Source organism: Anopheles stephensi, chromosome 3 (assembly GCF_013141755.1).
Source record: "Anopheles stephensi strain Indian chromosome 3, UCI_ANSTEP_V1.0, whole genome shotgun sequence".
Lineage (NCBI taxonomy): Eukaryota > Metazoa > Arthropoda > Insecta > Diptera > Culicidae > Anopheles > Anopheles stephensi.
In genome coordinates, this window is record NC_050203.1 from 55643082 (window position 1) to 55766644 (window position 123563).

The 123563-nt window shown below is 47.1% G+C and overlaps 14 protein-coding genes and 1 long non-coding RNA gene across 33 annotated transcripts; 7 read left to right on the top strand and 8 right to left on the bottom strand.

Moving 5' to 3' along the window:
- Positions 1–568: 568 nt before the first annotated feature.
- LOC118513439 (protein obstructor-E) lies at positions 569–17712 on the top strand. The gene is made up of 4 exons (XM_036059179.1): positions 569–681; positions 16392–16760; positions 16925–17318; positions 17394–17712. Exons 1-4 carry the CDS (start codon positions 594–596, stop codon positions 17545–17547), a joined length of 1005 nt encoding a protein of 334 aa, XP_035915072.1. The 5' UTR covers positions 569–593; the 3' UTR covers positions 17548–17712.
- Positions 3551–15711, bottom strand: LOC118513436 (neprilysin-1-like). 5 transcript variants are annotated; one of them, XM_036059173.1, is made up of 10 exons: positions 11167–11600; positions 6941–8331; positions 6236–6363; positions 5983–6100; positions 5697–5902; positions 5287–5577; positions 4710–5213; positions 4462–4624; positions 4069–4385; positions 3551–3983 (listed from the first exon to the last, which is right to left on the bottom strand). In XM_036059173.1, the coding sequence occupies exons 2-10, from the start codon at positions 7551–7553 to the stop codon at positions 3711–3713; spliced, it is 2613 nt and encodes an 870-aa protein (XP_035915066.1). In that variant the 5' UTR covers positions 7554–8331; positions 11167–11600; the 3' UTR covers positions 3551–3710. The 5 variants fall into 5 exon arrangements, with proteins under 5 accessions (XP_035915066.1, XP_035915068.1, XP_035915067.1 ...); XM_036059175.1 differs by lacking the exon at positions 11167–11600 and adding an exon at positions 15618–15711 and having other exon boundaries at positions 3556–3983; XM_036059174.1 differs by lacking the exon at positions 11167–11600 and adding an exon at positions 15522–15542 and having other exon boundaries at positions 3556–3983.
- Positions 17713–18453: 741 nt separating the features above from the next.
- Positions 18454–21504, top strand: LOC118513438. The gene is made up of 10 exons (XM_036059178.1): positions 18454–18661; positions 18726–18923; positions 18995–19109; positions 19676–19881; positions 19966–20098; positions 20165–20283; positions 20338–20492; positions 20566–20735; positions 20824–21082; positions 21184–21504. Exons 1-10 carry the CDS (start codon positions 18459–18461, stop codon positions 21294–21296), a joined length of 1671 nt encoding a protein of 556 aa, XP_035915071.1. The 5' UTR covers positions 18454–18458; the 3' UTR covers positions 21297–21504.
- A 1027-nt stretch (positions 21505–22531) lies between these two features.
- LOC118513442 (translocation protein SEC62) lies at positions 22532–27050 on the bottom strand. The gene is made up of 5 exons (XM_036059184.1): positions 26811–27050; positions 25858–25996; positions 24962–25647; positions 24590–24885; positions 22532–24073 (listed from the first exon to the last, which is right to left on the bottom strand). Exons 1-5 carry the CDS (start codon positions 26844–26846, stop codon positions 23974–23976), a joined length of 1257 nt encoding a protein of 418 aa, XP_035915077.1. The 5' UTR covers positions 26847–27050; the 3' UTR covers positions 22532–23973.
- Positions 26003–28932, top strand: LOC118513445 (dnaJ homolog subfamily C member 28). 6 transcript variants are annotated; one of them, XM_036059193.1, is made up of 3 exons: positions 26003–26667; positions 27687–27808; positions 27879–28929. In XM_036059193.1, exons 2-3 carry the CDS (start codon positions 27710–27712, stop codon positions 28881–28883), a joined length of 1104 nt encoding a protein of 367 aa, XP_035915086.1. In that variant the 5' UTR covers positions 26003–26667; positions 27687–27709; the 3' UTR covers positions 28884–28929. The 6 variants fall into 6 exon arrangements, with proteins under 6 accessions (XP_035915086.1, XP_035915083.1, XP_035915082.1 ...); XM_036059190.1 differs by lacking the exon at positions 26003–26667 and adding an exon at positions 27155–27611; XM_036059189.1 differs by lacking the exon at positions 26003–26667 and adding an exon at positions 27155–27551 and having other exon boundaries at positions 27691–27808.
- LOC118513440 (trifunctional purine biosynthetic protein adenosine-3) lies at positions 28837–35012 on the bottom strand. Its single transcript, XM_036059180.1, has 6 exons — positions 34512–35012; positions 33769–34411; positions 32429–32683; positions 32132–32357; positions 31769–31916; positions 28837–31700 (listed from the first exon to the last, which is right to left on the bottom strand). Exons 1-6 carry the CDS (start codon positions 34698–34700, stop codon positions 29013–29015), a joined length of 4149 nt encoding a protein of 1382 aa, XP_035915073.1. The 5' UTR covers positions 34701–35012; the 3' UTR covers positions 28837–29012.
- A 655-nt stretch (positions 35013–35667) lies between these two features.
- LOC118513444 (probable serine/threonine-protein kinase DDB_G0280133) lies at positions 35668–38033 on the bottom strand. Of its 2 annotated transcripts, XM_036059187.1 has the most exons (4): positions 37839–38033; positions 37608–37681; positions 37123–37445; positions 35668–37050 (listed from the first exon to the last, which is right to left on the bottom strand). In XM_036059187.1, the coding sequence occupies exons 2-4, from the start codon at positions 37662–37664 to the stop codon at positions 36249–36251; spliced, it is 1182 nt and encodes a 393-aa protein (XP_035915080.1). In that variant the 5' UTR covers positions 37665–37681; positions 37839–38033; the 3' UTR covers positions 35668–36248. The 2 variants fall into 2 exon arrangements, with proteins under 2 accessions (XP_035915080.1, XP_035915079.1); XM_036059186.1 differs by having other exon boundaries at positions 37608–38032.
- Positions 38034–39076: 1043 nt separating this feature from the next.
- Positions 39077–44824, top strand: LOC118513441 (ovarian-specific serine/threonine-protein kinase Lok). 2 transcript variants are annotated; one of them, XM_036059183.1, is made up of 5 exons: positions 39077–39706; positions 39898–40055; positions 40128–40496; positions 40576–40756; positions 43430–44824. In XM_036059183.1, exons 1-5 carry the CDS (start codon positions 39571–39573, stop codon positions 44032–44034), a joined length of 1449 nt encoding a protein of 482 aa, XP_035915076.1. In that variant the 5' UTR covers positions 39077–39570; the 3' UTR covers positions 44035–44824. The 2 variants fall into 2 exon arrangements, with proteins under 2 accessions (XP_035915076.1, XP_035915075.1); XM_036059182.1 differs by having other exon boundaries at positions 39079–39757.
- Positions 44825–47450: 2626 nt separating this feature from the next.
- Positions 47451–49815, top strand: LOC118513443 (short/branched chain specific acyl-CoA dehydrogenase, mitochondrial). Its single transcript, XM_036059185.1, has one exon. The coding sequence runs from the start codon at positions 47823–47825 to the stop codon at positions 49074–49076; it is 1254 nt and encodes a 417-aa protein (XP_035915078.1). The 5' UTR covers positions 47451–47822; the 3' UTR covers positions 49077–49815.
- Positions 49816–51455: 1640 nt separating this feature from the next.
- LOC118513447 (methylosome protein 50-like) lies at positions 51456–52948 on the bottom strand. The gene is made up of 3 exons (XM_036059197.1): positions 52470–52948; positions 51841–52379; positions 51456–51751 (listed from the first exon to the last, which is right to left on the bottom strand). Exons 1-3 carry the CDS (start codon positions 52836–52838, stop codon positions 51541–51543), a joined length of 1119 nt encoding a protein of 372 aa, XP_035915090.1. The 5' UTR covers positions 52839–52948; the 3' UTR covers positions 51456–51540.
- A 145-nt stretch (positions 52949–53093) lies between these two features.
- On the bottom strand, positions 53094–56429 carry LOC118513448 (interferon-inducible double-stranded RNA-dependent protein kinase activator A homolog B-like). The gene is made up of 7 exons (XM_036059198.1): positions 56226–56429; positions 55772–56120; positions 55577–55700; positions 55218–55509; positions 54925–55068; positions 54595–54846; positions 53094–54507 (listed from the first exon to the last, which is right to left on the bottom strand). Exons 2-7 carry the CDS (start codon positions 56100–56102, stop codon positions 54502–54504), a joined length of 1149 nt encoding a protein of 382 aa, XP_035915091.1. The 5' UTR covers positions 56103–56120; positions 56226–56429; the 3' UTR covers positions 53094–54501.
- Positions 56430–59055: 2626 nt separating this feature from the next.
- LOC118513449 (interferon-inducible double-stranded RNA-dependent protein kinase activator A homolog) lies at positions 59056–61556 on the bottom strand. Its single transcript, XM_036059199.1, has 7 exons — positions 61338–61556; positions 60901–61216; positions 60682–60808; positions 60324–60615; positions 59967–60218; positions 59312–59890; positions 59056–59244 (listed from the first exon to the last, which is right to left on the bottom strand). Exons 2-6 carry the CDS (start codon positions 61211–61213, stop codon positions 59885–59887), a joined length of 990 nt encoding a protein of 329 aa, XP_035915092.1. The 5' UTR covers positions 61214–61216; positions 61338–61556; the 3' UTR covers positions 59056–59244; positions 59312–59884.
- Positions 61557–61873: 317 nt separating this feature from the next.
- Positions 61874–81448, top strand: LOC118513446 (vacuolar protein sorting-associated protein 13D). Of its 3 annotated transcripts, none has more exons than XM_036059194.1 (11): positions 61874–62540; positions 63904–64640; positions 64735–67199; positions 67273–67415; positions 68126–68269; positions 68347–71495; positions 71583–72009; positions 73968–74869; positions 74943–75110; positions 75195–80828; positions 80917–81448. In XM_036059194.1, exons 1-11 carry the CDS (start codon positions 62444–62446, stop codon positions 80983–80985), a joined length of 13935 nt encoding a protein of 4644 aa, XP_035915087.1. In that variant the 5' UTR covers positions 61874–62443; the 3' UTR covers positions 80986–81448. The 3 variants fall into 3 exon arrangements, with proteins under 3 accessions (XP_035915087.1, XP_035915089.1, XP_035915088.1); XM_036059196.1 differs by having other exon boundaries at positions 68171–68269; XM_036059195.1 differs by having other exon boundaries at positions 61875–62540; positions 68129–68269.
- Positions 81449–82395: 947 nt separating this feature from the next.
- LOC118513450 (mothers against decapentaplegic homolog 3-like) lies at positions 82396–107239 on the top strand. Of its 6 annotated transcripts, none has more exons than XM_036059202.1 (9): positions 82396–82551; positions 83297–83769; positions 102915–103008; positions 103079–103392; positions 103481–103767; positions 104027–104204; positions 104383–104588; positions 104669–104813; positions 104911–105771. In XM_036059202.1, the coding sequence occupies exons 2-9, from the start codon at positions 83570–83572 to the stop codon at positions 105032–105034; spliced, it is 1548 nt and encodes a 515-aa protein (XP_035915095.1). In that variant the 5' UTR covers positions 82396–82551; positions 83297–83569; the 3' UTR covers positions 105035–105771. The 6 variants fall into 6 exon arrangements, with proteins under 6 accessions (XP_035915095.1, XP_035915098.1, XP_035915094.1 ...); XM_036059205.1 differs by having other exon boundaries at positions 82415–82504; XM_036059201.1 differs by having other exon boundaries at positions 82422–82642; positions 104911–107239.
- Positions 84625–87766, bottom strand: LOC118513451. Its single transcript, XR_004906472.1, has 3 exons — positions 86296–87766; positions 86121–86163; positions 84625–84638 (listed from the first exon to the last, which is right to left on the bottom strand). It is a non-coding gene; the product is annotated as an uncharacterized LOC118513451 (long non-coding RNA).
- Positions 107240–123563: the final 16324 nt, after the last annotated feature.

Genomic DNA, 123563 nt, shown 5'->3' on the forward strand with positions numbered 1-123563 from the left:
GGTGTTCGTTTCCGTAACCTTTTCCTTCGGTGTACAAAACAGTGTGCCTAAAGAAGAATCGCTAGCTTAAAGGTGAATCGGATTTGCTGTAGAAGCAAGACGCCTCCCTCACAACGACAAGCGGGAGCAAAAGCACGTTCCTAGATCAATATATTTGACTGTGCCCGTGCCCCAACACCAACACTGACGAAACCCGTAACCGTAGGTATACTTAAAAAAGTGAGTGACATTCACCCTACATCGCGATCCGTGCGCGACGGAGCGAACCGAGAAGAAGGAACGGCAAACGACAAAAACGACGAAAGACTTCAACGAAGACACACCAAGCGACGAACCACGACCCACTGCCGCAGCACACACCGTGGACGTTGTCGGCCCAACTTTCCGTACCGATTTGCCCGATCGGCTTCGGACCGGTCGGTGGTATAACCACTTCCTCCTGACCCCCACCGGGACCGGACCCAGACCTAGCCCGCACCCCCGCCCCTTTGTGGCATAGGTTGCCGTCCCCCTCCCCCCATCTCTGTACGGCACGACTCGCTTGGCCCGCCCGCTGTACTAGGGCTTGTTGATATTTCAAACAATATATTGTAATGATTATTAGTCGTGAGGCGACCGTCAAGATGAAAGCAGTGGCCAAGTTCAGTCTCAGTTTCCTAGTGCTCGTCAGTGTGATATTCGGTGAGTCGAGCTGTTTGCTACATTTCCAACAGAAAAATAAGCGCTTTTGTGCTGCGCGCTATAAGTAATTGCAAGTATGAACGAGTTTGGAGTAAAACTAGTGAAATCAGTTCAATTTTTATCTCAAAAAGTTATTAAACTGGTGGTGAAATCACATGAGCTCGTGAGATCTTTTGATTATAAAATGCTGCATTTTGTGAACAAGTTCTTCTAGGAGTGCCTTATGATCATTACCGTTTAAAAAATGTTTAAGTTAGTCGTGAAAAGTGCTATGATTTTCTATTTTACTCACTCGGCAAGATGAATGCTTGCAACATCAATTGGAATACTATTTTCGAGCAGAGTTTCATCTCTTCGAATTTGAGTTTCGTTTATATTTATCATTACAAAAAAGCTTCTACCAAAGGCAATAAACATTCATTGAAAGCAAGCAATCGTGCAAACCATTCCCCGGTTGCAGCTGTGTGTGCGATCGCTTTAGAAAGTGAACCTTTTTTGCTTCAGCCAGCGATCGTGGAGCGGTGTGGTGAAAAATAATACTTCACCACTACCACAACACTAGCAGTAAAGCCACCCACCCACTCACCCACCCACACGGAAACGGCACGCGAAAACTTGCTCGAACGGTATTGTCAGCAGCGGTCCCGTTGGTATGCTCAAGCCCAACCAATAAAGGCTCACTCTCACCTCACCACGCAAACCACTCGCAAGGAAGGGGATTGTTTGTGCGCTCTATTGCTTCCTATTGTATGCACCACACGACAGAGGGAACTGTGTGCGCTTCACCTTAGGTGCACCGCACACATTTTGCACCACTATTTGGGCCAGTTATTTGACTTTACGTCACATTGTGAGATGGTTCGTCAAATTGATCGTCTCACCCACCTCGACATTATTCCCCAGACGATCGTTTACCTCGTTCGGCGGGCCTATCTCCACACGCAAAACCGGTATCGTTGTTTTTTTTTACTGGTGACTGTGACATAAGCCACGGTCCCGAAAACACGTCTGATGCTGGGGAAGATTTCACATCGTAGGTCTCACCATCCACCGTCCTCGATTTGGATGGTATCGGCTTTCTGGCTCCACAAACTGAACCTTAAAACAAAACCACACACACACAGCGCAACACCGGGTGGGGAAACTGTGGTTAGCCGAAGGTCGTTCGCGCGCAATGGAGCAGGGAACCGTAAGAAACTGGGCGAATGGGAAGCATTGGCAAACGGTTGCGCGCGCGCAAGGACAACCGGGTACCGCAGATTTCCTGCCTGCGTAACCTTGAGCGCTTCACGCACACTCACCAGCGCGACTGCTTTCGCTTTATCATTCATTTGGTCCGAAGTGCTGGAAGCAACTGCGACGTTGGTTGTTACGATCGCGCAAAGGTTAATGTACTGCGCTTTCCGCGTGCAATTAGTCTGCCATTGACGGATGGTTGGTGGAGGGAGGAGGGGTAGGATTCTCTGCGTCAATCACTGCTCCACAAGATGACGTGGTAGCTTGATCGGTGGAGCTTGAACCTTACCTAGCTAAACACCGTAATGAACGCTTATAGACAATTGGAGTCAGTCAAATTTCAGTGCAAGTTGGCATGCTAATGCTGAAACTGCTGTGAACACTAATTGACGCTTGAGGAAAGGGCCTTGAGGAAGTTATTTTTAGCAATTGCTGTCGTTGGCTAGATGTGCCTAATTTTGTCTGTTAAATAACCCTGCTTAACAGAAATTGGTTTGCTGTTTGACGCTAGCTTTGTAAATAAATAAAATGTATCTGGTCGCCGATTCGATTGAAAAAATAGCGAATAAGTTTTGGTTCAGTGAATTATTGTGATTAATTGTCAAATCTCTGTTTAGGGCGATACATTTCACTTGCTACAGAACTCCTCTATGCCACTCGCCGTCTTTCACGGTTGTCTGACGATCCGATCAGCTAATTCAATTTGGGCCTATCATTCCCCCTCTATCCATCTGAACGGCTTTGACAAAGCTAAACAAGCTGGGTCGTCCGATGTCATTCTCATGACATGACAATCCATCAGGAGTTTGTCAATCCTAATGCACTGCATGATAATGAATTCAGGATATAGCTCATAAGTAAAAAAGAGAGAGAAAGCGAGAGGACTGATAGAGCTAATCATTGGAGCCGTACCATCATTGTCCTTTCACATATTCCGGACCAAAAATTCCTTCTGAGCACAATACTTTCCAAAGTAGCTAAGAGAGGGTTATCGTTTTTGGACGTCACGTCTCGAAGGCAATTGTACATTTTAAATATGATAATGTGCAATGACAAGAGATAATAATTAAAACCCCACTGTGTGCAATGAAAGTAAATAAAAGATTCGTCATGTTGTGCCCCCTGATGTAGGCAATGTCTTGCTCTTTCACGGTAAAGATATTAAATGGTAAAGTCTACAGAAGTTTTTTTCCTTTCGATCGCCTTTCAAAAGTATTACAAAGACATTACTTTCTCTGCTTCAAGTTGAAACACTTGACCCGTAAACGCTTAACTGCTCTGTAGATTCTGTTAATCTATTAATTAATGAACCATGTTCATCGTCTCTAGCACTTAAACGCCACAGTTGTGAAATACATTGTCATTTGCATGGCTTGGAACGTGTTAGTTGCAAGTTTGTCTACTATATATACATTTAATGGCATAAATTTCACTGAGCATACTTTTGAAACATAATTTGTGTTAATATTGAACGATCAATACCATCACTGAAACATCTGAAACGGAGAAAGACTAGATGCACGGCTGTCCTTGATTGGATATTGTCCTTTTCTACTACATCTACTACATTTACCATAATAAGACCTATACTTCCATTTCGGATGCCTTTAGCGGGAAAGGTAAACGCCACACACCCGATCGCTTAGAACAAACATAGCTCAACTATTCAACTGTTGATATGTGCCTTTGTACGAAATCATAGTAGTTACAGCAATCATAAGAATAGCAATAATAATTATCGTTAATGTTATTACAGTTAAAAAAACACTACACCTAAAGACCAGCTTGTTGCCTTACCACACGCTACACTTACTAACAGGATTCATCGGCGAACCGAGCGGACACCGGTACGCTTCGGCAAAGTCGCGCGAATTCGACAGCGGCCCAATCACGCGTATGATGCCGGGCGAGTGGACCGACGACCGGATCTTGGTCAGTGCGTCCTCGGGCCGCATCGAACCGCACCAGATCTGGGCGTAGTTGAGAAAGAACAGCTGATCGTGGGTCATGTTCAACCCCGGCAGATCCGGTTCCGACCCGTACTGGCTCACCCACTTGCGGTAGGCCTAAAATAAAAGTGGGATAGCAATTAATCGATCGCAGTTCCGCTGTGCATAGAGTTCGAGCGAACAGTCGGCCGCTCCTGCTCACCCGGTACGATTGCTTGAGACCTCCGTTGTCGGCAATGTTTTCGCCCTGCGTCATCCGCCCGTCCATGTACAGTCCTACCTCGTCGATTTTGTAGCGCGAATACTGATCGATGATGCATTGGGCCCGCTCGCGGAATGTCTTAATAGTGGCATTGTTCCACCATTGCATCATGTTACCGTCCTTGTCGAACTGACGGCCCTTGTCGTCGAAGCCGTGCGTAATTTCATGCCCGATCACCACCCCGATGCCACCGTAGTTGAGCGATTTCGGGAAGTTTTGACTGTAGAACAGTGGCTGCAGGATACCGGCAGGAAACACTGAAAAACGGAACACCCAAAACAACGCTCATTGACCACCAATTCGGCTTCTTGCGCTCGAGACGCGTCCACCTACCGATATCATTCTTGTTGGGGTTGTAGAACGCGTTGACTACGGCCGGTTCCGTAGCCCATTTGTTTTTGTCAACCGGTTTGCGCAGCAGCTGTAGATTCCGTTCGGCTTCCCATTTCAGAATGCTTAAGATGTTTTCCAAAAACAATCCACCGTGTATCGTGAGCTGTAATGCAGCGGAAGACAGTATGATTAATTTCACCGCCGTTAAGAAGCTTCGCTCGTTGGGACACCGTGTCCCCCGCCCTTACATTCACGTACTCCTTCTCCAACTCATCCGCGTTGGTCAGTATGTCCGGGTAGCCGATCCGTTCGTTCATCGCATCGGCCTTCTCCTTCGCGACGGCCCGCGTCTCATCGTCCATCCAGTCAATGTCGGCCAGCAGCTCATTAAATGCCTCCCGTATCGTGTGGATCATGGTGAGGGCCGTCTCCTTACTCTCCTGATTGAAGTTGTCCCGTATAAACAGTGCGCCCACCGCCATCCCAAGCTTCTTGTTCGTCCACTCGACACACTGGGACCAGCGGTTGCGCTCCGACTGGATGCCGAGCAGCTTCCGCCGAAACTCGACGCGCTCCTTCTGATAGTCGTCGATCATGTGCGTCATGATCGACATCACCAGCCGCCAGATGGCGTAGTTGTGCACGATTCGCCGATCGGTGTCGCGCAGTATCTTGCCCAGCTCCACCAGATAAGGCATCGCGTAACTCACGATCGATTCGTTCGGGTGTAGCTGCACCGTCCCCAGGGTGGTCTAGAACAAAAGCAAACAACAACACGCATTAGCACCGCCGTGCCGGTTTTTTGTGACGGCACAGTCTACACACCTGCAGGTACTCCTTCCAGTTGATCTGTGGCACCCGGCGCTGCAGCTCAGGCAGGGTAATCTTCGTGTAAATGGCACTGGTATCGTGGCGATCAGCCTCCGGTAGCGTCGCGTTCGCTAGCCTCACCTCAAACTCGACGATCCGCTGCAGCTCCTCGGCCGCCTTGTCCTTGTCCGCGCCCATCAGGATCGCGATCTGTGTCATGTACCGGTGGTACGCCTTCATGTCGCCCTCGCTGCTCTCCTTCAGATAGTAGTCGCGCGACGGCAGCGCCAACAGCAGCTGATCAACCTGTGCCCGTGTGCGGTGTGCAAAAGCGATTGAGCTGGGTTAAAAGGTTTTGCTCATAGACTGTGCATAAATTAATCGCCTCAAGTACGGCAGCGAAGGCGTTGACGGCCTCTGCCTACCTGTATGATGTTCATGGAGGAGTTCTTATCGTCCGCGCCGACGTACAGCTCCACCAGCCCCGGTTCGTCGTACTCGCCCGTCAGCTTGCCGAGCAGATGCTCGATGCTGCTGCTCGGTACGGTCCAGTTTTTCTCTATCACCGGCCAACCGCCCAGCTTCTTCAGCGACTTTCGCAGCGCCTGCACATCCAGTATGCGAATTTGCTCTGCGTTTGTGGAGAAGCGAGAAAAGGAAACCTTAGTGGGATGGATCGAAACACTTTAAGCACGCGTCGAATGCACTTACCAAGGTTCATGCAGCTCTTGTAGAAGGCTTTCGCTTTCTTGGTCGCCTTGTTGTCCTCCTTGTTGACCGGTTCCTCCAGCACGCCCTTCAGTATGGCCTGCTGCTGATCTGCAAGTACCTTTGGTCGTTGGCGGATCGCACCGGAACCCATTAGCGCGCGGAATATACATGTAACGAGAAGGTGAGTGAAAAATACTCCAAGTAATCCCTCCGGTATCATCAATCATCATCCTCCACTACACTGTATCCCCACCTCGAACGTACTGATAGAGCTGCGATCCTCCGGTATCACGTGCATCTTGTTCCACGTACCGCACGCGAACTGGAAAAAGTCCTTGCAAGGATCCGCCGTCCGGTCCATGGCGGCCAGCAACGATGAAGCTGCAACGGTGAAGACGAAATCAGGGAAAATGCATGAAAAATGATGTTTTAAGCTTAAGTCCGCTCTTCCAAGCGCTAGAGCGCTGGCACAAAGGAAGATTTGCCATCCAGTCCATCCAGTCCACTGAGAAACGATAAAATTATAATTTCTCATCTCGAAGGAACTCGAAAAAAGCTCGTCCCCCCCGTCGGTAAACTTTGAGCCGGGAGGTCACCTGGACGATGATGGACGAGCAGCAGGACCTGCTAATTCCATCAGCAAACGATTCAATTATGCAACTAATTTTCCACTCTACCGCTTGCTTATTGCAACAGCTTCCATCCTTACATCCGACGGAATGGACAGAATTCCCTCGGCGCGTCCCGTGCTCCGACGAGTGCACTCGTGATGGACGGGTACGCCTCGGGAAGTGCTGCACGAGGATGCCGGGATGTGATTAATGACTTTGTTTAACGGCACATCCGGGCATACTGAAAACCCTTCCGCCAGCCGGTGCATCGGCACTGCAGTCAATCTTCCGACGGTGACCTTAATTTATCTTCCCCCCCGTACCCGGAACGTACCCTTCAAACTCACCTGTCCTAACGCACTCGTCCGTCAGGCAAATGTTACTATCCAGCCGGGACTCGTCCGTTACGGAGCAGCCCGGTGCGAACGGATCCCCGCCACAGGCCTTCCCGTCCAGCTGTCGGTAGCGACCGATAAGATAGACCAGCAGGATGCCTATCAGGATGCCCACCACGAGCATCGTACCACCGAACACTGTTGGCCGTGCTAGGGTCGCCGAAAGCCGTGGCCCCAACAAACCCCGGCCGGGTGTTATGCTCCGCGGGTTCTTTCCACTACCACCACCACCTGCACCACCACCACCACTACCACTTCCACGACTTCCCTGCCGATCAACGGCAGTCAGCGTGCTCGTTTTGGTGGCCATGCCGGGACCTCCGAAGTTCACTACCACCGGAACCGGAACCGCACGGTCAGCGTTACCGGTTCGCAAAAGCAACGGTCCGGACGCTTCCACATCGCCCACACCGACGGCACCGTGTGCTGGGTCTGGGCCGGCCGTCCCCAGCACCGTGCCCTCCTCAACGTCTGTCCTTAGCAGATACCCGTTCACCGGATCCATCGGCACTGTCGTTTTATCACCATTTCGCGTCGGCAGATGAAGCTCCTTGAGGGCTTCCATCGCGTCCGCGTTCGTACGTACGCGGGCTTGCTCCGGCCGTTCGTTCACTTCCGGTTCTGGTCACTTGCGAAACGCTACTGACGGCAACGGACCAAACCGTTCTAGCTCACCTCACCACGCTCGCAACGCTCTTGCACAATCACTCTCCAGCGCTCACGCTCACGCTCATCACACTCGCGCACAAACAAAACGCCGCCCACAGTGCTGTGCGAAACATGTGCGAAACCTCGTCACTGGTCTGTTCACTACGATCACTTTCACACTCGCTCGTTAAGACGCTCCCGCCAGAACACTACACACACTATCTGCCCCGTTCGTTCCACAGTTCCGCGAATTCCCTTCTCGGTGGTATCGTGTCGTCGATAATGATTATGTTATGGCGCCGGCACCATCCTGACGCTATCAGCATCTTTACAGCTTCTTCGCCAGTGCAACCGTCGTTTCGACAACGAACGAAGCAGGCGTCGACGAGCAAACGCACCGTTCTCGCGCGTTCTCACGCACGCACGATGGATGTGTCGCAGAACACCGCATGCTCACGCTCCCCGACGCGCGTCGAGGTTCGCTCGCGTACTTAAGCTGCAGCTGGTTAAACTCGTACGCGTACAGCTAGTAGACGACCGCCAGCGTGTCTGCTACCGGTATCGCACGATTAGCAGCAGCTGCTGCTGCTGCCTCCAGACGTGATCGTGGAATATATTTCGTCGTGGTCGATCGGTGCCGTACTGGAGCAATGCTTGAAATCGGAAAAACTGACGCAACACTCAACAGGGACGATCTAAAGAAATACAAACAGTGATCGACTATATTAGAGAGAGAGAAAATACAGCTAACTGAGGATAATGTGTTAGAAAGCAAATACGGCGCAAGAATACTTCATTTTGGTGACCAATTCCGAATTCTTTGCACACGAAATCAATCTCATTTCCTTATCGCTTGAAACACGCTTGTAAACGGTATCGATAAAAATGGTCTACCACTGTGTGTACACATGTACCTGTCAATCTTCAACCTGTTGCCTACCGGGTCGTCCCAACCGATCGATTACAATGGTCGGCGATTGTTTCGTGAGCACCGTGAGCTGGGTCAAAACAAAACCCCAGTTTAAAACTAAAATTGGCACAACGTCAAAACGAGTTTTATCACCGGTTGGGAAAAATGGAGGAAAACAGGCTCAAAAAACCATTCAGCAGCCGTGACGTTTAAAGGAAGCCCGTATACCGCAGTCGGATCGATTTGTTTAATTTCCTGCAAATACAGCATTTTTTCTCTTCCATAATTTCCGTTCTCCTTGTCACAAATCAAACGAACGCTGTCGGAAACGGAAGACAGCGCTGTACAAACGGTCTAGAGTTTATCCACGGAATGGATATCAGCATTGGAAATTGTACCAGTAGGTCAGTGGGACATCACTGTACCGGAAGTTGAGCACAAAAAAAAGCCTTTCCCATACCGAACCTTCCAGGAAGGGGAGTTACGATGTCCCTAACTCCGCACCCTGTTCACGAACAAGTTACAGTACGTTTAATCGATTATCCTTACACTCACACGCACACACACATACACGGTTGTTCTTGGAAATGTCCGCCGCGATGTAAATGTTTAACGACCTATCTCAACAAACTAGCTTTCCGTCGGCGATAAGTGAAACAAATTTAAATTTAACTCCCGACTACGAAAACTAATATCATCATCGATCCAATCTTAACCTCGAAAAAGGACGTCACAGGATAATAACAAACCACCAGCAGACACTTCAGGACTCACACGCACACACAGGTATGCTCCACATCAGGAAGCACAACACCTGCCCAACACGTTTGGAGGCTCGCTTAATATGTTCAACCTGTTGAATTTTCATCGAACAGTAGGCGAGCCTTTCTTTCTTCGTCCTGTTGGATAGTAACCCCGTAGTGGTACTACATCCATCACTCACGCACACTGTTACTATCGCGAGAGGTGTGTTTGCTAGACCGTTACCACCAACACAACCAACCAATTGCCTTAACTCAGCTTTGACTGACAGTCGGTTCGATTGGTTTCGGTGTATGTATGTGTAATGGTAAGGAAGTTACTTTGTAAAGCCACCGTAGGACACACTCGCCATCGATGTGTGATGTCACGCACAACGTGGTACGACGACACGTCTTTTAATTAGGCTTTTCCGGAGGTGTGAGCGAAGTGAACGTTTGGCGGGCGTGTGCGAGTGTGTGTTAACGAATCACTGATCTTCTACACCGTTCGCTTCATTCTCGAATGGCTGTGTCTTATACGAAGCGACGGCCCGGTACAATGTCACTCACACGGGGTGGAAATTAGTTTTGGGAATAAACCACACGGAACTGCAACAACGGTTGACCGTCGACCGTCGGTCAAGGCAGATGACAAAGTGCCACTCTCGTTTTCATCCGAATGTGGTATACGATCATGCGCACTGGGTATCAGCGCTTCCTCATCATCATCATCATCATCATCTTCGCCAACATTACCACGACATCGTCGTCCTCTACCCTCCTTCTATCATCAGTAACACATCTGTAACACCATCGTATCATTAAAGGATAAAATAATCAACAAGAGTGTCTTCTGGACGAACGGCCCAGTAGTCGCTCCCAGGTCCAGGAGGATGCGTCCAACCATGCCTAACTGTACTGTCGGAAGTCAGTGCTCAAGTAGCGCTAGACCGCGTGTCTGCTGCCTAGCCCCACTCAGGTCGGCCAGAGGCATCAATCACCCAACAAGCGCGCGCTCATCATTAAACCATAAACGACATAACAATAACACGTCAAGCTGATCCCACTTATGCTTAATATGGGTGGCGGCAAAAATACACACCGCGACGTGCCGGTCACATTCCTTTCGGTGCTCCTTTTCTCACTCACACACACACACTCGCTCGGAATCTCTATCACACACTTCAGTGTTATTATCACAGCACATCACGCCGTAGCTACATTGACAAGCTGTTAATTCGCTTTTGACAGCGCTGCGCCCCTGATGCGAAGAATCGCCGAGCGCCGAGAGTTGATTTCCGCCGTGATTTCCTTTTGTTACGGCTCCATTGTCATCTTGTCACACCATCTTTTGCGCGTACTGGGGCGATATTACACCCGGTTAGAACACTGTGTACTTAGGCACGTCGGTCATGGTGGTCGGCGAATTTACGGGGGCTATTAGATCCGCCTGTCCGCCGTGTCCTAGGCGGATCCAGCCAGCAGCTACTGCTGGTGGGATATTAATTAGAAGTTTTATGACAAAAGTGACGTCCCGCGACGGTGAAGACGTCGTCGGCCTCGATTGTGCACTTGTGCACAGGAAGGCACATTAGGGAGGTACTTGCCGTGTCAACAAATCGCACTAATGAGCTGCTCCCGTCGGGCTCGTTTCCACTCGGAACTGCTTCCTTGCACCCCCTGAGCAGAGGATCTGCATCGTGAATCCTGTTTTCGCAATCCCAACCCAAGCACACTCACACACACACACACACACAGAAGGCACCCACGGGTCGGTGAAGGTGAACCACTCGTTTGATGTGGACGACATTAAACTCTCGCAAGGATAACAACAGCAGAACAGAAGGACGACCGTATCCTACTGCACACACTTTACTTACAGCCACGTTTCTTTGTTGCCGTGCCGTGATTTTTCGCCCTCCAGAGCTAGGCGTGCGCTTCACGTGTACTTCCTTGTTTAAACTTTCTTCCACTGGTTAAACCGGATTGTTAGACCGAACGGAACACAGCAAACATAACGCAACAACAAAAAACAACCCCCCAAAAGCCGCCCAACAAAAACTAAAACACTGCGACCGACCGTAGATGTTCTCGCCCCTCCGGATGAAAAAGCACACACGACCAGCACGGCGCAACGTTCGTATCTGACAGCGCGCGCGAAGCGAAGAAGACGACATCGCCAGAGATTACTCGCGCGGGCATCACAAGCGCGGGTCGTCTCGCGGCGTTACGCGAAGGAAAAACGAGTGGCCAACCCTCCCGTTTCTCACACGCAGCGGTATCGCACATGTTTTTGGGTACCGAACAGTTTCGGCGGCGATGGTGGTGTGCGTAAGCACACGCGTACCACACGCGGAAACTCTGTCGACTATTCGGCTGTGCGTCGACATCCTTGCCAGCGAACGCAGCACGCGGTCGACATAACGTATACTATCAAGGAGACGGTGAGATGAGGTGAGAAATAAGGAACACTCACTCGGAGATCTTGTCTCTCTCGCTAGGCAAGAGAGAGAGTGCGATACAGCCACTCGAATTCAATGCGTTTTGCATAGAAAAAAAAACGTGCATATTTTGTAACATCAACTGCCAACAGCACGTTTCAGCGTTATGCATAGTGTTTCGCAACATTTCACAAGGTTTGGATTAACCTTTTCCTACAATGAATTATTACTAAAACACGATACGAAATAGCGTGGCGATGCGTCATACGAATCCATCCTACCTGCGTTAGCCCCTTCGGCTCACATTACAATCCAGTTAACAATGGTTCTCATTCATTGTACCATTGCGTACATCCTTTTTCTCTGCTTCTGACTACCCTTTTTAATAGGGTCATTCCTAGGGTTTTCCTCCTATTTACCTTGGGCCAATATTTGCGTATCGGTTTTACAACTTCAGCGACATAACCGATCAAAGGGAACTGTGTTGTGCTCCGAAACAGGGAACAGACGTCCCATCGCGTCCGATTGTTGTGTAGAGCTACAAATCCGGAGGTACATACACGCACACTCACCCCGTATTACACCACTGAAAAGAAGGGGTAAACTTATATTTGTCATAACATTTTACTTCCTTGCTTTGGTTCGCACTACTTCAAACAGGGGCACAAAGAAAAACGAATCCTTCCTTTCAGGGTCATTACGGTGTCGGTCGCAATTTCCCAATCCGTTCAAGATACGCAACGTGCTCTTGAAATGTGGCCATTTGTTAATGTTCATGTGTGTTGTTTTTTAATGCTACTACAAAATGGAGATTTGTCTCCCTTTCCAACAAAGTTCAACATGGCAGCCAAATCGATGGTAAAAAAGAAGAATTCGAAACACCAACACGTGTCTACGCTATTTCATTCATATGTACTCTATTTTTATCTATTCTATTTTAAGCCAAGCAAACCGTGACCAAATCTGGCTTCTCGTCTATCTTCTTATCATAGACGGAAGAAGAAAAAGAAACCCGAAAAGGCTCTTCGATACGAGTTACGAACATGACTTTTTTTTTAATATCGACGCTCACCGTTCATAATCACAAGGTCACTGTCACCGATGCTAAACCATCATGTTGGTGATCCGCACTTCCACACCCTAATCCCCCCCCCCCCCCCCTTTCAACCCTTCTTGCGAACATAATTTTCTAAGCGTCCAACACGCTGCGCGTAGTTCGTTTGCTTCGCAACATTCTCATGCGTGAGGAGAAGATAACAGCCTCACTCATCTTCTCACACCGACTTCACCCACAACACGTCTCGTTCTCATCAGCCCTATGGCTCTCTCGTTCGCTCGCTCCCTCGCTTCACTACGGTTGCTTAGTAGTGTTGTACCCTTGACAGTCAAATCTATTTTGAGGTTGATCAACTGCAAATAATTGGCATCGGATCGCGATGCATCAGTCGCATCTTCTGATCGGGTTAGAGATCTTTAAGCGGGTGTTTATTTTTTTCTTTTGCGCCGAAAATTAACCAACATAAACCTGCCCCAAAAAAAAACGGTGATAGAGTGTTGCCATTTTCTTTAGTACTAAAACCATCGTTAAAACGTGGTATTTCTAATACGACGCTATATAGTATAGGTATCTGCGCTGTAGACATTAAAATAAATCAAATAATACCACCTTTACCAAACACAACTTGTACGCGGCCCGGATCCATTTCCCACTCGTGGGTTAGCTATTGACACAACTGTTTTAACCGACAGTACGTGGGGGGGTTCAGGTCCACCGTAAACTAAATATGCCTTATCATATCGATTGGTAGAGGTTCTCGTTCAATGGTTCGATTGAAAAAAAGCCTAACTTAAATACGCATCAAACCAAAACCCCTCCCAGAAAAACTGTAGCTAATAACCACGGTTTCACATTCCGAAACTCACACACCGGCGGCAACCTGTCGCATAAAACCGGTAGATTGATCAGTGTTCAAAAAAACCGGTCCCAAAAACACAACCGGTGTTGTCGCGTGTAACTAACCGGTGGCTATGCTAACCGATGCTGTTCCCTCGAAGAACGGCAGATGACAGATTTAATGCGTGCCACACACTTTCTGGAACGGGTGGCGATAGTTTTGGGAAGAGTTTTTCCTGTCCTGTCCTAGTTGTCGATCAATGTGTGGCTCGAGCAGTACTCGTACAGGTGCTCAGATGCAGGGTTAAAATTAGATCAGTTCGGTGGTGAGATGCACCGTGGATCACCTTCTAATTGGTAATGCACTCAAGGTGTGATACCCAGAGCGCATGTTGTTATGCACTATTAAATAAACGTCAGCAAGTAATGCTGCAGTTGTTTTTGTTTTCTCTCTCTCTCTCTCTCTCTCTCTCTCTCTCTCTCCCGAGAGACTCTTATCAAGTGAATGATAAATGAAATGTATGCGGATCACCCAAAAATCATCATCGAGCTTCCTCGGCGAACGTTTAACACTGTTTAATGGCGCTAATTGTCTGAGCACGTTTATTTACAACTTCCTGCCGAAGCGGGCTATAAACAAATCCCGTCACTGCAGAAGACGAGTTGTGTAAGTTGGTGCACATGGGATGTAAAGATCACGGTCACACACACACACACATTGTTATCGAATAGGGCAACAGGGCGGGAAAGAAATCAAACCAACCTCGCAGGCGGACACGTGACGCAAGGAGGATATTCTTATCAAGATAAAACAATCGTAAAAAAAAGCCTATCGATGTCTACGATCGTAGCTCAAGGAAGACGACTCTTTCGATAAGCAAAAAACAAAACAAACTCGAAATTAACTGGTTTTTTACACTTTTTGTTTCCGTCCTTCCTCTCTTTCTCTCTCTCGCTCTTTTGTGATGCATTTTGTTGTTCAATTTTAAAGACCAAATTGACTTATAAAACGAGACACGAACCGAACACAACTCACACACACACTAGGGGCAATTTTACGGTTGCAGTTGGTGCATAAAAAAGGGCACAGCAAAAGCCCCATCGTCAGGCTTCAAAAGGAAACATCAAAAGAACAGGTTGCACAACGACGAAAAGATCAGACAGTTGTTTCAATGATGATGAATTGGGTCGTTTCGGGTGGGGGGGGGGGTAATTTATAACACTTTTTCTTGCTGTTGTTCTTTTGGTAATTATTGACGAAGTGCATGCGGTGGATAATTAATTTGCGTTTTCGAAGAGGCACAAAATATGAAGCCTTTGTTGTACGAACGATCATTACTATGATCGCACTAGGCTCTCCTTGCACTTTGTGGCCGATCATCAACAGCAGAAGCGAGCTAAAATCATTCTTTTTGTCATACTTTTGCAACGTTTTCAATCATTTTATAGTACTTATTAATCACTTTGAAGAATATTTCAATCAGAGAGTGCAATATTGGCAAGCCCTTTTGTGGAAGTTTGCAATGCTTTTAATGCAGGTGATTACAGATTTCCCCTTACTGTATGGAAGAATCCATTATATGAATGCAAATTTTCACGACGAAAAACTAAATTTCTATTCATTCAATCTATTCGTTTGAAGTTGTTAATAACTATTCCCTTTGTTTGCTGTAACATGTTTCAGCTAAAAGATCGTCGGCTTGTACTGAAAATGTGTAAGAAGATTGAATTCGGGTTAGAAATATTATTTAGATTTTCTAGCCAAATAATTAATCTTTTTTCCTATCAGCTTACTACACGCAATTCAGCCGATTCAAGTTTTATATATTTAATAACGAGATCCGCAATAATCAATCAGCCAACAATCATTAAATGTCTAACACCTTTTTTCACTAATTACCACCACGGTAAAAAACCACTTTATGTTACCACAAATCACTAAATTCGTGCACCGATTGTAAACAACTGTGCCGTAAAACACTGAAACAAACTTCACCTCTTGCTCTAGAGACTTCGCCCAGTCAGTAGTAGCAGCACACAGTTGTCGAACCACTTCCGAGCACGATTGGCTCATAATTGCACGACCCGGGCACCGTTGCTCCCCTTTAGGACGATCGCTTCGAATCCTCCAAGACCTTGATATTTATTTTTGCGACGTCCAGACCGGCTTCGGGCCACCCCCCCCCGGTTCTGGGAGAGGCAACCCTACGCCCTTCGCACCGGTTCGCATCGCTAAGTTTAGCGAGCATGTGAAAATCGTTTAGCGGGCCCGTCCCGCAAGCGATATGGGCGCTACTAATTGAAAGTGAAATTTCGTAAGCCCACCTTTACCTCCGTAACCTACGGAAGAGCGTAAAAATCGCTTAATTATCTGCCGCCGCCCTGCAACTGCACCGCGCGTTCCTTTCGCCGCACGTGACGCTGTCGACAAGTGCAACGCCGCCAAAAAGGAGACCGCTGGAGTGCGGCCAACTCTGGAGCATGCATGCACCCGGCGTGATCATTGCATCGTCGTCTGCACGGGGTGATCATATTTTTAGCATCTTACCGCTCAAAAACCCAACGCACGCCGATCCGAACCGTGCATTGAGTGATGGTTTCATTTTGCATCCCGATGCCAGGCGCAGGGAAACGAGTTGTGTGAATTTATGGCCACCCAACATTGGCGGAGACACAGCGATGAATGGTTGTGATTGAAATAAATGAATGAGGAAAATTAATTTTCGTATTTGCTTGTTTGCTTTGCTCTCCCCCTGTCCCCTTCTTGCAGGACTATCCACTGCCCAGACGCAGCTCCGACGGCAGTATGAGCTAAACCGACGAACGACGGGCAGTGGTTCGGCTGTCCGCAACCGTGAACCCGCAGCAGCCGATCCGCCCGTCCGCAGCCCGGTGAGACAGCAGGGCCCGGTACAGGCGACCGCGTCCGACGAGATCGATCCGGAACTGTCGGAGAACTGTCCCGAACCGAACGGATACTTTGCGGATGCGGAGCAGTGCGATAAGTACTATCAGTGCCGCGATGGACAAATTACGGAGAAGCTCTGCCCGGACGGTATGGTGTTTAACGATTATGATTCCGACCAGGAGAAGTGCGATCTGCCGTTCAACATTGACTGCAGCAAGCGTCCGAAGCTGCGTAAGTAGTATTATCAAAAGAGAAATGATTCTGGTTATGGTTAGGTTCGAATATGGACAAAATGATTATTGTTTATTTGCCCCAATTGGTGCCATGAGCAGGAGAACACCTCATTGAACACTTAGAAAGACTTAAAAACCTTTCCTACACTCCTCCTCATTTAGAAACCCCGATACCTTCCCTGCACTGCCCACGCCAGAACGGTTACTTTGCAAGCGAAACGGGAGCGTGCGATAAGTTCTACTACTGTGTCGATGGAATGTTCAACATGATCACCTGCCCGGAAGGGTTGGTGTTCAATCCTCGCACCGGTATCTGTACCTGGCCGGACGAGGCACAGAAGAAGGGCTGCTCGTCGGAGGACGTGTTCAAGTTTACCTGCCCGAAGGTGAACGAAACGGAGGCCGCCACCCATCCACGGTACGCCGATCCGGACGACTGCCAGTTCTTCTACGTGTGCATCAACGGTGAGACGCCGCGCCGCAACGGCTGCAAGCTCGGACAGGCGTTCGACGACCTGGGCAAGCACTGCGAATGGGCCCGAAAGGTGCCGGATTGGTAAGTTGGTTAAGGGGTAGCTTACCTCACTTGGAGATAATTGTAAACCAAACCTGTCCCTTCTTTCCACCCCAGTGCCGATTGGTATAAGGATCGTCTTACCGATAAGCAGCTGGAAGAGCTGGAGAATCCGCCAACACCGAAACCGAAACCGGCCAACAACCCGTCGAAGGTTTCCCGCCGCCGTCCATCGAAACGACCGAAGCAACCGGTCGACGATTCGGAGTAGTATCGGCACTCGGCTTGGGAGCAAAAACGGGAAAGGGACCAGTTTCCTGGGGGGAAAATATTGTTAACTCCATGAAGCTGGAACATGGAGTGACGAGCGGCGCAACAATGCTCGTGTGTGAAGTGTTTCAGGTGGTATGTTGAATAAATGTATTTTAAACCTTAAGTTTCCCATCGGAAGGTATTTTGTGGCATGAGAAACATTGAACAATCGTGACTCACGTAAGGATCAATAATTACAGTTCCTGAAGCTACATTGGTTAACACTTTGCGCGTACGGGGCGAATAATCACGCACTACAGTACGTGACAATTTGTAGCACACTTGAGTAGAAATGTGAAAAATCCCCTTAAATTTATCGATTTAAATGGGTTATTTTTAAATATTATAAATTAAAATTATTTTGATTAAAAAAACATTAATAAGCTCAACCCACTAGAAAATACTAAGATCGAATGAAACGTTTACCAAAGACTGGGCGTCTCCATGCATTTTCGATAAACCAAAAGAGTGATTGGTTTTTTGCTTCAAGGTAACTAATCAGCTTTCCAGCAGTCTGCCAAACCACTCAGCATTGATTTATGTTTTAAACAGCAAGAATAATTACACACGTTTTAACGGCACGATAAAACGACAAACATCAATGAGCAACTCCAATAACCAACAGCCGTAAATCACGAGCATTTATCTGTTGCTTCTCCTTATTGTTGTGTAGTCGCGTCCGCTTCAAGTGTGAATAAATAAATAACTGCAGCACTTAGCAGCCGACATGTAGCATGGGCTCATTACCGGCAACTAAATTATAGCTCTTTTTATCGCTTCTATTCATGAGCCGAACCAGGTAGGAATTTTACGATAGAAATTCAAATCACCATCCGATTTTAGTACCGTTTCGGCGAGTGAACACGTGTGATGAGCTTGCAAGCGAAATCACCCCCACCGAGTGGCAGAAAGCGGGTGGAAAAACTCATCGGACAGCAGGACACCAAAGGCCCAATAGGATGGCTGCTGCGACTGCTCAAGTCCATCAGCACGTTCGTGCTCATCTTTCTCGAGCAAGGTGCCGTCCACGGGCTAGCACATTTGGGCAAACCCTTTCTACACATCCTGGAAAAGTAAGCTTCGAGTGCGATCTTCGCTTCGGACATGGTTTACTTACTAGAGTTCTGATTGTAACAGGCTCTTCTGGTTGGCACTGATCGTCGTATCCATTTATTTTTCGGTCGTGCTGAGCTTTGTGTCTGTGGAGCGCTACCAAAGCAAAAGTACGGTCGTTGCCATTGAAAAGGATCATTACTACTGGAACACCTCCATGCCGAGCCTCACAATCTGTCCGCTCAAACGTATCTATCGACCTTACCTACTCAACTACTGCAGGTGAACGGAGGCTCAATGTTGCTCACCCACAGTTGGATGTTTATATACTGTTCTTCTATAAACAATTGCAGTAAAAATGGCATTTCCAAGGAGGAAGATCAAGCCGAGTTGTACGACTTTTTGGAATCGCTTGCCAACTCATCGTACTTCAACTTTCAAAACATTAAGCACAGTGATAATGTGGATGTAAGTATAACTAACCCATACACATCCTGCGGTTGGTAATTGACGCCTGGAGGTATGCAATGTGTACAAGGTGTACTAACGGTGTGTCTAACAGAGGAGATTGATGATGTGAAACGAAACACTTGATAATGAAGATGAGGAAAATCCGGAAAACTTTCTGAGACATAGTTCTAAATAGCCTTTAAAACAAAATTTAAGAACCTTTCTTAATTAAAAAAATATATTTAATTTTTGTTAGTCAAATTGTTGCTAAAACATGGACACTTCTTCTGGACAGAACACCTTTGAAGTTTTTTTAAGTTGAACACTTGATGGTCGATACAGACAAAAATATACTATAACTTAACAGTTGTAGGAACAGTGCATTTTGCTCTTAGCTCCCATTCGTCATGTGTCTGGAGGTAATAGCGCCGAAAAGTACGCAATTAATTTCATTTCTCATGATCAACAACTCACTAGGATGCGGTGAATCAGTATTGCCTACCTTTAGGCGTTAAGACATTTTAAAGCTCGCAAAGAGATTTAAAACTCGCACCTAACCATTCGTTCTTGAAACAACCCGACAGAGCATGCTGGACATGTTACAGATAAAGCCGGAAAACTACATGATGGTGATATACAACCTTACCCGCGATCTAACCCGCCTGGACGATACGGAACTGCGTGTCCGCACGCAAAGTAACCTCGAGTACTTACGCACCTATCAAACACTCACCGAGTACGGTATCTGCTACACCACCAACAGTTTCATCTCGTCCAACTTAACGGCCAGGTAATGTGGTACGCCTCACACAGGCACCTAGTGCAACGCGGCAAGCCCGTACATTTATGTCCAATCCGATCCAATCGAAAACAGTTTGCTGCTGACCGGAAAGCAAACTCCGTTGGACGATTTTTATCTGTCCCGTGTCGTGCACAACGTTCGGTACGGGAACCTCTTCGATGGGGACATCACGTACAGCTTTATTGGCTTTGAGCCACCGATCACGGTACGGAGAGCCGCTTCACCACGCTTATGCCACTAATCACAGTCAGTTTTTTTTTCTACCACTTAGATCTTTTATCACAGTCCGTACGAGACGCTTAACATCGCCAAATATCAACCACTGACTAATGAAGCGCACGAGTACGAAACGTTCTCGATCGAAATCGTTACCACGAAAGATTTTAAAGAGTAAGTAAGAGTTTTCGATGGCACGCCAACGGTAACAGATTTTTTTTCTTCTAGGGACACAACTATCTCTCAGCGTGGCTGCCGGTTTCACTACGAGTCCAACCTGACGCACTACAAGATCTACACTAAAGGCATCTGTCTGCAGGAGTGTCGCATCCAGCTCGCCGACAAGCTGTGCGGTTGCATACCCCATTTCTATCCTAATCCCGGTAAGTGGTTTCGGTTGCGAAGTGCGATGCAATGATTCACTTCTCCACACACCATCACACGCATTCCATTCAGATGGACCGAGGGCGAAGAAAGTGTGCCACTACAAGCAGCTGATGAAGTGCTTTCCCCGCTACCAGAAGCTGTTCCTCGAGTTCAAGCAGGACAACAACGACAAGAAGGGTATTCCCTGCTACTGCGAGCAGAACTGCGTAGACTCGAAGGTCATCATCGAGCATCGGCAGGTACGGCAAACGCAGATGAACCTGCACCGGAACCTCTTCCGACCCGTTTCGCAAATCGATTTCCCAACAAAATCCCACCTAATCCCAGCTCCCGCTTATGTCCACACCGTACCTCACACTGACACCCTGGAGCACATTATTCTGCACCGAAAGCACGTTCCGCCGGGATTTACGAAACACAGTGCTGTGCACTGGAATAATAGCCACCGGTTCACCTTCTGTGCTGCTGCAGGTTCTGAAGCAAACGCAAAAGCTCATCGGTAGCATCGGCGGACTGATTGTCGTGAAGCGTTATCCACTGGTTCGATTCAGCCGGCAGCTTCTGTTTACTTTTACCGATCTGTTGGGTAAGTAACACGTGTCCACACACAGACACACTCAACATCCACAATAATTATGCTTTCTTCGTCTTGCAAATGCCTTCCGCAAATGCAACCATCACGGACAGTATCGATTGGAGGAACGGCCGGCTTTTTCCTAGGCTTCAGTGTGCTCGGTATGGTGGAAATACTGTACTTTTTCACTCTTCGCCTAGTGTGGTACATAGCAGGAAGACGATAAGTGCGTTGCGGGTGCTGGCTTAACAACTACAACACAACAAACTAATACTCAAAACACTTCTTTACAAACTTAAAAACAAAGTTATTAAAAGCTTAGATTTCTGCGTGCTACTAGCTTGAATGTGCTACTACATTTGAAGATTAGCTTAGTATAACGGATTTTACAACAGATGGCGCCACCATGTTCAACCGATCCTTCAATTTACCTAGTGGAAGTTAACTCGTCCACGGCTCTTTGTCCAAGGGGACTGGTCCAAGGGGCCTGGTCCAAGGGGCCTGGTCCAAGGGGCCTGGTCCAAAGGGGCCTGGAGCAAGGGGCCTGGACCAAGCGGCCTGGAGCAAGCGGCCTGGAGCAAGCGGCCTCGTCAAAGAGGTCTTATCCAACGGGTTTCATCATAGGAGCCTCATCCAAGAAGTCTCGTCAAAGTGACCTATTCAAAAGTGCCGCGTCAAAGGGGCCTCATCCAAAGGGTTCATAGAGACCTCGTCAAAAGAGGTCCAAGGGGATTGATCCAATAGGTCATCCAGAGGTTTCATCATAGAGACCTCGTCAAAATAGCTTCGTCAAAGGGGCCTCATTCAAAGGGTTTCATCATAGGGACCTCGTCAAAAAAGCCTCGTTAAAGGGGCCTCATCAAAGAGGTCTCATCCAAGGGGTTCCATCATAGGAGCCTCATCTAAGAAGTCTCGTCAAAGGGGCCTCGTCCTCGTCCTCCTCAAAAGTGCTTCGTCAAAGGGGCCTCGTCAAATGGGCCTCATCCAAAGGGAATCATCATAGGAGTCTCGTCGAAGGGGTCTCGTCAAAGGGGCTTACTTTAACAGGTCTTGTCGAAGGGGCTTTATCGAAGCAGCATTTTGGAAATATGCTCGGCATTTTGGAAGAGACCTCGTCAAAGGAGCGGCGCGAAAGGTGTCTCGCGGAAATAGCCTCATCAAAGGAACCTAGTGGAAATAGCTTCGTTCAACAGGAGTCGTCGAAGAGACTTCATCGAAGCGGTGTATCTAATGCAACGTGCCACGGAAAAAGTCATTAAAACGCTGGGATCTACTAGAAATTGTTTACTAAGAGCAGCTAATTCATGATTTATCGACCGGTTAAGGCGCAGTCGCTCCTTATATACCACCATCTCACTTCATAATCATCTCCAGCAGCTGCTCCTTCAAATGACCATCCAATCCTGTTGCACAGCCGACAACCAGACAACGAAATTAAAAGCCACATACAATCAAAGGTCCTAATATTTTTCATACCATAAAGTTTATTGAATAATATAACCTTACCTAACTTTTGCACACACTACAAAAACATGCTTATTTTGTGTTTCTTTTTTACTCCCTCGGCTCTCTATATCTCTCCACTACATTATACCGTCGTTCGTACACTTTTTAGCTTGTTTTGATTTATGTATGGATCCCCTTGCTCCTCCGGGCTACCAACGCTAAACATTTCACTTCACCATAAAATACCATTTCACGCACGCCCTGTCGGGGTCGGGGCGGTCGTCCTTAGAGCTGTGTTTAGAGCTGCTTCCAATGTAATAATGTATGCGGGGCGCTTGTTTTGTATTTAGCACGGTCGGTCCACGGTCTCACTGTTCGCGGCAAAGAACCGCCCTACGATCGGACACATAGATTGTACGGATGAGAGAGATGAGATAGGATGCAGGGAGCACGATCACAGGACAGGGAACCACTAATCCACCGCACCAGACGATACACTTCCGAAACATCCAGGACCCAAAACCCGGTTCGACTAACACACGCTACTATACCGGTGTAGCGACCGGCACAAAATGTCTGGTACCTCATCGATCGTTCTTTTGTGCAGTTTCTACCAGCGTCTACCGTTGGTTGTACTGCCCAAAACCACACTCACACCACGCTTCATTCTGATGCTAAAGCACGGAAGTGGACAGATAACGAACGCATGGCCCTAGCCGACTGATAACAGAGCAGAGCAAAACGTTCCGAATGTTTCGGCGGAATCGAATAATCCACCCGCCGAACGAGACACACAGTCCATTTCGATTACATTACATTATACGTACAAGCCTCGTGCCATTGTTGGCTTTATCAATGCAATTAACTCTTACATTTACACACCGGACAACGGTACGGCGTTCCATCGTGTGCTCTCGAAATTTTGAACCGTAATTATCTTCGATTTAACTCAAATCACTATGCGCCTATCGCTCGGATAAAACTAAACAAATCCAGCCTCTGTGCGGTTGGTTCAGCTTAACCGGCACCACCGAAACAACGATCAATCTGGCGGGTAAATATCAAAATTTCGAATAAAAAGCCGTCATGCAATAAAAACGCTTTTAAGCGCGCGTGCTTGTTACAATCTGCCGGACGGAATTCTAGTGGGCATCACAGCAAAACACACACACACACACACACAAAACGCCACCCGAGATCTGATCTGTGTGAGCGCGGTTGCGAAACGACTGGACACAGGGCGGCGGCGGATGAGATTCATCTGCTCTCTGCCATCACGCCTAGACGCGTACTATCAAACCTTGCATTCGGAAGCGAACGGGCGCGAGATTTGGTCCCCATGCTCTTGTGATCGCCCTTGAAAGTATTGAGAAAAAAAAACATGATGTCTGTGATGATGGTGATCAGGTTGTGGGTAGATTATGGGTGATGATATAAAAACGGTGCGTGTCTGCCTTTTACGAAGTGTCCACCTCGTCGGGTTCAACCATCTCAAAGTCCTTCCCCGTCGAGGAGCGCTGCGAGCCTTCCGAATCGCTTTCCGACGGTGTTCCGGAACTGCAATTAAACGATGGTGAGCACGTGTTGAGATATCGGTAATGGCATCTACTACAGCTACTATAGCGGGCATTTGTTAGAGGTAAAACAGCAATTCTAGGTGTAGTTTTACAAAATTTAAACTTTCAAAAAGCGTACAAACTTAATCTAAAAGCCACATATATACAAATGATATAAGTAAAACACGTCCGTAAAAGTTGTAACTTATATGTATCTACAGAAAGCGAATAGAATAGGGCACACATATATATACAAGTACAAAAGCACTACATAAAGGATGATATAAGGAAAAATACATCAAAAACACTTAATTAAGAAGGAAATTTATTGTACAAAAAGGACAAATAAAAATAGTAAAACAAAAACAAACCAGAGGGAAACATTTATTTGCAGGAAGCGAGTAAAACACCAATGCACCAAACTAAAAGCAGTTAGTAACTAATGGAAGAAAGGTGGCCAATTAACATTTTATACACCGGTACCACCCCCCACACACACACACAAACACACACTCACTTTTGCTCCTCGTCGATCGGCTCCGCGATCGTGGCCGGTGTCACCTGTTTCGATTCGCTCTGTGGCTGCTGCTGCTGCTGCTGCTTGCCACCGCGATGTCTTAATCCTTCGGCCGATGTTGGCTGCTTCACGCTTTCCACCTCCGTGTCCCGCTCCTTCACCTCGTCGATCGTCGGTGGGATATTACCGCCGGTGGTGCCTTCCTCCTCGCCGCCACTATCCTTGTCGCGTTTTCGTTTTTTTGTTTTCTTGCCCGCTTTGTCGGTGGCACCAGCTTGACCATCTTTGTATTCGTGCTGCACAAGAGAAAACAATCGTTCAGAGCGATTACGTCGACCGTCGACCGACCGGCCAGCTACCCCATTTACTTACATTATACAGCGGCCAGAAGGAGGCAAAGAATCCGACATCCTCGGTCAGATTCGGTAGCAACCAGAAGTGATGCTTGCCGCCCGTAACGACCCATACCAGACAGAAAATGATGCACCGCAGCACGACCAGCCCGAGAATGAACACCAGAAACCCGGCCGCCGCTATACTCAGATAGTAGACACCCTTCCGCAGCAGCGGTGGCCACAGCGGGAACAGACAGATCACGATCGCCCCAACCACGAGCAGCGCACCAAAGATCCAGTAGTGCATCGGTATCGGATCGTACAGCCAAACGTACGCCTCGTGCCCATCGATAAACACCTGCTCCGGATGCATCTCGAGGCGGATCTTGCGTTTGCGTTTCTCCGCCACCTCCACCGCCACCTTACTGCCACCCTCCGCGTGACTACTTTCGGCGTCAGTCGCCCGCGGGTCCTCTTTCGCTGCCTTCGCGCCATCCTTGGCCGGTGGGGCTGCCGCCTGTGTGACCGCTTCCGCTGCTGCCTTCTTGCTGCCACTCTTGCCACGGAGCTCCTGCTCGCTCACCGGCACCTTTCGGGCGCGGTGGAAAAACTTGTGGTACAGCATATCGGCCATAAAATCGATCGCGGCCTGCCGGTGCGGGAAGAGACAATTGTCACCTTGGGCAAACTTTGACGCAAGCAGCGCATCGATTGCTTTGATAGCTGGCCGTGTGCAATTAGTGGCAGCAACGCACACACAAAGGGAAAGGTTGTAGCGAATGGTGGGAGATAAAAGAAGAAAACAATTAGCAAACGGGACAAGGGTAACAAAGCAAACAGTGACTGCATCGTCCTGCCATCGTCACGCCAGGCTAGCCGGGGGGAATCACAGTGCACGATTGCATTGGAAGGTAATGGGCGATCACTACTTACAGGAAAAGTACTCCACGTTGTGGTTGAGAAATTTGGTCTTTTTCGTCGGTACGTTCGATTTGAGCCATTTTGCCACCTTGTACTCCTCCTTGGAAGCTTTCTCGATCTCCTGCTCTACGCCACCGGGGCCACTGTACTCCTGGTCGGGGTAGAAAGATTCTGAGTCACTCATTTTTGCCTTTCTCTGGCTACGACGTCATTAGCTGCTGCTAGCGAAAGAACAAGTCCCAGCTTCCCACTGGAGTGGAACACGTGGCGCCGCAGGGTGAGCGCAACCAACTACACCCGCGATACGGCACTTGAAATCGGTAGAAATGGCACTGGAACAAACTAGCGCGTCACCGTCACGACGTGGATTTGTGGCGTGTACAAAACAGCAAAAAAAACCAACGCACCATACCCATGATGTTTGTTCAGGTGATGTTCAAATTCTTGGCTCATTTTTCACGGCAAAACTCGTCGGATGACGGATTCTCGCATTACCACTCAAGCGTATCCGAGCCAGTGACCTCTTTTCCCTCGTCTAGTGCACACCGTGATTCTCCCATCCCGCTAATAATAATGATCCGTCGACGGGACGATCGTTCGAGAACCAGTTGACCAGCGGAGTTCACGCAGTAGGCCAAATCAATTACGTCCACAGACCGACGGACGTCGCCTACTTTGCAGCTGCATAAAAATGGGTTAAGACGGTAGCAAACAAGGAGAACAAAACTTTCTCCACCCTACGCTACTCCCGGGAACATGCCACGGAGGCACCCTCGGTACCCCGTTCATACCACCGCTGCGAACCGTTCCACTCGGTTTCGGGTTAGTGTTGTTACAAGTGGTCGTAGTTTTCGGGGCCTTATCTTGTTTAACAACACACTGCCGCGAGCAAGCCCGCGAAGCCTTGACCTTTCCACAGCCGCTGGGTTGCCCACGGTGTTAGGCGGATGTCTGTAGCAACTTACATCCTTCCGCTTTTTTGCACGACGTTTCTCCGCCATCCCCGCTTCACCGACTCCGTACTATGGTCACACACGGTCCGAACACGATTCTTCGCGTGAACTCACACGCGGATGAGCCGATTTTCTGCCAATTCCGATTTAACAATACGCAAACACGCACCACGGGGCAGCTGTTTTCCACGTCTCCACTTCGGTGTTCTTCCTTTTGACACCCGTGCACAGCGTACGCGCGTGTGTGTGCGTTTTTCTTTTGTTGTTTAAATTGGAATCTGTCATTTGCTCGCTCGCTCGCTCGCTCTCTCTCGCTCGCTTTTGGAGTTGTACGAGCGAGCGTTTATAGCTGTAGGTTGATTACCTTCACTGCCGCATCGGTGTTTCTCCTTAATTGAGCTTCATTTTATTCGATTTATTCCTCAATTAATCATGCACATTTATTGTGTCTCTGTTGCTCATTCCGCTTTTTGTACTTTTCATTGAGCTTCCGTTTTCTTTTTAGCGACACTTTCTCCACTACTTTCTCCACGTTTCTCCTTCATCCTCTTCTCGCTACGGCAGACTCTATCCGGTCAGCTGTTTTTTGTTGTGTGCCAAAAGCTCACATCTATTTTTGTTTGGTTTGCAGCAACATCAGCAATAAGTTCCAAGCGGAACTACGCTCAGAATGGTCTAACATTGTGCAATATTAGTGATAAGTTCATCAGGTGCGCTTGCTGTTACTATCAGCACAAAACAATTTTGTTCGCGGTAAGCTTAATTCATCCCCAATTACCCCCGTGTTGCTGTGCTTTGTTTGCATTGGTCAAGGTCATGGTGCCGGTTGCTTTGTTTGTTTGCACTTTCAGAATAAAAAAGAGAACTTTTAATTGTACCTTTTTTCAGCAAGTTTGCAGAAACGCATACACATGCTCACGCCGAAACCCAGCGTTGTCCCGTTGCTACAACTGTACGGGAAATCTTTGCAGTTCCGGATGTTTCACACACGACGGGGAGAATTATATAATGTAGGTAAATTAAGCATCCCCCCCTTGTTTTCATACCATCTCACGCTACCAGTTATCTCGCGTCTTCCAGAAATGTTACCGTCTGCTTGGCGTGAGCGAACAGTCCGACCAGAACACCGTACGGCAGGCTTATTTAAAGCTGGTGAAGAAACTCCACCCGGACAGCGGCCACCCGGAGGCGAGCGCTGAACGTTTCCAGGAGGTCGACTCAGCTTTCCGCATACTGCAGGAAAAGTTTGCCAAAGCGCGGCGCGGCATCGTGGAAGATCTGCAGCAGGAGGTGAAGGTGTACGACATCAAGCACACTGCGCCGCAGCACCGCCAGTACCTCAGCTTCGATGGTGTCGGTTACGGTACGCCGGCCCAGCGCCAAAAGCAGTACCAAACGGTGCGGGCAGCCAAAGCGCAGGAACGCGTCCTCGAACATCGGCTCTCGAAAGCGCAAGCCTCCGAAACGGCACTCATGAAGAAGGGTGACTATTTTAAGAAGCATGAAATCAAAACGAAATACGGCTACGATCGGGTCGTGGAGGATCTCATCCAGGAAGCGATATCGCGGGGCGACTTTAGCAACCTTTCCGGCTTCGGCAAACCGCTGCCCGATCATCAGTCACAAAATCCGTACGTTGATTTTACCACGCACAAGATGAACAAAATAATGCTCGACAACGGGTTTACGCCGGAGTGGATAACGCTGCACAAAGACATTCGGCAGGCGGTGGAAGCGCTCAAGGAAGATCTGCGACGGGTGAGAGCAAAGCTTGGCCCCGTGCCGCTGAGCGGGCGCGAAGAGCAACAGTGGGAAAAATGGATCGAACAGCAGCAGGAGGAAGTGACCAAGATTAACAAAATGATCGATAAATTTAATCTGATTGTGCCGATGATGAATAAGCAAATGGTTCGGTTGAATCTCGAGCGAATAGGGCACGATGTGCTTGAACAAGGGAAACACCGTGTAGGGGAAAGTGAGCTGGAAGGCAGAAGGACCAAAGCTTCGGATGCAGCTCAAAACGATCCCACCGGCAGTAGTAGCAGGTCAAGTATATTAGGATTTATTGGTTCATTGTTTAGTTGAACGTTCTTAAAGTAGGAAAGATAAAAACGAAACCAGCGTAACAAAATTAGCAACAAACGGTGTCACTTTGTCTTTTTTTTCCCGACACGCGAAATTCCATTCCACATGCTAGTGTGGCCCCATTCAGAGCTAGCTCATCCACTGCAGTGTGCCGTCCTGTCCCAGGGTTGCAACTTCGTTCGCCACCAACCGTAGCGCTTTCGGGTACGCAATATGTTCCGCCTGGTGAATCCGTTCGGTCAGCGCTTCCTCCGTATCACCTCTCAAGATGGGTACGCGTTCCTGCAGGATAATAGCGCCCGTATCGACGCCTTCGTCCACAAAGTGAACCGTACAGCCCGACTCAACATCTCCCGCATCGAGTGCCTGCCGCTGGGCATGGATGCCCTTATGGCGCGGCAGCAGTGCCGGGTGAATGTTAATCAATGCACCCTTCCAACGCTTCACGAATCCTTCCGATAGGATGCGCATAAAGCCCGCCAAGCACACCAGCTCGATACGCTCCTTTTCGAGCAGCTTCGACACGGCCGCATCAAACAGCTCCCGTGTGCTGTAGTCTTTGTGCAGGATTACCTTCGACGGTATGCCCGCCTGGGCTGCCCGTTCGAGTCCGAACACACCCGCCTTGTTCGACACCACCAGCACAACCTCACCCCGAATGCCAAAGATCGAGCTGCGCGTCGCATCAATCAGTGCCTGCAGATTGCTGCCCGAGCCGGAAATCAGTACCGCGATCCGTTTTTTCGGCAGCGAGCAGGTCAGCTGCGACATCCGCAACGTATCCTCGAAACCCTGCACAATCACGCGCTGCCCGAGGGGGTCCGATTTTTTCACCACCGTCCCCAGTGCCGATCCGCCAGCACTGCGAAGACGCTCCAGCACGGTGTGTTTGTGTTCCGTGGCCACCACCAGCACCATACCGATGCCGCAGTTGAAGGTACGCAGCATTTCATCCGCCGTTACATTGCCGGCCCGGGCCAGCCAGCCGAAAATCGGTGGAATGTGCATCTCGGTAAGATCGAGGAATGCGGCCACACCGGCCGGCAGCACGCGCGGAATGTTTTCCGTAAATCCTCCTCCGGTGATGTGTGCGAGCGCTTTCACCAGCCCTTCCGCCAGCAGGGCCTGCAGTTCGCGGACGTAGATGCGCGTGGGCACTAGCAGTTCCTCCGCAAACGTTTTGCCCGTGGCGCTGAACGGTGCAACGTCACCGTACGAATGGCCAGCAAACTCCAGTATTTTGTGCACCAAACTGAACCCATTGCTGTGCACACCGCTGGACGGCAGGCCAATGATAACGTCCCCCGGGCAGATACAATCCATCCGCGGCAACATGCGGCTGCGCTCCGCAATGCCAAGCGAAAAGCCGGCCAAATCGTACACACCCTTCGCGTACATTCCCGGCATTTCGGCCGTTTCGCCACCGAGCAGTGCACTGTTGCCCTGCCTGCATCCTTCGGCAATGCCCTCGATCACCTTCGCCGCTACCGGCACATCCAGCTGCCCGCACGCGTAATAATCGAGAAAAGCGAGCGGTTCCGCACCGTTGCAGATGATGTCGTTCACGCACATCGCCACCAGATCGACGCCCACCGTACCGTGCAGATTGCAGTCCTGCGCGATCTTCAGCTTCGTTCCGACACCATCCGTACCGAGCACGAGGATGGGATCCGCGAGGCTCATTCCCGTGTCGCGCAGTCGAAACAGTCCGCCGAAACCGCCGAGCCCACCCATCACACCGGGCCGATTCGTCGACTTTGCGAACGGTTTGATCCGTTGCACCAACTCATCGCCGGCTCCGATATCAACGCCACTGTCCTTGTACGATATGGCGGTTACGGACCGCTTGTCCGGCTTGTAGCCTGCTGCCACCTTAGTGATCGCTTGCGTAAAGTTCTTCACCACCACCTGGTCGGTGCCACGGGCCCTCCGTTGCACTCGCCCAAGCAGTACCGCACCGTGCGCGGACAGCTTCTCCTTCCAGGTACGATCCGACTCCGACACGATCACCACCATTCCGATGCCACAGTTGAACGTACGAAGCATTTCCCGCTCGCTTACATTTCCGGCCGCCGCTAGCCATCCGAAGATGGGAGGGATTTGCACATCGCTAAAGTCCACCTCGACCGCCAATCCGTCCGGCAGCACCCGCGGCACGTTCTCCACCAATCCACCGCCGGTGATGTGTGCCAACGCTTTCACCGCATCGCTCTGGCGCAGTAACGGCAGCAGCGGAGCCACATAAAGGGCCGTCGGGGTAAGCAGCTCCTCGCCGAACGTGCTACATCCATCCTCACCGAACGGGGCACGATCGGTCAGCTTCGTGCCGGTGCGCTCGAGGATGCGGTTTACCAGGCTAAATCCGTTGCTGTGTACACCGCTCGATGGCAGACCGATCACGAGATCGCCCTCCTTAATGCGATCGACGCGCGGAAGGATTTGATCGTGCTCCACCACACCGACACAGTATCCGGCCAGATCGTACTTGCCCTTCTCGTACATCGACGGCATTTCGGCCGTTTCTCCGCCGAGCAGCGCACAGTTCGTTTCGCGACACCCTTCCGCAATACCCTTCACGATCATTGCGGCCGTCGGCACTTCCAACCGTCCGCAGGCAATATAGTCCAGGAATGCGAGTGGTTCCGCACCGGCGCACAGCACATCGTTCGCACACATTGCCACCAGATCGATGCCGATCGTGTCCCAGCAGTTGAGTGCTTCGGCAAGCTTCAGCTTGGTGCCAACACCGTCCGTACCTTGCACCAGCACCGGATCACTGTACCGGACCGATTTACCTTCACGATTCGTATACGTTACCTGAAATTGAGTTTTAAGCGTTACTAAGCTTCAGCGGCAATGTCCCGAACTCATCCCACGAAACTTACATCGTTCAATCGAAACAGTCCACCAAATCCTCCCAATCCACCAACCACACCGGGCCGGTTGGTACCGCGCGCCAACGGTTTAATGCGCTGCACCAGCGCATCTCCTGCATCGATATCGACTCCGCTCGCTTTGTACGACAAACTTTGGCTAGAAATGGAAAGGAAAAATAGGGTGGTCAACAGTGGGGTAGGATTGGGGCTTTACATGAGACGGTGGACAATACACAGATAATGGACGGTAAGGCGATTTCGTTTTCGAGTTTTGTGAGTTTTTCTGTATGGCATGAACACACACACACACACAGATGGGACACATTTATTTCCAATTCACACAAAGCTAAAGGGTGGCCAACAATAATTTACTGTTTGAATGCTTTCTGTGCGATGTCCAGCCGGTGCTGCGAACCGTCAAAGCTGATTGCCGTCGTGCAGGCGGATGTGGCTAGTGCGGCTGCCTGTTTCAGATCGCTGTGAAGCACGACACCGATCAGCACCCGGCCACCGTTCGTGACGAACTCGCCCCGTTCGTTGCGTGCCACACCGGAGTGAAACACAAGGTGTTCCGGGCGGGCAGCTACAGCGTCAAGCCCTGGGAATCGAAACAACAAACATCATCACTGACCTCCTTCTTCGAAAAGGGAAACAAAACTTTGAACGGACCTTTGATAACGCATCCTTTGGTGGACGTTTCCGGGTAGCCCCTGCTGGCCATCACCACACCGACCGCACTGAGTCCGACCCGGAACTTGAGATTGATCTCGTGCAGTCGATCGTCGCACGTTGCTTCCATCACTTCGTACAGGTCGCTCTCGAGCAGGGGCAGAATGACCTGCGTCTCAGGGTCACCGAAGCGACAGTTGAACTCGAGCGTTTTCGGCCCGTTAGGGGTAAGCATCATGCCGGCGTACAGCACACCTAGAGTGGTTTAAAAAATAAGTGTTGTCTAATCAATATCTGCACAGTTAAATGCCTTACAGAAGAAAGCGATGGAGAGTACCGAACGCGTCTCTGCCTTCGACCAAACGGTCGATCCAAATCGAAACAGGCTAGGGGTCCATCGAAACAATATTCTGTTTCTATTCTAAACAATATTCTGTATATATCTATCGCAAAATCGCATAGCACGGCCTTATATCGCTCAATATAGACCAAACGTAATAGCAAAGACGCCATTATCGTCTCTACTGAGTACTTCTACCTCTTGATAGAATTTTCAGAACTTAGACAATGATATGTCTGAAGCACAAGAAAGGTCTAGAACAACCATGAATGAACAGCACGTATTTGTATCGAAAGAGATTGAATGAACTTGGACCTAGCTTCAACAAATTCCACCAACAGATCGCTGAAGATCTCTCAGCAGAGCAGAGCATTTTTGGTATCTTTTCACCCCCTAAAGACATATCATAACGGTCATAATTTAAAACGGCCGCGCTGTAACATCTCCAGGCCGAGCAGAAAGCTAGCTTTGCAAACGTTACTGCAATACCCGTCACGCTGAATTATTGAATTAAGTGTGTGTTTCGCAGTCGCGATCGATTCCACTTCACAGCAGCAAAGGCAGAGACGTATTAACGCAACAACAACAGAAAAAAAACACATGCGCTCGTACGACCGGGAACCCAACGGACACAAACATAAACAACAAATAGCAAAACATACTGCGTCCAAAACTGGATCGATTCCCGCGGCCTGTTACCACGAAGAATCCGATTCCGTTGGCAGGAGCAACATCACATAGTAGCGCGTCCACGCTCCGTTATCACCGACCGGGAGGGATCGATCGCGTGCGTCGTTCTACGGACCACGCGGCTACGTCATCTACCGCCGCCATTCTGCCATAACGCGGGGTTGTTTTCACTTTTTCCCATTTTTCTCGATCGATCCTGACCTCCCGAGAAGTAACCGTAGCCCTCGAGTGTGCTTTCTTATCGCAATGGGGTTGGTTTTTTTGAGCAGCAACAACCAAACAGTATCGTCCAGTAAAGAAAAACACATACCGTTGTACTTGATGCCTTCCGCTCGCAATCCATCGACGGCCCGTTGTAACACCTCCCGCACGACCAGCTCCATCTGGGCGGGTTTAATGATCGGACACGGACAGTATGCACCCATGCCGCCTGTATTAGGGCCCCGATCGTTATCCAGCAGCCGCTTGTGATCCTGGGCCGGCAGCATCACGCGCACGGTGCGCGCGTCCACGAACGCCAGCACCGAAACTTCCTCGCCGGACAGTTTCTCCTCCACGACGACCACCTCGCCGGCCGCACCGAACCGTTTCTCGCCGAGGATGTCGTCGACGGCGGCACACGCTTCGTCGATCGTTTCGGCCACGATCACACCCTTACCGGCGGCCAGCCCACTCGCCTTCACGACCAGTGCCGCGTACGGTGCGCTGCGGATGAAAGCCTTCGCCTCGGACGCATCGGTAAAGCTGGCATAGCGGGCCGTCGGAATGCCGTGACGGTGCATAAAGTCTTTCGACCAGTTTTTGTCTGCCTCGATCTGTGCACCGCGTCGTCCCGGGCCGAAGCACTTTATGCCGGCTGCCTGCAGCACGTCCGCCAGTCCATCGGCCAGCGGATCTTCCGGGCCCACCGCAACCAGATCGATCTGGTGCTGTTTGCACCACGCTACGATGGCCTGCAAGAAAAGACACACGCACACGCACGCACACGGAAAAAAAACCATTATTTTTAACCGTTAAACACCGTTTTTAAAGGATCAAATGATCCTCACTTACACTATGGTTCTTCACACCGACATCCGCCACTAGCTGAACCTTCGGGACGGCCGCAATGCCAGGACTGCCTGGAAGTGCGTAAACCGTTTCCACCCGTTCACTGCGTGCCATCTTCCAGCAGATGGCATGCTCGCGACCGCCGCCACCGATCACCAACACCTTCTTCAGGGTACCGCTGTCCTGCACCATGATTGAACCCTTTTGTGTCGCAACGGGGACTGACCGGAGAGTAGCGCAACTAATTGAGTTTGATTAGGAGGGCCGAACGAATGCGAGCGATCACAAACACCTCTGCCGTTGTGGTAACGTTCCTTTAGCGTCGCGATCGTACGTTGTTCACTGGTCGACGGATTAAGACGCTTTGCAAACCGTTCCTTAGCCGCGCGGTGACTTTTGTATTTGTTAGCAGAAGCGAACCTCGCGGTCCATGAGCACGACCGACTGACTGTGGCTGTGTTAGCGCCTTCAAGCGTTTGATGCAGGCTTCTCTCTGTCCCTTTCTGCCCTATAGACCCGGCACAGCAGATCTGATTTCCTCTCACGATCTCTATTCCCCAAACGCGGTATGATGCTCGTAGCGCGAAAGAGAGAAGACCCCAACCCCGCCGCTTTCTTGCCCCCTCCACTGCTCCACCGTAGTGCGTGCAGCATCCATTCGAGCGCTCTCCGAATTCCTACGCCACATGGCAATCGCGACTAAAGCCGCGTGTGAAGCCTCACGAAGATGACGATCGTTTTTTTGTTGTTTATGAAAAGTACTGGGTCTTGCGAAACTACAGCGAACCTGCGATAGTTGAAGGGCGCGATTTTGCGCGACAATCGGAGCATCATTTCCATGGCAACAGGTGCCTGCAGTAGGTGCACAGTGCTTCACTAGCGAAATGGGACACGATGGAGCTGTATTGCGGAATGCTCACACAACCGACTGACTGAGCGAAATCTAATCCCGATAAGTAATCCAGGTCACAAAATCAGTGTCCATTAGGCAATTCAGTCAATACAGGTGTCGCAAATTAGATGCAAGCCACTGTCTCCGGTTACTGTCGCCATCCAATCAAAAAATCTTTATCTGACTAATCTCCCTACGCACGTTCGGATATTACTTTTCACCGCGCTGTTTCGCCAAAAAAAAAACCCCCCGGGAGAAACGGCCACGCATTTTTCAGTTGCACCTTTTATCAAATATTTATAACGCATTTTATACATAACTCATACTACATATTTTTAAAAAAGCACTAAAAGAAGGTAAATGATTGTTGTTGTTTTTTTTTATAGCGGCAATGTGTACAAATTAACCAACATTGTACACATCAACGAGTCCTTACACTAGAACGAATTGAAGCTCTCGTGAATGGGATGTCCCTCGGGTGTACATACATACATCGTGTCACGCGCCTCTATTAAGGACTGTCAATTTCTTCCACTGCTTCTTTAGGCGAAAGCATCTTTAGATGAGGCAAACAGAAAAAAAAATGAGTAGGAAACGTTAAAAAATGAGTAAGGTCATTTTTCGGTGCACCGTGACAACGGGTGCAAAGGGAAAAGGGGGGAAAACATTGGGTTGCTTTGTTTTTCTTAAGCGAACGGCAGAGGCCACCTGTAGATGCAACAGGGTAGCGTCTAGTGCTTTCGTCCGGAAAGATGATCAGAATATCACCGTCTACCTTTAGCACCAATTCGTCCATCACCTCGACCACCACCACCACTACCTGCTATATTACGATCAACATCAGCTAGCTACCGTCGCATGCTGAAGCCTTGCGACCCGTCCGGACCGGCAGGCAAACGTAGCACGTGTTGATTAGTGGTAGTGATATTCGATCCGCCCGAACTGCCGTGAGAGTTCGGCTGTCCGAATGTTGTTCCAGCTCCACCGCCATTGTACGAAATCGCATGGTTCGGGATGGCACCGGGCGGTGCATGCCCGAGCAGTGGTGATGATAGCGGTCCGCTTCCTTCGCCGTATCCCTTACCGCCTCCGTAGTACCCGAGCGTTACGTTGCCACCATTGCGCCCGCCAACGAACCATGCACCGTCGCGGCCTCCCGGCTGCTGATGGTTAAGATGCTGGGCAAAGTGCTGCTGATGTTGATAAGGGTGACTACCGTGTGGTTGTTGCTGCTGCTGCTGCTGCTGCGGATGCAAGTGATGGTGGTGTGGCATCGGTGGAAACGTATGGTGCGGGTGCAACTGATGCGCACTGTGCATGGGATGATGCGGATGGTGGTGATGGTTGGGTGTGGTCGGATAGTACACCACCGGTGCCCCTTGCCCCCGTCCCTGTGGTCCGCTCTGCATCGCTGGAGGAAACGTTCCGATGGGGGCCTGTTGCCGGTACGGTGGGTGGTAGCGGTACATGTTATTCGAATTATTGTTTGCACCATTCCCGGACATGCCATCTCCACCCACGACTCCACCACCACCACCACTACCTCCACTTGTACTACTCGCATTTGAACTACCATTTCCGCTGGAACCGACATTGTTATTAGCATTGTTTATTCGATATCCATTGGTGGTAGGTGTCGTTTTCTTCGTCCTGTGAAAGCCCAAAACATAAAAACAAAATTAATGGAATTCCTCCACAACGCTCTCATGTGGCTCCACTTACTCGGCTTCCTCGTCGTCATGAGCCGAACCAAGGATGCGCAACCGAGCCTCGGCATATTCCTGCCTTCGTTGGTCGAGTGACTTGATCTGTGTCTTGGGTTTACTGTCCGCCGCACTCTTCCCCTCCGATCCACCGCTGGTCTGTGGACGTTTCAATATCTGCATTGGCCGGGCCACTATCTTCGGGCGCAGTTCCTCCTCCAGCATCTGCGGTAGGGTATTCTGCCGGGCCGTGTTTCCAGACGCAGCGGAAGGCTTGGTACTGTCCGCATTGGCCGCATCAATGCTGGTTGAGTTTTTCAGTATCGTTATCGCGTTGGCCAACTGATGCGATCACAGCACGGGTTCACGTTCACGGCACACCACCAAAAAAAAAAAACGTACAGCGTCAATTAGTCAACAAGGTCACCATGGTGATGGATGGGAGGCGAAATCTCCATCCAGCTTCCATCCGTACGTCGTAGAACAACGAGCCTTCCTACCTACCTGCTCTTCGTCAATATCTTCCCAGCTGTCGGCGATCTCCGGCTTCTTGCTGGACATGGTGCTGGAGTGTTGTGCTGAGGATTGAGGATCGTGGGCAGCTTAACAACAGGGACACGATGAAGAACTATGATGCAGCAGCGGGTGAAGCAGCACACTTTCTCTTTGCCTCCTTTCCTCCAGCAGCAATGTACTCCCGCCAGCGGACCAAAACACGGCGCAGAACTTCCCTACCTTTTGTACACCGACACCATCACCCGCAGCAGCCAGACCCCGCCTACGTGCGTGTTATCCGCAAACACAATCCGCTGGTGGTAGGTATCGCGCTCGAAAGGAAAAATGGGAAATCTTCTTCTCGAAGGAAGCAGCGAAAACTTCAGCTGAACAATTTTTCCTTGCTTATGAAAACCCGTACGACATCTGTCACTGTGGCATGACAGCGAGGTCGACTGCGGGCCAAGGTTGGTAGAGCACATGAGCACACGAAAATGCGCGATTCCGAACCATTTGTTGGGTGCTGGTACGAACAAATTTTCAGCACCAACAATATTGCCACTGAAAGGGCCTTTAAATTAGTAAATTTACTTCAAATCGTTTTGAAGCTAACACGTAACCCACATTGGTTTGAATTTATGAACGGTTATGGGGTTATTAGACGAGGAATTTTTCATCGGTGATTTTCTGTCAAAACACGTTTGACAGATAAATGCCGGTCTGAAAAAATGAATTCGACATGCTCAATTCAGATTTCGATCGCGCTGGTTTTTTTCTGTCAAAGTGTGGATTGTTTACATTTTGGAAGCGTTGTTTTGCCTCGCAATTTTTATTGAATATTATTGTCCAGTTTATTTCGTGTGATTTAAGATGAATATTGAAGACGATGTTTTGTTAATGCAAAGAGAGCGATTTGGGACCAGTTTGAACCGAAAAATCTCTAACCGAACGTTCGTCTGACCGAAGTGCTGTCGGTCACGAAAAAGTATCCCTATCATAATGGCATCGTCAGTCGGTGCCCGGCATGGTACGATACGTGTTAATGATAAATATTTCATTCCATTTTAGAATAACGGACAATTCAAATGTAAAATAATTCGGATGATGGCAATAAAAATCTGTGCAGCATATTGTGTTATTACACGGACAGCTGGTTTTTTTCTGTCAAACGCCCTATTTGACAGAAAATCACCAACCAAAAAATTCCTCGTGTAATAACCCCATTATCAACAGTTTGACAAAACGAAAGCGTCTATGACTGTAGGTCGAATTCTCTTGCCTTATGAATAAATCGGTCCCCCAGGACAAAAGCCTCGATAAACAAAGCTGCAGATGAGCAGCAAATGGCCAATTTGTCAGCACGGTCTCTTAACACGGGTTAGTGGACCGTTATTGGGGTGGGTTGCCTGTTAAGACAGCATTTGGTTGGTGGGCCACGGAACGAAACTGTATCTGTCAAAATTTGGCGCACACACACACACCAATAGTATTGCACGCGCTACATGTGTAAATACACGTTGAGCTAGTCAATCGCTTCAAAAGTGTGGGCCAACGAGGGTCAGAAGTGGGTGCGACGCAGAGAAGTTTCGTTAAGTTCACGGGGACGATAAAAAGCAAAGAAAACAATCACTACACTCCTGTACACACATACACAAAGGGCGCATTCGGATTAAACAGCGCCATCCTCCATTGCGATCGTGTGTTCCTGGGAGCGCTTGAAGGAAAAAAACAGATTACCTTTACTATGCCGTAGCAATTCGTGACCTTTCTGAGGCAAATTTCCGTGAAAAACCATTAGCCGGCGTAGTGCAGTGCGTGTTCGTGCGTTGCTCTTGTTAGGATAACATTTTAAACTGGTGTTGTTTACTGGCCGGCGCACCAGGATTAAACGGTGCACGCGCAGGGAGGACAGTGAGTAGGAGGCAGGGTGCAACCGGGAATACAACAACAGCATCGAAGGACGAAAAACGAAATGGCAAACAGCGAAGCAATGCCGGATACACAAACGGCCACCCAAATGACGCAGGATACCGCACTGGAAAGTCAACCGTTCGAGCATCCCAGCTACGGCCAGTTGCTGGGAAAGCATGTGAAGACGAAAAGCCTCGGTACTAAATATCCTATGTTCTACGTATCTCGTGCTCCGTCTACCATTTACGGTACCCCATAGTTATAGCTACTCAATGTGTTTTTCTTTTTTGCAATCCAAACGTTGCTTCTTCCCTCTTTTTCTATTAATTCCTATCAGTGTTCAGTTGAGTCCGTTTTTAATTTTGTATCGTTTTATTCCCGTTTGCAGAGCTACGCCGCAGCGAGTTTAAAGTTGGTCGTGAGGAATCGTGCGATCTTATGCTAAGCGAGATCAACCTTCCGGCTTCAAAGTTGTGCCGCGTCTCGAAGGTACACTTCACAATCAAAAAGGATCTGACCGACATGACCAGCCCAACGTACATACACGTAAGTGACTAATCAAGATTAACCGAACTAGCTGATGTACAAAACTGTCCCCCTATTATACCTTTTCGCCAGGATCATTCACGCAACGGAACGTACGTAAATGGGCGACTGATAGGCCCCAACAAGTGTATGATTCTGAAGCACGAGGATATCATCTCGATTGCCGGTGTAAATATCCGTGCGTTTGTGTACTACGACCTGCGGCACAACGTTGCAGTGGAGATTAAAGCGAAGGAGCTGCTCGAACGGTATCACATCGGCCGGAAGCTTGGTTCGGGTGCGTGTGGAACGGTTTACCTGCTGCACGATACCGTTTCCTGCCAACCGTACGCCATGAAACACGTCGCGAAGGATCCGCTAAACGAGCGCAGCCGGCCAAAGTTTTTGAACGATCCACTGCGGGTGATGAACGAGGTACACATCATGAAAAACCTAGATCATGTAAGTACGGCTAATAGCAACGAATGATCTTGTAATGGGTAATGATGTATGTATGTGACTCCGTTTTCAAACCAAACAGCCGTGTGTAATAAAAATGCACGACATCGTAGACAAACCGGACTCGGTGTACATGGTGCTGGAGTATATGAAGGGTGGCGATCTGTTGTCGCGCATCATCAACAACAAGTATCTGCCGGAAAAGACGGCAAAGCTGTTCTTCCTCCAGATGTGCCATGCCGTAAAGTACCTGCACGAGCAAGGTAAGTGTGGAACGGGTGGGACAGGGGGTCTCGATGCATGAATTCAAAACAAAGCGATCGAATGGCCGAATTTCGCAGCAGGATTTCGAGCCACGGTTCGATCGGTATACAGCTGGGATTAGGGATGTGTGTTTTTTTGTTTCATTTCCCTTTGACTGGACCTTCGCATACTGTCGGTTGTCAAATCTTTGAGATTTAAGGCGCTGGAGGTGGTTTACAGCGATCTTGTTTTGGAGACCCAGGTAGAGGATTCGTTAATGCTCGATCGTCGATCGGTTGTGTTATTGACCTTCGCATTACCATTTCGTTTTAGTTCACATATGTAGAAGGAGGAATCAGGAAAGGAACAACCTGAAGGCTCCTCATTCAGCTGATTATGTGGCGGATATTATTCTATTCCCCAACCAGCATCGAGTCTCGCTCGGTGTGAAGAAGCTATAAATGTAAAAGTTTTTGAATACTGTACAAGGGTGCTTTATGGTTGGCATTGTTAGTTTTCTCCAGGATTTATGCCTCGTGTGACAAAAGCTTTGTTCGGGAATTGGTAGAATTTTTCTAATTTCCAATTCTTAATAATGCTTCACTATTTTGCTTGACAGTTGAAAGTGCTGCTCACTGGGTCAAGTGTTGTAAATTGGCACCGGCATTTGCTGGATAGACATTTTCAACGATCAGCTTAGACAGAGCGGAACCGAATGCTTGTTGTTTTTATTGGTGAACCTGAGCTTTTCAGCTTCCATGGTCAAAAAAAAATCAATCAGCTGGGATCGATAAACCGTATTCTAGTAGAAAGCTGTGTAAAGTCGAGTATTTTGTTAAACAATCTAGGCGAAGATGTACTCTAAACCAACTTAAATAAAGCATGGACCTTTTAGCTTAGCCTCGAACGAAGATCTTCACACCGCACCAAAAAAGATCCTTAATGGATTTTTTATCTGATAGAATAATTAATCTTAACGGACCAAACTTGAAACAGAAATTACCATAAATATTAATCATTCAGTACAATGTCACTGTACAAGCTCTTACTCGGAAAATCTCGTCTCTTCTTCGTACATACCTTTTACTGATGCAGTGGTCTCCAAACGACGAACTGTGTGCCGAAACCTGTCCGCCCAGTTTTCGTCGTTGAAAAAATAGTCCACTAATAATGTGCAACTGAAACAGACTAAAGATCGACTAAAATTGTAAAAAAAAATCCAACCAGAATCTGAACAGTTTTCAGTATGTTTAACTGTTGTTGACGGATTCATGTTGAAATTACTTAACAGACTAGTTATTCGGTAAAACGCCCTGGCCGTATTACTTGTATAGTTTTTATTAGAACATTTCAGTTTGTTTTCCATTTTAAATCAAACGTCAAATGTCTACAGGAGCCAAATCTACAAACTAATTCATAAAATTGAGACAATGTTCGAAGATAGACTACAGACTGCAGGCTATTGGTTAATTGAGGAAATTGAAAATGTTTGAAGTTTGTTTTTAACCTTTCAAAAGAGAGTTCCACTGAATTATTATTATTATTATTTATTTGCTAAATAATTTTTTTTATTTATTTCAATTATTTATTATAAAATAAATTTTCAATTATTATTTTAAAATGCTGCGTAATCTCGTTCGACCAGCTCGGTGGCTCACCACTCCCACGAGCCACTCTGGTAAAGAACCTTGGTGTGTGGCTCAATGACAAACTGTCTTTTGAGCCACATATCAACTCAGCCGTCGAGCGAGCCAACAAATTATTGGGCCTCATGGCGGCTGAGGTCCATGATCCATTGTGCTTGAGGGCGTTGTGTTGCTGCTGGGTCTGTCCTATCTTGGACTACGGCAGCGTCGTTTGGTCCCCAGCAGGTGTCACCTATATGGATAGGTTGGAGAGGGTACGTCGGAGGTTTTCTAGAATCGCCGTAAGGCGCTTCCTAAACGACCCCAGTGCTGCTTCTCCTCCATACTCGGTACGGTGTCAGTTGCTGGGATTGGTTGGCTTAAAAGACCGTCATTGTCAGGCGCGCAGGCTATTTATTGCCAACATTGACTCCCCTACCCTCCTGGCAGCCATTCCCATCTATGTCCCATCCTACCGCTTGCGCGTTCGCCCTCCACTCCTCCCATCCCATTGCGACGCTCGCGGTTTGCTCAAAATGACCCTTGGATGCGCGCATTATCTGACTTCAATGCAGTAGGTGATTTGTTTGACCATAGCATGTCCTTTGCTTTATTCCGTTCCCTTGTAGTGTCTCCCTTGTCCTAATGTGTATCGTCATTATGAAATGTTATGTCATTTAATGCATTTTATATATTTATTCGTATAAATTGTATTGAGAAGATCATTCCGCTAAGCATCTCCAAGTATTTCGGAGGAATAAATTCCTTTTGTGAGAGGGTTAGCAGCTTGAGCAAATGAGCTGTTCAAGCGTAGCGTATAGTGTAGGATGACTTTCACTACGACAATAATCCAGCCTAAAATATTTAAATGGTTTACATAGTATTGCATTAGTAGATATTACTGTGGCCCTTGCATGGTTTGGAAAGCCCTGCACTAGTGTACTGTTAAAAGCAGCTCGTAAGCAGCTCCAATAGTGATGCAATTGTTAGTTGATACGATTGATAAGCCAAAATGTTACTAACTTTGAACCAAACGCAACGCCTGTTGCTTCTTCCGTAACACGCCAGGAATAACTCACCGTGACCTGAAACCCGACAACATCCTGCTCGAGGACGACAACGAGTACACGCTGCTGAAGGTGTCCGACTTTGGGCTGAGCAAGTTCGTTCGCAAAAACTCGGTCATGCGCACGATCTGCGGCACACCGCTGTACGTGGCGCCGGAAGTGCTGCAAACCGGTGGCCGCGGTTCGTACACGCGCAAGGTCGACATCTGGAGCCTGGGCGTCGTGCTCTTCACGATGCTCAGCGGCACGCTACCGTTCTCGGACGATTACGGTTCCCCTGCCGTGGAGCAGATCAAGCGGGCCAACTTTAAGATGCGCCACACGGTGTGGAAGAAAGTGTCGCCGCTGGCGAAGAAGTTGATCTACGAAATTCTAAGCGTCAATCCCAACTCACGCCCCTCGATCGATGCGCTGCTCCGGAGCAGCTGGCTGCGCGATCCGGACGTCATCCGCAAGGCGGAGCGGTTGATGAAGATACCGTTGGTGGTGGATGAAGCACCGCCACGGCCGGCCGGCCGAAACACTGCCTCGGACGTGGAGAACAACAATGCCGGCTCGTCGCCGGTCAGTAGCTTCGCACCACCGAGCAAGCGGAAGCGGCTATAAGTACGGTAAGGTAAGATTCCGTTTCCTTTTGGGGGGGGTTTCTTTTTTAAGAAAGGAAAACGGAGCTCGTTTTTTATTCGTTAAGGCGCATTCGTTACGATCACATACAGGGGAGGCCCCCGCCGGCTTTTCCGATGGGAAAGCTGCCTGTGGTGCCACTCTTATGGGACATTTCATTATTAGTTGCGCGCTCACGGTTCACGTGCCAATCCTCTCTGTCGAAGTATTAAGCAACACAGGAGCATTATTAATTCGGGCAGGGCTCTCGGACAAATGCGTGCACTTTTTTCCCCTGCGACAAAGGAAAGAGAACAAGGTTGTAGTTACATTTACGCAGACTAATCGGTTAAAGATCCGTGTCATTAGCATAGCACACACCCGTCCATCATATGCTGTTTACACGCATACGGGTTTACGCATTTAAATGCAGAAGGGAAGAAGCCAGAAAGGAGGAACTGTAGAGTAAAAAAAGACGTCCCCTGTTCACCCGAAATACTTACGCTAGCAATAAGGAAAAGCATGTAACGGTAAGGGAGGGAACAGCCTGTCGTTGTTTAGATGTGAGTTTAAGCTTTTTTTTTAATGTTTCGATTCTTTTTTGTTTATACAACTTTAACATGCGACAACAGATCTGTTGCGTACAGCGCATCATTTAATTGTGAACCGTATTCGTCCGTTAACGGTTCTCATTCCATGACTACCGGTGCATGTGCCACAAATCTGTCCGCTAAGAATGACCTCACAATAAAACCAAAACATATTAGTTGTTAACAACGTTCCTACAGTAAAACGGTTCATCAAACTGCTTCCTTACTAATAACGCTGAGAAACGAAAAGCAGGGAGAAAACCGGTTCCGTGACGTCCTTTTAACCGCCGCCGCCAAGCCTCCAAATCGGCACCGGCCGATGTGTGTAGTGGTGTGATAGTTGATAGGCGACGTTTTGCTACATCGGACTGTGTAATTGGTAACAACAGAACCGTCGGCTGGTAGAAGGCTTCCGGAACGGTTCGCCTATCAAGGTTAAGCAAACACGATCACCATCATGCTCTGGCGCGGGCCTGGTGCGACTGGTAACAGCGCGCAACGCTGATCGCCGGTATGCGTACGCTGTCTTTCCATCTCGGACGCGCGCGCGTGTGTATGCGTGTCCTCGCGATCCAACTACAACGGGGCCGAAGGGCGCCGTACTGTTGCGCTATTTGAAAGCGAAATGAAATGTTATTTAATTCAATCAACCGTATACAACAACCGGGCTGAGAGATTCGACTCGGATTGCATTGGCGGGGTTTTCGTTGCCGCGGGATCAAATCACTCATATCGGTTCCTCCCGGAGGAGGAGGAGGAGAAGGTACGGTTGTTGTGAAATTCGCTTTCTACACTGTAGATAGTGGGGTTTGCAAATATGTTTGACCAAGTGGCGGTGCTGGTGCTGCTAGAATTATGCACCATCATCTGATTTAGCCTGTCGTTGTCGGTGTGTTGTGCATCTTTTTAGATGGTCATTTACGTTTACGTGGCAAAATGAGGCAAGTTTGTAGTACTTTGAGCTTATATTTATATGTTGTATTTGCAGCAGGTTTTCCTTTATAGCCCAGTAGCTCATTACCCGGTTCGATAAGACACTTGGATCTTATGGAACAGGCCTCTCGGTTAATGGGTTTCGCTGACCTTAGGCTACTTGTAAAGGCTGCACAGTAGTCTGTTCGGATGAGAGATGATCTCGGGGTTTTTTCATGTGACGGAATTGCATCGCTACAACCAAATCTTTGCTCCACGTTAGTGATCCTCTTTGGGGGGATTCACATGTACCGATTAGACATTGTGAGCAGCCAGAAATTGAGGTGGGGAGTGACGGCGTTTACACGACCTTCAGGAATGCCTGACTGTTCGATAGGCAGGCGGCAGGGCTCGTTCGATCGGCATTCTAAGCGATTCGGTTGTAACCCATGATAAGAAAATCTGTTAGAACAAGAAGACTTTATTGCATTGGCGGATCAAGCCCCTTGGAGAGGTTCCAAGCAGGGGAAAAAATGGATGCCCCTAGGACACATAACGTCAGCTGACTGGTTGGAGACATTATATGAGGTCCCTTAAGGAGTTACGGACGCTGCTCTAGATGAATGATGAACGATTCCTGGACCGCACAGTTTGTTTCTTCTTCTTCTTCCTTGGCACTACATCCTTGAAAGGGCTCGGCTACTGGACCGCACAGTCTGTTTTCGGGGAGATATACTTCTGTCCAACACATCTGGTTGATCGTGCTTTTCAATTGCTCAAGATCGCAATAACAAATCCAATACATCTTGGGTAGATTTATCATGCCATTAGGTTGATCCCGGACTGTGCTCGTTAAATCCTTCGAGCACGTTGACAACAAACATAGTCAGAGTTGCTAATTGTATGACGTATGATCGACTTACGTTTTAAATAGCTTGTATCCAGTTCTCATAGATTAGATACTGCTATTTTCACAACCACACGAGGAAACAAAAACCCTCATAGAAACATGATCTCTACGCATCTCTCCGTGGACGGAATTAGGAAATAGGCCCTCCTCCTCCTCCTCCTCCTCCTTATCCATATGTCCGATAACACCCGAAAAGAAGGGACGATTTGTGCGCATTTGCTCCCTGGAAGAGTCCAGACAGTGTCAATCGCTCAAGGTTGGGTTTGGGTTGATGGAGCCCGCTGACTGCACGCGGCCAATATTAAACACGCATACAATAAAATTTGAGGGGGAAAGAAAAATACAAGACGTGTTTACGGTGCCAACCAACCTGCGCCACCCCGCGATCTTATCTTATCGTCGCCGGCCAAGATTCGTTCTTTGTACCGCAAAATTTGTGAACCATTTGCGTCTTTACGGCCCACCCTCGGGCACGTCCCAAGGGTAGCACGATTAGACAGGGGGTAGTTGTGTGTTATTTTTTTTCACTTTTGGAGGGAACAACCAACACACACACACACACACAGGCTGGTAGAGGCGGAGTTCACTTCCATTCCGCTGCGTATGGCGTTGTGTGCGACCTGGGGCTCGTCTCACCCGCTGTGGCGTAGGGCTCGTTCGTGGTCGTTAATTAAGATGGAAAGTTGTTTGTGTGTTGTTTGTCCAAACGATCGCGCAGCAACTATGGAACCGTGTGGAGCCGATGGATGGTCATTAGAGATTTATTTTGTACAAAAAAAAAGATTTATCAATCATTCATCTTTAGATGAATTTTCTTTCTTTTCCTAATTATTATGGAAATAATTTTCAAAAATCACAATTAATACAACTAACCGGCTCATTGTGGCCACACCATCCGTGACCCCGTTCGACGCACGTTCTAATGTTCTAATGGCAACCACCACCACCGATCGGTACATGATCGCGCGCGGCATTAGATCGATCGATCGTTGCTGCGTCTATATGTATGCTGTACACTCACACTCACTGTCCCTGTCTGTCACTCCAGGGCCTCCTCCACGCAAACGCAAATTAGGGGGCTTTATTGCCGCCACCACCACAACGAAACCGCAGCGGACACACCACTATCACCGACGTGACGCGTAATCATATCGTGGGTTGGTAACCCGTTTTATGTTTTGTCCGTATCTCGCGACTTAAGTTTTTCGCGAACGACCGCTCTCGGTAGACCTTGCGCGGTGGATCGAGCGACCGGGGCGCGTCAGTTGATTCGTGCGCTCGTACGTGGCCGGTTGGTTGGTTGGCTTCTGGTTCCGTGCTACCTAGTGTGTGTGTGTGTGTGCCTCTACTCCTCCGTTAAGGAAGAACACTCCGTCAAGATGCTGCAAAGCGTACTCCGCCAGGTGGTTCGGTCGGTCGGCTCGATCGGTGCGCCGCGCACGTTCGCCAGCTCGTCGTTCGGTACGGCGACCGGGGCCACTTCGCCCCTCACCTACCTGAGCGAGGACGAGCTGGTGATGAAGGAAACGGTGGCCAAGCTGGCCCAGGAACAGATCGCCCCGCTGGTGAAGAAGATGGACGAGGAGCACCAGTTCGATCCGTCCGTCGTGCGCGCCCTGTTCGACAACGGGCTGATGGGGATTGAGGTGAGCGACGAGTATGGGGGCAGCGCGTGCAACTTCATGACCACCATGCTGGTGGTGGAGGAGCTGTCCAAGGTGTGCCCGGCGACGGCCGCGTTCGTCGACATCCACAACACGCTGGTCAACTCGCTGATGATCAAGCTCGGCACGGCGGAACAGAAGAGCAAGTATCTGCCGAAGCTGAGCCAGGAGTACAGTGGCAGCTTCGCGCTGTCCGAACCGTCGGCTGGGTCGGACGCGTTCTCGCTGAAAACCACCGCCAAGAAGGATGGCAACCATTACGTGCTGAACGGTACCAAGATGTGGATCTCCAACTCCGACCTGTCGGGGGTGTTTCTGATCATGGCGAATGCGAACCCCTCCGCCGGGTACCGTGGCATCACGACCTTCATCGTCGAGCGCGAGTACGAAGGTTTCACCGTGGGCAAGCGGGAAAGCAAGCTGGGCATCTGCGCCTCCGGTACCTGCACGCTGCACCTGGACAATGTGCGCGTGCCGGAGGAGAACATCCTCGGGGAGTTCGGTAAGGGCTACCAGTATGCGGCCGGCTTCCTGAACGAGGGACGCATCGGCATCGGGGCGCAGATGATTGGGCTGGCCCAGGGCTGCCTGGACGCGACCATCCCGTACCTGCTCGAGCGCAAACAGTTCGGGTCCGATCTGTACTCGTTCCAGAGCATGCAGCACCAGATCGCAACGATCGCGACGGAAATTGAAGCCGCCCGGCTGCTGACGTACAATGCGGCCCGGCTGCAGGAGGCTGGCGCACCGTTCCTGAAGCAGGCGGCGATGGCCAAATTCTACGCGTCGGAAGTGGCCCAACGCACCACGGTCAAGTGTATCGATTGGATGGGTGGCGTCGGCTTTACCAAGGACTTCCCGCAGGAGAAGTATTACCGCGACTGTAAGATCGGTGCCATCTACGAGGGTACGACCAACATGCAGCTCAGCACGATCGCCAAGGTCATGAAGAAGGAGTACCAATCGTAAAAAAAAGCCTTCTTCTCGTTACGCAACGGGCCCTGGAGGTGTGACGCGATGATGGTGTGGTGGCAGTCTCGCGAGACGAGAACATTCCGGTTCCAGGCAGAAGGCAAAGCAGCACACGCACACGCACACGCAGATACGAGCGAGAGGGAGATATCAAATTTTGTCTTCCGCATACGATAGTCCCACACAAGCACACAACCATTTCGGGGCATGCTGGTAGTGTATGCGTTCTGATAATGCGCATAGCGCGTGTGTAGCTAGCATAAGTAGAAACATCAGAGCAACATAGGGGGTCTTCTGATCGATGATGATCGAGTCAGGAGAGCGCGATTAGTGAAACACGCCCAGCAACAATAGCGTGAATTTGTGAAAAAACGGATGCATTTATTATGGTTAAAAATTACTATTACACTGATATATATACGTACACGTGGCGCGCGAGACACAGCGGACAGACACAGCGGACTTGTACGGACCCCAAGACGAAACGTGACTGCAGACGGGACCGAGGACAACCTTTTAGGCTAGGCATGTGCACGAACGAAGCAATTATTATTACGCTAAAGAGAAACAAACATTCCAAGAGTGTTTCGATTCCGCTGGAACTCTAAATACAGCATTAAACAAAAAAAAAACGGAAGGAGCGCATTGGGTAGGTAGGTACCGCGATTTAGTGGTAGGCTGTTAATATGGAATGGGCCTTTACTTTCGGTACGAAAATAAAGCTGTCGAAAACTGATGAATGTGTGTGTGTGGATGGTTTGTTAGCTGAATGGTGTGAATTTGCTGGCTCAATGGGTGTGAACACAATAGGCGGGTGGCCGCGTTTGCGAATTGCGAATACTACAATGGGGATAATACGGGCTCATGAAGATGGCAAACACAAATGGAGTGCGAAGCGAAAGAATCGAGTAAACCAGGCAGATATAGCTGACTGTCGTGGGTCAACATTTGCGATCAAATAAAGCTCAATCAATATCACAAAGGCTGCTCACAGATGAGATTTGAACCCTGGTCCTGTCGTGTGAAGAGCGGTGCCGTTGTTGCATCTACCACCGTGTAGCCACTAAGTGGGCTGGTTATGTTTTGCGAATGACACCGGACGATCAAACTCATGTAGTCTTTTTAGCCAGTTAGTCCACTGAGTTGGGCCAGAAAAGGCTTTACGTCCCAGAGGTTCTCATTCACGTGTGGTTCAACTATTGCGTGTCTGGCTTAACTGTTGCGTGTATGGTTCGTGTACTGGTAAAATGACAAATATTGCGCTATCAATTAAAACCTCTCGGTACAGGTTGCTGATGCGTAGAAATCGGATGAGGCGGTTCTGCTGTGGTTTGTCGGGTCGGATAGTATGATTGCTCCGGCGGTATCAAGTTGGCCGGTGACTCGGTGTGTAGTGTATCCATGGTAATGGTAGACTGGATCTGTCGAGAAGGTAGGAGTGTGTCAGGCGGTTGTGATCGATGCGAAGAAGGGAAAGGTCTCGTCGAATGTCGCTGGAACCGGAAACGTCCCAGGATGGGGTGTTGTGCTTGATAGAGCGGAGTTTCGTGGAGAGGTATGCGTTGTGCCAGGTGGTTTTCCAGTGTTGAGCGACTATTTCGTTAGTGAAGCGGATGTCATCTTGGCGTGAAAGAGTGCTGTGTAGTTCGGCTGGACGGAGCCGATCTTTGTTAGCCACTCGTTCATTGAAATGGCAGATGATGAGGGGGGATTTGTGGTTAGGAAGTTTGATGGCACAGTTGGCATGGTTGGAATGGATCGCTCAGCTGGCTGACGCTCCCGATTAACGGAGCGGTCTGTGAAGATATTATGATGGTGCTGCTATTCATCCAGGTGATGAGGTGAGTGAAGGTACTTTTGGGGATGAGGCTGCTTTTAGCCGGTTCCCCGGAGAGTGTGTTTTAGTTCCCAGTCTATGGCAGGAGTGCGGTGATAGCAGGGATGTATTCCCCGGTGGGTGGATTGGACGATCGAAAAGCGCTGGTGGTTGGTAAGCAACAGGTAAATAACGAAACCATAGAAGAAAAGAAACTTTGACGGTTTGATGGTCGGTCCACCGCCGGACCGCCAATCATCCGAGAGTTACTGCTATTTACAAACTCCTTCGCTGTTAGCCCTTTGTGTGTGACTATTCTACTACTTGCCAGTGCCATTAGTATAACAATGTCCATCTTATGTCCATGATCTTTTCACTGACCACTTCAACCACTGGGGAGTTCGAAGAGCCAAGACATCAGATGGAGCCAGACCTATTCACAAAGGTGGACACTTCTGGACGGTTTTTACAGTACAGTACAGAAGAAGTCTCGGTATGGATCACACATGGGTCATCATATACTTTTGTGGCAACTCAATTTTAAGCTTCCAGCAAGAGGCTTTTAGAGAATATTTTTTTGTCTGCTTATTAACGATCTTTGCTCTTTTTTTTAAATCATTTTTAGCAATCTCACATACCGTTCACTCACTCGGCTGCTCGGTCCTCCAGCGTTAACCGCTTAACATAGCTATCCCATCCGATCAGTGTGCAGGAAATGGGCCTGTCGTTATCGTTTGTTGCATCCCAAACAATATCACGCACATAGTTTGAGGCGCTGTTCTCTACCAGAATTTCCTTCGATTTGTCGTCGAAGAATTTAACCTCGGGCGTGTTCCCCAGCACCGCGAAATGTTTGCTATAGATGTATAAAAAAGAAAAGGGAAGAATTAAAAAAAACCTCATGAGCTTGAATGTACTGTGCATATTTGCACCAGCATCACCTACCCGTGGAATGATATTTGGTGAACCTTCCGGTCGAAGCACGGTATCGTCTCGAGAAACACGTTCGGTTGCCGTGTATCGATAAAGTGCACACGTCCCATCTCATCGCCGATGGCTACCAGTCGATTCCAGGCGCCTTCATCGCACCACCGGACGGTGGCAAACGGGACATCATGCTTATCGTACAGCGCCACAGCCGGTTTCGGTTCCCGGAAGTCCCACAAGAGTGCCGATTGATCTTTCGAGCAGCTTACGGCCAACGCGTCCTGCTTGCAGTCAGTGGCAACAGACGTAATTGCACCAAGATGTGCGTGTGCGAACGTGCTGGTTGACTGCAAATCGCCCTGGCTGTAATCCCACAGCTTGATGCAACCGTCCACCGAGCCGGAAATTACGGTCCGCTCGGTGTGGTTGAATATGTCCAGTGCCGTGATGGATCCGATATGTTCGTTCCGCTTGTCTATCATGTAGAGGCCGGGTCCACGAACGGCATTCCCCGTGGACCACAGCTCAATCGATCCTCTATCATTGCCCAAAAGAAACTGCAAAAGAAAAGTGGGAAAGCACATCGTTACCAGTACTGTAGGGAGGCAGTATGAAAGCGAGCCGACTAGCTGCGGACAAATCGTTACCAAAGCATCGTCCAGCGTGTAGCACAGTGCCGTTATGATCGCATCGCACCGGTGGCTGAAGCTTATCTTCTCCTCCTGGAAAAGATCCGCCGTCGCGTCCCAACCACAGACGCCACCTTCCCAGAGCCGGCCAGTGTAGTTATTGCCCGCCACAATTACATTACCACCCTCCCGGCTAACAGTGGCCAGATCCAGGAAGGGGGGCAATTTCTTTTCCGGCAAAGGAACCGCTTTCGTGAGACGGTAGTGCAGCGAGTTCGTGTTCGGGTAGTCGGTACTTTTGGCCAGCTCGGGTAATGTTTCCGGTGGCTGGTAGGTGTCCGGTACCGCATAGGTCGATACCAGATCGACACGCCTCGTGTAATCCATGCTGCCCGAAACCGTTTTGCTTTGTTTAGCGGCCCTTTTTCGCTTCGGTGTAACTGTTGTTGGGGGAGATAAGAACGTGCGTGTTTTTGCCGGCAAATGTTTTGACAGTTATCCAGCAACACGTCAGAAATGACAGCTGTTTGAATTGGAACATGACAGCTTGGATCTAGTTTGTTTTAAATGGGCCGTTAGATGTAGACGATTCATTTCAATTAAATATTTGTCATTTCTTTAGCTTTTCTGCAGCATGTAATATTATCTTTCATTTCATTTCATTGTATTTATTTTATCCACTCAAGAATCCAATCTCTTTGCCTTGCATCAAATAAACGTCCAATTTCCTTTAAGAACACACGCGGGTCACTGGTCACCTGAGTTGGTGAGAGAGTTACAAATGCTAATGCTAACACACGCTCTCTATTGTTTTATCGTTTTTGCCGACTGCAATAATTCAATGACCCTCTTTTACAGTTTATATCGTAGTGCTAGAGACAATAGCTGATACGTGATATAGCATTATACGCACGATGATGATGCATTTCACTATCAGATTTAAGTTGGTGATGTAGAAAGGAAATAGCCGGGTTGTTGGATTATGATGCGCAAAAAGATATGATTAAGTATTGAAGCTGTTCTCTTTGCACAATATGCTGAACCATTCTCGTTAACGTACTTTACGTTGGTAACACTTGTGAGTAAGCTATTTTCTTGCAACAAAAGGCTATCCTGTCCTACAGTTTTCAACGATTCAAGTAAGAAAAAAATGAAGTTAAAAACTAAGCGCATAACACATCTTATCTGGCAGTTTACAAACTAAACGCGACAGAAATCCATTCTACCTACTGTGGCAGCAAGGGGCAAATAAAGCATAAATTAAAGTATTAATAATTTCCTGACTTAATTAAATACACACGTACGCACACACACTCTCTGTGTTTTGTGCGAATGCCTCAGGGTTGGCACAGTTAAACAAAACGCTTTAATACATTATATACAAAAAAACGGTACGCTTGTCGGGTACAACCAATCGATAGTTTTTTTTTGTTTTGATGAATATAAATATTAGGAACGGCTAAAACTGTACTAAGCTGCCACTTTTGTTGTGGCTTCTTTAACAAAGATTAAAGTTGTTGTTGGGATGAGAAAACAAAATCCACTAATTTCGTGTAACGTATAGCTTGTTTCTTTTATATCATAACACATTATGTCGATGAATTCATCCGGCGTAGTATCGGTAGCCGGTAGCCATTAAAATTATTTTACACAAAGAAATGTGAGCAAGATAAAGGTCTGGTTGGAGCATGTAAAAAGTTTTCAATTCAAAAAGGCTTGCGCCATGATGATGTCAAACGGTATTCAAAGTGATAATAATCATTTGTATGGAATAGAAAAAAATATATAAGAGAATATAGAAATATAGATCAAATAGAAAACAAAAATACCGTCAGGCAGCATTGGCGAAGCGATGAATAATAAAGTAGTAAAACAAATCCACAAATTGATGAAAAAATTATCGCAAAACAATAAAAAAGCAAAGTTGTGTGTTACCCCAACTGAAACGAACTCCCAGCTCTGTTGTCGATGGTTATTTTACACTGCAGCCGACCTGCCTGCCAGGGCAAGGACTAAATTTCCTCCTTCTATCGATGTCCACGAATCATATTTATTCCTAAAACGAAAGAAAAAAAAAAGGAACCAAAAACGCATCGGTTTAAGCTGTTTCTAGTGGCAAGTATTTATCCTTCATCCCACTTACCGTATAAGATTTTGACATTATCTTGAGATACTCGAGCGAGTTGCGTGCCGCATGTGCGTGGGCCTCAGGAATCGTAAGCCCACTGCCATGGCACACGGCAACCGGCATCGTGGACAGCTGCACCAAGCACTGGAACTTGTTGTTGGCTGACTTCTCGTCGATATCCACGTACGTCACGAGGAACCGTTGCTCTTTGGCTATTTCGTCCAGCAGCTCGGTGCAGTTCACATTCCTATCGCTCAGACTTAGACCCTTAGAGGGGGAAAGAATTGAATCGTTAGAATTAAGGCGCAAATCTCGCTGGAAGGCGTTTAACGGGCATCTTCACACCTGCAGCTGCTGCAACAATTTGCCCGCGCGCGACTTTAGCGCCTTATGAAACTGGGACACCTTCACGCTTTGGCTCTTTGAGAGTGTCGGTATGGAAACATCCTTTAGGCATGCGTACCGGTCACCGTGGTCAGTCTGGCGTAGCTAGAATACAGAACAAAATTGTTTTCGGTGTTAATATCGTAACCTACACACACTTGTAGAATTCCAACTCCAGGCTACATAAATCCAGTTCACTTAATCCTTTCTGTTCCCTCCTCTTCCGGGTTTTTTGCCCATCCACCAGCGCTTACCTCTTCGTTACCGTCCTCATCCAACAGCGCCATCATCTGGTTCGATTCCAACGGTTGATCCTGCAACCGTTGCCACATCTTTTGTGCCGCCTGCCGCTTCGCGATCTTCTTACTCTTGCCTTCGCCCACCTCACGGTGCTTCAAGACCACGCACGCTATCGTAAACTGCCGTTCGTGCGGAAGACCCTTTTCCGTTTCCGTCTCGTACGTTGGCGGTGGCCAGCGGCGTGCCATGCACATCTCCTGCAGCCAGCCGATAGGATTGCCCGTCGGTTCCTCCTCGTTGTTAGCGCTGGGGGGAGAAAGGGTTGAACTAAATTAAGCTTGTGCAAAAACGGCGTATCATATTTGGTTCTTACTCTTGGACCTCCTCGTGCGCATATGCACCGGGAAAATCGTGAAAAGAAGATCCGGTCAGCTTGTCTATGAGCGCCTTGGCTGCCGCTTGCTTCGCTTCCTTCTTGGACTTTCCCGTACCGAGGGCTGTAATGGAATTGATGTCAGACTCAAAATTAGCTATCAATAGACAAGGTCAAGAAGGACCGTCTCCGTACCGTCCTTATTCTGGTACGACACGCGGTACCGGAAGGCTGGTTCGTGCACCGTTCCCTCCACCTGTATCAGATCGTACTGCGGCGTAATGCCACGGCGGCTGAGCAGCTCCTGCAGCAGAGATATGGGTGTTTTCATGTTGTTCGTGGTAAGTTCTGTCTTGAGCGCTTCCTCGATCGGTAGAAACCGTTCCGTATTCTTCGTGGTTTTCTTATTACGGGCAGCCTTTTTTGGGAATCCTTGATTCGTGCTGGGCATGCTGACCGGTGGATCGGGCAGCATGCCAATCATGTTTGGAGGCATTCCCTGCAAATAGCTCCCCTCTTGCTCCATTTTCCGTTTGCTTGGTGTCTGTGAAGAATTTGTGAGTGTTATTATATGCCATCCGCCATAGTAATAAAAGCAAGCAAACGCTTTGGGCTGGTGCAAGCGCATCTTTCCAAACTGCGGACTTACCTACTGTCGGGCGTCAAATGTGCGAAGGGCCAATTGTTTCACTACACCAAACCGTGCCAATGGGTTCCCTGTAACCAATGGCAGCCACTTTCGAGATATTTTTGATTAAAGAAATTAACTTTTTCTTGTACGCCGTATGGTGAAAAAATCGAAGCCGAATATTTTCCGGGGAACCAGCGTTTGACAGCCAGGTTTTGTTATGGTGCTGTCAAATTAATTTAAATCAGGGAGTATTCTACTACTGTAGGTCGTACCGTTTCGAACCTAGCAACGTAGTTCCACTCCGGTAAAAGACTCGAGAAGGCCCCCCTAGAATCTTTTGTGCAAAGCAGTGTGGCTTGTAATTTTTATTGCACAAAGGGATTTGGTAAAAGACTCGAGAAGGCCCCCCCCTGACAAAATTTGTTAGGCGCTGTAGGATTTACGCCTAAAGGTATGCAATCCGCAGTACACGTTGCGAGAGCTTCACAGTGAGCTTTCAGTGTGCTTTCAGTGTGGTCAAAATTGGTTGAAGAAAGTCGAATAAAATATTGTTATTATTTGATTAAAATCCCCTCTCCGCTAACCCTACCATTCATTTTGGGTTACAGGGGCTTCGTACTAGTTTTCAGTCGCACTAGGGGTGAACAATCGGGCCTAAAACATCCACGGCGTTCTCGGACGGTAACGGAACAGTAATTCGATGAATACTTGTTACCTTGCATTGATATTCAGCAAAGGATGAAACATAAGAATAACATAATTTCAAACCACTTGTTAAAATGTATTGTATCAAGTTCTACTCGCTGTCTATTAAAAGTATTAAGGAACAATGCACAATGTTTACATCAAATGGGTTTTGACCATACAGAAATCCCACTGTACAACAAAAATGACAGGCCACAGTGCTGTACACAAAAGATTCTAGGGGGGGCCTTCTCGAGTCTTTTACCAGGGATTTTTGTATGGTCATAACTCGTTTGATATAAACATTGTGCTTTGCTCCCTAATACTGTGACTGGACAGCGAGTAGAGCTGGATAATGTAAATTGGGTAAAAGACTCGAGAATGCCCCCCCTAGAATCTTTTGTGTGCAGCACTGTGGCCTGTCATTTTTGTTGTACAGTGGGATTTCTGTATGGTCAAAACCCATTTGATGTAAACATTGTGCATTGTTCCTTAATACTTTTAATAGACAGCGAGTAGAACTTGATACAATACATTTTAACAAGTGGTTTGAAATTATGTTATTCTTATGTTTCATCCTTTGCTGAATATCAATGCAAGGTAACAAGTATTCATCGAATTACTGTTCCGTTACCGTCCGAGAACGCCGTGGATGTTTTAGGCCCGATTGTTCACCCCTAGTGCGACTGAAAACTAGTACGAAGCCCCTGTAACCCAAAATGAATGGTAGGGTTAGCGGAGAGGGGATTTTAATCAAATAATAACAATATTTTATTCGACTTTCTTCAACCAATTTTGACCACACTGAAAGCACACTGAAAGCTCACTGTGAAGCTCTCGCAACGTGTACTGCGGATTGCATACCTTTAGGCGTAAATCCTACAGCGCCTAACAAATTTTGTCAGGGGGGGGCCTTCTCGAGTCTTTTACCGGATTTACTATTTTGAATTTTGGGTAAAAAACTCGAGAAGGCCCCTCCTGGAATCTTTTGTGTAAAGCAGTGTGGCTTGTCATTTGTATTGCACAGTGGGATTTTTGTATGGTCATAACTCGTTTCATATAAACATTGTGCTTTGCTCCCTAATACTGTTACTGGCGAGTAGAGCTTGATAATGTACATTGTCAGAAGTGATTTGAAATGTTATTGTTCTTATTTTTCCTCCTTTTCTGAATATATGTGCCCGTTAACAAGTATCCATCGAACCAATGTTCCGTTACAGTCCGGAAACACCGTGTGTGTTGTAAGCCTGATTGGTCACTCCTAGCGTGACCAAAAATTATTACGTAGCTCATGTAAGCCAATATAAATGGTCAGGATAGAGGGAGGGGGATTTAATCGAATAATAAGCAATATTTCAATCGACTTTATCCAACCATTTTTGACCACACTGAAAGCACACTGTGAAGCTTTTGCAATGTGTACTGCGGATTGCATACATTCAGGCGTAAATCCTACAGTGCCTAACAAGTTTTATCAGGGGGGGAGGGGGGGGGGGGCATTCTCGAGCCTTTTACCAAATTTTGTTTTGCTAATTGATCTTTCAATTTTGTAATCTTAACCACATTCTTCTTCTTCTTCTTCTTTCTTCGCCGAACGACCTCATTAGGTCATGCCCGCCATTTCTGGTTCACTAGACTTATTTATACCGCATAGTCGGATAGTCAGTCCTCACTATGGGGAAAAGGCCCATATGGGATTCAAGCCCTGCCGTGTGAAGACCGGCGCCACTGTCGCATCTACCACCGGGCCGCCCTAATGAATTCTTAATCCGAATATCCGCTCGATTAATGGCCATCACTCGAGCTCTGGTAGATCTGTTTACTGTCTCTTCGAAGTAGACCTTTGCCTATGAGGCGTAGAAATTCTTTACAGTGTGGTCGTATAGAGTAGAAGCAAAGTGTAGAGGGTTTATACTGTTGTTCGGATTCATTACCATACCAGTACGGTATCATTACAACACCTTAAGACATCGGTCGTGAACAATTACCCAACCTTGGAGTTGGGAGCCATGGAGAGCAAGCAAGTTGAATAGGAGAACCTATACAACATCCAATACGACTTACGATTATACCCCATTTGCATTGGCTCTCATTCTCGCTATTTGCCCATGTCTCTTTTTTCGGATCCAGTCAGGGTGCAGTTATAATGATGTTCTCAAAAACATAGATAAATAAATAAATTAATTATTTACCATTAGACGTAGGACATTTTCACGTAATCTCCGGTTCTGTTTCGCTCTGATTTTAGACACGAATTGCATTCCTTTGTGGTTTATCCCCCATAGTAATGGCAGTAGTAGCAATGTTAGGGCCGACAAGACAAGCATTTTTCACACTTCAATGAGATGCAAAACTGGAAAATCAAAAGGCAATTTTAGCAAAGTGACCAAAACAGGGGTTTTTCGCCCTATTCAGCTTACCTTTAGGTAAAGTTTGAAACTTCACTTTCGTTTCTCGTCGGAAGATAACACAAACTATACACAATTTTTAGCAACATGCAACCTTTCGGGAGATGTTGTATGACTTTGCTAGAGTTAATCATATACTTCAACCAGTCGCATTCAAACCTTGAGCCAATCTTTTCATATAGCTTCGAGCAAATCGTTATCATTTCACTATCATTTTACCATTATTTGAGAATTACATTCAATATTTTAATTGTGTTCAGGAACATCTTCAAAGTACGTTATTCTTTTTCAATATGAAAGAGACAAATAAAATTAAGGAATTCAAATTATAAACAAAAACAACGATTATAATAAGCATGAGCATCAAAATTAAATTGCAAAAACTACAAGCAAATTGTGTGTTCGTGTGTGTCAACGGAAGTAGCTAAATCTCCAGTTTCCGAACGTTCTCTTGTGAACATAATGTTCTAGCGACGGTGTATCCGGTGGGTTTGTTGCGCCCACCGCACATCGCATTGTGGCCGCGACTGGCCGGCCAGAGCAAGGACTAAATTTCCTGCCGCTTTCGATGTCAACCAATCATTTTCATTTCTAAAAAGATAAAGGGAACGCATTTGTTAAGCTGTCCTTAGTAGAAATAAAATACTAAATTTACCTGCTCACTTACCTTATGATACTTTGACATTATCTTGAGATACTCGAGCGAATTGCGAGCCGCATGTGTGTGGGCCTCTTGAATCGTAAGCCCACTGCCATGGCACACGGCAACCGGCATCGTGGACAGCTGCACCAAACACTGGAACTCGTTATTGGCTGTCTTCTCGTCGATATCGACGTACGTCACGTCGAACCCTTGCTCTCTAGCTATATCGTCCAGAAGCTCGGCGTAGTTGATGCCTCTGTCGTACAAGCTTACGCGCTATTTGGACATTAGGAAAGGGGCAGAAAATGGGCGGAAAGGCAGAGAATAATAGGAAACGACTTAGACCCTGCCAGGCTGGCCTGCCTGTCTTGTGACGTTTACCTCTTCATCGTCGTCCTCGTCGTATGGCGCCATCGTCTGGTTCGATTCCAACGGTTGATCCTGCAGCCGTTGCCACATCTTTTGTGCCGCCTGCCGTTTCGCGATCTTTTTGCTCTTGCCTTCGGCCACTACGCGTTGCTTCAGTACCAGGCACGCCATCGTAAACTCGCGCTCATGGGGAAGACCTTTTTCCGTTACCGTCTCGTACGCTGGCGGTGGCCAGCGTCGTGCCATGCACATCTCCTGCAGCCAACCGATAGGATTGCCTATCGCTTCTTTCTCGTTGTTTACGCTGTAAAGTGTTGTGAAGTAAGGTAACGTATATTTTAAAGCTTATTCGATCATGTTTTTCCCTTACTCGCAAATTTCCTGCTTCACATGTTCTCTGGGGTGAACAACGGTCAAGCAAGATCCGGTCAGCTTTTCTATCAATGCTTTGGCTGCCGCATGTTTCGCTTCCTTTTTGGACTTTCCCGTGCCCATTGCTGCGGCATAAAAGGATTAAAATTAAGATAAGAGAAAATATATCCACTGATAACGAACACACACACACACACATCATACTACTACTCAGTACCATCTTTATCCATGAACGAAACACGATACCGGAAGCTGGGTTCGTGCACCGCACCCTCCACCTGTACCAGATCGTACTGCGGCGTAATGCCCCGACGGCTGAGCAGCTCCTGCAGCAAGGATATCGGCGTTTTCATGTTGTCCGTAGCAAGTTCCGTCCTGAGCGCTTCCTCGATCGGTACGGAACACTCCATCTCTTTCAACATTTTCTTACTCCGTGCGGCCTTTTTTGGGAGGGTATTCGATGGGCCGATTGGTGGGTCAGTCGGATTGACTAGCAGTGTTTTAGCCATGCTTAGGCTGAGCTGTTCCATTTCCTATGTGTGTGTGGAAAGAATTAGTAAGTAAACCTAAACCCTTTTCCATCCGGCCATAACGATAAAAAGATTTTTAGCATAAACGGGGCAATAGTATCCTTGTCCGATTTGTCGACCTTACCAACGAGCAGGCGTCGAATTTGTAGGGCCGCCTTTTTCACTAAACTAAACCACAATAATGTTCTCGCTGTAATACTAAACAACTTTCGAGCTAGGTTTCACTTTTGTTTTCCCTTTCGATTGTATTAAAAAGAAAACCTTTTGCTGCAGCGTATGGCGAAAATTCGAAGCCGACTATTTTCCGGGCACCAGCGTTTGACAGCCAGGTGTTGTTGTGGTGGAGATGGCCGAGTCAAATCGATACAAAATAAAAACAAAATCAGGCGGCACTCTACCGGTTTGTATTTAAAATTGATTGTGTTCCATTAATTTCATTCAATGGGCTATTGTAATGCATGCAATAATTTTCTTGCATAATATTCAATAGTTGCAGAACGCATTTCAATACCAAAGGCGATGTCTAAAAAGTAAATTATTTACTTTTGTCGGAAACACGGTGCGCTGAAGAAGTTGTAGCAACCTTGGGCTTCCCATCTTGCTGTGCGAAGCTCGGGTGCAACAGATGGCACGCACACTAGCACAAACAGCTGGCAGCTGTCAGTGTCAATGCGTCGCAGCGATCATTGTTGGTATTCGCTTCATTCCGCGTAGGAGGAAAGAATAAAACGGTGTTTGCACTTTTCAAGCTAGGGTCCCGTGCGTCGGACGGATAGTGTTTTTTTCTGTTGTTGCTTTGGGCCACCTGCGCTTCCGTGTACCACGAGTTTCAACATGTTACTGGTGCAAATGATCCGCTGATCGTGGTGATGAAATATTGGTGCTTCAATGCAATGCATTCGAACGAGCGAAGAAATGCAGGTTATATAAGCTACGACGTTGTGAGCAAATTTCGCAAACGAAATCCTATAACTACTAAACAAAAACGACCGAGTGCTAGTGAAAAATAAAGTGGTGAAAAGCAAGTAACGAGACTACTACGACGTGGTGGTGCAAACGCAAAGTGTAAAGGTGTGCCTGAATTGTGTGTTTGGCCAGCCGGAGCGTTTGGTCCACAGCGGACCCAGGAGTGAAGTGTGATTTGGCGCGCCCCAGTGCGTAGTAAAGTTTGTTGTGTGTTTTGGGGGGTAACTGCGGTGCAGCACCAATGCCCGCACGGAACGCCCGACCATGCTGCGGGAACTAATTGCCTGGGTGTTGAACAACTACCTCGGGAAATATGTGGAAAATCTCAACACGGCCCAGCTGACAATTGCGCTGCTATCGGGTAAGTCGAATCATGGTGCTGCCTATCGCTGCTGGCCTGCGATGGCCCGAAGCAAACGAACACAGGCAAATCGCTGGTAGGTGATGGTGGTGATGATGATGCCATCGTTTCGTGATTTCTACGACGCGTCTACTACGACGTCTCTAGCGCAAGATCTCATAAGTGTGTGGTGCAAAGGTTACTACGGGCTGTCCGTTGCTACGCTTCAAAACACTCACACGCGGGTGGACATCTGTGTCCGTTCAACCACACACGATCAATGGATATTAATTCGCATGGTTTACGCACCGATTTCCTTTTACTTCGTGTGTGAGTGTAGGTGTGTTGTAATGTTCCGGCATTGTTTTCAAGAAGCGAAACAGGTAGGAGGACGCAATTTACAGCAGCGCAAGCAAGAGCGAACGATAAACGCAACAGTGTGTAGCTTGCACCAACGGACGAGGGAAAATGAAAACGGCAACCGAAATGGAAACTCACCATACCGGTAGATGGCCCACCGCCGCCACACACTGATGGGTTTTTGTTGATGGTCAGGGTTATGTAACAACCTTCCACAAAAGTAGCGAGCCCGCCGCATTGTGCTTCGTAATTGCTGCTGACCATAGTCCACAGTCAATGAAGAAACCCCTTCAGCATGAACCTGGCTCGGTGTGCGATCGTGTCCAAGCTGGCCGCTGTAATTGAGGCAGCTCAAGCAGCGACACTACCTGTTGCATTTCGGTATAGGGATGAGGGGTTAACTTACATTTTGTCAAACCAGAGCGTCATTCCATGTTTGGTTTCTTCAGTGTTCAGTGCCAATCTTTACGATAAAATATCAATTTATGGAGAAAAACTAACTCACTCGCTCTCAGGCCTCGGGACGATGTGATCCCTTGCGGATGATAAGATACGATGCAATGAATGAGAATGCCATATGTCATGACATGTGGTTTGCTAATCATATTCATTTTAGCTTCAGCTTATCATCCTTCTTATCACCCTTTTTTGTTATTTGGACGCTCCGTTATTCCGATATGTTTCACTAGAACCAACTAATTTGGGTGTGTTCGTACAACGGTTACACGCCACACACCCTCGAAGCTCAATGGTGGTATGCTGGTGGGTACCATTAGTCATCTAACTTGAGCGACAATGAGTCAGTTGCACCTGTCTTGGGTGTGTCCTGAATAGAGAAAAATAAGAAAGTTTCAGTAGGGAGAAAGTCATTTCATTCAACTAAAAATAATTAGAAGAGATAGTAAAGTAGCAGCTACAACCTCTTCTCCTCTCTGTCCTACTCTGCGTACCTTAACATAGTCTCCTATTGGCATAAATATCCAATAGTTGCGTTAATTGAATAATCATTTTAATTTCTTAACAGGTCAGGTAGAGCTAGAAAATCTCCCACTGCGCAAAGATGCCCTGCGACACTTTGGCCTACCGCTGCAGATCGTCAGCGGATCGATCGGCAAGGTGAAGCTAACCGTACCGGTACGAGCGTTCCGTACCGCTTCCTGGTGCCTGTACATCGACGATGTGCAAGTTACCTGCGGCCCGATCGATCTCGAACAGGACTGGAACGCTGAAGTGGAGCAGCAGACCGAACTCGACCTGAAGGTAGCTGCACTCGATCGGCTCGAGGCGAAATGGCGCGCCCAACGCGAAACACCCGTCACCGAGGGCAGCTACTATGCGTCGTCTTACACCGGATGGCTCAACTATGGCACATCGCTCGTGACAAACATTATCGAAAATCTGCAGCTCACGGTGAACGGGATCCATGTGCGGTACGAGGATGGGCTTACTATTCCGAACCAACGCTTTGCTTGCGGTGTCAGGATTGATTCACTGTCGGCACAGAGCTGTGACGCAAGCTGGACACCGGGCAAGACGGCGAACTGGGGCACGCAGCACGTCACCTTCAAGCTGGTCGAGCTGACCAACTTTGCCGTGTACTGGGACCCGCGGGCCCAGCACGAACCGGTACACATGATCAGTCCGATCAGTGTGCGGGCCCAGCTAAGGCGAGATCGTAGTGAAACGCCGCTCAGAACGCGCAGCCGCCCGCGGTTAGTTTGTGATCTTATTTGGGAAGAAATTAAGATAGCGCTTAGTGATGTAAGTAGACCCGATATCCGATCGATAGTCGGTAAACACTACTCACTTACAACAGTGCTCATGAGCTTGCTCTTTTCCATTTCCCATTTTCCAGATACAATACAATCAAATGATGCAGTGTGTCCGTGGGCTGGATGATATTGCACGCTACCGTAGGTTTAAGCTGCAGCGACCGACATCGCCAGTGGGTGAGAGTGCACGCGACTGGTGGCGTTACGCCGTCAGGTGTCACGGGCTCTGCCGCCATCTGGGTGTGGATCCGTACGTGATAGCAAGCGAAAATTTGCAGTATATTCGAATTTATATGCGCCTCGTGGCCAACCCGAACGTGGTACTGTCCAGTGCGAGCAAACAGTTTAAGGATCGGATCGAGCGTGATCGTACGTTCGATGAGTTGCGATTGCTGCGAGACGTCTGCATGATGCAAATGCCAAAGCTGGAGAAAAGCAGCACCAGTTCTCCACCATCGACAGCACCGACGGGCAAATCGATGCTGGTACACTACTTCCCTCAGTGGTGGTACAGCAAGAACAACAACAACAACAATAACAACACCACTGAAGTATCGGACCAACAAGGGACACCTCCCGGGACGGGTGAGGATGACGGCATTCCAGGCACGACGGAAGAAGCCGGCGGTCAACAGCTAGCGCTGATGGGCAGCGGTGCGGATGGAAGCGGCTACTGGGACAACGACGGTGAGCTAAGCCCGGTCAGTAGCTTCGAGGACGAAATTCTAGACGCGCTGGCCGGTTCGGTGGAGTCAAACTCATTGCTCAAACGGGACGCCGTGTTTGGGAAGTTCAACTTCATTCTGAAGCGCGGTACGCTCGACTTTTGCAGCTCGCTCGAGATGGCTCCAAAGCTACAGTTTCTATTTCAGGATCTAAAGATGGACGTGGAGTCTAGGCCACGCAGTGGTTCGCATTACGTCGGGCTGTCGCTCGGCTCGATACTGATCAAGGATCGGCTCACACCGAACACGCAATTTCCGGACCTGGTAAAACCGCAGCAGAAGGATGAGCTAAACTTGAAAGGCCCCACGCCAACCGGTACCACGCCGCTTGGTGGGAGATCGTTGTCCGGTCGGCTCAGTGCGTCATCCCTTCCGCCGGCCGATATGGGTACGAGCGAGCCCATCTTTCAGCTGCAGTACGAGCGGAAACCACTGTCGTACGATACCGACTACCGGCTGATGGTGAAATCGGAATCGCTGGACATCGTGTACAACGTGGATGCCGTACGATGGTTGGTAGATTTTCTGGCCAAACCCCACCAACAGTACGATGCCCGGCGCAGGCTGGAGGATATGAAGAACAAAACCAAGCAGGAGCTAATGAAAAACTGGAACTACATCATCGAGGGTCATTTGAGTGAGCGTAAAACCTGGACGCTGGATTTTGACATATCGGCACCGCAAATTATTTTTGTAGAGAATTTTAGCGATCGTATCAACAGCACCATAGTGGTGGTGGATTTTGGACGGCTGCAACTGACGAATGGCGAGAATGGGTTTAGCTCAGGCATTGTGAATCATCTGGACGTAGCAGCAGCAGCAGCAGCAGGCGCAACGTCGGCTGCTAGAGCATCGGTAGCATCGAAGGCAAGTGTCGGTGGCTTTTTTGTCGGCCAGCGCGATATATCCCCCGAGATGCAGACGGAAAACGACGAGGACGACGCATTTATGACACCGTGCTCCACACCACCCGGTTCGGAAGCGAGCACTACGAATTCACCCACGCTGGTGAGCGCGTTTTCTGAGGCACCGGAACAGGGCGCAAGTGATCGGGGGACAGCTGCCGGGGGGCTGGTTACGGCAGCGGCGATCGGTGACGCGTTGGACGAGTATCAACTGTACCAGCGTCTGTACGATCGCTATCACCTGCAGCTGACCGATTTGCAGGTGCTGGTGTGCCACGCCAAAGAGCGGTGGACGGCGGCGAGCCTTAAAACCACCTCGAACTTGCACGTTCTCGATCGGTTTAGCATCGTGCTGCAGGTGGAACGACGCGTCGTGTACACGAGCGACCCGCAGTATCCCAGCCTAACGCTTTCCGGCACACTTCCGAAGCTGAACGCACACATCAACGAGTACAAAGTGTCCTCCATACTGACGCTGGTGAACAAGCTAAGCAAAGCCGGTCAATTTAATCAGGGTAGCTGGAATCAACCGCCACCAGCACCATCAGCAGCACCACCGCCATCTGATGAGGTGGATCGAAACCTGGGGACGGCGACAAACACGAAACAAACCGGCACCGGGCCGCCCGGTGGTGCAAACGACGACGAGGAAGAAGCGAGTCGTGCGAGTTCGTTGGACAAGGAATCGGCCACCAACATAGTCGTGTTTCAGTTTACCATCGACCAGATGTCGCTTGAAGTGCAGTCGCGCGGTCGTAGTGTGGCGGAGCTGCAAGTTTCGGGCGTAAAGGCCGGCTACAACCAACGGCCGGAAGACATCAGCCTAATGCTATCCGTGCACGGGCTGCTACTGGTCGATGCGATGCAGTCGTTTGGGCAGGATTTCGAGCTACTGATTGCCAGCCATCGACACGTAGGGTAAGTGTGCTTCTATCCTTCTGGGTGAAATCGTTCTCAATTGAGCGCCTTTCTGTTTGTTTTTTTGTTCCAGCATGGACAGTTTATCGGGAAGCTTACGGCAAAGTGAACCATGCTCGCCCTGTTCACCGGCATCCCCGCCCGATCCACACATGGAGTACCGTCGACCAACAAGCCCGCTCACGATATCGAAAGCGCTAAGCAACTTGCAGCGAGGTAAAGCAGAGCGTATTTTTTTCTTCTCCCATTTCGATCGTATTCTAGTAGAGAAATTGTAACAGAAGAATAGTTGATTATCGTTGTAAATAGCATCATTTTAACCATCATCACCTATTACACCGTGCGGTCACTGACATCCGTGCACGGTTTTTAAAGGAAGTAATGTTAGGTGGTGTTAGGCTTTTTTTTAATTTGATGCTCCAGAAAGCAGCTTTTAAAAATGGGAGTAGTATGCTCTAATGGGTTTTGAAACGAAAAAGCAGACACGGCAAAGCATTTTTTAGGCGATTTTACTACTCCCCTATGTTAAACACCTTTTCGCGTTAGAACTCATTGTGAAGCTTTTTTTTTTCTCTCTCGTGTGTCCATTACTGCATGCACGCATAATTTACATTACTTTCTTTTCTTCTTCATTTTTTCTCTTCTTTTCTTCTCATGTGTTTCATTATTGGACCAACCCGGACAAAAAAAAAAAAACGCTCCATTTTCGTGTGTGTGTGTTGCTGGTGATCACTGGCCGGTTATTTTGGTTTGTTGGGTGCGGTTTTCGTTACATGCTGCTGTTACGTTTGTTTTCTATTACAATTTGGTTTGGCGCGCGCTGAAAAATACAATCCTTTCAAAATACGCACCTTAAAAAAAACCCTCCCTTGAATGATGTGTGTGTGCGTGTGTGCGTGTATGTATGCGAACATTGTAAAACAAAGCAGCCACTTCTCCCACATGGAATGCGGCCACATTGGGCGATCTAGATGCGCTGATCACGGTGGAGATTGTGTTCGTGACGGCGGACAGGCCGGAAGACAAGCTGCAGGTGGCCAACATTCAGTTCAACAATCTGGACATTATTGGTAAGCGGATCGTATGCTGGCACTTGAATGTAGTGTGATTTAATGTTTTTTTTTGTATTTCTATTGCTTTATTTTAGCAAATCAAGAAACAATTGTAGAGCTGCTGGGCTTTGTCAAACGTGTCATTCCGGTACCTGTGCCAGCGCCACCGGATCAAAGCGGCAGCATGTGGAATGGTGATGATGATGATGATGATGATGATGATGCAGGAAAAATGCTTCCGAATCAGGCATCAACGCATCCGTCACAAGCGTCCGCTTCCGACACAACCCGTCGACCGTCGTCGGTATCTTCATCAAGCGACACGGCTCCTCCCGCCCCACCGGTGCGTCTCGAAATCACGTTCGATTTTCATCGGCTGAACGTGCTGGTGTTGCGAGCGCTGGTACGCGACAACTACCTAGTCGGCCGAAAGGTTGGCACCTTTACAATGTCCGAGGCAAAGATTCATGCCACACTGGGAAGTGACATTACCGTGGAGGGATCGCTTGGCGGTTTGCAAGTGCTAGATCTAACGCCGGAAGGTGTCAACCATCAGCGCATACTTTCCGTCGGCAAAGACCCACTGACGGAAGCGGCCAGCACAATGGTGCCGCCCTCGGCTCGCTTCGATACCGCCGATCCGGCCGGTCCGGATTTGATGGCGTCGCTCGCGCAGGAGGTGTACGGCACCGGAATGGGACCGAAGCGTAGCGAGCAGCACACCGCAACCACCGGCGGCGATGACGGTGGCATGCACGAGGAGCGGCAGGCACTGTCGTTCTGCGTTTCGAAAGATCTACACGCATGCATCGATATACGCGTCAAGATGGCGTCGGTGTGGTTCATACACTGTGCCCGCTTCATGCAGGAGCTTAGCTGGTGCGCTACCGAGTTTAAACATTACCTTAAGAATTTGGCCCGCTCCATCCGCGAGAAAGCGACCGACATGGCGCTTGGGTTGGTGCAGTCGCGATCCGACCTATCGGGCAGCCGGCCCGAGAGCATTTACGCTTCGCCCAGGCGCGTGCGTCGACAGCGAACCGTGTCGCTATCGCGCACGCAGGACGTGTTGCTCAACTCGGACTATACGCTTAAGCTGGACATTACGCTCGACACGCCGGTGCTGATTCTTCCGCGAAGCAGCAGCAGCCCGCAGGTACTCGTAGCGCACCTGGGACGGATTACTATCAGCAACACGGATCCGGCGTCCGGTGAGGATGGCGGATCGCCTTCCTCCTCCTCCCGGGACCGTATCGTGGTGAATCTCTCGGCGAGTCCTCCGCCCAGCGCAGCCGGGCCCGAAGAGCTGGGCGGAGGATTACTGTTCAGCGGTGCCGACCGTACCTCGGTCGACTGTAATCTAAGCGATCTGGATGGCATTTACGAGCCCGCGATGGATGGGGAAACCGAGGGATATCACAACAATACCGCTAGCAGCAGAATACGCTTTGCGAAGGAAGATTCAACGGAGTTCATCGATAGCATAGCGGGTGATGCCGGCGGCGGTAGTGGTGGTGGTGGTGGTTTCGGCAGGACATCGAATCTCGATCGGTACAAGATAGACTTTCGAAACATTAATCTTTACTCGCTCGATACGACCAATCGGAAAGGGTTCCGGTTTGCCGGACTGCCTCGAGCGGAAGAGTTTTACTCGTGCAAGGACAATGCTATCCCGATCATACACGACACAATCTTTAGTTTGGAGATTTGTCGTGAACACGGCACTGGTGAGCAGCAGCAGCAGCTAGGAACCGATGACGACGGTGACGCCTTTCGGATAGTTGGTTGCGTGGTAAAGCCCCTTCGGCTGTCGCTCAAACGCCAGCAGTACGAACAATTGCTAGAGACAATCGACAATCTGTTCAAAATACCGAAAGATCTCGTACGTCCACCGAGCGAGGTACCGACCACGCTGGAAAAGGTCACCGAAATAGCGGAGGAATCACTGTCGTTCCACACTTTCCCAATGCCGTCGAAAGCCCGCCAAGGTTTGTTCTATCAGTCCAGCCTGGACGTCGAGCAGCGTGCATCGGCGGCCGGTGGAACGTCCGCTGCCATCGGCGTGCGGGTACACTTCGAGCTGCCGGCATTCATCATCCAGCTGAATGGCAACCGCAGCGAAGCGTTGGTGCAGATCTCGTTCCGCGATTTCTGTGTCGATTTCGACAAGCGCAACCAGTACGAAACGCACGTGAAAGTTTCGCTCCGTTCCCTGCTGATGGAAGATTTGCTACAGTCCGATACGGCGAAAACCCGATACATGGTAGTAACGTCGGCCGAACGGGACTCGCACACGGAACGCCACAACGCTTCCTCGTTCGCTTCCCACTCCTGCCCGAACCCGGTCGGATTGCTGTTCGGTACGGGGGACGGCATGCCCAGCTCGTTGCCAACCAACCTGGAAGATAGGATGGGATTCTCATTTCTGGCCACCAACAAATCGCTTTGTCCCGATACTCCACCGCCATCGCCGTCGGTACATCCCAGGCCACCGGGGGGTGGAGGATCATCACGCTTACAGCCGGAGGAGAATCTAGTCATCTACAGCTCCGTGCTGGTGGATCCGGCCTGTCCAACGTTTGCCACGCAGTTCGGTTCACTGCAGCAGTCCAGTCTGATCGACTTTAACAGCCTCGATCTGATCGTATCGGTTGAAAGTTGGTTCGTGCTGTTGGATTTTTTCGGACTACTATCGGATGACGTTGACGCAACATCCGGGTCGGAAAAGGCCCCGCAACCGCAGCCCTCTTCCCAGCACACCGAATCGCGAGGTGACGGTGGTAGGCGGCGCAAAGACGGAGCAGAAGGTGCAGCTGAAACCGTTCGCCCCGAACCGGTTGGAGATGTGCAAACGATCGCCGGTCAGTCGAAGCTAGAGATAACGGTACGCTCTTTAAGCTTGGTGCTAGCGAAACCGACCAATGAAATTGCCAAAGCGAACGTGTCCAATGCACAGCTAACGATTTCGAAACGTGGCCAGTCGAAGCAGGTCGAGGGCAGCCTTGGCTCGATCACGCTGAGCGATCTGACGCCGTACGGGACGTTGTACAGGGAAAAGTTTATGACGACCGGTACCGAGGCACTCAGCTTTATGTACGTGCGTGATGCAGCGAAGGGCACGGTCCGAGGCCTGCAGAAGGATGCACAGCTTACGATCACGATGGCGTCGGTGCGGTACATTCACACCAAGCGATTTATCGCGGAGATACAGCTATTCTTCAAGGAATTTTCCCATCTGCAAACGGTGAGGCGCCGACGATCACCGCAGTCGTCGTATTGTGCTGCCTAAGCTACCTAATCGTTCTAATCCTTTACCTTGATCTCGTTGCAGCCTATGATGCGAAAGATTAAACCATCGGACGTTCGGGCTTACCACAATCAGCGTCCGACACAGCTCGGTCTTGCCATCAATGCAGGAGCCCCGATCATTCTGCTACCGATGAGCTACAACAGTGAGCAAGTAATTGTGGCCGATTTGGGTGAATTTACGCTCACGAACGAGTTCCGCCTCAGTGCGGGAGAGCGCGAAGTGCTGGATGTGATGCACGTCAATCTGTTCCACACGGACATTTTTGCCGCACGCATGGAACCACAATCGGAGGAACGTTTCGTGACGGTTCCCTCGGCTGCATCGACCGTCGGTGGGATCGATATGAAGGGGTACCGGTTGGTGAAGAAGGGTCCCAGCTTACTAAAGGAAAAGTGTCACCTTAAGCTGGAGGTGGAAAGGAATCTCGATTCGCTCAATAGCCATTTCGGTAAGTACGTCATTTCTACATTAATGGGGGTTTTAGAGAGTGGAGCATCTCTTTCGGATTCCTTTAGTAGATGAGATGGCCATAGACTTTATCCCATAGAGAGGCCATAGAGAGTTTATCCGTTATAGATTCGGTGAACTGAATCATGAAGTAATGTTTTTGTTTCAATATCACTAAATATACTTCCAATCAAACTGTGTTAAAGTAGAGGCTGACACCAGACGGAGTGGCACCTCCGTAGGGAGTAGTGATGGGCAAAATGATGGTATGGTCGGAATCGATTCGGGGGCGCTTCGATTTTTTCGGAATCGATTCCGAAGAGTAGGTCCGGAACATATTTCGGATCCGATTCCGGATCCGATTTCGAAGAGAAGGTCCAGAACATATTTCGGAACCGATTCCGGATCCGATTTCGAAGAGAAGGTCCAGAACATATTTCGGAACCGATTCCGGATCCGGTTCCAAATCCGATTCCGAAGAGTAGTTCCGTAACATATTTCGGAACCGATTCCGGCTCCGATTTCGGATTTAATTTAATCATGACGGCTTGAAGCCGTATTGTCTGAATTATTTTTTTGTGCAGCACTGTGGCCTGTCATTTTTATTAGACAGTGGGATTTTTGGATGGTCATAACTCGTTTCATATAAACATTGTGCATTGCTCGTTAATACTGTTACTGGACATCGAGTAGAGCATGATAATATACATTGTCAGAAGTGATTTGAAATGTTAATATTCTTATTTTTCCTCCTTTTCTGAAGATCTATGCCCGTTAACAAGTGTCCATCGAACCAATCTTTCGTTACAGTCCGGGAACACCGTGTATGTTGTAGGCCTGATTGGTCACTCCCAGCGTGACCAAAAATTATTACGAAGCTTTTGTAATCCAAGTCAGGAAAGAGGGAGGGGGATTTAATCGAATAATAAGCAATATTTCATTCGCCTTTATTAAACCATTTTTAACCACACTGAAAGCACACTGTGAAGCTTTCGCAACGTGTACTGCGGATTGCATACTTCTTCTTCTTCCTTGGCGCTACAACCTCGAGAGGTCTCGGCCTGCCATTTCTGGCTTTCTGTGACTTTATTTTACCCGTAGCAAAGTAGTCAGCCCTGCGTACGGGGAGGTGGTCTGGATGGGATTTGAACCCCGGTCTTGCCGTGTGAAGACCGGCGCCTTTATCGCCTCGGCCACCGGACCACCCATTCAGGCGATGCGGATTGCATACATTCAGGCGTAAATCCTACAGTGGCTAACAAATTTTGTCAGGGGGGGGGGGGGGGCTTCTCGAGTCTTTTACCTAAATAAGAATAATTACATTTCAAATCACTTCTTACAATGTATATAATAATGCTCTACACGCTGTCCAGTAACAGTATTAAGGAACAATGCACAATGTTTATATCAAACGAGTTATGACCATACAAAAATCCCACTGTGCAATAAAAAATGACAGACCACAGTGCTGCACACAAAAGATTCGAGGGGCGGCCTTCTCGAGTCTTTTACCATCGAATGTATGGTGGGCTTCTGCTAATCCATATCCTGAATCAGACCCGGAACGGACAACAGAATCGGAACCGGAATCCAGATCCGATTCCGACAACGATTCCGATTCCGAGCGCCCATCACTAGTAGGGAACGATGCAGATTTGCAATCTCTTCATAGATAATCTAGCCACTTACCATATCTGAAGACAGTTTCGTTTACCTTCAATCTTCTCTTCCTTCTTGTCCTAACGACCTCTCTTAAGCCATGCCTCCCATTTCTGGCTTACTAGACTTTTTGTGATACCGCATAGTTGGATGCTCAGTCCTCACTATAGGGGAACGGCATTTCAATCTCGGACCTGTTGTGTGAAGACAGATGAAGCTGTCTCTTCTACTTCCGGGTCGCTCCTTCAATCTATTTTGTCCAATAACATTTCTCTCTATCTCTATTTTCCCTAACTTCAGTTCCGGATATAAGCGTCCATGGAAAGCTGACCAAGCTGGATGCACTGCTCGATCTGCAACAGTATCGTTTGATACGGGGCTTCCTTTCGCACAATCTTGGTGAAGCGATCGATGAGCTGTACCTTCGCGCCTTTTCCATTCCCAACAGCACGCTCAGCCTGAACGCGGTGGATGCGCCGGATGTGCAGGAAGAGGTGTGGAAAAATCTTTCCATCCATCTCGAGCTGCTCGATGTATCCGTGCGGTTGGTGCAAACGATCGCTGACGATGATGCGGATGATGATGATGTTTGGTGCTACGGTACCAAACCGTTGGCCTGTGTAAATTTCATCAAATCGAAGCTGCTGGTCGATTGTTTTAGCGATGGTGCCCAAGACATCGATCTAGTGTCGCAGGAAATCCAACTGATTGATACGAGATTTCTGCCGGAAGAGTGCGAATGTCCGGTAAAGGCAAGTGCCGGCCTACCACGCCAGCCTGCTGGCAGCAGCGAAGTGTTGAACGTGTTCCCGAACATTTTACAACCGATACGGGGTGAACCGGGCACGGAGCTGGTGCAGGCAGAAATACATAGTCGCCGGCGTAAGGATCTGACCAAATTTACCATACTGCTGAATAATATGCGTCTGATGGCGATTTTGGACTGGTTGGAGAATGCACGCGATTTCATACTGCAGCAGGAAGATCCGCCGCCCCCGATACCACTGCTAGTGGATGGAAGCGACAGTGCTGGCGGGATGATGCAGTGGGGATCGTACGATGCAGGACTGCGAAATGCCATCCAAAGGGTGCCAACGCCCGTCGAAGATAGTCGAATGGAGCTGAAGCTTAACATCACCGACTCGGAGTTGGTGTTTGTGGAGAAAACGGATCAGTACGATACGAATGCGGTCATCTTGAAGGTATGAACGAATATATTAAATATCGGGGGCAATGGTTTGCATTGAAAGTGAATGTTTCTATTTCCAACTCCAGAGCACAACCGTTGTTTCTTACCGTCCGTTTGAGCTCAACAAAACGCTCTCGATCAATCTGAACAATTTGGAGGTGTTTTCCTGCATATTGGGCGCCGAGGACCGCACGGCACTGTCCATCATCGACCCGGTTACGATCAATATGGATGTGAAGAAGAGTGTGCTGGAGGTATGTGTCCATGCGTCCAGTGTGTGTGCTATGCTGTAACGCCGTACAATTGTATTACCATTTCCCGTTTCTTCCCGCTTGTAGATTCAAATGCAGAAACAGCTGTGCATTCGGCTGTCCTATCACGATGTGCGCATGTTCCGGCAAATGTTGGAATCGTTGCCAAAGCAAACGAAAAACGCTCGCGATCACAAGCAGCAGCAGGATCAGCAGCTGCAAGACCGACGAACAAGCGACGAAAGCGGTTGGAGAGGCGCTGGCAGAGGGGATTCCGCTGCCAGCGCTACCGGCACAAGGCCCGTCAATTCGAAGGCGGTGGAAAAGTTGGTCCATTTGGGATTCCGACGAGACGATTGTTTGGTTGCGTTGGAACGTTGCAGCCATCAGCTTGACGAAGCAGCCCTATGGCTGACGCAGAACAAGGAGCCGCGCCGACACGACGAACGTGGCCTAATGCACAGCAGCAGCGTTGGTGGAAGCGCGGGTAGTGCGGGTGCAGGAAAGCAATCGGGACAGTCCGGTGCACTCAACATCAGTGCCATCGAGTTAAAGTCACCCTGCATCTCAATCTGCGTTATTGACGATTGCCGCGATGCGGATGTGCCGTTGGTAGAGCTATCGCTGAGTAAGCTGGACCTGCGACAAGAACTTGGACAGCTGCACGGTTCGCAGGTAGCAGCGGCGACCAACGTAGTACCGGACGACCCACGTACTACCGATCCGAATGTGGCGGTCGGAGTGGACGTGCTTGCGGCTACATTTTCGGGCTACAATGCAGGCCGCATGGCCGGTGTGTTTGCGGTGGATTATTACAATCGTGTGCTGAGCGGCTGGGAACCGATGATTGAGTCGTGGAAGCTCGAAGCGAAATGGGGCTACAGTCTGGCGATCGATACGGAAGCCGGCAACCGGTTGAATATGCGCGTGGAGAGTAATGACACGCTGCGGTTGAACATCACGAGCACCCTGATCGAACTGTTCGCCCTGGTGAAGGATAACTGGATGCAGGACTATTACGTAGAATCGGACGGAACGAGTGGGAAACCGAATGGCGGATCGCCACTCACCACGGCAACGATTGCCAACTATCGGCAGCGAGCCCCGTTCATCCCGTTCGCAATCAAGAACGACACGGGTGTGCGGTTGTGGTACACGACGCTCATCTCGTCCGAGCTTACCTCGTCAACGCGCGGCCGGGGTGGTATCGTCGGTTCGTTGCCGAACGTACCAGCGGAAGCCAGCTGGACACTAGTGGAACCGGGCGGTGTGGCAACATTTTCGTACGGCACGCGCAACAAAGCGCGCCATCGGGACAGCCACAAGATGAATCTGCATCAGATAGCGGTCCGGGTGGACGGTTGGCAGGAGGTAGGTTCGGTGTCGGTGGATCGGGTCGGTACCTACTTCCGGCATGCACGGCCCGATCTGTGCAGTGCCACCAGCGCGGTACCGGCGGACTATTCACAAACGCCACGCGCCCGCATCGTGTTCGGCGTGACGATGGAAGGATCGGCCCAGAAGCTGATCACCGTACGATCGGCACTCAAGCTGATCAACAAGCTGGATCTGCCGGTGCTGGTGAAAATGGAACATCTGTTCGGGCATCTGAACATACGCAACTGGCCCGAAACGAAGACGGCAATATTGCATTCGAACGAGCTGCTGCACGTACCGCTGACCCATGTGCACGCCGTCCTTTACTTCCGACCGCTGCTTGGGGCGGCCCTGGAGGATGCGATGAATTCGTTAACACCGTCGGCACCATCGCCTGTACCGGGATCGCAGGCGAGCAGCTCCAGCGACGGTTGGACGCTGTTGCAACGGTTTGACATTCCGAAATCGGTCGCACATGGTGGCTACCAGTTCACGGACCGTGGCATCCAGTGGGCGGACGCGATTGAACCGGGCGAGATTTATCAGGAGCTGCGCAGCTGCCGTGGACCGCGGGATAAAACGTGCAAGATGTTGCTGGCCATACGCAAGGAGCCGTACCCGAGCAAGGACGTCATCCATCTGCCCGGGCACGTGATTACAATCTTCCCGCCGATGCGCATCCACAATCTGTTGCCGTGCGATCTGCTGTACCGATTGCCGTCCGGCAGCCAGGGACGCATTTCATCCTCCGAAACGGCACGCATCACCGAGGTAGACATTGAGCAGCAGATCGCACTTTCGCTAACGCTGGACAGTTACCCAAACGCGGGCCACATTACCATTCCGGCCGGTACGTACGGTTCGACGACACTCGACGTGCGGCTGTTCGATATGGGTGGCCGCATGCTGAAGCTTTCCGCGACGATTGTGGTGGTACGGGGGCGGGGAGTGCAGATATCGATCGGTGCACCGTACTGGTTGGTGAACCGCACCGGGCTGCCGCTGGTGTTCCGTCAGGACGATCTGGACACGGAGTGTTCGGGACAGTTCGGTGAGAATGAGGAGGCGCGCATGATCACGCCGTTTATGTTTGCGTTCAGCGATCCGGGCTGTTCGGGCAGTGTGACGATGCGGCTGGGGCGCCGTTTCGGCACCAGCCCAGCCTGGTGCCAACCGTTCAAGCTTGAGCAGGGCACACAGCACCGCCAGCTGCGCGGTCCGTCGGAAACGTTCATCATTGGCATCGAGGTGCGGCGCGCGAGAGGCAAGTACGGGCAAACATCGATCGTGACGTTTTCACCGCGCTATCAGCTGTACAACCGAAGCAGCTACACGCTGCAGGTGCTGCAGAAGTGTCTGGTGGACAGTACGACCGTGTATGATCCTGCGGCAAGGTCGACAGCTGCGAGCTCGTCGTCATCGTCCGCATACATTGAAGCTGTACCGGGCTGCCACATTCCGTTCCATTGGCCGCGGTTGGAGCGCGAGCACGAACTGTGCGTTCGGCTGCCCGAGGTGGCGGAGTGTCTTTGGTCGGGTGGCATACCGATCACCAGCACCGGGCTCAGCCTGTACATCAACATTCGCAACATGAACGGTGCGATGCACTTCCTGCGCCTCGAAACGATCCTGCACGGTGCGACGTACTTTATGATCTTTAGCGATGCGCAGGCCCTGCCGCCTCCGATCCGGTTGGACAACTATTCGCACGTACCGATCACCTTCTCGCAGGCGGACATGAAAGCTACGTTCAAGACGATCGTGCGACCGCAGTGTTCGATCGCGTACGTGCTGGACGAACCGACCGGTGCGCCCTACCTGCAGCTGGAAGCTCCCGGTGGCGATTACTCTAACTGCCGGCTGGACGGGTTCGAACCGTTCCGGCTGATGTACGAGAACTTCATCTACATCGCGTTCAGCCAGACGTTTGAGACGACCGGTGGGATCGACGACGCTGGGGATGGCCGGTTTGAGGTGCGCTCGCAGCAGCTGGTACTCGGGGTGATGGATGGTCGGGTGCTGCTCGTACGCAAGCAGGCTGGCGATCGGTCCCAGCTTTGGCGCATGAACAACGACAAACAGCTCGAGCACGAAGGGACGTCACCGCCGAGCGAACCGGGCCGTAAGCAGGCGCGCTACGTGCTGGATTTGGAAAAGCCCCCCCAACCGATGCAGTACATTGGGCTGGTAGTGCGGCCAGCTAACCGGCAGCGGCGATCCACCCAAACCTGGCACTTCACCGAGGATGGCCGGTTGATGTGCGAACATTCGAACATGTGTGTGCAGGCCCGGGGCGGCTTCTTTGGGCTGCGGGCCGGCTCGGAAGCGGTGCTCGGGATGTGCGTGTCGGACACGAAGGTGCTTACGCAGTGCGGCGTACCGTACGAGCAGGCGATCGAGCGGCAAAAGCTGCGGCCCGGTTCTGGCTGTCTGTCCGTGTCGTACCGCATGGACGGGCCGATCAAATCCATCCAGATAAGGGACGTAAAGGCGGGCGGCCGGGGTGAGCTGATGCTGGATTCCAGCTGGAAGCACGTGTCGCACATCTTCAACGGTGGACGCAGTGTATCGTCCGACGCAGGCACCCAACCCGGGAAGGACATCCAGGAGTACCACGTGCAGCTAAAGCTGCGCAAAGGCATCGGACTGTCGCTGATATCGAACCAGCCGTGCGAGGAGCTGGCGTACGTCACGCTGGAAAACATTCACATGGAGTGCATCCGTACACCGGCCGTCAACTCGCTGGACTTTTCCGTGGGCGATATGCAGATCGACAATCAGCTGTTCGAAACGTCCTGCCCGATCATGCTGTACACGATCGGTGGCAGTGCGCAGGATCAGCACCAACAGCCCGGTTCTTCCGCCGGAAGTTCGTCGTTGCAGCTGAACGTGAAGCAGCTGCCGTCGCCCAACACGAACGCGGTCATTTTCGAACACTTTATCGTGAGCATCCGGCCGGTGGTGGTTTATCTCGAGGAGCGGCTCTTCCTGCGCCTGGTAAAGTTTTTCGGGTTCGCCAAGACGACCGTCGACCCGACGACACTGCCGGACGAAACGGATTACGAGGCACAGAAGATAGTGTACAAAGTGCTGGACAGTAACGTGAAGCGCTACTACTTTGGCGATCTGCGCATCATTCCCGCCCAGATCCGGCTAAGCTTTGTGACCGCGAGCAAGCTGACGGCCGAGTTTGCCGAGATCAAGCGCAACCTGGGCTTCACGTTCATCAAGTTCGAGGATGCGGTCATCAACTTTGAACAGTTTGCCCACAAGTACCATTTCGAAACGATGGACGCGTACCTGAGCGCTATTCGGGCGCATTACAAGCAGGAGCTCAAGTGGCAGGCGGCCTCGATACTGGGCAGCGTGGACTTTCTCGGCAATCCGCTCGGCTTTGCCAACGATCTGTCGGAGGGCTTCAGCGGTTTGCTGCTGGAAGGTTCGATCTCGTCGCTGGTGAAGAACGTCACGCACGGCATCTCCAACTCGACCGCCAAACTGACCGAAACGATCTCGGACGGGCTCGGCAAGGTGGTGTTTGACGACGAGCATGTGGAAACGCGCCAGCGCATACTGGACGTTTCGGGTGGCAGTGGCAGTGGCACGACCGGCGATCATCTGGTGGCCGGCTTTCGCGGTTTCACCTTCGGGCTGCTGGGCGGCGTTACGAGCATCGTGAAGCACACGTACCAGGGCACGGCGGCCGATGGACTGTCCGGGTTTATCACCGGGCTCGGGAAGGGTTTGGTCGGCACGGTAACCAAGCCCGTGATCGGTGTGCTGGACCTTGCGTCCGAAACGGCCAATGCGGTGCGCGAACAAAGCAAGGGTTCGAACCGGATCCTGCCGGAGCGGAAGCGACCACCGCGCACGGTAACCGGTGCACCGGGCGGATTGCTACCACCGTACTCGTACCTGCAAAGCACCGGCCAACAGTACCTGTTCCTGATCAACAAGCGCAACTTTGCCGAACAGTTCATGGCGTACGAACCGTGCCTGCTCGATACGAAGGACTCGAAGATGCGGCTCCTAGTGTCGGCGGAGAATGTGTGGGGCTTCTCGAAGAACGACGAAACCACCATGATCGTGTTTAACTATCCGATGAGCGAGATCATCTCCTGCCAACCGGTGACCGTACAGCCGCAGGACCAGCAACAGCTCGCCTCACAGGGTTCGGGTCGTTCCAGTGGTGGTGGTGGTGGCAGCAGGAAACCGGTGACGTACATCGAGTTCTGCCTATCGCTGCCATCCAAATCGTCGCTCACGCCCAGCGCACCGGAAATGGTGAAAAGGCCGCGCGTTCGCTGCCAGAATGAGGAGATTGCGAAAAAGATTTGCTACCATGTAAGTACAACCCCCGGGGTTTAGGATTCATAATCAGAGTTGTGGATGAGTAATGTGTGTTTTTTTGTTTGTTTTGTTTCCGTTTAAGGTAAATTTTGCAAAGTGTATCTACGACGAACGAGAACAAACGCTGAACATCAATACTGTGATCGAATAGTGGCGCTGTCTCGCCGCGCCACTGTTTTCATCTGAGATCCGCCAAAGCAATCCATAATCAAAAAAAATCACATTTACTCTTTACCTTTACTATCGCACCCTTCGTCCCTTTTCTATTACCAACAGCATCTTGTGTGTTATCAACACACACACACTCAAGAGCAGTGTTTAAGTTCCCCTTCTTGTTTTGTTGATTATGCCGTTAGCGAACAAGTGAAATTTCCCACCACACACTAAAAAGGAGGGGTTCGGCTTTTTTGTTGTCTTATACCATTGAACTGTTTGTAATTAATTCCGTAAACTAGAATAGGTTCGTTTATGTGATTTCTTTTAAAAATCATGATTCAACATAACTTTACCCCGACGTCGCATTTTCGATTTCATTTTTGTTTTTTTACATCGAAATCGAACGTATGCGCTAAAAGCTGGAAGAAAATAAATTATTTTCGTTACATATATGAAAAGCGAGCAGTGTTGTTTTCCCGCACACTTAAACATTGGAACCGTATCCGAAAATTGTGCGGCCAATTTCAGTCGTTCAGTTTGGGCAAATTACGCAAAAGTTCGCAAGCAATCTAGCTGTGCGTTGACTCGCTGTGTAGTCTCCTGCAGATGGTAAAGGTGATCAGGCGAGCGATGGAGGGTGGCCTTTGAAGGGATAACTGTCATGATGGGCAAAACTCCCGTTCAAGACGACGGCTTCACGCACCGTGTCCCTTGCCAAACGTTTGAGGCTGAACAGTGATAGTTGTGGCTTGCCGAAGTACTTGATCACTTGCCACGAACCAAACATATGTATAAACATACGATACAATGGTGTAATCGTAGGCGACGCTGAGTTTTAGTTGTAGTCTACGGATTCCGGACACACAACCAGCCAGGAACAGTGCTTCAGCAAAGACTTGCTGTCCCTTGCTGTCAAGGACGATACCATATTCCAAACCACAAAGTCGATATATTGTGACTGGAATATGATGCTTCGTCGAGTGGTGCGTGACCTTCAACTACACTGCAGATACAGTGACAAACAACTTCGGCAGCAGCAAAAGAACCTGCCGGGAGATCTGGCCAGATACGTTCCATCGTTACGAACTCCCGTTGTTTATGTTTTTAGTTTGTACGCATTCCACCAATTCGTTTGTTGACATCGGTTTGACAGTTCTTCAGTTTGACATTTGGCGCTTGACGTGCAAATTACGCTCGGCTTTGGAACGAGATCTCGCGAAACAATTTACAAAATGATCAAGAATTACGTCAGATGCCCAAGCAGTTGTTAAGTAAAAGTAATAACAAAAAAAAATCATTTAAATTTTTTAATCACTCCCATCATTGCGAGTGTGTACGAGTGTGTGTGGGGTTTTCTTTTGTTTCCATCCATAACCACCCCAAAAAGAACACTTGTTCCGCTCCGAAATCGCGGAACGGACCGAAACGTTCCGTGCCCACCGCTAGCACCATTTTACCCATATTTTCGCAATTGTGGTTTTCAGCGTACGAAAAGAAAATACCAGGGAGCTAGAGTAATAATTTGTGCACCGATCAAAAATAATCATAACCCATACCCATGGTAAGGTGGTACGCATACGTGCATCGGCCTAAATCGCTCGGGGGAATGTTTTTGGTAAAGTGAGATAAAAGTGCATCCGTGTCTCCCTGGGGTAATATTCGTGCGTGTGTTGAAGAAGTGCGCACCGTTCAGGTGATGATGTCGTAGTGGTGGTGTTGGTGGTACTAGCACTGTTTCCTCGTCTGACGTCGTACGTTTTTTTCCCTTGGCCCCTACGCAGGCTGATCTTTGCAAAGGCAAAGCCAAGAAGTGATATAGAGAAAGATACTTCCCTTGTGTACAGTGAGTGCGCGCTCGGCCCTGGGGTCAGTGCGGGCTATGATCGCAGTAGTCTGGGCGGACGGGCAGATCAGAAGCAGGGCAACGTATGCTTTTCACACCTTGAGCCCCGTAAACCGTGCCGCGTGAAGGTGTGTGATCAGGCGGGCGACAGTTGTTCCGAATCCGGCATTCGGCGAGATTCGGTGAGCCCGGTGAGGTTGCCTCAGTCCAGCAAGCGGGTGCGTAGGACCATCACGGCGGAGAAGCCAACACCGAGACTGTGGAAGGACCAGTTTTCTTCGCTGGTCCAAAACGTTGGCTGTCAAATTCTAACTCTTAATCCAACCAGACAACACGCACACGCACGCGAGGATAGGGCGACCCCTGCGGATGGGTTTTTGGTTGCCTCATAATATTGCACATCGTTAGCGTTTTTTTGTTTGTTTGGTCTTCTCTTCCTCTGTTTTTTTTTTTGCTAACCCAGCAAAGGATCAGTTTAAACCGTGAACCCAAACAGTGAAGCCAACAAGTAATGTGCAGCGGAAGGTTATAGCGTTATAGAAAACGGCGACAAAAATCGATCGAGTGTAAACCGTGCCGCCCGGTACGGGTGCGAGTCTCCCCAGTGTGTGCCTGTGCGCCAATTTGTTCGTGAATTTGGTTTCTCGCTGTGTTTGCTCCGATTTCCGGCAAAAGGTAGTGTGTGTTGCTACGTTTCGATTCCGCGTACCGCACGGTCGGCCAATCGGTGAAAACGATGTTGCCCTTCACGCCACCGATCGTGAAGCGGTTGCTCGGCTGGCGGAAGGTTCCGTCGGACGATTCGGCCGAAGGGAAATGGGGCGAAAAGGCGGTCAAAAGTTTGGCCAAGAAGATGAAGAAAACGAGCGCCCTGGAGGAGCTGGAACGGGCCCTGACCGTGCAGAGCTGCCACACGAAATGTGTACCGATACCAAGGTAAGCGCTACGCCACATCCGGACCGCCTTATATAATGGGTTGGGTTTGTTGTGATGCTGGGCAGTATAAAAAGGAAAAAGTCATCAATTCATATACCCGGTTTAGGGGGCAATTTGTGTGGTCCGTCTGTCCTGCGACTGCTATCGTAAAATGTTGATTAGAAATGCGTGTATGTGTGTGTGTGTGTGCGCACGCCCGTGAGAACGGAACGTCAAATACTGCACACTCGAAAAAAGCATGCGTTCGTATCGTAAAGATCAAGGACAAAGGTAGCGGACCACTCGCGGACACGGGCCAAAATCAGTGTTTTGGAAGTGAATATCATGGCGCGTACAAACACATACACACATGCAGGGCAGATACTTCATACTATGGCCGGGGTTGAGGTGGTTACTCAGCGAAACAACGATTTTGTTTTTGTTTCCGTGTTCCACGCATCGCACACGAACGTTTTGACGACGTTGTGTGCGCGACGTAAAGAGTTTGGGCGACGTTGACGTTGATCACATGATTAGACACGCATACAAGCAAATAGGCGATGCACCCGAAATTCATGTTGGGTTTATGTTTTAGAGGCACTAGCAGAGACAAAGAATGCAATCGTAAAGTCACGAGTTGCGGACTCGAGGCGGAGTGCCCAAGGTAACGAATGTGTGTTACTTGGATTGGATGTGTTAGCAAATGACGTCATTGAATCATATTCCCCTAACGGGCGGGTAGATTAGAATAGGGCAAATATTTAATCGTACCGATAGTGAGCTGAGTGTGCCCATGTTCGCGTGGACCACAGCGACCAGGACGCTCTGATAAGGGTATCGGGAGATTTTTTTTTAACTTCTATCTTTTTACAACATTCGACAGTTGGCACCTGAAGAATATACACGTGTGATTAAAAAAACCGTTAGATAAATCAACCCAGGAAGAGTAAATTTTGAGAAAAGTGAAGTGGAAAAAAAAAATCTAAGTGGACAGTGTGAGAAAAAATAATACCTACGGAGGATAGGTGGAAGTGGGAGGTATGGGGGTCCAGGACCCAGGGGGGGGGATTCCCCTCGGAAACTACTACAATGGATTAGAAGAGTACACGGAGCCAAAAAGGAAAGTTGGAAAGAAGACGAAAGCACTGCTAGTAGGAAATGAATCTTGTGATGAAGAAGTCTTCCTCATCATGGAGGCAGTAACTCCAAATAGGGACCTAAGTAATGTGAACCCATTCCTCATGGCGAAAGTAATTGACGATGCGATAGGGGAAAAAGCACGTCAGGTAAACAGATTAAAGGACGGGAAGCTACTAATAAAGGTAGCAAATCCAAGACAGGCTAATAAGATACAGGGCATCAAAAAAATATCAGATTGCAGAGGTGACATTATGTTAAAAACAACAGAGCACCCGACCCTCAATACCTGTAAAGGTATGATAAGGTGCCCTGATATCGAATTCTTAACGGAAGCCGAAATTCTAGATGGATTGAAACACCAAAAAGCGTTGGAAGTCACGATCCTAAAAAGAAAGATAGACAACCAACTAAAAAACACCCGTACAGCCATCATTACATTTAAATCAGGCAAGGTACCCCGGATGGTGGATTTTGGCCTTTACCCACTTAAAGTGGAACTATACATCCCCCGTCCCATGCGTTGCAACAATTGCATGAAACTGGGGCACACAAAGAAATGGTGTCGCGGGGAAAGAACGTGCGCCAACTGCAGCAAACCGGAGCATGAAACCCCGTGCAGTGAAGTAAAATGTGTATCTTGTGGAGACGCTCATAACACGCTAGACAAAAATTGCCCCGTCTTTATGGACGAAATGATAATTAGCAAAATTAAAACAGAAGGAAAAATGACGTACGGTGAAGCAAGAAGAATTAGGAGAAAACAATGCCCTACTATCCCTAGGGTCTACACGACAGAAGTGTCCTATGCACAGAAAATGAGAAATACTACCACGACAAATAGTCTCAATAATGTCGACACACACCACACTACAGAAAAAATTCACTCACAAAACAGCTCCAAAATCAACACAGAAATACTAATACCACATTCAGAAAACCACACCACACCACAGAATACAAATACCACTGCCTATGCATCATTCCCACCAAACAACCATAAAAATAAAAAAATCTACTATGACATAGATAACATATCGAGCGCATCCTTCGAATCGCAGGACTCGATATACATCGAAGAAGTGACCGAGACTACGCCAGCCATACACACAAACACTGTACACAAAATTGATCCAAAAATACTAGAAAAAAAACTATCGCCAGAAACAGAAAAAGACAACAACACTCCATAAAAAAATATATATATATAGAATTATATACATAAATCTACTTACCTATACTGCTCCTCTTCAAGATATTACAAGCTAATATTCAAAGCTTTAAAAATAACAAAGAGGAAATCCGTGAAATACTGATTAAAGAAAATGTAGATGTAGCTTGTTTACAAGAAACGTGGCTAAATCCAGACTCCATAACGAGTGCAAGGTTACCTAATTACTACATACTCACACAGAATAGAGAAGATGGCTACGGAGGGTGCATGATAATTGCCCGCAATACACTTACCATCGAACGGTTAGATATCGTTACCCCCAATCCGCTCATCCAGGCTATAGCGATAAGAATAAAACAGTCCGGACTAGTTATAGCATCAGTGTATGTGAAACCGACTACACAAATAGCACGTTTCAGGACACTAATCGGACAAATTATGAACAATCTTCAAAGATATAACAAAGTTATAATCGTTGGCGATTTTAACGCACACCACACAGATTGGGGAAACGATTATTGCGATGGAAAAGGCAAAGCTATTGTTGAAGAGATAAATGAAGCCAACATGATGCTAGTACACAACAAAGAACAAACGTTCATAAACCCTGACCCAGCAAAAAAGAACTCAGCCATAGACTTAACTATAGCTACGATGTCGGTTGCGCCAAGCATACAGAGACTGGTAACGGATCTACATATTGGCAATAGTGGACACAGGGTTATAATAACATCGTATAATGGCATTCAATCCCTAAACAACCAAAGAATCGTCTATCAAAAAAAGAAAATAGACGAGCAGATAGCAAACCTTCCATTCAAGAGAGGAAACAACATTAATAGCTTAACCAAAGATATACAAAGAATATTTATTAGAAATAGCATTAAGACAAAATACATACCAAAGACGTGGTGGACGGAAGAGGTGCAAAAAGCGTGGAAAAAGAAAAATGAATCGCGCACATTATACAATCAAAACAGAACACTGGACAATGCAATAAGCTACAAACGAGACTTGGCCAAGTTTAGATTCACTAAAAAGCAAGCAAAAGTAGATTCCCAAACCACTGCCACAAAGCTATGGAAAATAGTTGGGTCCATGAAGGGAAGTTCAAAAAACTACAACATCATCACCAAAGACAAAACCAAAGCATCTGAATTTCTAAACATCAATTTCGGCCCGACAAAGAGTACAAGCCGAATAGAAGTACATCATTTCTATAGTGACAAAAATATCATAGACCTTGAGAAATGGGATAGAATTATCCACTCTAAAAAGAACACTTCCCCTGGTATTGACAACATCTCATACAATATGCTTAAAAAACTAAACAGAAAAAATACACAAGCCATTATTGATGATGTCAATAACATGTATAAGTCGGGCAGAGTAGAGAAAAAGTTAAAAACGATAAGAATAGTTGCTATAGAAAAACCAGGGAAGGACCCAAACGAAGCTACTAGTTATAGACCTATAGCCATGTTACCAACGATTACTAAGGTAACAAACACAGCAATACTGGAAAATATTTATAGCGATGTAGAAAAGTATCGACTATTGCCCGAATTTTCCTTTGGCTTTAGAAAAAACCGTGCCACTACATCAGCGGTAGACTGCTTGGTGAACAAACTGATGTATGATAGCAGAAAAAACAAACACACTGCAGCACTATTTGTGGATATAAAAAATGCATACAACAGTGTTGACATACAAATTCTAAAAAACTGCCTCTCCAACAATATGATATCCACAGAGGATATCAGATGGATCGTAGGCTTCCTAACAAACAGATGGATTGAAGTAGCAACAGAAGGTACTACCATAAAGAGAAGGATTTCAAAGGGATTACCTCAAGGTGATGTTCTATCACCAATACTCTTTAACATTTACACCAGTGAATGTCACACATTAAACGAGGATAAAATGAGAGTAATCCAATATGCGGACGATTTCGCGATAGTAGAAAGTGGAATAACAGCGTCAGCAACGAACCAAAAACTGCAAAGAGCTTTTGATCAGTTAGCGATGATACTAACCTCACTGAAACTTAAAATCAATATTGACAAAACAAAAGTAATGACATTTGACAAAAATAATAGCAGAATGCGAATCACACTAAATGGGGCACCTATCGACCAAGTCAACTCACACCAGTTCTTGGGAATTGTTATCGATAGGGGCTTAAAATTCCACGACCACATAAAAAGCCAGATCGCCAAAGCAGATAAAAAATTAAACTTCTTAAAAATAGTTTGCAATAGAACCTTCAACATCAATCCTGAGAAGGCCAAACAACTTCACCAAGCCCTAATTAGGGGAAGTCTAGAGTATGGCATATCACTGAGCTATAATGGCAATAAAAAGGAGATCAAATCGATGAATACGACACTTAACCAATCGCTAAGAAAAATAACAGGATGCTCAAAAACCACCCCTCTCAATACCCTTCATGCGATAGCGGCTGAATGGCCTTTCCACGTCAGATCCGCATTCCTCATTCAAAAACAACTATGTAAAGCAATAGCCCACTCCCTGTTCAATACACATGTTCAGATACAACCCAACACATCACAAAAAATTACAGCCCAAGAGAAAACCTATCTAGCAGACAAAACGGTTTTCAATAACATATTGAAATACGAATACAACCACGCAAAAGAAGATTGGAAGGATGTAACAATAAGCACATCAATCGCTGGAATAGATGCAGGCAAAACCCAACACAATAAGGCAGTTCTATACCAAAGGAGCATGGACAATATAAACAGGCAACAGGGCATTAAGATCTTTACGGATGGGAGTAAAAAAGAGAACGAATGTGGAATAGGAATCTACATAATAGTAAACCCTCAAGAAGTGCGTAAAATGATGTACAGACTCAACTCCCCAACGTCGATATGTACCACTGAATTATATGCAATTGACAAGGCACTCACTTTATCAGTAAGCGAAGGGTGGGTTAACATTAGTATATATACCGACAGTATGGCAGCATGCACTATTTTAAACTCTACCAAAGACGAATTATTTATTGATGAATTAGTTAGTAGAATTATTCATAATTGCCAAATAACCAAAGCCAAAATACAATGGGTGCCAAGCCATGTCGGCATACATGGCAATGAAGAGGCAGACAAGCTGGCAAAGGAAGGCCTTAAATCCCAATCTGTGATACAAAATAAACTAAGAATGAAGGATGCCATAATGACTTTTAAAAACAAAGCCATAATAGAAGCCGACCTATGGTACACAAATCTATGCTTAAACAAAGGCAAAAAGTTCGCTAGATACCAACATTGCATAGAAAAGAATATGTGGCACCACAAACTAAACCTACCAGCAAAAGACATTAAAAAAATAAACCGACTAGTAGCTGGACATGATTACGGGAACTACTGGCTTCATAAAATGAAGCTGATTGAGAATGGGACATGTGAAATCTGCGATGAACCGGATACAGCTAACCATAGAACCTTTTACTGCCAAAGATATGCAATAGAAAGGAATAATTCCAGCAACATAAATGAGGAAGACTTCATCAAAGCCTGGAAAGCAAAGAATGCAAACATCATAAAAGAAGTAACCAAATTTATTAAAGAGAATAGAATAACGTTCTAAGAGGGTCAGGAAAGTTAGGAAATTGAAACTACAACAACAAATTCAAAAAGACGCATGTGAAAAAAACTAAGGGCAACTACCTCAAACAAACAAAAGCGTAACGGTTAATTCGAACCTTGTCCTAGGCAAGGAAAGGATAGGATACTTGTAGAGATTCACAATCAACCCTCAATGCCGAGCCAGCCCGGGATAAGGCTGACCTATTCAGGTCATTATCCAGCTCAAAACACTGGATTTTTCATCAATCAACAGCTTTCTCAAACAGTACAAGTACCCAACACCACAATATAAACAAAATAGACCGACCATCAAGGTGTCAACAAACATCTATACAGAATACCAACAGAAAGTGACCACAAGAACGACAAAAGATACAACAGTACAATTATAATCAGAAAAAAGGACATATGGCCTTTAGTTGCCGGTCCATACTCATTGAGGATCGTGTATCACAATCGCGGAGTAGTGCGGAAGGGCCCAGGAAGCTGGACTTCCTCACCGAACCGTGATATATCCTCACAAAGAGAAGAAGAAGAAGAAGAATCTTTTTACAAACAAAAAATGTGACACGGCACAATTTTTGTTTACGAATCAATGTATCCAAGTGGATAGCAAAGCGAAGTGAGGACGGTTGCGGTTGCGGTTGTCGTCATGGTTGTATTATGTTGTGGAGCCGGTTCTATTGCGTCACCATCGCTGAGTCCGATCGATGCAGAGCCGCTGTACCATCATCGTTTTGTGTGAACAGCTGTTGGTTGGAAGCCGGGGTTTTTTTTTCTTCTTAAAACCTGGGTTATATTTACTCTTTGCCGATAAGGGATGAGATGGTTCAAATGGTTCCACTGTGAGACACTTGAAACCCAGGGAATTGGGGGTTTATGTGCTCAGCTTATTATACTTTTAATGATTAGTATTGTTTCGTTTAGAAAAAAAGTAAAACACTAGTAATGCTGCCTTTTGATGGATTTTAAATAACATTAGTTCTAAAGCAGCGTTTAATTCTACCGACCATACTATTTACTGGACATTCCTGGGTTTTGTTTTTAAGATTTCCCTAATATTTTTAAACCTCATTCACGATTTTGGACGGGGTTTCGAGGATATTTTTATGCAAAGAAACAAAGGGAAAATTTTCTTAGCCGTAAGGTGCTTCTCGGCCTAACGCAAAACAAAGACAGGAATTTCGTGTCTGGCAAAAAGGAATAATAGTCAGTAGTAATTTTATAAAAATAGTAAAAAGAGGTTGTTTTTCAATGATGTTTAACTATAACATCATTTTTCTATTTTTAGTCTATCTCTCTTAAAGAATCTAAACATATTGAGGGAACCGTCAAAAAACTTGAGTGTCGATTAACAATTATCCGGAAAATGCGTTAAAATCATATAGGAAATCGTCATGTATCTTTCGGATACTCTGTATTAGCTTAAGAGCTTTAAGTGGGGTCTGTTGGAGTATGTTTTATCATGAAATTTTTTTGTTAATAAAATTTTATTGTATTACTTTGCTACGATAAGTTTGTCTTCCGATTTACCTGTAGCGCTCGCTAAATTGTTAATTTCACCAGCGGTTACACCATCTTATTTTAATGTGGTGCGTTCTTAACAAAGACTGGGCGCCTCCATGAGGAAATGATTTGTTTTTGCTAGTGGACGCTTTTTTTTAATCTTCAGAATATTGTAACTAAAGTTTGGAATATTTTGTTAAGGGTTTTTTTTAAAAGAATAATAGTAGATTACGGCCCAGTTTAGTATCCTTTATATTGCGGCTAGCGTACGATAAACTGCATTGTTCGCGCTCCTTTTTGCGCCAATGGCGCCCGGGGACAAGGTCAACAACACTCCTGTTGTGCGTGTGTGTTCGTGACTGTGTGCGGAAAACTTTCGTCTATAGTATGTCTGTCTGTCCCGTACTGCCCATCCGTCCGTACGTCCGTCCGTCTGCCGGGAGTTGGCTTTGTGCGGATGAATGTTTTGGAGCAGGGAAAACGGGGAAAAAGTTCCACATCCAGAAAAAAACCCGGTCGCTAGAACCGGCAACAAAGGGAAGCAACATAACGCTGTACCGGCAAGCATACATGTATGCGCGCGCACATCGCCATTTCTAATGTCCCGTGTCGCTGTGTGTCTGCTCACCCTCTAAGGGGGAGGTAATGGCACGATGAACTCCCGGGAAGAAATGAACACACGGAACAGTTCTAGCGGAGAGTTAGTCTGGGACGACCCCTTTAAGTTGGTCGTTTCGAGGAGGAAAAAGGATACAAACAGAAAGAGGAAGGAAGGAAGAAAGTAAAGGGTGCAAAGAGGTGTATTTTGTTGCTTGTGGACCGAGAACAGGTTATGCTTTGCCACCGTTCAGTGTGCCATACCGTTTCTATACATCGTAGCAGACAGTGAAAGTGTCACGTACGCAATTCGTCGTAGTGATCGTTGCTAGACAGACAAGCCGTGGTTCCGCTTTCTATTTCATGCTGGATTCTGGTTCCAGCTACTACACCAGAGCAAAAAGTAACCACAGGACATCTCGCGTCTTGGAAGTACTACTGAGTAGAATTTGCCAAGGCATGTGCAATACTTTTAATAATTATTTTTATAGTATAAAGTGGTGTTGCATTGAACATATTCACAAAAAAAAGATTCGCAAAGAAAAGGTTTAAAGTCAATGTGATAAAAATAGCTGCTAACCTACGCTATCCACCACTAGGAAAAAAACGTTTGTGCAAAGAAAAGGCATTTCGCGCCGCCTGCTGGAGAGGTGGAATGTCTGCGTGTGTGTGCGTGTGTTCCACACTGTCGCGACAGTTTTTTGTTGGTCCTGTTAGTAGTGTGACCCTTACCCTATTGTTGGTCTCTGGTCGACTGCGGAGTGTTGGTAAGGCGGTACAGTTCAGTTACCCCGTGTAGACTAGAGGGTAGTCCATTTCGCCATCCAGTTTTCCCAGTTTCGACCCTTTCCCAGTATCGACCCATAGTGTGTGTTTTCTGCTACTCTTCTGCTTGTTTGAATATAGGAAGAGAGAGAGAGAGAGAGAAACAGAAAGAGAAGAACATAGAGAGTGCCGTACAGTTTGAAGATGATGAGAGCCGGAAGCGTTCATACATTCATCGTCAGCGTGTGTCTCGTCAGGTGCACCCTGTGTGTGCATCTCATGTGCATCTATGTGTGTGTGGCTGTACAAACCAGACGACGGCATCGACGATGTCTCAAAATTAGCATAGAAATCGGTTTTCGGTGTCCTGCCTGCTTATTTTTGTCGTTCCTCTTTACTCCCCTCATCATCATCACCGTAATCGTGTCGTGTGTGCAACGATATTCATCATTTTTGCAATGTTCTCTTGCTGTCCCTCTTTCGCTCTATCTTGCTCTTCTTTTCAAGCATTTCGTCAAACGCTCTTCTAAAAACTTACGCGCGATGATGCGTCTCCATCAGCGGTGATTGTTGTCATTTGCATTCGGGCGATTCTAGCTAACTCTGAGATTCACATTTCACTTGTTCTAATGCTAAATGATGTCCATCACGATTTGGCAAGAATTGTGTGATTTTCCAAATTAAAGAAAAAAAAACAGCGATTGCTAATAAATATTTAATTAATGCCCAATAATTATACCTACAGCTGCTAATTTCGCAAACAACACTGTGCGTATGAGCTCATCACGTATCTGCGTACACGTAGCGCACGCTGCGTTGTGTTTTGGAAGAAGAGCGAAGCAAACTAAAAACAAAAAGGAAGTTAAAAATTTGGCAAACGTGTGGTTTGCAGATTTCAAGGTTTCTCACAACACAACCACAACCCCTGACCGGGGCCGGCCTTTTTCTTCTCCCGTCGTACTTCTTCACGTTGTGTGCGTTCCTGTGCTCTTCTCGTCTCTTACGCACACACATGCAAACATTTTGCACACACACCGCGCATTCAACGCGCACTGCTTGGCTTTTGTTTTCGTTCTGCTTCTATTTCGTGGCCGTGGACGCGACTATACTGCCGATACCGGGGGCATGGTGAACTTCGGTTCCCGGTTTCCCGGTCAATGCGCGGTTTCTTTTTATGGTTGCTGTATCGTAAGAACTCTAGTTTAGAAATGCTTTTATCGTTCTTTATCGTTTTATATCTTCTTCTTCTTCTTCTCTTGCCTAACGAACTCTTACGGTCCTGCCTGCCATTTCTAGCTTACTAGACTTAATGATACCACGTATTTGGATAGTCGTCAGTCCTCACACTATGGGGGAACGATCTGGATGGGACTTGAACCCCGGTCCTGCCGTATGAAGACCGCCGCCGTTGTCGCCTCACCACTGGGTCGCTCCCGGTTATTTTATTTTAAAAAAAAGCCTGATTAGACACTGGCTAATAGATGGCCAAATAAGACTATCGATTGGAAAAAAGACTGTTTTTGGAATGGAAAGTTGTACTGTTTTGTTTCATAACGCATGACATGTTGTTTAAAATTTAAAAATCTTGCATCATGTGTACAGTTTTAGTAGTACAATAATTTTGCACGATAAGTTGGATCATTTTATGATCGAAAGCTATAATTTGATCTACAACTTTAATTCAAAAGAGCTTGACAATTGCTTTCTTTTATCGGAATCCATTGTTAAGTGTAAAACACACATTTTTCACATTATTATAACGGAAGTAATTGGGCTGTGGAGGACTTGAGAAAAATTAAAGGACAAAAAAAAATTAACCAGCTAAATTATTGATAATTAGGAATTTAAATAGGAGATTTTGACATTTTATCTTACTTTTTATATTAAATAACATCAATTTAACTCCTTTATAAAACTTAAAAAAATGTTAATTTCTGGAGCATTAATACAATTAAATCAGTTAATTAAAAAACATGTACTGATGTATCGATTTTGATATTACAAACGGTCTACGCCTTATTATTGTTTTATACCCCAGACTAACAACAAATTTAAAAAATCCCTGAGGTTTGAGGTGAGTCAGGTTTTATGCCCTGACCTGAAACACTTAAAATATATTTAAGTGCATTTTTACATGAGTGTATTTTATTAAAGTGATGATATTTTGTTCGAGCGCTTCATTAATCTGTCCCATATAGTAGGTAGTATATGAATGTTTTTTTTCAAAACAAAATATGTTACAACGTCGTTATCAATTGTTTTTGAGTAGCTATGGCCAATATATTCGAAGATAGAACTTCATTAATAGTTTGATGATATAGAACTGCCAGAAAGCCACAAAACTTTAGACTTAAAAATTTCATAATGCCATAATGCCATAATCCAGTTAAAGGTAAACTAGCGCAAGAACTAAGTACTGGCACTGAATGGCGGAATCGAATAGAGGAAGCTATCAAGTCTAGAAGTAGTTATAGCAGAGATGTCAGTCTGCAACGTCTTTTCTAACTAAAAAATCAGTAGCCAATTGATATGGTACATGAGAGGCAGTCTACTAGGGTGTCCTCTAAGGCAAGCAGTAAAATTTTAACCCTTAACCACTTAACCTGCCTTTGCATGCTCCAGAAACTGACGAGGAAAACTCGTTGGCAGCTGCTGGGGGTGTTATCGTTCTTCATCTTTGGGCAGTACTTCGGACGAAATCGGCGAAGTAGATCCTATCCAAACTAGACATTTTCAGGCATAACACATGCACCAGAAAATCACTTAAAATGGGAATCTTTCGGTGATCGTGTAATCTTTCCATTGTATTCATCTCCAAAGAAAAGGCTTCCAGAATACCTCAGTCGAATTCTAGTCGATACACTTTGTTAGACGATTTGCCATCTTGTTAGACATACTTGGGTATTTGCTGATACTGAATGAAAGGGTGGCCAAGTAGATAGTTTTATTGTGTTTTGGAACGTTTATTTTTGAAACAATTTTTTCAAGTGTAAAAGGAACATAACCCCCCCCCCCCCCCCTCATTGAAGCAACTGCATAATGTGTTATATTATTTATTTTATATTGGTGTGTTTGTTGTTGTACCGTGTGGCTTCCTCCATTCCAGCACACCGTGCAGTACTCCATGATGTAAAATTACAAATTCACAACCGAGTAAAGCTGTTAAACAACTCATCATTTCTGTTGTTTCGCTTTTCATCGCCCAGCACCGAAACCCCCGGGATGAATAATATATGGCGAACATGTTTCTATTTTATACCGGTTGCGTTTCGTTCCATTTCGGTCACGGATCAATGAATAAAAAATCGAATAATAAAAACAAGAGAACGCACTAAGCAGAAGCAATAGAAGGAAAAGGAGAGTAAAAAGTTTAATAAAGAAAAAAAAACCTTTGCTTCATCACATGCTTCTTCCGCACCTGAAGAAAAGCGAAAAAAAGGGAACACGACACGAAACAAGCCCGACGAGGGGAGCATCATTTAAAGTGCAAAAAAGTTGGCCGTTTTCATTAGGGGATGATACGTATAGGTTGGGATGATTGGGAGAGGGTGGTATGACGGAAAACAGAGAGTGGCCAGCACAAGGGGGAGCAACAACGGTAGCATATGCATGTGTGTGTGTATGGGTGCTCCAGTTAAGTTGTCTACTTTCGCTGCTTCTCTCGTTCAGTGTGTTGCTGACCCTCTCCACTGTCTCCCTCTCTCTCTCTCTCTCTCTCGCGCGCGCTCTCTTTCTCTCTCTCTCTCTATGTATGGGTACATGCCGGGGTGGTTTTTTGTTTGTTTGTGTACCTCGCATCGAAAACGTTGTTTGCTGTGTTGTGTTGTCGAAGCTTGCCAAGGGTATGTTATTTCACATTGCGCATGTATTATTTAAAGTATGAGCATCATCGAATACACTAAAGATGGGAAAAACTAGGCGCACACTCACGGAATAGAGAGGGTAGGAAATAAATTTAACAATATTACGTAGAACAAGAGCACAACGTACTTATTATACATTTTACCCTAGATTGTTCTATCAAAAATGGCCCAAAAAAAGACTCCCCACTTTTTTTGTGGCATGTTCTCTATGCTCCATCTCGCTTTAATGGGTTTGCTCTCGCTCATGTCATTTTGGATGCCGTCGGTGCCCGCTATGCATGTCTAGACATGCCGCCCCGAACGTCCGCCATTGCATGCGGCTTGTCCAAATTGTGTTTTCCTGTTAGCTCACACAATCTCGCGCTCTCTCTCTCTCTCTCGTCTGGAGCGTTCTCGATGCGAATTCTCTCTGTTTTGGGGTTGTTCTGCTCTTCATAAGGCATGCGAACGTATGTGTGTGTACTTACCCCTCCCCGAGAACAACCCTCTTAACCCTCGTCCTAACGCCCACAGGCCAACGAAAGCGAATTGTTCATGATGATGATGATTGGAGATGCGCGCCCACGGACCTGCCCTTGTGTGTGTGTGTGTCGCTGCCTGCCTGCCTGCATGTGTACGCACACATTTAGGCAACGAATGACGATAACTGATGATGACGGGGGTCTCGGTCTTCGTTCCTTTTCCTGGCCTCACCAGGAGTCAGCCAAACCGGCAGTCGGCCAGTTTTGCGTTGGATGTTTGAACGGATGGAGGTGCACCCGCTCGAAACCATAGACACACATACACAGACACACACACACTGTGTTTTGGTTCGGTCCAGAGTATCTCTGTGTGCATCGGATTTTGTTCCATCCCAGACAGTTGAATTTACACGGTGAACTAGGAGGCAACATCTATAAGATTCCAAAGGTAGCTAGATATTTGATTGCGTTTCCCCGGTGGTGTGATTTTAGCTAGCACGGGTGTTTTTTTTTTCGGGTGCAAATTCTAGGCGCTTTTCCAGTCGCGCAGTCGTTGTGTAAGTGTGCTGTCTCGCTTACCCACCCAGCCAGACATAGCGCGTCCCGGTGTGTGAGTGAGACGGAACGGCGCGTTCTTTCGCGGTTTGTTGCGTGTGTAAATGTCGGTGCTTAGGATGACGGGCGGTGTGCGTGCTTGCAGCTGTGTGTGTGTGTGTATGTGTATCTGTTTTGTTGGTTTTAAGGGGTGGAATATGTTTGTAGTGGATTGTGCAATAGCCGTGTGTGGTGTGTCCCGGGTGGCAGGACAGACGACGATGGTGGTGGAATTGATCCTGGATTGAAAAACAAACAATGAAAATGCGACTTGACACGATGAATAGTTGCAAGATGTAAAGCATCCTTTATTTTTATTAAGTGTGTTTGTGTGTGTGTGAAACACTTTTAATACTTCATCAAATAAAAGACAAAACATAGCAAAACGATCAGGGCTCGATAGGTGGAGTTTATCAGCGAAAATGATAAAATGCTATCGCGGACATGTTGCAACACAGTAACGGACAGCCAACAGGGAATCGTTGGTCTAGTGAAGCGGAGCAAAATAATGCAAGATGTGTGTGTGTGTGTATGTGCGCCGATTGCGTGTCTGCGCCAGAGTTGCACCTTTTTTAGCAATGCAGTTCTGCTGTGTGTTTAGTTTGCTAATTGGGGCCTACCGCGCCGTCTGTAGGCTAAGGCCCATGTCACCGACCGTTAGACTAGGAGCTTGTTTTACGCGTTCCATGTACCTGGGTGCTGCTGCATATAAATAACTCCCAATGGCACTTATTTCTGCCGGAATGATACAAGGGGAAACGTGTGCTCGCAACCGGAGGCGAAGAGATGTGTCTGCATCGCAGTAAAAGCGATAGTGTAGTGGCCTTTTTTAATTTCGATTTCATTCCGCTAAAATGTATGTATCCGTGTGGTGCGAGTGCTGAAGAATGTTGTGCTGTGCCTGTGTATGTGTGTCTGAGGAATGTATGTTTGTGGGGAAGATGTGTTGAAGAACCGTCTGTTCATCCGCCCATGTGCACTGGTCGTGTCTGCTCTACCGGAAATGAAACCCATTCCGGTGGAATGGGGGGGGGGGGGGGGGGGGCGAGTTGAGAAGGTGTTAGAAGCAGGAAGCGGGTCATAATGTCCCACTGAGTGCAGCTTTCTTGCGCGCGTCTGAAGAGGCAGAAGCAATGCCTTTTATTTGCCAACAAACGTCGTCGCCAGAAGATCGACACAGATCGATCGATGGTGGACGATCGTGATGATGCGATCCTGGGGGGAGGAAAAAATCTAAAAGCGCGTCAAGCACCATGCAAACACACTTGGAACCGTGTTGGATTGGATATGGTAATGAGGGGTGCTGTTGTTGAAGGTGCGCAAACGTATTCCAGGAAGAACGTTGGTGTGGGGGAACCTGGCGCTGTGCGGCGCTTTGCATTGTCGGAGTGTGCAGTACAAGAGAAGAATGGTAATGAGGATGATCGTTTACCACCGGCCATGCAAACTTTGTCAAGGCGTAAAGTTGAGAATGAGAATTTAAAGGAGACAATTCAATTCATTGGGGTTAGTAAGATTTCTGGTTTTTAGGTGACAATTTGTGAAACCGGTTATTTAATTAGTTTTATTTTTTTATTTACTTAACGTTTTAATTAACATTTTAATTTTTTTATATTACACGAATAATATGAAAGATTGGCATCAGTTTCCATCAGGATCGTTTCTCCCTACACAATACTACAGATAAATCAAAGGCCAGGAAGCCATACATAAAGCCAAAAATCGTTCGAAGTTGTAGTAGAATAATAATACACAATAAGAAGAATAATGTATTAATTTTTGAATTTTATACCATCTATGCATAAAAATGGAAAAAGAAACTCCGATTCGATCCCTTCGATGATATGATGAATTATATGATCGTCTTCCCATAATCTTAAATTATATTTTACAGCTTAAAAGCTCTCAATCTCAACAAAAATCCAAATTTTTTACAATTTTTAAACATTAGATGGTCTTACTTTAATGCTCATTGCTGTATATCCGAGACCACCCAAGCCCGACTGTTTAGTTATCTAGACAAGAATTACAGACAAATTCAAGGTAATTTGGTATTCAAGAAGGATTCTAAAACAAATGTTTTAGCACCTTATCTCCATGTGGTCCTTCTGTAATTAGCTTGTAAATTAAACCCTGTCTGGCGTAAAAATTAATATTCGAATAATTGGTTCAGGTCCTAAGGACAATCGGTAGCCACTGTGATATTGTTTATTGATCGGACAGATTCTCTCATACCAAGATTTATGTTTCTTGATGATTAAGCCATCAGTCTATTAGGTCGAGATTTACCTAATTTTACATTACATTTAAATGTCACACACGACCATTTAGGGTCGTGCAAATCAATGCATGAAATTAGATTTTTCCCTAGTTTTTCCCTAGAAGTGGGAAACTGTTGCCAAGCTCATCGCCAATGTTAAGAATTTGTCCCACTTATTTTCAACTTCTTCGTTCAGGATCATTAGACTGCAAACGGCTCTAGTTTTACTGGAAAATGTTCCTCTTCATCTGGAACAGAGTCCAAACATTGGCTTGCTATTGCCATTACCCAACTTCAAATTCCAATCACCCATGCAACATAGGGATTTTGCCCGAGATAACAGTTTTGCATGCATAATCGTGGACGATTGTTTATAATACGTTGAACCACCTTCTAATTAGTAAGATAAATGAACAAAAAATCATCCTCCGTTACATTAATTAGCTCACTACTCAACTTTCCATTTTGTATGGTGGATTTTAATCGAAAAAAAAACTCTTCCACTCATGTCCGCAAATGGGGCACGAACATGCGGCCTGTACCGTAGTTAGTGATAATAAATAACACAATAAACACATTTTGTCAAATTCCTCAGTTCCACAGTATTCCTAGCGCAAATAGATTGTAACGATTGCATTGAACCGACGCATTTGGATGTATGATCATTGGCTCTGCCGGCTTGTTAGTGTATGGTGGAAAAAGCGTGTACCGCGCTTCCATCCACAGCCGGTTGGGAAAGCTTCGTTGTCCCCCCCGTGCCTTTATTCGTGTGCGCAAAGTTTGCAATTCCATAAATCGATGAAGCGTGACACCTTCGTCACCCCGTCAAAATGCGCGGTCCATGGGCACAGCAAGCAGGGTGGCAGCAGACACTTGTGCGTGGGTTTTGCGTGGCGCTTTTCCTCGATCGTTGTTCAATGCGTACTGCGAACAAGAAATGGGTTCGCTCCCACCGGTCGGTCGGTCGGTCGGCCGGTTCACTGTCTCGGCGCTCTGCAAGGGGTGCAAGGTGTACCCACGTTTGTCTGTGTTTAGATTGGCACATTTCATTAACGAACTGCCGGTGTGGGCTGGGCCGTGTGCACTCTGTCGTGAGGCTGTGTACAGGAATCGAGAGAAAGATAAATTGATATTACCCTTCCTGTCCTTCGCCCGGTCCAAGATCGCTGTACTTCGGCGGTTGGCAATTACATCAGCTTTTGCTAGACGGCGGTCGAAAGATGCACTCGCACACGGTGTCTGTCTGGCTGGTGGCTGGGTTGCAGTAGCAGTGAGTCATGGCAGGCCAAGTGGGCGCAAAACGAAGAAAGTCGCTTTATTTGTCGTAGATTGAGATTGAGCACGTTTTTTTTTGTTGGTAGACATTTATGTATGGAGTTATAAAGTGAATTTATCGCTCCTTTTCAACATAATATTTGGATCAGTCGAATGCACTGTATGCACCTTTGTTTTAACATTTGTTAAAACCCCGAGTTGTGGTCATTTACCTCCCAATTAGAGTGGAATACGATCACAGCTCCTTGTGTGGTGAATATGATTGCGCTGCACTTGTGGTTGATGACTTAATCGTGTCGTTTTGCGGTAACGTCGTTTTTATGGCCTTCACCAATTAGCGCTTATCTGTGGTGTTCACCCGTAAGCGTCCGGCTTTTTGTTTTGTTTTTTATTCAGCCGGATCAAAATGCCACAAGGGCCTCAACAAACATTACAATGAATTTTTGAAACAATGAATCATTTACGGTTGCAAGTGTGAAAATAAATTTATTTCATTTTTAAATTGAAGGATGTGACTAAGATTTGATTCGCTTCAGGGGTGTTCCGTTACCACCACGAGAGGGTGCACATTTTGACGTCGCTGGTCGATGAAGTGAACGTGCGTGCCTGGCTGTGATTGACAGCTCATGGGAATAAATAATGTTTAGCCTTACTTAAACCATCGTTTAACAATTTCTCCTCGAGCTAACTTAATTATGCTCGGCTAACGTTTCCGATCCATTATCCGTTTGTAAAACGAGAGAATGGATAAAATCTTCGACTAAGGAGTAGAATAGGCCCACAAGTTGCATGGAAAACACACTCGCACGCAAGCTTTCGTGGGACTGCACAGTGGAATGGAAAAATGAAAAGATAGGACAAAATGATTTAATTTAAACTCTCAGTAAGTTTGTACATAAATTATGTAAAGTATTTTCATTTGACGTGGTAAAATGTAATTATATTTATTATATAATTTTCTACACTTTTTTAGATAAAATTATGAATTAATAAATATTTTTTTATAAAGTCATGTATATTAATTATTGTAATTAATGCTAGAAATTACTGTTTTATCTAGTTTTTGTTCCTTTTAGAAAGTTCATAAACTTTTTAGTAAAAATAAACTTAAACACAAAGTTTATTAATTTTTTTACTATCAAAAGTGATACAAATATGGATCAGGAATATGTAAGAAATATGGAACTTATTAAAACCATTGAAAAAGTTAATAAAAACTGATAAAATGTCTAATGAATACTTGAGCAAACTTCCATGACAACTTATAATAGCTTTCAATATTTTTTTTTTACTTATTTAACGGTTAACTTAAATATTACTTTTATGTCCTAAATACTCATGCACACATATCACCGTGAACTTTCACACCACTTGCATACAGTTGCCCCCCGTATAACTTGTGAACCTATTCTACTCCTTACCCCAATTTCCTTTTCTTTTACGTTGGCAAGTGTTCCTGTATCTCCTTTTGACGTTTTTTTTTAAAGTTGCATTGTGTTACATGTGTTATTATATTCTGTGTGAGTGCTCCAAAGCAAGGGTTTTATTAGGTGAGCACGTTCATTACTCCATCAATGACAAATAATGAAGTGTTAATAGCTTATGTTCTCCAAATACGCCACCAGCGACTGTTGTACCTATTATGGAGCAAAAAAAAAATGGTGGAATTAAGCATAATTTCACATGGTACAATCGATTATTAACTTTCAGATGTTGTCTCCTTATAAGATTGTTATTGGTGCAAGCATCGACTTTATTTCGTAAATTTTCATATAGCGGGAAGTTTCACTTATTCGAGAGTATGATAAATGCTTCTACAGATGCTGCAATATTTGCTTACATTGGGCAATACTTCTCACCTGATTGATTTTGAAATTGATTATATTAACATTGATTACTTTTTATTTTTATTTACAGAAATGGTTCAGCGAACGGAGAAAATGGAGTTGCGCTAAAAAAAGGTCTTCCTCACGTCATATACTGTCGACTGTGGCGCTGGCCTGATCTTAAGGTGAGTTTTCGAGCGAGCAACATTCTGTTCGATTGTTTACTAATCCCATCTGTCCTTTTTTCTTCCACAGAGTCAGACAGAGTTGAAAGCACTCGATATATGCGAGTACGCATATCATCTAAAGAAAGACGAGGTGTGCATTAATCCATATCACTACACTCGCATCGAATCGCATTCGCAACACTCGCAACATCAGCAACAGCAGCAACAACAGCAGCAACAACAGCAGCAGCAGCAGCAACAACAACAGCAGCAGGCACAACAGCCGCTGACCATACTGGTTCCGAAGAACCTATCGAACCTTCAGGGAGAAAACTCCGTTACCTACACCTTGGACGATCTTAGTAATACCGTACCAGTCAACATACAGTACAATGCATTAAAGTAGGTGTAGCATCTGTAGAGATGTAGTTTGATGTATTTGCGACTGATGAATAATACATCAATCTTTTCCATATATCCTTCGTTCTAGTGATAACTATGTAACCAGTCCTCAACCATCGCAAGTATCAGCCCGGCAGCTACACCAGCAACTGCAGCAGCATCAGCAACACCAGCAGCAACTTCAACAGCAGCAGCAGCAGCAGCAACTTTCTTCGCCGTGCTACATGGAGGCAACGCTGGGCCAACAGATACCGACCAACACGACGATTATGGACTCGGTTAGCGTCGGTGTGGGCACCATACCGAACACCGAGACGCCGCCGCCCGGCTACATGTCTGAAGACGGTGATCCGCTCGATCAGAATGACAATATGAGTGAGTCATTGTTGGTATCCGCGTTCTTTCAAACCTGTCCAAAGCTCGCCGTCCATCGTTCGCAAATGGGGTTGAGAGCAAAGGGGCAATCTTTTTCTTGATTTTCTTTTCTTGATGTTATAGTGGAAATAGATCATCGGATCAATCTCATGAACGCATGAGAATCGTAGTGATATATGCCGATTTCAAAAAAAAAAACATTTAACGAAAAAGACTAATGCGTGCTTTTACTGTTTTCCACTATTGCCTACATATGCAGCCGATTTGTCACGCATGTCACCAGCGGAAATGGACACACAACCCGTAATGTACCACGAACCAGCCTTCTGGTGCTCGATCAGCTACTACGAGCTGAACCTGCGCGTCGGTGAAACGTTTCACGCCTCCCAACCTTCCATCACGGTCGACGGGTTTACGGATCCTTCCAACTCGGAACGGTAAGCTACAATCAAGGTCCCTAGAAAAGATGGTTTAAGAAATAGGAGAAAAATATTTTAAGTAGCCTCTCATTAGATTTCGAAAAAAATAATACAACTGTGGCAACTCTACCCTAACAAAATTGCCGATCGTTACATTCACCTCTAATGTGGCGTGCTTCTTCACTCCTTTTTTCAGATTCTGCCTTGGGCTACTGTCGAACGTGAACAGGAACGAGGTAGTGGAGCAAACGCGACGCCACATCGGCAAGGGCGTTCGGCTGTACTATATCGGCGGTGAGGTGTTTGCCGAGTGTTTAAGCGATTCCAGCATTTTCGTGCAGAGCCCAAACTGTAATCAGCGGTACGGGTGGCATCCGGCCACGGTTTGCAAAATTCCACCCGGTAAGCATATCGAAACGAGCGGTTGCGCCACTCCGCCGGGGCCCTTCCAGACAGCTAATCTACTGCCGCTCTCGTTGCAGGCTGCAATTTAAAAATCTTCAACAATCAGGAATTTGCCACCCTGCTGTCACAGTCCGTATCGGCGGGTTTTGAGGCCGTCTACCAGCTGACCCGGATGTGCACAATACGAATGTCGTTCGTGAAGGGATGGGGCGCAGAATATCGGTAAGCGAACACATCGTTGGGCAAGAGAGTGCGAAAGTGACACTCGTTAATGGCGTTTCTATCTGTCTGGGTGTATTGTTTCTTTTTTTTTTCACAGTCGACAGACCGTTACCTCAACGCCGTGCTGGATAGAGCTGCATTTAAACGGTCCCCTGCAGTGGCTCGACCGTGTCCTCACCCAGATGGGCTCACCACGTTTGCCATGTAGTTCTATGTCCTAAAACCCAACCACACCCCGTCTGTGTCGCCGTCTGTGTGTGCGTGTCGATGCTACTAGCCATAGTTCTTATCGCGCGCTGTAACGCACAGCCGCGTGGTGGGTCGACAAACTGTTTTCTACCTCCGCCGGAAGATGTTTTGCTCCTGCGCACCTTCTCCAGCCCCACGCCTGTACCTTCCGATGCAGCACCATCTATGGCGATACGCCCGTTCGCGAGGTTGCGAACCATTTCTCTACTATTATCATTTGTTTTTCACTTTCGCTTTACAGAACTTTCCGTAAAGCATTTTTAAAACTCGACCTTAGAAGGAATCCTGTATATATATATATAGATTGTCCCTTGAGTTGATTGACTGTGTGCTAGGCCGTGGTAAAATTGACCTTTCGTTTTCTTACTGAAGAAATCCTTTTGCAGACCTTTGCTTCCTCGAAAGTCGGGAAGGGAGAGAAATGTTTATCCTACTTGCCTCAACTGCTACCGGTACTGGATACTGATGATAGCGGAGCATAACAAAACCCCAAATCGAAAGGATGGAGCATGCGAGAGCTAAATGTTTTAAGCCAATATTTTGTTCCTTATCTTGAGAAGCATTGCAGTGCTGTGTGTAACGATTGTGTGTGTGTGTGTCGAGCGATTGCAACGTTTAACGGATCGCGCATCCGGGAAAAACAGGGTATCGCGCATTAACCAAAACGTTACAATATACTAAGATGATCATCAAGATTTTTTACAGTTAAGTTTTTCCTACAATTGGTTTGCTTCATTGCTACGTACATGTTTTTTTTTTGTCTCTATTTGTTCGGTTTTGTTTTTTTTTACATTTATTGGGGGACGTTACAATACTTACGAATGCTGTGCATGTCCTCCTTCGAGGTCCAGGTGTTAAGAACATTTGAAACGAGAAATAGTATGGTGCAGCAGGAAACACCCACTCGCCGCCGGGGTGGATGGAATAGAACGAGCCAGAAAAAATAGTGTTAAACGAGCATTCGTGTTGTGTGGAAGAATCGGGGAATGTATTATTAAGCGTGTGTGTGTGTATGCGAGTGTTTGAGAGCCTGTTGGTCATAGACGAAAGGATTGGCGCACGGTAGAGATAGAAAAGAGAGAGAGAGAGAGACCGAGAAACAGAGCCGTGATTGTGGCGTGTTTGTGTGTGTGTATGTTTTTGAAACAGAGGGAGCAGAAAGTGTTGCGGTTGTTGCTGCAACAGATCGTCCGCACTTTCCCCACACACACACAAGCACACCTATAGACTGTTCTTTCTCACTTCGGTTCGGTTCGGTAACAGTTCGGATGGGACAATTTTCCGGCGCAAGAGTACGTAGAGAGTTTGCGTGTAGAGCAAACACAACCAAAACAAAACAAGAAAGCAATGTACAACAGAATGCAACTTTATTTTTGACACTATAAAACATGTGATGCGTTCAGAGGACGAGGCACACACACACACACACACAAAGAGACATACATTTTTGAATGAAATAAAGCAGAGCAAACGTTTACTCAAAAATGAAAAACAGAAATCCAGTCGGACGTGATATCGCCTGGAAGAGAGAAACAAAGAAAGTGAGAGAGAGAGAGAGAGAGAGAGAGGACAAAAGAGAGACTAAAACGCTGGATGGAAACCCGGCACACGGGGACACGTGGAAAATTTGTTGAAAGCAAACGTGAATGTACAGGAACGGAAGTAGTTCAGGGGTGGGGAGGGGTGGGTTGGGGCCGCACACCCAGCAGAGGGGTTTCCTGCCCTCCCCCCCACCCCCTCCCCAGCAATCACCCGCAAATCAGGTTGGTACGTACAATGATTTCTTTCGCTTAGTTTACGTTTTGTTCTTAGATCAGTTCATAGCTCAGATAAGTTTAGCCGTTTACTTTACCCATAAACTGGTTGGGAACAGGGAGAGTGAGTGCGGGGGAGGGTCGACAATTCCGGGCGCATTGACATGAGACGGAACGGAAGTAAAGTTTTCTTGTTTGTCATAGTCGATCGATCGATCGATCGGGTTTTACTTCACCCCCCGTAACGATAATCCCGAGTTTTGTTTTGTCTCCTTTCGTTTCTACATCTCTAGCAAGGACCTCACTATTAAATGTGTTATAGAGCGTGTTTGAGAGAAATGATGATGATAAGTGATGTCCGCGAACGCTAACCAGCTGGATTATGAAACCAACCAAACTATTATTAGTAGCGATTGTTAGGTTGCGCTTGTGGAAAAAACAATAAAATCTGAACAAACATGTAAGTGACAGCCGCCAGGCGGTACCGGCAATGCATGCGTGCTCCGCAGAAGAAAGAACGAGGACGATCTCTATCCGAACAATTGACAAGTAAGATGCTTCTAAGCCATTTAACTAGTTATAGCTATTACAGCCATACTTTGCGACTCGCAACATTGATCGTACGCCAGGTGGTTCATAGAGGATTTTAAAATGGTCAGAATTTTCACAGACGCCAGAAGGGATGTTAGTTGGATAGATTAAATTACTTCTTCTTCTTTCTAGGGCTGCTTCTGTGGAGCAAGTCGTGCAGACATGGCCTGGTGTTCAATCCGTTTCCAGGTAACATGGTCCATGGCTGCGGTGACTTCTGTTCATCACGTGCCATCTGTTCATCTGTTCACCACGTGCCCCAACCAGCGTATCGTTCCGGCTTTGGCAACCGTCAGGATGTCTGTAGTGATGGGTTCCCTGGAACGGACCCACGATTCCGATCCGGTTCCGATCGGTGTCATTCCAGTTCCGATTCCGAGGAAAAGGAATCGTTAGTTCCACTTGGAACCGTCCGGAACCGTCCGGAACCGTCCGGAACCGTCCGACACCGTCCGGAACCGTCCGGAACCGTCCGGAACCGTCCGGAACCGTCCGGAACCGTCCGGAACCGTCTGGAACCGTCGGAACCATCGGAACCATCGGAACCATCTGGAACCATCGGAACCGTCTGGAACCGTCGGAACGGTCGGAATCGTAGAAAACCGTATGAACAGAAACATTTGCTTTTTTTTCTTCTTTTTCCGGGTTTCACTTTACGCGTCTCTTCGATAACCGGATCGACGATGTGAAATATTTTCCGAAGCCGTGTACCCGACACTTTCAATGTTTGCAAAACAATATTTGAGTATTCCTTCAACCTCTGTTCCATGTGAACGTATATTTTCTAAAGCAGGTAATATATTAACAGAGAAAAAAATAGGTTGACTTCAAAAAAATTAAAAGAAATAATTTTCATTAAACATAATTACAATAAACTACACATATAGGTTAGTGAAAGTGAAGATAGATTAGTAATTAGCTGATAAGAACGAATACATCATAATGCACATTTATCTATAATCGCTAAAGAACTGATAGGATGTAAATACTTCGTAATGGCTAAGCTAATAAAATGTTAGTTTCGCAGAATAACAGCGGCAAAAGAAAAAATAGCCGACCTATAATTTATTTTTTATAGAAAGACAGAAATGAACTTAGAAACTTAGGATAATAATTTGAAGATTCGAAAAAAAAGTTTTATGAAATATTCATAGTTTAATAATGCACTAATTCAAAGAGGCCTCGATTTAGTTTCCAGATCCTTTTTTTAATTTTAACTGCTAAATCATAATTATTCACTTTAACAATGGTACAATATTATGAAACATTATTTTTATGTTGAGGAAAAATGCGTACATATGTTGCAAAGTGTAATTCGTAATAATTTCCTGTATATTTATGAAAATATACCATCGGTATTGAAAAATTTCATCAATAATTAATGTAGCGCACTGGCAGGAGGTAAACACAATTTTCATTCTTACATTCTTCATAAGCTATTAATTTCATAAGCAAAACAGTTTTGCATCGTTCCCAACAAAGTCAACGGCGTTCATTATCAAAATAATCTACGCATAGAAATATTTCAGATCGTCGATCCGATTATCGAAGAGACGCGTAAAGTGAAACCCGGAAAAAGAAGAAAAAAAAGCAAATGTTTCTGTTCATACGGTTTTCTACGATTCCGACCGTTCCGACGGTTCCGACGGTTCCGACGGTTCCAATGGTTCCAGACGGTTCCGATGGTTCCGACGGTTCCGGACGATTCCGGACGGTTCCGGACGGTTCCGGACGGTTCCGGACGGTTCCGGACGGTTCCGGACGGTTCGATTGCACCTACCCTTCGGAACTGGTTCCAATTTTTGTTGGACCCTTTCGGAACCAGTTACGCTTGATTCTCAATTATACCCATCACTAGATGTCTGCATAGCCAAACAGCTCAGCTAGATCATGGTTCATCCTCCTTCTCCACACGCCCTGTTCGCAACACACCGCCAAAGAAAGTCCGTAGCACACTGCCGCTCGAAAATGGCGTGAGCGTTGTCGTCCTACCCGTAGAGGACTACTGGCCGTTTTTTTTTCGGGTGTGATATATGGCGCATTTCGTGCTTTGTAGGAGTCTTCTGAATCTCAGGAGTCTGTGGAGCCCGTCAACTAATACTCTGCTTCCGAGGTCGTGCTCTTTCGCGTTCAGCAGCTACTTTCTCTTCTTCACATTGATCCTCATTCCAATTCTATCGGTCTCGAGTTTTGGTCGGGTGTACGCCTCGCACACCGTCGCAGATGTCATCCGCGAAGCCAGGGATATGGATAGAACAGGTACTGTCCCATGATGTTCCTTAGCTCGGACCAATCCATAGTATTGTAGGCTGCATTGAAGTTGATGAACAGGTGGTGCGTGGGGATTTGGTGCTCTCGGCACTTCTGGTGGATCTGCCGTAGAGTGAAGATTTGGTCGCTCGTGGATTTCCCTTCAACAAATCCATCTTGGCAGCTTCCGACGAAATCTGTAGCGAGGGGCACAAGTATGCGGGACAGTATGCGGGACATGATCTTGTAGGCTGCTTTGAGGACTGTGATGGCTGGGAAGTTAGCACAGTCCAATCTGTCTATAGTCTATAGTCTGTCGCCCTTTTTGTACACTGGGTGAATTACACTCAGCTTCCACTCGTCCGGTACTAAACGTGTCACGTGGCCAATCGTTCGCTCGGTCGTGATGTTGAAGGCTTGCTCCACCGTACGCCAGTGGTCATTAAGGGACATCGTCTCGATATTGGTGTGCTCCGGTAACGCTTCCCCAAGCGTGATCGCGAAGTCCCTCGCCACATCAGCTTGCCTCAGCCGACCCGTATTAAGCCTTGGGTTAGGCTGATAGCGCAGTATATTGACTACGCAGAGTTTTTTACATAACTTCAACATAACCAGGAAATGGTCTGAGTTGAGCTTTGCTCTTCTGTAGGTCCGTAGGTCGATAATATCCGAGCAGTGCCTTCCATCGATGAGAACGTGGTCAATCTGGGAATATGTCTGCTGAGATGATCTCCAGGGGTGGTCCGGTGGCTGAGGAGATAGCGGCGCCAGTCTTCACACGGCAGGACCGGGGTCCAGAATCCCATCCAGACCGCCGCCCCGTTCGTAGAGTTGAATACTTTGCAACGGGTAAAATCATGTCACAAATAGCCAAATGTGACAGCCCGTCACCTTTCGAGTTTTTAGTGCCAAGATGGAGGAAGAAGGTGATCTGCAGGTATAGCTGAGCGGAGGTGCATACCGGAAGAATGTGCTATGAATGGTCATGAGCTTGGAGGAGGCAAAGTTCATAAGGTCAGCGGGTGGACACTGAATCTTCCTATGGTGGATTTGTGGATGCCTTGTCCCGGCAGACCTGAGCCTTAAAATTCTCTTAAATATCATGTTGTGAGCAGCGGGCAACACCGTTTTATTTCTGGCAGAACTTTTGTAGCTTGTAAACAGTATTTAGGGTGTCACACTGATGCCACACGGACTTCCAGGCTGCTTTCGATCATATTTCTGCTCTGGTCTGCTTTTAGACGAGCTGCCAAATTTTGGTTGCTTCTCATTTTTGCAGTTTTCCAAGTTCCTCGGTGTCCTGCAGGGTCCTGTTTTGAGTCCACGGTTATTTCTTCTCTCCGTTACCGTATCCTCGATCGGCCGGCAGGTGGACATTCCGGTCGATATGATTCCACCAGGATTTTAAACATTGTGCAAGTCAGGCGACATGTTCAAATAGGTGTTTGGGTTTACTGTTCACTCTCTACTTGGTGTGCAGGAAAAATTTTAAACAATAACTGTTACCACGGGTGTGACAACCCTGGCTGCCCGAAGAGCGAGAGAGAGAGAAAGTTGATGCGTGAGAGAGTGAAGTGATGGACTAAAGGATATTACGTTTTGATCGAGTGTTAGTCGCAATCCTTTGAAAGCTAGGATCAGACAGGATTTTCTTACCCTCCTCAATTGCGATCCTCGGTGTGTTAAGTGCGTGAGAATAATAAACGGATTGTAAAAAAACTGTTTTTCTGCTATTGAAACGTTGCTCAAGGCAACAATGATAGACAATGCCATTATTCGATCCCCGTACGGTTGTCAGTTTGTCATTAGATGCAATTTATTTATTTATTCATGTATTAAAATGTATGAATTCGCCAAGCATCCAGAACCTCCTCGTCGGAATCCCAGGTCGTTAAAAGTGGTGCTCGTCAGTTAATGGTGGCTGCTCACGGTGAGAGGTTGATTCAGATTTCTCAAAGCAAATGATGAGAGCCCATGAGTGTCACAATAAACGAAACTCAGCCAATTGCACCGTACTTGAAGGTACACCGTACACAACTACGATGGATCGAAATCGCTGAACAACCAATCAAGAAACAGTGCCGTCCGCAAATGGTTGATGTAAACAACGCTTAGCGACGCCTTCTCTCTCTCTCTCTCTCCGCTTGCTTGGAGAGTTGATAGAATCTACAGCATTCCCACCGGTGCGGAATGAAATGGAATTTCCGCTATGAGGAGGAGAGCGCGTGAGTGAGTGACACAGTGAGACACCTAGCAGTACATAGTTGTTCTCACGTGCGTAATGTGGCAATTTGGCTTTCCTCCAAACGCTTTGTTCGTTTGGATGAAAATAAATTGGATGACTCCTCCTATGGATGTGTGTTCAGTGCTTCACGACTTACAGCGTTTCGATGAACGACTTGAACGATGGCAAAACCGTACGTGCTAGACGAGTCCTCCGAACACGGATTTCGGAGAACAGTCTTACAATAACACTCGACACACTCTTATCGGTCTTATTTGTTTATTTATTCATTATTACGGTTTGACCCCGTCCTGTGACGTATATTGTATGTGATGGCTATGCCGTATACCAATGCTCTTGACTGCGCTCAACAGAAGGTGATCGACATCGTGAAATCCGTCGCCGCAGCCACACACCTTCGTCTGAGCTAGTGTTGTACGCTGTAGATGAGCATTCAACGCGAAAAGATTCAATACATGCGTACAAACGTCCGCTGGGGGTCTACAGAGAGCCAGCCTCCGACTCGATCGGACGCGTCTAATCGTTATCCGCGATAAGTAATATAGAGATACCACACTTACAAGCAACAATTATAGTGACGGGAAAGGGAAAGCTTGCTCGGCCTTCAGTCATGGGCCGAAGCAAGAAAAAAATAGCGCCAGGTGACGCAGTCCCCTCGCGCTCATATTTCAACGTCCCGTCGGGTATCACCACGAGCAATAACTACGACATCCTCAGTGAAGACGAAGAAGCTCTAACAACGCTGGCCACATCGGTTCCATCAAAACAGCAAAAATAAAAAAAATCCATCAATTGTTGTCACCGGCACACAAGTAGGGAGACGTGCATAAAAAAATCATCTCCGTCGGAGTAGTAAGCTACACCACCAACACCAACACCAACAGCACACGCAAAGGTATTGTGGTGAACACGACAACACCTAACGACTTCAAACTAGTAGTGGACGGTTTAAAACGACACAACCATTCGTTCTACACGCACCAGCTACCAGAGGACAAAACAACAAAGGTGGCAATCTTCGGGTTACCCGCACAGGAGACAGAATCTGTCAAAGCTGCGCTCGCAGAAGTAAACATCACACCGAGCGTGATTAAAAAGCTAGAGATAAAGAAGAAGCGGTACGATGACCAATGTATGTATCTCCTCCACTTCCCGCGAGGATCAATAACCCTCAGCGAGCTGAAACAAGTTAGAGCAGTAGACCATCAGCGTGTTTACTTTGAGCGACTACTCTGATAAAAACGGGCCCATGTACAGTGCACTAACTGCCAGCGATACGGCCAAGGTAGCGCCAACTGTTACCTCTCTCCTGTGTGCGTGAAATGTGCCGGTAAACACGCATCAAAAGCTTGTCCGCTAAGGCAATCTACTACCTGTAGTGATTGAAGCAATTGGATTAACTGTAAACACCACAACTAGTAAAATACACATAGTTTCAATTTACAACCCTGGTTCTGAAATACTGATCATGTTAGTTCTAAAAACAGACATCGGAAAACTAAGCAATATTCCCAATCATTTTATTTCATTTGTGGAGATCTCAATGCACGGCACCGACTTTGGAATTGTAGTAAGGCTAACCAGATGGGGAAAGCTCTTTTTGAGGAAAATCAAAAAGGAAGATTTTCTATAGTACATCCTGAAGAGCATACTTACCACCCAAGTGGTATAAACCGTAATGCGTCAACCTTAGATCTAGTTTTAACAAGCAAACCCCAAAAAATTCAGTAATATAGAATGTTTGGAAAAATTTACCTCTGACCATTTACCAGTATACTTCGAATGCAATTTATCGCAAACTGAAAACACAACTTTAGTATCCCAAGCTATTCACAGGCAAACTGGACATTATTTAATAAAAACTTTAAACTCCTTCCTTAATACAATAAATCTCAATATTCAAACGATAAATAGAACCAAACAAATAGACCTAATGATAAATTACTTCTACAAAATAGTTGAACACGCTCATACAACATCCGTTCCATTAGTAAGTCCCCTGACAACTTTAAAATAATTCTTCTGCACAAGCTTCTTCTTCTTCTTCTGTGGCACTACAACCTCGAGAGGTCTCGGCCTGCCATTTCTGGCTTTCTGTGACTTACTTTTACCCGTAGAAAAGTAGTCAGCCTTACGTACGGGGAGGCGGTCTGGATGGGATTTGAACCCCGGCCCTACCGTGTGAAGACCGGCGCCGCTGTCGCCTCGGCCACCGGACCTAGGCATGCATCACATGCACAAGCTTACTTACTAAAATAAAACTTCGAAATTTTGCAAGACGATTGTGGCAACGTAACAGGCGTAATACTCAACTTAAAAAACGAAGTACAACAAGATATCCAGCAATTGGGATATAACTGCTGGTCCAATAACTTGGAAAAAATGAACAATGATCTAAACAAGAGTAGGCTATGGAGATTTGTTAAAATTATCAAAGGGGGTTCTAGGACAGTTCCTCAACTAACTTCCAATGGCATGCTGTGATGCTAGACCTAGAAGAAGCGTTTGATACGGTTTGGCACCAAGGACTTGTACATAAACTCATCAGATTCAATTTTCCACCATTTATTATCCTCCTTAGTTAGTCATTTTCCGACCGTTCGAAGCTGCTTTGTCCAATTAAATAGCGCAAAGTCAGATTTCGTTTTTTGCCACAAGGAAGTGTTTTGTCACCCGTCCACTGTTCAATATTTTCTCAAGCGACTTACCGAAAAACAAAGTCAGTTAGAAAGTATTGCTTTGCGGATGATTTCGCTATAAGTTGGTCAGATTCAGATTCACAAAAAACCATCAAAAACCTCAACGACGCAATTAAACATTACGAAAAGTTTTGTAATACCTGGAAACTAAAAATCAATCGCGACAAATCGGAAGCCATCTTTTTTTTCCCGCTGCACAAGTGCAAGAAAACTTCCTAGTAGCGAATGGAAAGTAATTGATTGGGACATTGCTTGGAGTGTCATGTGTCAAATATTTAGAGATACATTTAGACAGAAGGCTAACATACAAATACCATATTGATGAAAAACTGATCAGTGGATCTAAAGTGCTTAAAATATTGTACAGCTTCATCAAAAATTCAATTTAAAAAAATAAACTTTTGTTGTATATCACCGTAGTTAGACTTTTATGCATTCTTCTAAGATATTTATTATTAATTTCTGAAACGCACACACACAGATGCACATGTACATAGCTAGATAGTAAGTTAGGTTAATATATTAGGTCATAGGATATGAATAAGGAAACAAACAAAGGGTTTTTTTTTCAAATATTTCCCGAGTTAGGTCCCATTCGTACTTGCAAAACATCCACCATCGCAAAGCGTCAAAATTTTTTTTTTCTATATTGAGTAGAGGTCAATTGATCGGAACCAATGTAAAACTTGTAATGTAATGTAAAAGCAACCTTTAGCAAGTCTTTTGGATACATTCTTAATTTGAAGCAGTGGGTTTTGGGATCCACTCGAAGATTCATTAAGATAGCACCACTTTATCTTTTGATCAATGGACCACCGTCAAATAACCACATTCATCTTCAGTTTCAAGATAGTAAAGGTTAGTGTGCGAGTCGGGCGGGGTCCGGTGGCCGAGGCGATTATTAGCACGTTGGGTCAATTGGCAACTCAGGTCAAGGAAATTAAAAAAAAAAAAAGATTGCGGCGAGCCCGGCGAAAGCATAGAGTTGAAAAACATACTCGGAATCAATCATTGTTCCAAGTTGCCAAGCAGAGCAGTTGAACCGCGCCCCCCGCTCGAACAGGCCCGGATGTGCTACACTGACCGAGAGTGAGAGGAGGCCAAAACAAAAACAAATAACAAAAGTGTTTTGGCTGTCCACGCATCTGCGGTAGCGACGCCCAATGAACGCTGTTTTGCCGATTTGTCCACTTTTGTTGACATCAAATCCTATGAATAACCGCGCTGCTTTGGTTGGTTACACTTCCTTCCCGTCGCACGCGCGATCCTTTGCTTGCTGCCATTGCCATCATGTTCACTATGTCCTCTTCCTCGTTTCGTGCACGTCTCGTTTACGTTTCGTTTAAGTATTCCATTTTTGTAAAGCCCTCGAGGCAAACAAAATTTTAAAATAAAATAACAAAAATACACGCACAGCTGATCTTAGTTTGCGTACAGCGTCGGTCAGCTTTCATTCGATCGGTTGTTGGTGTTGGTGATCGGACACATGGCAAGCGCGCAACGCATAGATTATAAGTGAATAGATACAAAAAGAGAAAACACTGAACAAGCTTCAAAAAGGTGAGCATTCAACGAGCCTGTTATATGGTTATATGGAACGCGGGATCGATCGCGCTTTTTGCGTACGTGCGACGCATATGCGATTTGTGTGTCGCGCCGTACTTACGGGGGTTTCTTCGGATCGTGACGAGATCGACAAACAAGCGTGTGTGAGTGAACCAATTCTTCCCTTTATCGACTGTCCGGGCAATCGTGAAGATTCTAGATGGGAATCTTCCTTACTGGATTGTTGGAGACATCGCGGCCTTACCTTTGGTAGGGGGACTCTCGACGCTCCTCGGCGTATTGAGTCGGCCAGGTGACTCTGGATATTCTTAGGGAATATCCCTTACTGGCTCGTTGGAGCCTTTGAGGCCTTACCTTGGGTAGGGGGACGCTCAAAAGCTCTTGAAAGGAATTGGACGTCAGATTTTGAGTTGCGTCAAGTCTCAGCCCAGAACCAACTCTCTCGTTGGCTGGGGGAAAAGACAGCTTTATTTATACCAAAATTTTCTTAGCTTATGGTTAGTTCATTCGCCTTAAATTAGTCTTAACACTTTTTTACGTTATTGAGTGACTTCTTGGTAGAAACTCGCTAGCCGAGTACGCTAGTCGGTTTTTAATGTTCTTATTGCAACGGGTGTTTGGATCCTTGAGTTTAAACAGTTATTGCATAAGGTTGAAGTGTGATTGACCGTTCCTAAGTACGTGTTGATGAAATGTATGTTTACCATGAGGTGTATTTCAGATGTATAGCAGGGATGCTACCATTGTACCTTCGAAAGTAATCGAAAGTACACCTGCTTCTTCTTCCTTGGCACTACGACCTCGAAAGCTTTTCACCCAAAAACATACGACAAAGATCAGGTTTCGGTAAGAACAATAATATCATAATCACAGAGAGCGGCGTTCGATGATGTGCGAGCGCTGCGAAGAACGGCACGGCACCCATATTGCATGCACCACAGCCGCAACCAAGTAGACCTCGAGGAAGAAAATTGCTGATACAAACGGCACGTTTGCGAAGCATGTGCTCGCTGCCGAGTTTTTCTTTTCTATTTGCGGTAGGTCAGTAAAGCGCTTGGATACATTTGTTTGCGAGCAATTCCGTCAAGCGTGGCTATTTTTGTCTGAATTTGATGAGGGCGGTCATAGTATAAGCAGGCGTAGCAGAGACTTAAACAACGGGGGTTATTATGCTGTTGAATACCGGCCACAAGATTTTCTCGCTCTTCCTACAAGACCGACCATTGTACCATTCGTTAAAGGGGTCTGCGGAAACGATCAGAGAGGATTCCGAAACGGAAAATCAACCACTGACCAGATCTTCCCGATGCGGCAAATCGTGGAGAAGATGGCGGAGCAGCAGCTCCACTCCTACCATCTCTTCATTGATTTTAAAGTCGCATATGACCGCAAAGCCAAGGTAGCAAACTATACGACGCAATGAGCTCTTTTGGAATCCCGGCCATAAATCGAGCGAGCGGCACAGAACCTCGGGTTGGAGATCAGCGAGGCGAAAACTTAAAATGATGGTGGCACCACCAGCGGTCCTGCTAACAAACACTGATTTACGCAGGGGTGATGTACAGATAGGTGACCGCACCTTCGAAGTCGTCCAAAACTTCACCTATCTGAGGGCAAAAGTCAGCATCGACAACAACATTGATGTTGAGTTTCGCGCAAGGGTGCTGGCTGCCAACCGGTCATACTACAGCCTGAGGAAACTTCTCCACTCTAAATACCTATCGCGACGGACGAAGCTGGGACTGTACAGAACATTTATAGTCCCAGTACTCACATACGCTTCTGAGACATGGAGTCTGTCCAAAACTGACGAAGCCCTCTTAGCCGCGTTCGAGAGCAAGACGCTCAGAAGGATTTTAGGCCCCGTATGTGTGGAAGGACAATGGAGGAGCCGCTACAATGACGAGCTCTACGAGCTGTACGATGGTCTCACCATCGTGAGCGGGTATCGAGGCCTGTTGCAGCACGATACCATGAGCGGTATCGAGGATTGTTGCAGCAGATCAAGACCGCAAATTTAACTAAGACTAACAAAGACAAGCAATTTAAGCAAGACTAACGAAAGTCCTTCACGAGCACAGCGTTATAACTACATCACAAAAATCAAAGGACAAAGGACAAAATTTTGGAAATTATCGAAAAGAAACAAACAGGAAAACTCATACCCTTTGATCTCTCAAAGGCTTTTGATAGAGTTAACCATAACTTTTTGTACAATGCTACGGTTGGTCTAGGTATTAATCCAATATTCGTAAACATAATTCGTAAAACTTAATTCAGCTTCTCATTCACGTTTATATATCAATGGTAGTTTAAAACCGAAAATACACATTAGAATATCAGTTCGGCCAGCGTGACCCAATGGCCATGCATTTGTTTGCAATTTTGTTGCAATCTTCATCCTCTTCTCGAAAGACTAGAAGAAATATGCAATTATCATTCTTGATGCTATAAACGCATATGCGGATGATGTATCCATAATTACTTATCCATAATTAGTAGGCCTTGTGAATAACAAAACCAAAATTGTTATACCCTGGATTACAACAGATTTCGAAATTAAAATCTTAGGAATATGGTTCTCCAATTCGCTAAGACTAACTATTAAACTCAACTGGGATGTCACCACCAAAACATGCGCGCAATTAATTTGGCAACACAAAATGAGAGACATCAGTTTAAATCAAAGAGTTATTCTTTCAAATACATTTCTTACCTCTAAGTTACGGTACCTAGGATCCAGTCTTACACCAAACAGCTACCATATTGCCAAACTTACTTCCACACTAGGGCCTAGAGCTGGTCTGTTGGTGTAAGTAAGCATACGCAACAGTTGGCATTATCAAAAGCGAACGGCGGTCTAAACTTATTAACTCCAGATCTAAAATTAAAATCTCTTCTTGTAAACCGTCACTTAAACCAAAAGAACTATATGCCTTCTTCTTCCTCCCTGGCACTACAACCTCGAGAGGTCTCGGCCTGCCATCACTGGCTTTCTGTGACTTAATTTTACCCGTAGAAAAATAGTCAGCCTTACGTACGGGGAGACGGTCTGGATGGGATTTGAACCCCGGCCCTGCCGTTTAAAGACCGGTGCCGCTGTCGCCCCAGCCACCGGACCGCCCCATATATGCCATTCACTGCGAAATTCCTAAACATTGATTGAAAATCCCCCTAGCATCACTAAACGCCCCAGCTACTCTATCCATGTATAGCCATAATTGTCAAAGAATATGCTTAGTTACCCATTTCAATTCATCAAGATTTAACAGCAAAAAAAAAAATACACATGAATATCCTAAATTGTTGGCCCTTACCACACATAGTCCAAAAAAAAACCAAACATGAATTGGAAAACCATTTGGAGAAACATTAATAATAATCGCTTGAATTCTAATGAAAGAAGTACACACTACACACTAGTCAATGAAGAAATTCATACAAAATTAAAAGAATTTGAGTTAGGAATAGTTGATAACGACAATTGTGGTAATTGCGGAAAAAGCGAAACTCTAAGACATAAATTTACATAATGTACAGTAGTTAAAAAACTATGGAAAAAATTAAAGAATATAGCCAACGAAATAGACACAACAATGCCCAGTTTTGAGGAAATGGTGAAACCAATGCTTAACAACATGAACAAAGAAAAGAAATTAAAAGTTTTGAAAATATTTGCAAGATACATAGAACTTGCTAATGATAACAAAGCAACAGCGCTACAGACAATCGACCTAACCAATTTAAGAATCATAGTTTAAAGCTACACTGTATCGTTTTAATAATAACAAAAGTGATAGAACACGCTTGTCATAGCGTGTTGATTCTCACAATAAACCGTCAATTGCTCTTCGATTCCCAACAGTTCTTCAGTTCGAAAACCTTTCCACCAAATTGCTTCCAGTGTGACAGCTGAAAGCGCCATGCATTCAGCTTCCGTCGTCGAAAGTGCAACTGTTGATTGTTGGCGACAATTCCAGGCAACTGAACCTCCTGATTGCTTCCTCAGATAGTCATAGTAATGGAATGACGATAATCAGTGTCAATTCCCAATCAGCCCCACAATCAGCATCACAAAAAACCTTCAAAGCCTTTGCCAATTGTTGCTTCGTATACTAGCTTCATGGGTGCAATCCAGTGAGTTTTGCCAGGATTATTAAAGCAGTGACTCACAGCATTTACAGCAAAACTAATGTCCGGTCTAGTTCCTCTTGATAAGTACTGCAGACCGCCTATCAGTTCCCGGTAAGGAACGGTTCCCAGTTGTCTGCGCTCTTCCTCATTCTTAGGACACATTTCCTTGGACAATTTCTGGCGTGGATCCGCTGGAGTAAGTACAGGGTTGCACTCAGCTGCACTGAATCGCTTCAATAATTCATTTGTATACACAGTTCTTGATCCAGCATAACTACACCATCTGCTCTGGTCATTCGTATACCAAGAAATTTGCGAGAGCTCGAGACCTAAATCCTTCACTTTAAATCTCTTTGTCAACTGGTTTTGTTTAAGTTATTTTCATAGCCCTCATTATTCGAGAAGATTAAGAAATCATCTACATATACTGCTACAATCAGCACACTTCCTCTATCGATCTTGTAGTAGACGCAAGAATCGTAATTGGACTGTACCAATCCAATGCGTTTCAGCTCCGCATCCAGGCCCGCATAATCCGCATCAGCAGGTGCGTAGTGTTGGGAGAAGAACCTAAACGTTTAAAAGCCACAAACGTTTCGCATACAATCGTGAAAATTAACTTGGTCGTAAACAACGCACGTCTGCTTGCTTGTACTGTATTAACGGAAGAAGATCATAGCAACACACACACACACACACTCATATATTGTAAACTGTCATCCACGCGTGGCAGTTCGGGGGTAGGAATATGACATGAAACGCCGAAGGTAAATACATATATTCATTTATATAAATATGTATATTCATTCTCGTGGACTGCTGATCCCTATAATAAACTGTGGTTTTATCGACGTTTATTGACGGTCTGAACTTTAACCACTTGAAGCAACTCTCAGGGGTAACTAACGGTAACGGACGTCAACTGGACCTGATTGATATTTGGCAATTCCGCTGCAGCCGCGAACTGTGATTCAGTACACCGAGTGCCTTTGACGATTATTCCCGAGGACACTTATCATCCAGCATTGGAGACGTGCATCACCGTCATCGCGTCGCCCTCTGATCGTCCGTCTCGTTTAGTTTTGACGCGTGAGCTGAACTTCAGGAAGCTCGACAACTCGAAAATTTATTCGTCTCATCTCGACATACGACTGGAGCTCCCTGGACGCTGCTCCTAGTATTGACGAGGCTGTAGCCAAGTTTACGTCTGTGATTTTGTCTTTCCTCTCCCAGTGTTGTCCCTTTCGTACCCCTCCTCCAAATCCCTTGTGGTCAGATAGACACACACTCGTTCACTTAAGGCGGATCTTAAGCGTGCGCTTCGTGCGTATCGAATGCACCGCTCCACTTTTCACCTGCGTGTCTTCAAATACGCAGCATCTGCTCATCGCAGTTATAACAGGATCCGCCTTCGTACCCATAACGCGCGCATTCAATCCCATCTTTATACAAATCCTAGGTCATTCTGGAGATACGCCAATAGACAGCGTGGATCCTCCGGTATTCCAACAAATATGTCTTGTTGGGCGATTGCTCTGCTTCCTCCCCGTTGGAAATATCTAATTTGTTTGCGCCCATCACTTCGCGGGTCTTTTTGTTGATCCGACCCACTCTACCGCGTCTCTTGTGGCTGGGCTCTCGAGTGTTCCTCGGGACTATATTAACGCTCACTCGGTGCATATCGACGAGCAGATGGTGCTCACTGCACTTTGTCAGCTCAAGCGCTCCTTTTCTCCTGGTCCTGACGGCATCCCTTCTTCCGCACTCATTGACGCTAGAGAGGCGATTGCTCCTGTGTTGATTCGCCTATTCACTAGGTCGGTTGATACAGGAGTTTTTCCCTCTCTTTGGAGATCAGCCTGGCTGATCCCAGTCTTTAAGAAAGGTTGCCGGACGTCCCCCTTAAATTATCGAGGCATCTCCATCCTTTGTGCAGCGTCCAAAGTCCTCGAGTCTGGGATCTACTCTTCTATCCTTCCTATTGTTTCCCCGTTAATCCCATCCTCCCAGCACGGTTTCGTGCCGAGCCGCTCTACCCTGTCGAACCTTATGTCGTTGATGATCGATCTGTTTCCGCACACAGCCGCTGGTAGGCAGGTTGACGTCATTTACACAGATTTCAAAGCTGCGTTCGACTGTTTGTCGCATCAATTGCTTATGGCAAAGCTCGAGCGAATGGGTTTCGGTGGAGCCCTTCTTCTCTGGCTCTGTTCCGTTTTGAAGGACCGGTCGTACAGGGTAAGGGACGATGGGGCTCTGTCGGACCCGTTCGTAGGACTCGGTGTAATCCACGCCTTTACACGTAGGACTCGGTGTAATCCACGCCTTTGACTTGCGAGAAACCTTTTATGACTAACCTGGCTTTGCATCTTTTAATTTCAAACTAACAGAGCCGTATTCTGGGCTCATAACCTATTGAAAAGTACGTCTGATATATTAAGCAATAGAACACAGAATGAACATGCATGATAAATCAAAGGTTACCACCATTCTTAGATTACTCTTCTAACACGAACGATAAAGCGATCAACGTAGACCACCGCTGCCCCAATCATTCCTTCATTACCGAACGCTTTTGTTTGTGTATTAGTTTCTTAATCTTAATTCTATGATGCTATATGATGCTTATGATTGCTATTTTGTTTACGTATCTTTTCACAGCTCGTAGCTTTAAGTATCCGATCGGACCAAGGAACACTTGTCTAGTTTGTCTTCTTTGGCACTACAGTCTCGAGAGGTCTTTAAGTTGATTTTACCCGTTGTTGAACAGCCTGCTTGTTGTCTACTTCTCTCTTGCGCTCTTACTCTATGCCCTTCCTTTCTTGCCTTCTTTCTGGCCCTGCTCAAACTGCCAAGCAGATCCAAATCCAAAATGCATATTGATTGATTAGTTAAGTTGTACAAAACTGTACCATCACTCTCCCCCATTCCCCTATCATTGAGTAGCAAACCCTTACGAAAGGGAAACAGAGGAGAAATCAAACGATTATCAAATTTACGGGACTTGGATCGATTCGTGTGAGTAACTGGCGCCAGCTACACCATCGCACTACGGTAATGTCTTTTCTTTACTATCCCTTAATAATTGGCAGAGAAAGGTGAATGATAATCCTCTTAACTTCCTTATATAAATCTAAAAATATAAAACCCGAATGTAAGAGAAAGGCACTCGGTTGGAATTGTGAACAAATCGGTATTAGGCACCATACGTTTTGTCTGCAGCCGGCTCATCGCTTTAGCTTGTGCGTTACAACGTGTTTCC

What these genes read in the sequence shown, in the direction of transcription:
- LOC118513438 (XM_036059178.1), top strand. Translation starts at nt 18,459, where the DNA reads ATGAGCTTGCAAGCGAAATCACCCCCACCGAGTGGCAGAAAGCGGGTG. An exon ending in TACCTACTCAACTACTGCAG is followed by an intron (nt 18,924 to 18,994) that starts GTGAACGGAGGC and finishes AAACAATTGCAG; the next exon opens with TAAAAATGGCATTTCCAAGG. An exon ending in ACCACGAAAGATTTTAAAGA is followed by an intron (nt 20,284 to 20,337) that starts GTAAGTAAGAGT and finishes TTTTTCTTCTAG; the next exon opens with GGACACAACTATCTCTCAGC.
- LOC118513440 (XM_036059180.1), bottom strand. Translation starts at nt 34,700, where the DNA reads ATGGTGCAGGACAGCGGTACCCTGAAGAAGGTGTTGGTGATCGGTGGC. An exon ending in CAAAGGATGCGTTATCAAAG is followed by an intron (nt 32,358 to 32,428) that starts GTCCGTTCAAAG and finishes TTCGATTCCCAG; the next exon opens with GGCTTGACGCTGTAGCTGCC. An exon ending in GACTGTTTCGATTGAACGAT is followed by an intron (nt 31,701 to 31,768) that starts GTAAGTTTCGTG and finishes ACTCAATTTCAG; the next exon opens with GTAACGTATACGAATCGTGA.
- LOC118513448 (XM_036059198.1), bottom strand. Translation starts at nt 56,102, where the DNA reads ATGGAGCAAGAGGGGAGCTATTTGCAGGGAATGCCTCCAAACATGATT. An exon ending in GCGCACGAGGAGGTCCAAGA is followed by an intron (nt 55,510 to 55,576) that starts GTAAGAACCAAA and finishes TTCTCCCCCCAG; the next exon opens with CGCTAACAACGAGGAGGAAC. An exon ending in AATTGTTGCAGCAGCTGCAG is followed by an intron (nt 54,847 to 54,924) that starts GTGTGAAGATGC and finishes TCCCCCTCTAAG; the next exon opens with GGTCTAAGTCTGAGCGATAG.
- LOC118513450 (XM_036059202.1), top strand. Translation starts at nt 83,570, where the DNA reads ATGTTGCCCTTCACGCCACCGATCGTGAAGCGGTTGCTCGGCTGGCGG. An exon ending in GGCGCTGGCCTGATCTTAAG is followed by an intron (nt 103,009 to 103,078) that starts GTGAGTTTTCGA and finishes TTTCTTCCACAG; the next exon opens with AGTCAGACAGAGTTGAAAGC. An exon ending in GGATGGGGCGCAGAATATCG is followed by an intron (nt 104,814 to 104,910) that starts GTAAGCGAACAC and finishes TTTTTTTCACAG; the next exon opens with TCGACAGACCGTTACCTCAA.
- LOC118513446 (XM_036059194.1), top strand. Translation starts at nt 62,444, where the DNA reads ATGCTGCGGGAACTAATTGCCTGGGTGTTGAACAACTACCTCGGGAAA. An exon ending in GCTAAGCAACTTGCAGCGAG is followed by an intron (nt 67,416 to 68,125) that starts GTAAAGCAGAGC and finishes TGTAAAACAAAG; the next exon opens with CAGCCACTTCTCCCACATGG. An exon ending in AATTTTCCCATCTGCAAACG is followed by an intron (nt 71,496 to 71,582) that starts GTGAGGCGCCGA and finishes ATCTCGTTGCAG; the next exon opens with CCTATGATGCGAAAGATTAA.
- LOC118513449 (XM_036059199.1), bottom strand. Translation starts at nt 61,213, where the DNA reads ATGGAACAGCTCAGCCTAAGCATGGCTAAAACACTGCTAGTCAATCCG. An exon ending in TTCGTTCATGGATAAAGATG is followed by an intron (nt 60,809 to 60,900) that starts GTACTGAGTAGT and finishes TTTATGCCGCAG; the next exon opens with CAATGGGCACGGGAAAGTCC. An exon ending in GTGAAGCAGGAAATTTGCGA is followed by an intron (nt 60,616 to 60,681) that starts GTAAGGGAAAAA and finishes AACACTTTACAG; the next exon opens with CGTAAACAACGAGAAAGAAG.
- LOC118513442 (XM_036059184.1), bottom strand. Translation starts at nt 26,846, where the DNA reads ATGGCGGAGAAACGTCGTGCAAAAAAGCGGAAGGAT. An exon ending in GTGCAAAAAAGCGGAAGGAT is followed by an intron (nt 25,997 to 26,810) that starts GTAAGTTGCTAC and finishes TACCCCGACCAG; the next exon opens with GAGTACAGTGGCCCCGGTGG. An exon ending in CAACGTGGAGTACTTTTCCT is followed by an intron (nt 25,648 to 25,857) that starts GTAAGTAGTGAT and finishes GCACACGGCCAG; the next exon opens with CTATCAAAGCAATCGATGCG.
- LOC118513443 (XM_036059185.1), top strand. Translation starts at nt 47,823, where the DNA reads ATGCTGCAAAGCGTACTCCGCCAGGTGGTTCGGTCGGTCGGCTCGATC.
- LOC118513439 (XM_036059179.1), top strand. Translation starts at nt 594, where the DNA reads ATGATTATTAGTCGTGAGGCGACCGTCAAGATGAAAGCAGTGGCCAAG. An exon ending in GCTCGTCAGTGTGATATTCG is followed by an intron (nt 682 to 16,391) that starts GTGAGTCGAGCT and finishes CCCTTCTTGCAG; the next exon opens with GACTATCCACTGCCCAGACG. An exon ending in CAGCAAGCGTCCGAAGCTGC is followed by an intron (nt 16,761 to 16,924) that starts GTAAGTAGTATT and finishes CTCCTCATTTAG; the next exon opens with AAACCCCGATACCTTCCCTG.
- LOC118513436 (XM_036059173.1), bottom strand. Translation starts at nt 7,553, where the DNA reads ATGGAAGCCCTCAAGGAGCTTCATCTGCCGACGCGAAATGGTGATAAA. An exon ending in GGACGAGTGCGTTAGGACAG is followed by an intron (nt 6,364 to 6,940) that starts GTGAGTTTGAAG and finishes TCACCGTTGCAG; the next exon opens with CTTCATCGTTGCTGGCCGCC. An exon ending in GTCTCAAGCAATCGTACCGG is followed by an intron (nt 3,984 to 4,068) that starts GTGAGCAGGAGC and finishes CTTTTATTTTAG; the next exon opens with GCCTACCGCAAGTGGGTGAG.
- LOC118513441 (XM_036059182.1), top strand. Translation starts at nt 39,571, where the DNA reads ATGGCAAACAGCGAAGCAATGCCGGATACACAAACGGCCACCCAAATG. An exon ending in TGCTCCGTCTACCATTTACG is followed by an intron (nt 39,758 to 39,897) that starts GTACCCCATAGT and finishes TCCCGTTTGCAG; the next exon opens with AGCTACGCCGCAGCGAGTTT. An exon ending in CCAGCCCAACGTACATACAC is followed by an intron (nt 40,056 to 40,127) that starts GTAAGTGACTAA and finishes CCTTTTCGCCAG; the next exon opens with GATCATTCACGCAACGGAAC.
- LOC118513445 (XM_036059193.1), top strand. Translation starts at nt 27,710, where the DNA reads ATGCTCACGCCGAAACCCAGCGTTGTCCCGTTGCTACAACTGTACGGG. An exon ending in GACGGGGAGAATTATATAAT is followed by an intron (nt 27,809 to 27,878) that starts GTAGGTAAATTA and finishes CGCGTCTTCCAG; the next exon opens with AAATGTTACCGTCTGCTTGG.
- LOC118513447 (XM_036059197.1), bottom strand. Translation starts at nt 52,838, where the DNA reads ATGGATTACACGAGGCGTGTCGATCTGGTATCGACCTATGCGGTACCG. An exon ending in ACACGCTGGACGATGCTTTG is followed by an intron (nt 52,380 to 52,469) that starts GTAACGATTTGT and finishes TTTCTTTTGCAG; the next exon opens with TTTCTTTTGGGCAATGATAG. An exon ending in CACCAAATATCATTCCACGG is followed by an intron (nt 51,752 to 51,840) that starts GTAGGTGATGCT and finishes ATACATCTATAG; the next exon opens with CAAACATTTCGCGGTGCTGG.
- LOC118513444 (XM_036059187.1), bottom strand. Translation starts at nt 37,664, where the DNA reads ATGTCCAGCAAGAAGCCGGAGATCGCCGACAGCTGGGAAGATATTGAC. An exon ending in AAGATATTGACGAAGAGCAG is followed by an intron (nt 37,446 to 37,607) that starts GTAGGTAGGAAG and finishes TGATCGCATCAG; the next exon opens with TTGGCCAACGCGATAACGAT. An exon ending in CATGACGACGAGGAAGCCGA is followed by an intron (nt 37,051 to 37,122) that starts GTAAGTGGAGCC and finishes GGGCTTTCACAG; the next exon opens with GACGAAGAAAACGACACCTA.